The 144,179-nt window shown below is 40.8% G+C and overlaps 2 protein-coding genes and 1 non-coding gene across 3 annotated transcripts; 1 reads left to right on the forward strand and 2 right to left on the reverse strand.

Moving 5' to 3' along the window:
- Window positions 1-16,054: 16,054 nt before the first annotated feature.
- On the reverse strand, window positions 16,055-35,668 carry man1b1a (mannosidase, alpha, class 1B, member 1a). The gene is made up of 14 exons (XM_071918772.1): window positions 35,427-35,668; window positions 34,842-34,984; window positions 30,148-30,256; window positions 29,608-29,825; window positions 28,798-28,943; window positions 25,563-25,684; window positions 23,550-23,741; window positions 23,163-23,311; window positions 21,969-22,157; window positions 21,211-21,401; window positions 20,544-20,664; window positions 19,561-19,755; window positions 18,170-18,301; window positions 16,055-16,965 (listed from the first exon to the last, which is right to left on the reverse strand). Exons 2-14 carry the CDS (start codon window positions 34,965-34,967, stop codon window positions 16,756-16,758), a joined length of 2,100 nt encoding a protein of 699 aa, XP_071774873.1. The 5' UTR covers window positions 34,968-34,984; window positions 35,427-35,668; the 3' UTR covers window positions 16,055-16,755.
- Window positions 35,669-38,351: 2,683 nt separating this feature from the next.
- On the reverse strand, window positions 38,352-120,991 carry LOC139926923 (uncharacterized). The gene is made up of 67 exons (XM_071918786.2): window positions 120,949-120,991; window positions 118,750-118,897; window positions 117,255-117,413; window positions 114,787-114,979; window positions 109,846-109,980; window positions 92,251-92,712; window positions 92,014-92,208; window positions 89,546-89,590; window positions 89,030-89,149; window positions 87,805-87,843; window positions 87,277-87,330; window positions 87,089-87,142; window positions 85,303-85,410; window positions 85,055-85,108; window positions 84,143-84,196; window positions 83,679-83,723; window positions 82,988-83,041; window positions 82,164-82,208; window positions 81,961-82,014; window positions 80,670-80,714; window positions 80,508-80,561; window positions 80,110-80,154; window positions 78,993-79,046; window positions 77,640-77,684; window positions 77,477-77,530; window positions 76,925-77,032; window positions 76,266-76,319; window positions 75,082-75,135; window positions 74,406-74,450; window positions 70,843-70,887; window positions 69,571-69,624; window positions 69,168-69,221; window positions 68,774-68,827; window positions 68,056-68,109; window positions 67,016-67,069; window positions 62,388-62,432; window positions 61,516-61,560; window positions 60,866-60,973; window positions 59,995-60,048; window positions 59,638-59,691; window positions 58,291-58,344; window positions 56,829-56,936; window positions 55,754-55,807; window positions 55,168-55,275; window positions 54,590-54,643; window positions 54,278-54,331; window positions 53,380-53,433; window positions 53,231-53,284; window positions 52,110-52,217; window positions 51,906-51,959; window positions 51,730-51,783; window positions 51,432-51,485; window positions 50,733-50,786; window positions 49,996-50,049; window positions 49,825-49,878; window positions 49,546-49,599; window positions 49,138-49,191; window positions 48,273-48,326; window positions 48,070-48,123; window positions 47,335-47,352; window positions 46,969-47,022; window positions 46,117-46,179; window positions 45,466-45,631; window positions 43,596-43,705; window positions 42,154-42,234; window positions 41,336-41,518; window positions 38,352-38,591 (listed from the first exon to the last, which is right to left on the reverse strand). The coding sequence occupies exons 1-67, from the start codon at window positions 120,989-120,991 to the stop codon at window positions 38,442-38,444; spliced, it is 5,253 nt and encodes a 1,750-aa protein (XP_071774887.2). The 3' UTR covers window positions 38,352-38,441.
- Window positions 112,495-112,577, forward strand: trnal-uaa (transfer RNA leucine (anticodon UAA)). Its single transcript has one exon. It is a non-coding gene; the product is annotated as a tRNA-Leu (tRNA).
- Window positions 120,992-144,179: the final 23,188 nt, after the last annotated feature.

Below are 144,179 nucleotides of genomic sequence, written 5' to 3' on the forward strand. Positions count from 1 at the left end.
AGAGTTTTTCACTTTCACACTTTCAGCTGTTGAAATCACAAGATTATCCAGAATATCCACTTCAACTTCCCATGACTAAACATTGGGACTATACTTTGATGGTTAGGGTTAAAAAGGAATCAAAAATATTTATCGTAAAAACAAAAATGAATTGATAAAAAACTTTGGATTGGAAGATTTTAACACACATTGAGCAGAAATAAAATCATTGAGGATATCAAAATAAAAGGTAGACTTATTTCTTACTTCTATTGAGGTCATCATGATGTAAAGATGCAAGACAGGTTAGGCAAAACACTTTCAATGTTATCAATTACGTTTAAAATTCTATTGAAAATGCCCAGGTTCATAATCTTAATACTATTTGAACAGGATCTACCTTGATTTTCTGCGAGAGGAAATGAGCAGAGACGTACATCTATTGTCCACTTGGCCAGTTTTCGAACCCTTAATCTGTCTCACTTCACAGCATCGCATTGATCCACGTCTAAAAATAGGTGCATTGTGTTTGTTTCTGATTGATTATTTGATCTGACAAAAGAATCAAGGGGTCACACTTAGCTGAGCTGCTGCAGTAATGGGAGCTCAGGATGACACAATTCCAGGCATTTTTACACATACTATACAGACACAAGCATGCATGCACACACACACACACACACACACACACACACACACACAATAAGTGTGTGCTATTTAGCTTGATGCAGCTGACTCACTGGATAATCTACAGGGATCGGCTGGACATCAGTCATAAATCGCTCTGCTGTGAGTGTGTTCTGAAATCTGTGTCTCTCTTTCCCTCCTCCCCAGACACACACACACACCGCTGCCAATCTCCCTGGATGTCGTCAGGAAGATAGAGGGAAATCTGCCTGCTTTGACTGTATAAACACAAACAAGGCAGTCAGGCATCTGCAATGTCCACCAATACCTAAACGCTTCAAGGCCCAAGTCATGGGTTCATTTTTGCCCACAGATACACTGAGCCTACTGGTTCTCTGTTTCTCATTATTGTTCTTTCTTGATCAAAACACACATAACATACAACAAACATAGTGCATTTCCGGGTGATGTGGTAGTTTATATCCTTTATCGCCCTCCTGGGCCCTATTCATCTTTTTTAGAAGAATTTTCCAATTTCCTCTCTGACCTTGTAATTCGTATGGATAACATCCTAATTATCGGTGATTTCAATATTCATCTAAATTGTAAAACTAATCCACTTAGCAAAGCTTTTTCGTCCCTAATTGACACTTTTGGCTTTACTCAGTTGGTTCACGAACAGACCCACTCTAGCGGCAACACTCTTGATCTGGTCCTTGCTCGTGGTATTAATGTGTCAGACTTAGTTGTTTTGCCGTATCCACCGGCATTATCAGATCATTATCTCATTAAATTTCAAATTGCTCTGCCCTGTCGGCATTCCAATCCAGTTGATACCTACAGCATCCGCCGTATTGATACTTCGACAACTACAAAATTGGCTGATCTCCTACCTAAAACTCTTGCCTCTCTCCCTGAACGAACTGGTTCCCTCGACGAGTTCACGGATAACTTTAACTCTATTCTAACTGACTTGCTTGACTCTGTTGCGCCCCTACTCATAAAAACCCGCCGTCTAAAGAAACCGTCGCCCTGGTTCACTGATGAAACTCGTGCACAAAAACAGGCGTGTAGAAAGCTAGAACGCAAATGGCGGTTATCCAAACTCGAGGTCTTTCGACTAGCTTGGAGCGATAGCCTATTGACCTACAAGCGTACGCTCTCCGCCGCTAGGGCCTCCTACTACTCAGATCTTATTAACACTAATAAAAATAACCCGAAGTTTCTATTTGACACGGTAGCAAAACTTACTCGCAAACCCTCCCCTGTAGCGAGCTCCCAATTTACCGCGAATGACTTTCTTAATTTCTTCAATCACAAAATTGATTCTATTAGAGATGAAATTAGCAATTCTTTACCCACCGAGGGCGTTGATCCCTCTCCTATTTGTGCATTAGCCACAATAGAGACCACCGCCGTACTGTCTTGAGACTGTCTCCTTAGACACCTTCTCTAAATTAGTACTTCCCTCTAAATCCATAACCAGCTTATCTGACCCTCTTCCTGCTAAGTTGGTTAAGGAACTTCTCCCAATATTAGGCCCCTCCCTACTCAATATTATTAACACCTCTCTCTCCTCTGGCATTGTGCCCTCGTCCTTCAAATCAGCCATAATTAAACCTCTGCTCAAAAAATCCAACCTTGATCCTGATGATCTTAATAACTTTAGACCAATCTCCAATCTCCCCTTCCTCTCTAAAGTCTTGGAAAGAATAGTTTCTACCCAACTGACTGACTACCTCTCGTGTAATAGTCTCTTCGAACCCTTTCAGTCTGGTTTTAGGTCTCTACATAGCACTGAGACTGCTCTCACAAAAGTGGTAAACGACCTACTCCTCGCCTCAGATTCCGATTCTTCTTCTGTTCTTATCTTACTTGATTTGAGTGCGGCATTTGATACAGTCGATCATAATATTCTCTTAAACCGCCTAGCGAGCTACGTTGGCATCCGCGACTCTGCGCTTTCCTGGCTAAATTCCTACCTATCTGATAGAACGCATTGTGTCTCACATAAAAATACTATATCTGATTACTCTAAAGTTAACTTTGGCGTACCGCAGGGCTCCGTGCTCGGACCTTTGCTTTTCTCCATTTACATGCTACCTCTTGGTGAAATCTTCCGCAGTTATGGTATTAAATTTCACTGTTACGCGGACGATACTCAAATTTACCTACCAATTAGACCTGACGACCGTTTACAACTTTCAAACCTAGAATTATGCCTAATCGCTGTCACAAATTGGATGTCACTAAACTTCTTGCAACTAAACGCCAACAAAACTGAGATGCTAGTTGTTGGCCCAAAAACCCAACTACCTCTTGTTTCAGACCTTACTCTAAATTTTGGGGATTGCTTAATTACCCAGAGTCCCACAGTTAAAAACCTTGGCGTTACGTTCGACTCAGCTCTCTCATTCGATGCTCACATTAAGGAAATCACTAAGATAGCATTTTTCCATCTTCGTAATATCTCGAAAATTTGCTCCCTGCTAAACACGGCGGATGCTGAAACCTTAATACACGCTTTTGTTTCATCAAGACTCGATTATTGTAATGTTTTACTCTCTGGCCTACCTAACTGTAGTATTAAAAAACTGTGCAACTTGTGCAAAATGCTGCTGCCAGAATACTAACCAGAACTAGAAAATTTGACCACATTACTCCTATCCTAACCTCCCTTCACTGGCTCCCAATTCAAGCCAGATCTGACTTTAAGGTGCTTCTGTTAGCTTATAAATCGTTACATGGGCTTGCACCATCATATCTATCCGACCTCATCATCCCTTATATTCCATCTCGTGCCCTCCGTTCGCAGGACGCTGGCTACTTTATTGTCCCTAGAATCAAGAAAAAATCAGCAGGCAGTAGAGCTTTCTCCTATCGAGCTCCCTATCTCTGGAACCAGCTACCTCTTACAGTCAGGGAAGCTAATTCTGTCGAAATCTTCAAATCTAGACTCAAAACCTATCTTTTCTCGCAATCATACGACCTACCTTAGCACCGCTGGCCTGGGCTCGTCACAGTCTTCTCTCTTACCCTAGCCTAGACAGTATTTATATAGAAATTTGCCATTGGGAACATAAGCATAGGGATGCCCTCTGACTACACTGTGTCTAATCACTTCCTATCTGCTGTCTGTATGAGCGTGTCTGTGCCCAAATACGTCTGGGTCTTGTGCTGCTTTTGCACAGCTCTGTGTGTGTGTGTGTGTGTGTGCGCGGCTGGTTTTCTCCTCCCTTTCTCAGATTCCTCTGACCCTGATGGTCTTCGGTGCTGGCCTTAGGCCCATCCCTGACGCTGCTCCCACCTGGATCTCTCTCTCTCTCCGTGTGTTCGTTGTCTTTGTGTGTACCTGTCTCTCCCCCCTTTCTCAGACCCCGGTGCAGTGCAGTGGTTGCCAGTGCATGCCTTAGTCCCATCCCTGCTGCCGCTCCCACCCGATGTGCTCTGACTCCGTGTGTTCTGTGTGCAGCTGTCTTCTCTCCCCTTCCTCAGACTCCGGTCCAGTGCTCCACCTGCCAGTGGACAGGTGTTGCTCCGGCCGGTCGTCGGCGCCGGCCTTGGTCCTGCTCCCACCCAACGTGTCTGTCTTGTGTTCTGTTGCTGCTGCTTCTCCCCTTCCTCTCTCCCCCTTTCAGACTCCGGTGCAGGCCAGTGGTCGTCAGCGCCGGCCTCGGTCCCTTCCCACATCCCTCATGCTGCTCCCCTTTTGTGTCTCTGACCCTGTGTGTTCTGTTTGCAGCTGTTTCCCCCCTTCTTCTGTACGTGTGTGTGTGTCTGGGTGTGTTGTGTGTGTGTACGCAGCTTCCTCTCTCTCCTCCTCTCTGACTCCAGGTCAGTGTTCTACCTGGCAGTGACGGGTGCTGCCCTGGCTCTTCGTCGTCAATGCTGCCTTGCTCTTCCTTTCCGCTGTTCCCTCCTGGACGCTGATTTACGACTGCTGCCCTCGCTCCTTGACTGCTGGCCTCAGCCCCCCCTCACCGCCGCATGCTCCTCCCCTTCTTTTGTCTCTCTCTGTTTTCTCTTGTCATCATTGTTGTCCATGACTCTGTCAATGTTTTGCCCGGCACCTATTGCACGCTAAGCCATCCCGGGGGGGGATCCCTATCTGCCTCAGCCCGCCCAAGGTTTCTTCCAAGTTTTTCCCTGGGAGTTTTTCCTTGTGTGCATTTAGGGTCTAAGGCTGGGGTGCCGGGTAGGTTAGGCTATATAGAATAGGTAGATTGTTTGTCTCGCTAAATCTGCTCCTACCTACCTTGTGTTTTTCATTATGCTGTCCTATAAAATTTTGTTTACCACTGATTGTGTTTAGTTAGACCTAGCTAGACACATTCTCTGTAAAGCCCTCTGAGACATGCTTGTGATAAAGGGCTATATAAATAAATAAACTTGAACTTGAACTTGAACTTATAGAGTAACTATCTCCTAAAATAGAAGGAGACAGGTTCCTGTCCACACAACAGCCAAAGTCTTCATCTCTGTCGCAGAATCCCTCACTTCTGGTTAAATGCATGTTGTCCTGTGAAAACCATGTAACTCCAGCTTTGGGTGATTTTCATGTTTTCGCTTCAGTTGAAGGATCACATGCTCCTCAGAAGGTTGAGAAAGTTCTTTGGCCTCTTGGGCTTATGAAGCCAAAAGAAAACCCACAGGATAAAGTCAAAAATGCACTGTGATCAAGCTAAAACAAGGCTGTTTTTCATAGTTCCTGAAAAGTTTACATTTTGGAGATACAGGGTTTTCATTCCAAATTACATTGTGTATATTGGCTTTTGAAGTAGACTATAAGGCCTGGGTCTGGTTTCCCTGAAGCTGAGTAGCTCCTGAGATAATCTTTGTCAATTAGCTTTCACTGGAACAAAGATGATTTTGGCACCAGCACGGCTTAGGAAAACCTGGGTTACTCTCTCATCTCTCCTTTCTCCCTTCCTTCACTCCTTCCCCCCCTTCCTTTCTTTTAATTTCTCATCTGAGAGACCACAGGGTTGTGGCTGACATTTTCCTGATAGATAACGGTGCCTGGGCTCACAGCGCAGCCTGGTGCCAAGGTCTCTGGCTGCTGAAATGAATTTAACTCTCGCTGATCAGAGGAGTCACTGTTCTGCCAGTCTGCACCAACCATGGATCATCTTACACTAAGGTGGAGGAGAGGGCAGAGAGCGGGGCAGAAGAAAATGATGCGGAAAAGGAGAGGAAAGATGCAAAGTTTTACATTTTCAGAAAGCCCAAAGAACATGCCAATAAACTCCAAACACTGCATCTTACTTGCATTTAAAACGTTGAGGAAAAAAACACATATGCCTCCGTTTTTTAATGAATGATGGAATGCTATGGAACCTAATAGAGTTTTATAGTTGTCAATAACTCAACAACTGATTAAACAAGTGATCTGATTTGATTTTCTGGGAGCAGGAGCAAGTTTTTTTTTTTTTTTACATATAACATAGTCTTCAAATGTTCAGATTGGCACAATTAGTAAGTAAGAGATGGTACACAGGAGTCGTTTTTTTCCTTTTTTTCACATTTTGTATGTAACCAGGGGCGGCACACTGGCTCACTTTCACATTAGCTTCACAGCAAGAAGGTCCTGGGTTTGATTCTTGGCCTCGGCTCTTTCTGTGTGCAGTTTGCATGTTCTCGTCGGTTTCCTCCGGTTTCCTCCCACAGTCCAAAGACATGCAGGTCAGGTGAACCGGAGACTAAATTGCCCCCTAGGTGTGAATGTGAGCGTGAGTGTGTTTGCCTTTCTATCTGTTTGTCTGTCTATGTGTGTTTTCCCTGTGATGGACTGATGACCTGTCATGGGTGTTTCCCTGCCTTCTGCCCAATGTATGTTGGGATAGGCTTCAGCCCCCCTGTGACCATGAATAAAGACAATGAATGAATGAATGAATGAATGAATGAGTGATCTCCACTGCACCTGTCACCAAAAACATTCAGGTGTGCAAGGGAGTTACTGTGTTAAACTTTCAGACAACATAATGAATGTTGAAGTCAATACTTGAAGCGGCTGTGATCTAACAAGACTGTGATCTAACGAGGGCAGTAGAGTTTCTTCTTTTTTTTGTTTAAATTTGCACTGGATTACAAACCCAACCGTTGTCCAGATCCATCCCCTGCAGGCAAAGAGATATATACACAGGCAAAGTGAGCCATGCTAACGTTTTGAGGCAACATTTACCATAACGGGTTGAATATACTGAAGGGAAATTGGGGCATTCTTATGACTTGTTCAACCCAATTTGTTGGCAAGGAGCTTACTGACAGCTGGTAAGTCCTGGGTGAAATTCCCCCAAATTTCCCCCCAGGCAACAATTAGAAGTTTCCAGAAGCTTATTCCTGCATCTACACTAGAGAGGGAGAGAGGGGGGGAGAGAGAGACAGAGAGAGAGATACAGCTGTAAGCCTCGGGCTCGCTCCCATAGCCAAACCACAATCTACTGCTTTCACAAACTATCCCTCAAGTCAACAGCAACATAAACTTGAGAGGAACTCCAAAATCTAATTATCCATAGAAGACTAACACTTCTACAACATAAACTCTGAAACATCTGTCTGTAGCAGTGGTATCAAATCCCACACCGACAACTGGTAAAATGTCTACCGGGATGATTCTCTCTCTCTCTCTGTGTGTGTGTGTGTGTGTGTGTGTGTGTGTGTGTGTCTGTATGGGAGTTTGCTGAGATAGAACTAGGCTCAATCTGACCTCATTACTTCAGACCAAACAACAGAGAGATTGGGGGGTAAAACTGACAATAGTGCTTCTGCTGGTTGCGATACCCAGAGATTCCCCATTCATTTTACCACTGACATTATTTCTCATGACAAGAACATTTTACAGCATCACCAGATGAGTTATTTAAACTTTTACGTTTTTATTAACAGATCAGAAGTTATAAACAATAACCTACAAGAAGGTTCACAGCAATGAAACAAGGTAAATCAGCCTGCAAGCAGCCTAATTTCCATCAATAAAAGAGCATGTCATGTTTGTCAGATTTTATATAAAGTCAAATATTTCTCATTGAGCTTTGACACAACCACCAGAGGCCGACATGATGATTTTCCCTCCCCACAGTAGAAAAGAAAAAAAGATTGAGATTCTGCTAAGCTTCCAGGTATCCTGATCCAGATTTATTACATATTTAATAGTCTGTGATAAAACATGTGACAACCTGACAGTCTCAGATATTAACCCACACAGATAATAGCTTATTCATATTCTCTGAGGCTGAATCGATAAAATGAAAACAATTTCAGATCTAGCTCAGAGGGTGTGTCAGTATGTTCTGTGAAACACAATATGTCTCTGTCACCAAGATAATTTCCTGTATATTTAATGTACTTGATGATTCTGATTTGCTTTTGTTTTTTTATTTTTAAAGCTGCATACATGCCGAACAAAGAGTTACTGCAACATGTGGCAGCTATCAGAAGAGACGGTGCAGTAAATGCGTATTAGCCTGTACAAAGGGAGGCTGAGTATGAAACTGTCACACACTTCACCAGTCTCTACTATTATTATGGCTCTACCATTATTACAGTTTTTCACAATTGTATACACACTAAAACTGGAACTTGGGACACGATCACTAAAACCTGAAACTCATGTATCAAATTCCTAAACCAAGTCTGCAAACCTACAAGCACATTTTCAGCTTTTCACTCGGTTTGCAATTCTCTATCACACTTTTTGCAAAACACTACACACAGTAATGAGTAGTTTTCTCTCGTTCTCTACATTAGACACAACATTCAAAAACTAAAATCACGTGTTCATTTGGAAGCACTGCCATCCCAAATGCTTAAAGGGTAACTTCGGCATTTTTCAACCTGGACCCTATTTTCCCATCTTTTTGTGTCTAAGTGACTAAAGGGGACAACAATTTTTGAAACTGGTCCAGTATTGAGCGAGATCGCTTCAGCCGGCAGCCGCGAAACGAGCTGCAATGTAATCCGACGGGGCAAATCACACCGTCAATGTACGTAAGTGCTTGTTTTTGCCACTGACAGGCTCAGATTGTTATTATAAGTGTCTGACAACATTATGGAAAGGACCCTACAGAGAAATGAAACGTTTTCTTTACCTTTCGCTTGATCCGGTCTGTGTGTAACTTCCTGCAACAACTCAATTCCCGTGAGACTTGAGCGAGACTTGGTTACACAACAATCTGAGCCTGTCAGTGACAAAAACAAGCACTTTTAGTGGACGTACATTGACGGGGTGATTTGCCCCGTCGGATTACATTGCAGCCCGTTTCGCGGCTGCCGGCTGAAGCGATCTCGCTCAATACTGGACCAATTTCAAAAATTGTCCCCTTTAGTCACTTAGACACAAAAAGATGGGAAAATAGGGTCCAGGTTGAAAAATACTGAAGTTACCCTTTAACTTCATTTACCAATTGGCCACATCCACTCATCACACATATAAACACTAATATCTGAATTGTTCACTCAGAAATCAGAGCTTTAGCACTATAAAAAAGGCCACAGGTGAGCTCTCTTGCTTTTGAGAACAATGGAAACCAATGTTGCAGTGAGAGCTAGAGGAAGAGGAGTGACAGTAAGAGGAGGAAGAGGAGGATGAGGACAAAGAAGAGCAAGGAGAACAGTTATCTCAGATGAGATCCGGGTCACTTTGGTTCACCATGTGGTCCACATGGGTTGAGCATGAGGGAGGCTGGGCAGAGAGTCCAGTCCAACCTGAGCGTCACTGCTGCTTCCATCATCTAGATATTCAGAAATAGGACTACAGTATACTACTGTATAAAGAACAGTAGCATGTTGCAGAGAGAAGGCTACATGCCTGTTACGCCTCTCTACTACTGCTACTGTTCTTTATAGTATACTATAGTCCTACATATCATTAGGCCTGTGCTACTCAGTGATGGTTGGCCAATGTTACAGTAATGTGTAATTTCATATTGAAAAATAGAATTATTCTTGTACCATAACCAATCACATCATGTTTTTAGATCTTGTGCAGAACTGAGAGACGACCAGTCTGTGTGAACATGGCTTGTGATGTAGATGAGGTGCTGTCCGACCCAAAGAGGAGGCAGGATGCAGCCTCATTTTTTTTTTTTTATCCTTTTACATTACTGTATTATTATTATTTTTTTTTTACAGAAAGCCTTTTTTTTCTGTTTTTATCCTACTGCATTGTGTTTTCTATGTAGAACACTTCACATATCCAACACATATTCAAGTGTTGAAATAAAGTATTTGTGATTGAAATAAAGTATTTTGGGCATAACAATTGTGTATATATACATTACTGTAACAGTCTTTTACAACAGGCTGCTGTGCATACGTCTAACTCTGAAAATGCAAAAGGCATAAGCCTACTGATGAGATATTCATAATAGTGTTTTCCGTTAAGCACATCAGCATGTAGTCGGTTGTTAGAAAGATACATTCATATGATGGTTGTGTGTGTCATTCTATTGCAAAATAGCATTTTGAAAAGAGATAAAATGGTTTTGAATGCAGTGTTTCATTTTGCCAGTGATTTGTGGGGTTTTGCATTTTGTGTTAGTGGTTTTGTGTTTTGTGTTTAGAGTTTTGAGAAAATGAGCCATAATTTCAGAAAATGTGTGTAAGCAATTATGAAAAACTGTATGTGCATTTCAGTGTCAATTTTCATTTTGATTTGAGTGAAGTTAAAGCCACTTCACCACAACCGTGGGAGAGTGAAATATACATTACTGTGATCATGTTATGCAACACTGCAAAAAAAAATAAAAACATGTACATCTTTCATATTCAGCCTGATATTCAGTCTGTGTGATGGAGGAATTCTGCCAGTTCCACTTGTTTCCAGTGCAGTTTTACTTGTTTCAGGAATTTTCTAGAAACAAGTGTCAATGTCTTGAAACAAGGCAGAATAAGTCAGATCACTTCCCAAATATCAAGGGAACCCCCCCCCCCCCCATCTTTATTCAAGAGAATTATTGAACATAGCTGATATGAACTTGAAACAAGTGAAATTATCCCTCCACACTGGCAGATTTCTTCACTTCTTTTAGGAAACACAAGATTTTATGAGCGATGGGCTGAGCTTGTCCACTGATCAAATGTCTTAGGACATGAGAAAGGATGTTGCCGCACAAACGAGCCACCTGCCAATCCTCTGGACACTTGAGTGAAGGTGGGTGCCAGAAGAAGTAATGACAAATGTTGACGGCGTCTTGAGAAGATAGCATTATCATGTTACACACATCAGTCATGTTGCCCCGGCAATTTGGATGTCGGTTCACTCCTAATGTAGGCAAATACACTCGCTTGCTCACTCACTCACACAAAGGTTAAAATACTCTGATGAAAGTGCTGCAACATCCACTGCAGTTCTAATAAACAAAGGAACAATCCTGAAAATGTTTACTTTAAGAAATAAAACCATATTAATGAGACACAATGACTGTAATTCACTTTAACCAGGATACATCAGGATCTGTGCCAGCTGCTGAAGACAGTTTCTGGTTTCTGCTGCCCCCTGGTGTTCAATGATCTATCACTGTCCAGCTCCAGTGCATCAGATAGTAGGCACTCTTGCTTTTTCAGGCCTCTCTAATGAAAATAGTTCCAGGCAGAATGAAATAAGATCCAATACCTTCATTGAAAATCTTTATTTTCAAATTTAATTGGCAGGAAAAAAAATGTGTAATTCTGTGAACTTTTATAATAAGCCGCAGCTTGAAGTACAAAAGGTTGAATCAATAACATTAAACTGTACAGTGTGCACAATGAGAAACCAAAGCCAAGCAAGCTTATACATCTATTTTGCAAACAATGCACAATTAAAGTGCCAACAAAACACCCTCAACATCAACTCTGAAACCTTTACTCATTGGTCTGTTAAAGCGTGGGGAATGAGATTAACAAATTGACTATGAGAGTAATGAATGCTACGCATGTCGGCATGTTGTCAAAACATGCAGATGACTTATTGACTCGAAGGCTGCATCATCATGGAGAAATCTTACAGCATGACAGTGCAGGAGAAAACTGACCTTTCCGTCAAGATGTTTTTTTTCTTGCATGATTCAATTAATTGATTGCACCAACAAAAACAGTATTGATCCATGTGTTTGGTCTTTGACACAGGGTCACGCCTTCAATCCCACTGATCAGGTTGCTTCACTGAAGCAGGAACCTGCCAGGCTGGAAAACAACTGGTAGGAAGGACAACATTGTTTTGCAGCCCAGATCCATGTAAATAGTTATTTGTGTGTTTGGTGGGAGAGCTATTGTTTGAATAACTCAAATCAACTCAATAATAGTGATAATATCCATCATCATCTTCACAGCAGGTCATTTTTATCTTGAATTGAATCTTAAAATATTGTTTTTCTATGAGCAAGTGGAAAAACCTGCCAATCAGCCAATAATAGAGTAACAAATAACATTTTCATGAAGAGGTGGAATGGTTTTGACATACTGCCACTTGTTTGTTAAACTCTTGAAATAAGCCAAACTGTCCTGAAACAGTTGAAATGATTGAACCCCCTTTCCATTTGTTTCAAGATTTTATACAAGATTAAATAACTTGTTAAGATATAATCTCTGCTGAGCTGCTCTCTATTTTACTATTTTCGCAATAAAAAAAAAGCCCAGTGGAGTAGACTGCCCACTTTCCTTTTAAAAAAAAAAAGTAATTATAGTGTATGGCAGGATCAACCATGGAAAGTAATTATAATACGAAATGACAAAGCAGAGTCTATTTGAATAGCTTATGTGGGGGCTCACCATGGAGCTAAATGAGTCATTTCTGGTCTTTTATCTTTTCTGTTGCCATCAGTCTCTTAACGCACACCAACTAAGCGCAAAATAGTGATCATGAATATTTGACAGATTTTAAAGGCTGACTTCTGCCAAAGTTGAGAGAGGCAATTATACAGAGAGATCAGAGCACTTATGAGTGTGAGGGACCCGTCATTCACTACGTTTTCCCCTCCATGGCCATATTGTAGAGCGTAATAAAGTATTTGCTTCTTTACAGATCTCGATTGCACGTTTTACCCAAAGGGGCAGAAGAAGGGGGTTCGGTGTCCTGCTCAAGGACACTTCAACAGGGACGGACACAATGGCTCCTGCAGGTTATGAGACTCTGTAACCACCGGATCACACTGCCATCACACTGCCATCCCCTTGTCACTATGGCTTAGAAAGGCATTAGCCCCGATGTAGGGGAGAGACTGTCGCGTCAGTGCCGTATCGAGGCTAGGAAGGCACCGGAGGCACATTAAAAACCCCTTCGTAACGGTGTAAACATGTGAAAGATGCCTGCCAGGACTGATCCAGAGCAAATTAATCACCATTCACCAATACACAGGATTAGATGCAACTGGCCCTTGTGTCATTTTTGTAGAAACCTAGCTTGGGTTTTGGAGGAAAAAGGAAGGAAGCAGAAATGTCACTGAGATTATCAAGTGGACTCATCTACGCTAACTTGAATCTACTCATACAGCACACCTCGCTCATAATATTACGCCCATCAAACCAAATTAAAATTGGCTATGGCCATAAAAAGACGAGTCGGCAAGTGATCCAATGTGGCGTCCTCACTTTCTCGCTTCAGCACGCAAGAGACCTGGCAATGGAATGGCCTTGGGTTTTGCTGGCTTTGCTAAAAAGCATCTTTTAAAAATGAACATCATCACGATCATCATGAAGGATTTTACGAAAAAGGGCGAGTGTGAAGCACAAGAGACGTGACACCGAACTGGAAAATCCCATTAAATCAGAATATTTTGACATTATGGCACAGTATGTAAGGGTCAGAGGGGGCTCAACAATCTGTGGACATAAAGGTTTGATTCAGTAGACAAGTTAAAAAGAATTTACACATTATATTTACACCACTTGCCCATACCATCTTATCAACCCACAGTAAAAACTCGAGCCATGACTCAACACACTGCTTACAAAAACCTCACCATTGATGCAGTAGCACTAAAAACGAACCAGACCACCGTAAAGCAACATACATTTCAATAGGCACAGTAGAACATTGGCAAATACAACACTAGTCAGGAGGAGACGGTTCAAAACTGCACACCACTGGCTGCCGTTTAACCATTTATTGTGAAAAAACACAATAATTTCTATCCAAAAAGATCCATTTTGGATTGAAACATCTGTTTGCTTTTGTCAGAACAGAAGGTGATAGTAGGCTAACAGTGTGTGTGTTCAACCATCTTCTCCTGATTCACACTCAAACCAGCACCCAGACTGGAGGTCCTCTCACATGTCTCTGCCCTCTAAAGTGATTCACTGTCAACATTACCCTTGAAAAATAAATATTAATACACTCTTCTATTTCAAAAAATTGACTGATAGTCAGGGATTGCTGGACAGTAACTAACCAACCTCATTCAAGTGTGAAGAAAACAATTCCCCAAACTTCACTTTTTGGGCAGGTTCAAGTCGACTGTGAAACGTGGATGGATGAATGTCCCTGACAAATGAAATGCTCACGTATTCTACGTTCATTAAACAAATTATGTTCATTTATATGGACTGATTTTATCTGGTAAAGACAAGTTGATTTATTTTTATCCAACTATACAGTAACTGCATAATTAAGACTGCATGGCAGCCTCGATTCAATTCCCCTTCATACAATAATGTAAAACAATAGTGTTTGACTCTCTGATAAGTCTCTTCTCTGACAATAATATAAAAGAACAAATTCAAAGAACAAATGTCCACATTCATCATAAAAACAAATCAAAAGAAATAGCTGTCATTATAGTGTGTGGTCCCAAGTGTAAATCATTCAGGACTTCTTCATTCATTGGATCTCAGTATCTTTCTTTTTAACTGTTAAAGTGTTAGGCTATGGCATAAACATTGTTTCCTCTGAATTCATTTAGCAGTGATGAACCACCACTGCCAGGCAAAATGTGAAATCGGCACAATGTAACCAAATTTCCCTTTAAAAACACAAGGAGGTATAATCCTACAGTATAGGATTTAACTTTTTATTATCTTGAAGTATCCAAAGAACAGCAGTTACTACTCTAACCAGAACCACTGCTACACAGAATCACAGAGGAAACACACAGAATCATCTACATGGCGATTTCCATTTACAAATCCATTTTAAGGTAAAAGTGCAATGCATTCTGGGGCTTCACAGTGTAATCCTTCAACTGGTCCATCTTGGTAACAGTAACAGAGTCAGTCCATGCCTAAACGCTACACATTCACTCAGCAAACTGCAAAAATATGCCATTTTAACCAGTAATTTAATCTGGTATTGAGCCTTATTTTTCCAAAAGTAAGTGAAAAAATGGCCAAGAGAGGTGGAGGTGAAGGGGATTTCATGTTTCCAATCATAAATCAATTTGTTTCAAACATTTCCTACAATCAAGTGACAGTAACTTGATACTAGCAATTTACTTCTTTAAATATATTATTACTTGCTTTGAGAAAATTCTTGAAAACAAGCAAAACTGCAATGAAACAAGTGAGTGAATGAGTTTTCCCCTTGTTTCAAGGAAAATAAGACATCACCAATGATGGCTATTTTTTTGCAGTGTACTTGGGCAGAATCATTTGCTGTGCAATTAAGAGTCCAAGTTAGTCAGCCTCAGGTGGTGTCAGTTGAGTGTTTGAGTGCCAGGCAGCTAATTCGACACATCAACAGAACCGCAGTAGGCAGTGAAATCTGGGCAGAGTCAGCCAGTTATCAGAGTGTTTTTGACCAGACCAGAGTTTCCACACTTATGGGGCCAGCAAAACCAAATCTGTTTTAGGGGAATAAATTAAAGTAAAAATCCACCCTCGGATGCTCTTACACTGTTAGAATATCAGCTGTTTGTGATGTTCAGTGCATTCCAGGAGTTATTTTGTGGCTAAGTACTGTAATTTTACTTTTTTGGTGTACCTTTCACTCAACCTGAATTCTGGTCTATTGAGGCTATCAGTGGAGAAATTAGTATCTCTTCCTCTTCTATGATGGATTTCTCCCTGTATGACTGTTGAACGTCGGTGCAAAATGGTGAGTCTAGCAAGAAGCCCTTTCTTTTTGATTCTGAGGGACTGACACCAAAACTTGACGTTTACCATTGATGTTTTAGATTGCTGAAAATATGTCTGCTATCAAACTCCATTGTTGCTGCGCTGGAAATATCTGGACGTGATGACATGATGTCTGTGTTTGGCCAGTTATCCGCGGGAATAAGAAAGATACGTCACCACACAACAAAATGTGCCCAGAAATGCAAAGAACATCATGCAAGGTTAAACTGTTATAGGGCTGATTTTTCCTTTAAGTCAAGTTATGTCAACTTTCCCTTTAAATTCAACTTTAATTTTCACAAGTTGAAATAATTTAAATAACTTAATGTGGATTCAAAGCCTACAGGATGCTTAGTTGGGAAATGGCTAGCTAGTTAGCCATTAACTTATTTTTCTCAAATTTTTATACCTGAACCTGGATGTGGCCCTCTAACATACCAAGGCTTACAAAGAAAAAAACAATTCCTTGTCCTGAGCAGTCTGTTTAGGTATCAATCCAGCTAAACTCCCTCCATACACTTCCATCAGTGGTTAGTGCTTCTTAAAAGACCAGTGATTTAACAGAAATGAATGGAAAAGACCAATCTACCGATCGTATTCAGTCAGATCAGCGATCACCCACGGTGATAGATCCCTACACAGCCATGACACCTAGCTAGGATTAATGAGGATATTCACCTCACTCACATGGCAAAGCAAAAGCCAGGGGGAGGACATGATTGTTGTTACCACATACACACACACAACTATCCAGCAGAAAAATGACAATCCCTGTCAGACCAGTACAACAGCTCTTGCCCTTGCCTTGTTTTTTGTCAGCATTAGCTAGCCAAAGTTGTGCATTGAATTAAAAAACAAAAAGCATTTTACATTAGAGACCAGCTCTATCTCAAACCTTCTCCTTAGAAAAAACACCTTCAAAAATACACTCCTCCACATGGAAACATATCAAAGTACAGGTGCATGGCATAGTTGTACTGTTTTACTGCTCAACACACCAATCCAGCCTGGACAATCCAAACCACGGAGAGGTGCTTCATTTGTTGAGTGGCAACAAAAGCCTGGACGAATACAGGACTCTGCGGGATGGCTGTTTATAGACACCTCCTCTATGGGTACAAGTCACTTGGGCGGAGAGGGCCAGATGGGGAGAGGATGGGCCTCTGTGTTGAAGACATACTTGTCTAGACTGAGCAGCTCCATGTCGTCGGAGAAGAGCAGATAGAAGTACTTCAGCGTCTCACCCAGGAAGAAACTCTCCATCTTGTCCCTGGGTCCTGGGCTAACGGGGTCGCGGACGTTGTTAATGGAGGTATAGCCTCCACTGGAGACCTGAAGGAGGAGAGGGGATGGGTAGGGCGGTGAATAAAGACGAGACACTAGAAAAAACTTTGTTATCTGCAATTACATCTCGGTAAGCTAGTCAGATGATTATCACACACTTCTAGTCAAGGCACAGTTCGGTATCTGCTCTGTGTCAGGAAGTCAACACAGAACAGATACTGAACTGTGAGTATAAATGTATTTTCTTTACAGCAAAGCCGACAGTTTACTCTCCTCAAACACTTTATTGACTTTTCATGATAGTGGGCAACCAGATGCTGTAAGTGAAGAGTTTTGTTCCAAAGAGAGATATCCACCATTTGAAAAAGGTCACACCTACTCCAACAACAATCGAAAGAACAAATTACACTACTTTTTGAAGGATAGTTGAGTTAAATCCTAAGGTAACAAAATGATAACACCTTTACAAACTGGATTCTCTATAGTTTAGAGATATTGAATGATGACCTTAAGGTGATAATTTCTTCTCCAAAATGGATATAATGTTTTGGAAATAACATATGTAGGAGACAATTTGGCTGCGATACCAAACTTTATTTGCAAATATCTTTTATGGTTTGTTTTAGTCTACTTACTGTAGGTGCCATGCGATGTGGTTTGCCACATAGGACAATACAATGAATACCAGAAAGTTTAGACACTCAGGAAAGTATTCAGTTTAGTAATACTTTAGTAAAACCTTTGTTATGACAGTACCTGAATTGTATTCATACAGTAAACCCAACTCAAATGGTAGTCAAATCAGGTTAAAACAAATGCTAATTATTTACCACTGACCCCAGGCTGAGTGAAATTCATAGAGTTTCAATAAAGTTTATTCATGACTTTGTAAGAATTTACGATGCAGTGTGTGTTTTCCCTGGAAGCTTTTGAAAAAGGTCCCAAAAATGTATGTAGAGCCTCTAGCAATCACTTCTGTAATATGAAATAAGTGTATTTTTCTTTTTCTTTATGATCAGATACAGTAGGAAGGCTGAGAATGGAGAGAAAAAAAAACCCATTCCTACCGGCGCAACAGATAACAGAGAATCTCTGATTTTGGGGTTATATCATGGCCAGGAAGTTACACAACCCAAGTTACTACCAAAGTTCAACATCACTTTAACTATTACACAGGCCAAATCATTTCAAGGCCTGAGTTATTAAATGGTATGGTAAAACTACAGCTGGTGTGTGGGTCAGTTGACTGTACCTTAGTGTACTTGTTGAAGCTCTGTAGTATGTCCCATCCCCAGTCTCTGTACTTTGTGTCCTTAGTGAACCTGTACATGTAGAACAGACTTTCCACCGTTTCCGGTCGCAGCAGGTTGTGTCTGTCTGCAGGCTGGGGGACAGAGAAGAGAATCATTTTAAAAACTTTAACTTAATTAAAAGCAGAGACAGATCAGTATTTCTGTTCGACCTTTATTCAACCAAGCAGTCCCACTGAGATTAAACATGTATATTCCAAGAGACACCTGGTGAAGAAAGCAGCATCACTGACAAGCACAGAAGTTACAGACAAACAACATACAATCCGCATGAGCAAAACTACAATTTAGATAAGTGCAGAGTCACAATTCACTATATGAATGCATAAAAAAGACACTAGGACAGAGGATATTTCTATGCTGCATTTGTAGCAGTTTGCGTGAAAAAGAAAATAATGAAGAAACAAAATGAGCTCAAGTAGTGTTGAGCGAGCATTTTAGTAAGGTTAGTTAAGGCAGCAAGCGGAAAGAATCGAGAAAAAAAACAAAAACAGATGTTTTGAAAAACCCCAGGGCTAGATCTGACTCCTCTAACTTTGAAACCCAAAACTATGTATCCACTTCAGCTAAATGACTACCTGAAGGTCACCATTCAAAATGTCTAAAGAGGACAAAATAAAGAGGATTCAGTCTGTCAGTACAAGTACTATAAATGAGTCAACTAAGGACTTGGAGTGCCCCTTATTTCATTCTCATTTTGAATGAAACTCTTCAAACATAAATTCAGAAAAACCTCTTTGATCTGATATTTGTATGCTACATTTTAGTCCTCAAATAAGGAGGAAAATAAATGAGCTCATGAAATGTTATATACTTTTAGGTACGGTTAATTAAGGCAGCAATGGAGAGAAGTACAAAAAATGTATTGGATGCTTTGAAAAACCCAGAACTATTAATGAAAAATGAAACGAGCACCGAGGAGGATTAGGAAGGTTACTGTCACAATTTCCATTACAAATTTAAACAAGCTGCTTAAAATTATAATCAGGATTGTACTTACTGGTCTTGTTACTTTTTGATTACTTTGTCTCCAAATTCCAAAGAACATTAATTTAAAACAGACAATATATCCAAAATACAGACTGTGCGTCAGCACAAGACACTCAAATGGGACAAAACCAGCAAACCCTGAGGAAGGCTGTGAAACTTTAGGCTACATTTTAAATTACAAAAGATCAAGGTAAATTAAAGCGGAAGAAAACAAACAAAAAAAGAAATCAACGAGGGAATTTCCACCATTGCCGATCCCCGATGTATCTGTCCAATCGCCCAACCCTAGCAGATACAGACGGCAAATCAAAGACAAATTCCAACTGTCTATTTTCAACCTCACCTTGACATCAACGTCACGCCCGTCATGGGGCTGCAGGTTGAAGTGTGCGATCTCAGGACTCAGTCCGGTCTCCATCTGAACATACAGCTGGTGACAGGTCTCCATCAGCTGCACAGCTAGATCCATGTGATCCCCTGGGAGGCCGTTGTGGGCCCCGAGTGCCAAGGTTCCAGGCAGGAAGCACACCAGGTGGTCCTGAAGGGGAAGGGATGGAGGGAGAGGCGGTGTTAGAAGGCAAGTATGGATGTGCGGGTCAGGTTTTTTTCAACTCGCGACTGCCCGATCCGACACATAAACATATCCGAACCCACCCAACCCATTTTCATACATATAAAACAACGACCCAAAACCAATTCACCAACCCGAAAAAACAAAAGATTCAGGCAGCTAGGTCATTTCCCAAAGACACAGGGATGCTATTAGCTTAGTTGCCCAGCAGTGTGCACAGGATATAATGTATGGATGGCGGGATAAACCAGCTGGAGATTGGAGAAGTTTATTCTGTTAATTAAATTGAAATTTAATTGAAATTTAGTCTATAATGACATTGTGTGCGTACTGCGTGTAGCTTATTTGTCCCGCACCCGCCCAACCCGTTGTCAATATTATCTTCAGTTGATTCTAACCCGCAGGGGTGCCGCTAGGAATCTTAGGCCCCCTGACTAAAGTACATTTTTAACAAATGTACAACATAATAATATGAATTAAAACTAACACAATAAAGCTGCGGGACCCACGGGTTTCGGATTGACCCGCGCATCACTGAAGGTACTGAAGGGACTGAGAAAACATGAGAGGAAATGAGGAGCGTGAGGCGTTGGAATTGATTTGACTGGCTGATTGACTGAGGGAAATACTGACTGCAGTTGAATTTGTACAGCTATTGATTGAAGAAGAGCACACAGACTGATTCAACAAAGCGGCTGTCGAGTTTGAGTTTTGGTGAGCGTGTGTGTGTGTGTGTGAGTATCTATCTATCTCACCATCTTGGGGTTGAAGCGGTTGTGGGACAACTCTCCGACAAAGGTCAATCTGCTCGGCCCCGTCTGTCTCAGAAGGTGCTTCTTCACTCCCTCCACAGCCTGAAGGTAGTCCTCCAACAGGCTGGACAAAAAACACAAAAAATAGTGAAGTATTAGTTAATATCAATCTGTAGTGACCTGGTGCAGCTGCAACCATGCTGTACGTCAGTGATTCTCAACCTTTTTCATATCAAGGACCCCTAATGTAGTACAAATTAGGCCCACAGACCCCCATTTCACCCAAATCTGAGAATATTTTTATCGTTAGATACGATTTTTCCAGAATTCCATGACTATCTGTATTGTAGATAGAGATAACTATGACCAAAAGAGTCTACGTTTCTTCTACATTCTCTATTTGTATTAACTTCTTGTAAATTAAATAATGGTGAAGTTTAAGAATTCATCACTTTGCTGGGGACCCCCTGGAACCCCCTCCAGGACCCCTGGTGGTCCCCGGACCCCACGTAGAGAACCACTGCTGTACGCCATATAGCTCTACTGCATACAGTTGTATTTAGAATGATGTGTATACTCTACTGTCCTCTACTGTGACAATCCAGTATTCTCCTCTCACAGCTGCCACAGAGCAGAGAACAGCGGCTAATGCAGTTAAAGTCTTAATTACTCGTCTTCTGTCTTGCCTCCCTGGATCCACTGTTTGAGCAGGTATTCATAGTAGCTGTCTGCCCTGGCGCCCAGCGTGAAGACTCCTTTGTGGGTGAACTGGCCGCTGTTGGTGTTGATGAACATGGGCACCAGGCCGTCATGCTTCCCTGGCAGCTTGTGGACCAGCTTCATTACCTCATTCACAACCTCCTGGAGGAGATGGAGAAAAAGGACTGATTTATGGCTTTATACCCGAGATGACACAACTGAACCCAACTGGCTCGCTTACTGTTTGTGTTTGGGTCAATATTTTCCAAAAATACAGTTACAAGCAATTTATCATAAGAAAAAATATATTAGCAATTTCAGCCTTTGATGGAATCAGGCTCATCAAAAGCTATATCCCACAGGCATGGCTCAAGTTATGACAGAAATTATTCAAGTTCATGTGAGGCTGGGCTCCAAATTTTCAGGCTCAAGTAAAGCTCTAGTTACAGGAATCACTCATAACTGACAACATGATGGATTTACAGAAAATGCTAGCTCATGCTTTTCGCTTCCAACTCTCACACAAGTCATTGTGAGCTGCAGTTACTGTCTGACTTCAACTGAACTGAAACCTTCCATCTAAACCCAGAGAATAATACTTAATACATAAAGTGCCTCCAACTTTATTTTTTTCGCTCCTTCTCACAGGACTTGAAGTAATGCCAAAGCAAAAATATTTGACACATAATGATAATGTAGTATTTATAATTCATGGTAGTGTGTCCCGACCTGATACTGTGTATCCTGGGTGAGGCGGCTCAGCTCCCTGAATTCCAGCTGGATGCTCGTGACCTCGGCCAGCGTGCTGTCTGATGTCCATCGAGGGGGGTGAGCCGTTCCCTTCCCAATGTTGACATCTGAGAACGGGATCTTGGAGGGTGTTTTGAAGGCAGGCATCAACCTGGACCCAATGTCTTTCTGTAAGCAGAGAGGAAACAAAAGCAGGATTATAGGGGGGGGGGGGGGAACAACTGTTTTTGTAATTAAAGCAAAGTATGTTTGAGTTTATTTAAATTAAGGCTGCTTTGATAAGACATTTTTTTCCATTTAGTTAAAAAAGTTATCTTAGAAACTCATTTGACACTCTTGGGTGGAACATATCTTTTATTACTTTGATGTATGGATTCAATCTGAGGCGGCGTTCACACCAAACATGTTTACAGCGGTTCAGTCAAACCATCAAGCATTTACTCCTTTAGTTCGGTTTGTTTGGGCAGGTGAGAACAATGCCATTCAAACTCAGGTGGCACCAAACTCCTGCACTGAGACACCTGAAAACGCAGGCATCGGTCGTCTTCCAAGAAAAGTGCGGTGCAGTTCGTTAGGAGTGACTACAGGAAACTACCCCAAACATACAGTTTCATGAGGATGTTGTTCATTGTTTGACCATTGTTCCATACGGTTTTATGGGTATAAGGAGACAAATGTTGACGTCTAACAGCCAGCAGTTGCTTGTGCTTGGAAAGCCTAGCATAACAATGTGAAGGCAGTCTGGACTGATGCTCATATTCAGCTATTTTTCATGAGTTCTTACCTGTCAAGAAACCAGGGATGGTAAATTATAGCAAAGAGTGCAGACAAATCCACTGTGGTTAGTTAACATTACAGAGTCTGGAATTGGATTTATTTTGACCCCTGCCACTGGAAAAATCTCTGACTTTGCGGGATGACAGGTTATCGAAACCCTGTCCAATGGGCTACTTGTTACGTCCGTGTGACTTTTGTTTACAAGCCCTGGGTTGCTTGTGATTGGGCAGTGTGAACTAAACAAGCCAAATACAAAAATGCAACAAAGTAAACTTTTCTACTCTGGTTCAGACCAGAGAAAACAAACTGTAGATGTGATTGCACTCTTCAGATTCCAAAGAACTAAAGAACAGAATAAACCATGAGAATAAAAATGTGTATTATGGGTTGACTCACAGCCTTCTCTAGGAAAAGTTCATCTCCTGTTAGGTGGTAGGTGCTCAGCAGGCCCCCTAAGATACGGATGGTGCTCTCAAAAAGGTTCACATCCACATTCTTGGAGAAGGAGAGCTCTTTTTCCACCCAATTCCTTGCTTCCCCAAACTCTGCATGGAGGGAGGCAGAGTACAACACAGAGTGAGGTGTAGAAACAGACAGAGAACAAGAGATAAAGAGCCAGACAGAGAGAGACACCGAGAGAAAGAATCCCATTCGATAACATCAATTTACCAAAATGGAACAAAAGGGACGGTTTTATCTCCATGGTGCATTTGTGCCTCAGGTGACGTGACCGAGCGGGATAGTAACAGACTCAAGAGAGAGGGAAGATGTGACGCACAGTACCTTCTTTCAGTCCCAGAATCCACATGGTGTCCAGAGCATCGATGAGCGTCAAACCCAGGCCGAACCACTCCCCGAAAGTCTTGGAGATGGGCTTGAGCTCGTCGTGTCCCCAGGCGAACTCCTTATAGCCCTTCCACGCGTGTCTGAAGGCCTCGCGTACCGCCTCCAGCCTGTCCACGGGTCCAACTGAAACTAAAGACAGGCGGACACAGGAGGACAAATAATAAATAAGAAATTAAAGTGCAACGCTAGAAGATTGTGTTTCCACGGGGAACCTCTCTTTACAGTGCTGGTTTCATTTCCAACAGAAGGAATATTCTGTTGCATGTTGTGATATCGCTTTGAGCTCAGCATAATTTCAGCCTAGAAGTTAAAAATGTTTCAACTTTAAGCAAAAGACTGCCAGGCTGTAAACAGCATACAGCAGTAGTCATGGCCAACATTACCTTAAAAAAAACAATCTGTTGAGGAAAAAAACAAAACAAAAGAAGAGTTGCTTGGTGCCAAAACCCATATCACTACTGTAGGTCAGAGCTTTTTTCCACCCACTGAGCAACAGAAAAAATGGGTGAGGAGTAGAGCTGGAACGATTAGTCGAATATATGATCGACAGAAAATTAATCGATTATAATTCTGCTAATCGATTAATCGTTTTAGTCATTTATCAAGTAAAAATACCAAAGATTTACAGGTTAGAGCTTCACAAATTCTAAGATTTGCTGCTTTTCTCTGTTTCGTATCATTATAAAATGAATACTTGTTTTTTCTTTTGCTGATGTTCAGACAAATAAGCAATTTTAAGAATCAGTTTGGGCTTTGGCAACTTGTGATGGGCATTTGTCATTATTTTTGAGATATTATAGACTACATGATTAAAAAAAAATAATTGCTTGATTAATCAATAATGAATATAATCGTTAGTTGCAGCCCTAGTGAGGAGTATCTGCGTGACACCAGGCCATTACACACTCCTGGATTAAATGTAGACTCACACAGTCTTAAGGTAATATTGTCACAGAGGAATATTCCCCAGTCAACATCTACATTTATAGTGGAGATAATAACATTTTACACTTACGTATTCTGACAAAAATACTAGCAAATGCATGCACTTAGTATTGCACGCCGGGGACAGATATCAATCAGTGGGAGAAAGAGTGAGGCAGATTTACTGCCTAAAAAAAAACCCTGACACTATTACATTTGCTCAGAAATGTTGATATCATGAAATTGATGTATTTCACCACATGCAAGTCATATGGTGACAGGACTGTGGGAGAGCCTCGCGCTACTGTGACTAGTGCTTTCCACTCACATTAACCAGGAACATTTATTTATTAAAATATGCTGGATTTACCTTGGGAAATGTGTACATTTACCAGCCCACTGATAAATGTACATATTTACCAGTAAATGTATACATTTACCATTTCCCCACATTTAGTGTAACATATACATGTATTTAGAACTCAAAACATCTTTTAGTTTATAGTTTCAGCTTAAAACACATCCCACCCGGCAAGAAGAAATTTTTACACTGAGAAATGTTTGTACTAAAGTGTCAGCAGAGGTCCAACACTTCAACAGAGAAAGGCACAACATGTAGAGAGTGTTTATAAATAATTTAGAGTGAGGCAGGGTGAAGATGCTGTACTGTAACGAAAAGGTCACCACACTGATTGGTCATGTTCACTTACTATTAAGTTGCTCTCATAAGACTGTCAGCTAAAATCCCACAATATAATACAAATGTTAAGTGTACTCCTCATATATATTAAGGATGTAATATCTTAGAGTGTAGAGTTTTTTGTAATGTGGAGTAGGGGTTACAGGTGCTGTCCTGACTGGATGCCTTGATTAACTGCCACTTTTTTATTTTATGTTATGTTTTGTGCTAATGTTCCCATAGCTATCTTTGTCTTTTTTTTTGTTGTTTCTAAAAATGTGAAAAATGTATAAAAACTTGAATGACAAAAAAAAAAAAAAAAAAAGGAAGTGTATTGATGTACAGACCTGGTGCCAGTGGAACAGCGTCATCAGGGCTGGCTGGCACTGGAGGCGCTGCAGCTTCTTTCTCATTGGCAGAGGGTAACGGTTCTGTGGCCTGGTCTGCTTCTATCATCGCTCCTCGCCAGCTGCACGCAAAAACAAAATGTCTGTCACTCACCTGGGTCATTATTACTCACTTGTGCATCAAATTCAAACTCAAACTCTTGTTTGGTGAAATTCAAGGACTCCAAATTGGCATGTTTTGGGGTAAGACATAACATTGATCAACATCAGACATCATCATCATCTCCATCACTGGGTTTTTCTCAGGATGTGAAATGTTGATGGAATGAAGAATTTAGCTGCTATATTTTAATAACAGAATTCAGTAGTTTCAAGTAGTTTCAAGGAACATCCACTCATTTTCCAAAACTTTTAAAAGGCCTTATTTTATTTTTCTCAAATCCACAAACTTTCAATGATTTTCAAGGCCTGCGGGAATGCTGAAAAAGTGTTTTGATGTTTTGATGCGGATACCGCTTCTGGTACTTTAAATTCGATATTGATTCTACACTAAATACTTTCTTTCTTAAAAGCACATTTCAACACATTTCATTTTCATTTGCAACTTTTACATTTCATAATTTAATAAACCTTTAATTTAATGATTAAATAGCGCTCAATAATGATTGATTTATAGATGATGATTTACCACATGGTGATGAAGTGCCTCACCACGTGCCTCAGTCTGACTGACTGACCTGAAATTGGCTTTTGATGACCATGGTGCCATAATGACCACGCCATGATTAGGGATGGGAATCGAGAACCGGTTCCAGTTGAGAACCGGTTCCAAATTGTTTGATCCATCGGAATCGTATGCCTCCGAGGTTATCAATAGAGAGCCTAAGTCCCTCCCCTTCCGGTGGACCACCATGGGACCTTATTTCGGAAAAAATATGTACGGTAGTCAACGGCGAGAGACAAATAATTGTTTGATCCCGTTTTGTGCCATGAATTACACATATGATGTTTTGTCAATTTAAAAGATAATTTTGCAAGTCAAGAAAGTCGCAGTTTGTTTCGTTCCATGTTGGTGTTGGTGACGTATATTGTGCGAGACGAGAGATGTAGTTCACTGAGCGGTTTCACACAAAACTAAACGTTACTGTACTGTTTTACAACAAACTGCGACTTTCTTGACTTAGGCTCTCTATAGAGAGCCTAAGTCCCTCCCCTTCCGCTGTCCCCCATGGGACCTTATTTCGGAAAAAATATGTACGGTAGTCAACGGCGAGAGACAAATAATTGTTTGATCCCGTTTGAATTGTGCCATGACTTACACATATGATGTTTTGTCAATTTAAAAGATAATTTTGCAAGTCAAGAAAGTCGCAGTTTGTCGTAAAACTGTTGAACTATAAGACTGTAAAAATACATAATTAGAAAGACTACACACCCAAAAGTCGCGCAAGTGACGTAACTTCCTCTCTCCACAAGCTACCCAGAGCCGCTGAAGCTCAGTCCCTCTCAGATAGCAGGAGTATTATACACAACCTGGAAGGTAGACAGTAAGAATGGATTTAAACTGGTTTAGGATAGTTTTAGTACAGTGGGGGCTAATGTTAACGCGATGCCTGTGTGTTTCCTATGTTTCGTTCCATGTTGGTGTTGGTGACGTATATTGTGCGAGACGAGAGATGTAGTTCACTGAGCGGTTTCACACAAAACTAAACGTTACTGTACTGTTTTACAACAAACTGCGACTTTCTTGACTTGCAAAATTATCTTTTAAATTGACAAAACATCATATGTGTAAGTCATGGCACAATTCAAACGGGATCAAACAATTATTTGTCTCTCGCCGTTGACTACCGTACATATTTTTTCCGAAATAAGGTCCCATGGGGGACAGCGGAAGGGGAGGGACTTAGGCTCTCTATTCCTTTTATCGATGCCGGCATGTTTTTCTGACAGTTGCGCATGCGCATTGCAAAAACTCATGCGTCATGACGTCAAACTCTGCATCTACGCTGCTGGAAACTTGCAACAAGGAGTCATGGCCGAGAGGAAGAAACGGTCCAAAGCGTGGCTTCATTTCACGAAGAAAGATGACAACAGTGCTACTTGTAACGTCTGTAGAATTATCATTTCTGTGTTCACACATAGCGTTTTTTGATGTGGAAAAAGCGCTGCCTGGAGCGCTTTTTGTGAGGAGAAATAAGAAGCAGATCACGGCAACGTCACCTGACGTTAGCTGAGCAGCTGCTAGCTCACTAACCAGCTGGTTAGCACTTCTAACAGACAGAACAGTGTTGTGCAACAAGCAAAGGCTTACCAGATATTTCCAATACATGTCCAGTATAATCCATACTGCCTTTATGATCGCTGTTGCGGTAACGGAAATTCACTTATTACAACGTCCAATTTCTCCACCGGCACTTTCACTTTCTCCATATTTGTTGTTGCTATGGGAAACGGCCAGCGTCTCTGTCATCGCGATTGGTCGGCTGGGAAAAAGCGGTTCACGTCACCCGGCGCTTTTCTGAAAAGTTGAACATTTCTCAACTTTTGAAAGCGCTCCGCTCTGACGAAAGAAACGCCGCTGCAGCGCTTTTTGGGAGCGGCCGCCTTTTGTGCGCCTTGCGGCCGCTTCCCATTGCTTTTAATGAGAAAAGGGCGCTGGTGGTTGGGGAAAAAACGCTATGTGTGAACGCAGCCTTAAGGGTGGAAACACCAGCAATATGTTGAAACATCTTAGGGTAACCATCTAAAGATCTTATTTGTTTTCCAAGTTATATAATTTTAAGAAAAGGAGCATTGTAATTTATTTTAACATGTTCAAATGTTATTAGGCAGACATTCTACACTGTTCAGACTCAAGAGATAATAAAACAGCTGCGTTGACGCTGAAAACCTGTGTAGGCCTACTTTTTTTTCCACACAGAAAATTGATGGAATCGATAAGGGAATCGATAAAGAACCGGACCGATAAGCAGAATCGATAATGGCATTGGTATCAATAAAATCTTATCAATTCCCATCCCTAGCCATGATAAAAATAATAATCAATGCATCCTAAAACTTCCACATTTTTATCAGCAAATATCTCATGATAGCCATTCCCTTCAATTATTTTTGATGAGTTTAACTTTCATGCCAGCAATAATTTCATGTTTCATTTGTTATTGTGAGGGATATCTCATTTTACCCCAAAAGCTGCTATTTGGAGTTGTTTAGAAATCAATAAGCATATCACCTGACAATCTTCCCCTCTTCGTTCTCCTCCTCTCCTTCTTCAGCTTTAACTACCTCTTGCTCTGGCTTTTCCCTCCCCACTGAGTCCGACACATTTCCCCCTTTCTGCAGGCTTGGCGGACCTCTTTTGTTTAGGAATGGTCTTTTCTGTGGATACACAAACACAAACAAATCTGACATAGAAGGAAATTGGCCCCATTCTGAGTGCATGAATGCAGCACTAGAATTACATAGTGGTGAAACCAAACCAAATTGCTTTTTTTGTTAAATACACCCATCTTAACAGCCTAAATCACAAAGTGGGGCTACAACAGAGAGGAGCGTTCCATACGTTCCGTACATTCACTTAGGAGCAATTTTATTAACACAAATAAGTGTAGCCCCCATCATAGAATGAGGCTGAGGAGCGCTGCTTTTCTTACTAGGTATAAAAGAAGGTGCTCTTGAGTCGAGGTTTACACATCAACAGGGAAAAGAGGGAGTGAAGCTCATTGTTTGTGGTTAAGAAGGCTGATCTCCCCAAAAGAACAGTGCACTTCTTTGTTGAAAAGGTTAAAAAGCCTTTCATATGTGCTACGCTTATGCGTTTCAACTATACAGTACTCATCAGGGCATATCAGTGTAGCCCTAATGTTTAGAAGAAATGTTTCTATTAGGATTAAGTACACAACAAAAATGATTTTAGTGCTGTAACTCTATTGAAGCCATAACTGGGACCAACACAGGGACAGCTGTGGAACTACAATCATCCCCAAGCACCAGTGCTGCATTGAATTACAGAGAACACATCAAGTATTGTGACAAGCCTAACCTTAATGGGAGGTTTGGGCAGAATGGGGACTTTTGGTCTCTGGGGCTCTGCAGCGGCATCTGGAATGAGCCCTGGACCCACAGCTGGCCCCAGATCTGGCCCTTCTACGTGGACTGGAGCCTTGCCGACAGCTGGCCCCACCACAGGCTTCACCCCTGGAGGCATGCCCTTCAACTCCCTGTCATCCAGCTCCAGCCAGTCCTCCCTGTCCGACAAGCCTACGCACACAGAATAAACATGAATGTGTGCTCAAGTACACGTGTGGGAAAGCATACAAGAGTTAAAGTAAACAATGCACAAGTGAGCAGGTGTGTGCCCACTTGTATACTTTATGAGCACAAAAGGAATCGATACAAAGAGCAAACTTGCAGCATTGTGTGGTGTTCATGTAATTCACTGCAATTCATCATCACCACCAAAACAAAAACAAATAGGCCAACATCCAACTCATCAGCTTCAATTAGTTAGACAGACTTTGCCAGTGTGTGTGTGTGTGTGTGTGTGTGTGTTTGAGCTTAGTTTTGTGTGGGCATCGCTTACCTCTCCACTGCTCTGCGAGGCTGGGATAGGAAAGCAGTCCAAATATGAGCAGCAGAGCCAGCAGGAACAGGATGAGACTCCGCTGTAGCCGAGACAGCTGCTTCCATTTCTGCAGGCAGATAAACAAATAGCTAGTACTAGCTATACTAAAGCATTTCAAACAGGTCCAAATTCAAATCAAAAGCACCAGTCTGGTTGGTCCAACCATCCGGGCAGATTCACCCAAAGTCTGGAAAGCAGCAACATGCATCTTGCATCTTCTCCCTCTCAAACTAAAAAAAATGCAAAAATACTTCGATATTCAAAGAAAATAGCCCAAATTGTCAGTCACAGAGCCACAATTCTCTTCCCTCCTTTTAAAACAGTGTGGAAGAGGAAGATCTTGGAAACAGGCTAACTTGATATTTATCTAGTACTTAGCTTACACTTCTTTGTCCAATACAATTTGAAAACCAAACAAAGTGTGGTGCTTGGCTTACCCTGTACAACCTCAACATCTCCACTTGACGCTGTTAGCCCACTGACAGCTCACAAATAAACAATCTAACCAGCACAACCCAGCAACAAAGAGGGAGGGACAGAGGCGAGGTCTCTCAAGAGAGAAAACTAATAGGCAGGCTTGAGTGGCACAACTGGGCCCAAGGTACTCTGGGTTACCTGGCCTAATTAACACCTGTGCAGCACCACAAAACAACTGTATGAGCAATCATCGGCGAGCCATGATGGAAAACAAAAGTCTATCTCAGGAGACATTTTCCTTTTACTTCATCAGTGTTTCATTCAATACTGATATCATTTAGCTAAAACAAATACAGATTCTGCACAGACCCACAATGCATTAGTGGCAATGACGTATAGTTCTTTCTGAATACGTGAATAGGATTGTAGGTGATTAGAGTTAAATTCTGTGGCAGCATCAAAACGCACCAACCAGTGGAAAATTGGCCTAAATGTCAACCACTGCTACGGGCACTTTAGAGTCTCCAATCCACCCGACTTGTATGTCTTTGTAATATCGGAGGAAACCAGAGGAGACCCATGTGAATAAGAGGAGCACAAGCAAACGCCACACAGAAAGAGCTGGAGCTTGAACCCGGCTCCTTCTTGCTGTGCGGTGATGGTGCTAACAACTGCCACTCAAACACTCAAGACATGATTAGAGTTAAGTGCCTGACGTCTGACCTGAAGTGGCCTCTTGATGCTTACAAAACCTTGGTGACAACGCCATGGGAAAAAGAAATCAAAGGAATAGTTGTGTTGAAATGACTGAAATGATGATTCATACTCTCTCTCTAATATAAGGGTATCTGCAGGTTTCAGAAAGACAAATTTAAGACTTTGTAAGATCTTTTTTTAATGCTACCTGGTATTAAATGTAATACCACTTGAATAAAACTAAAGTAAAGAAACAAAGCTGGCAAAACGAACCCATTTATAATTGAACCAAGCTACTTCAATTTCTGAAACTATAAATGGGAAGTATAAGAAAAAGGGCACAGGGAATTAATTAAGGGACAAGATGTCAAATTGTGTTTAGTGAAGATCCTCTAATACACTGTACTTTAACACTTTTTAAGGCCTTAAATTTAGGCTAATTTATTTCAAGACCTTTTCAAAACTATTTTAACGACCCACAGATAACACTGCTGCTACTTGTACTAATGATACTAATCTTTATTTATATAGTATTTTTCAAAACAAAGTTACAAAGTGCTTCACAACCAAGAAAAATAAAAGTGAAGAATGATAAAGATCAATAAAACAGAAAGAACAAAGGGATATTAAACAGACATGGCAACAAGGTTAAAATGAGTTATAGCCAAAGATCACATGAAGGCCTTTTGATAAAAGTAGGTTTTGAGAAGTGATTTAAAAGTTGATACTGACTGTGCCAGCCTGAGCTCCTCAGGCAAGTCGTTCCAAAACTTAGGAGTCCTGACGGCAAAAACCAGGTCACCTTTAGTCTCGAGCCGGGACACAGAAACCGTCAACAAGGCCCTGCCTGAGGCTCTCAGGCCATTCACAGGCTCATAAGAAATCCTATCTCTTAGTTTTGGTTAAAAGCCGTGCTGCAGCATTCTGAACACACTGGAGCCATTCTATCTCTTTTTGGCTACGGCAGGTGAACAAGGCAATGCAGTAGTCAAGGTGAGATAAAATGAAAGCGTGTAAAGTCCTCTCTGCATCGCTGGAATTCACGACAGATCTAATTTTTGCAATGCCCTGATTAAGCTCTGATACAGAGAAGCAATCACTGATCAGCCAAAGCAGCACTCTCAACATGAACAACACTGCAAAACCAGTTGTACAAGTATAAAAAGGTCATGCCGTGAAGGAGGAAACACCTCCTGAGCAAGAACTACCAAACAAAAGTGTGAGACATTAAGTGATGGGTATAACATAAAACACTAGCATCAAAAGCAACGGGGAGTGGGAGGGAGGTGTGGAGATAATGAGAAGCGATAGAGGAGAGAGAGAGGCGTAAGACAGAAAGTTTGAAACCCATAATATCCATTTGCCACAACAGTAAGAGAAAAGACTGATAGAAAATGTGAGGGGAGACAGAAAAGTGAGACAGAGACAAACAGAATTTGTCTTATCTCAGCAGACTGATCAAACACATTATTATGTGTTTGATCAGTCTGCTGAGATAAGACAAATTCTGTGTCTGGTGTTCAGTGGATGCTTTTATCCAAAGCATCTTACAGTCAAGGCTGCTACACAACAAAGTCAAACCCAGGCAACAAAGAGGTGTAAGGGAGAAAGACTGAAACCCATGACATCCATTTGTCACAATAGCAAAACAAAAAAGACAGAAAAAGGTGGTGACACACAGAGAGAGAGATAAAGACACAGAATCTGTCTCAGTGGAGTCACAGAAACATAATACATGCCATTTTGTCGATGCTAACAGCCGCAGCATTTTATAGCCATCAGAGATATAAGATTAGCTATTTTGTGAATGCCAAAGTGTCTATGTAACTGTGCGCACGCTGCTAGCAACATGATCTACAAGTCGCCAGAAATCCATTCATTTCCTACAGAGCTAAATGACCAGGGAAATGAAAGTTGGCCAGAGCTGATATTTTCACAGTCATCATCGGCCATCAACAGCCAATCAGATTTCCGTGCTTCCTTGTTTCCCTGGCCCTGCTGATGTGATTTTGTTTCATGAACAATAGTTCCACCTCGCAAGTGTAAAATGGACAAGAAACCATTCAAAGCTTCCCAGTCCTGTAAAGTGTTTATTTGAAAGGCTAAAGGAATATAATATATGTCTCAAAAACAATGCTTGGAGAATGGTTGCATCCATCATTAGGGTAAGTTCTGGTAAACTAATTTGAGCTAATTTAGTTTTTTTCCGGTTTATTTTCAATTAATGCTGACTAATTAACACTTGCTAGCTGGCTATGTTAACTCATCACAAAACAATGTAATTTTATTATTATCAAAGGCATAAAAAAATCCATGATGCCCGTTCAAAACTTTGTAGCTCCATAAGGCCACTACGTAGATGCAATCAGAGCCTCTCGCGCCGCAGACAGTGACCCATCAACCAAGTTGCCACATAAATGACTTGAACGCAGCAGAAGACCAGCAGCAAGCAAAGTAAACATGGAAGTGTGTGAGTGAAAAAGTATCAAATGGACTATTATAACTGGAATGTTTTGATAATTGTTAGCTCATAGCTATTTAAAGACGTGTAACTGCAGTGTGAGTGTCATTGTGGTTAAAGGTGTGTTTAACTGCTTCTTGGGTTCAGCTGTTGGAGATTACATTGGCCCTGTGTGTGTGTATATTGGAGAGCAGCGCTCCCGGCAAACTGGAGGAACAAAAAGCTCTACAGGGAAGTAACTGACGGAATTTTGAACACAATCAATCCGTTATGATGCCGAAAACCAGGAAAATATGCAGCATTGTCCTTTAAAGGTCACAGGTTTGATCATTGCAACTGCTGATGTGTCCATTAACAGCCATGTGTGAGCTGCTGAGCAAAACACTGAATCTACAGTATATCCTACAGTACATCTACAGTATATAGTATATAGGTATAAAATATCTAAGCATTACAAGTTAAGTCTTTTTACTCTATAGCTGAAGATTACACAAAGAACACAAATTTCAACACTGTGAGAGAAATTACACTGGGTTTAAGATTTCACGCAGTTGTGTGCATCGGGACCAAATAATATTTTCCTCATATTTAAGCAGACTTCTTTGTGTACTTACCAAAAATTTCAAGACAAGGGAATCAGCAAATTCATTTTCCAAGGTTTCTCACACCCATATAGGAACCCAGGGCAAGGAACCCAGTGGGGGATCCGAATGGGTCCACTCAAGGTTTCTTCCATTTTTTCCCCTAATAATAAGGGTATTCTTGGGAGTTTTTCCTTGTCTTCACTGAAGGTCTAAGGTTGGTGGTGCCTGGTAGGCTAGACTAGCCAGGTTAGGTCGGCCTGTTACGTCTTCCAATATGCTATCTTGCGCCTTAAGCTTTGTTTTGTTCCCTTGTGTTTTATTTTGTTTGTACACTGTCTTTTGAGACATATTTTTGTGATGAAGAGCTATGTAAGTACACCTGACTTGACTTCATCATGAGTGGATGCATTTTCAGCCCCAGTGGAAGTTGAACCCCTAACCCTGGCAGTGTGAGTGCCATGATCTGCATACTGCACTAACACAGGACCACTCACCCTCCAACAGGACTGTCTGCGGTGCTTGCCGTTGTTGTAAGTGCGGCTGTGCTGGTCACTGAGTGTCAGAGAGATGAAGTCCTTTCTGGAAGGGGGGTACATCTCTGGGACAGGGTGGACAGTCATGCGTCATAGAAGCTGCCCTGTGAAAAGCGAAAATCCAGTTAGCCTTGCCATGATTATTTCCTTCAATTAGGGTGATGCAGGATTTCCTACTACAACTGGGTCCATCCCGCATGTCACCTGGGGGAGCCCGAGAGGAAATGCACGCACGCGCGCACACACACACACACACACACACACACACACACAACCAAAGTAGGCGACGAAGACAGGTGGGTAAGCTTAGTGGGTAGATCACCACAGTGTAATAATCCTGGTTAACGTTACTTGATCCAGTCCAGGAGTCCATGCATAAACAAACAAAATCAAAGTGCAATGGCACCACTATGCTATGATGTAAACATTAAACTTAGCATTGATTATCGACTCCTATCAAGGCCAAGACAATTGGATAGACTCGCTGTGATGATGGCAAGCTGCAAAGATGCGTGGATCGTTTGCATTAGTTACTTTCCCCCTCACCTTTTGTGCCTGGTTGGCTAGCTCACGGTAACGTAATTAGCCAGAGAGCTAACCAGCTGTTAGCTAAGTTAGCTATAAGAGGCTAGCTCTCTCTTCGACTTCTTTCCAAGTGTACGGTGGCGGTTGGCGTAGCAAGGACCAACATGTAACGTACAGGTTGGTCCGACTGTCACGCGAGACGATCCTCTGCTGCATGTAAAATCAACGGAAATACACCGCAGAGCTCAATGCTAAAGCTAGCTAGTGGCCAGCCAGAAGAAGAGAGTCTCGAGCCAGCTGCGGAAAGTGACAGCTCACGAGTGAAGGTTCTGTGCGTCACATGACGTGACCACGTGTTGTGACCGATTGATTAAGCGTTAACCCATACTCTGCCATAAAACAGTACTCCAATTTACTATAGAAGCAAATTGGTTAAGCACTTTATATTCTGAGACCACAAAATAAATGGAGTCAACATTTGGATATGTTCATTTATTTTTTATTCAGCTGACACATTTCTTTGAATGAGCTGATGGGTGGATCACACACAAGACAGATGTCCAGCATATCATTTCATATTTTCAAAATGATAACTTGTACAAAACAAGTAAAGGATCAATAAAAAAACAAAAAAAGTACGATGATCAGTCTCAGCCAGCTAAGGCAATCATATTGAATGATGATATGAGAAATCTTAATACAAAAAGAAAACACCCCAAATTAATCACTAGGCCAGAATTTCAGCACCAGGGTTGAGTTCAGACGCCTCAACTTTGATCTAAATGCTATCCTTTGGCATGACATTAAAGTAGCTACATTTCTGCCCTGTTTCATGGCAGTGATACAATGCTAGACATGCCCCAGCCTCATGAATAACCGACAGGCCCTCAGGTTCTCCAGAGCTGGGAGTTTGGTATGGGCGAGGAGGCTGAAGTTTTTGGTATTTTCAGGCTGTATAAGAGCTGATGTGCAGGCTGTATTAACAGACGACGCTCTCATCACAAATGCTGCGGGTCCTGAACTCCCTGAGACCTTTCCCAATTCTGTATGTTTAGACTGTGTGCTACATTGTTGGTGATCACTCACACTACTGACCTGCCTTGCAAAACAAACACCAAATCTTGATTCAAGCTTCAAGGCTTGTTTCCTTTCTTGGGCCTAAGCACTTCTTAGATTGAATGAAGTAGAAACCGGGGTAGACAGCGATTACTCAGTGCTAAGTGTTTGAGCAGGGACGGCAATAGGCACTTTTTCAATGGAGGCTCTCCAGGGCCAATAAAGTTTATAACACTGTTTGTCAGAACTCTTGCATTATAGCCAAACTCGCACATTATCTCTATTGGTAACAAGATGCAAAAAATATGACAGTATTGTTGTTTTGGGAGGAAATAAGTAGAATAGTAAGCCCTGGGTGTCTATCTTTAGTCTTTAGTGTACATGAGATAATACCACAGAACAAGAAAGTATGCAGCTCTCCTGAACACACTTGAATCTGTAACATTTCTAAAGTTTTGTTTTAAAATGATGTTGAACTTTGGTAGTATGGGTTGTGTAGCTTCCTGGTCATGATATAACCCCAACATCGGTGATTCCCTGTTATCTGTTGCTCCAATAGAGGAGATTGGAGAATTGTGTTTTTCTCTCTCTCTATTCACTGCCATTGTATGGAGGAACAGTCTGAAAATCACACTTCTAGCACATAAACGCGAACAAAGCAGATTCTGACAATATATCAAAAAAGCATGCTGTTGAATTGTGTCTAAGTGAATTGCTTTCTTTATCTTTATTAAACCTTTCCGTTTGAACAAGTGTAACACCGCAATCCGGTGGGAGGAAACCAATGCCGATAGAACAAAGAAAATGATATGTTTACCAATAATTGTAAATAGGCAAAAAAAGGTGTGACACAGGACTTTGACAAAGCAGATTCTGCCAATATCTAAAAAAAAGAATCTCTCACTTGTTTTCGCCTATTTACAATTATTGGCAATTCTATATGCAATTCTCTAATCCCCTCTCACAGAACAACTGATAACAGAGAATCGCAGATTTTGAGGTTATATCATGACCAGGAAGCTACACAACCCAAGGTACTACCAAAGTTCAACATCACCTTAATGCTCCACTACAAAACCAACCATGCAAACCAATCAACAGCAGCTTCAGTGCCTGTGTGTATATCATATGAAGATATCATACCTGAGACATGAAAAATAATTAAAAAAAATATTTGAAATTGTAAAACAACAAACAATGTTTTGTATTTTAACAAAATGAGATTTAGTCTTGCTGTAGCCTACTACAGACAGCATCAAGTATTGAGATGAAGAGATGAAATGACTGTCCCCCTTTTATTGCTTTATGATGAGACACATTTTGGGCTTTCAAATGAAACCTGATCAGCACCTTGAAAAAAGTAACACAACTACTCAGTTCACTTACAGTACTAAAGCAGTGGCATTACAGTGAGCACCTTAGAGGACGTTTACTGGCTTGGTGGCATGTGGCCAGTGGGACAACAGTAGCTGTGTCCCTGAACAGAACACATTGTTGAGAGGCGAAACCCCACTGCATTTGATACAGAACAGTCAGTTAGGACAGTCTGACTTTTATATATACACAATGGGCTGGCTATAACAGAAGCCCAAAGAACATAATACAAAATCAAATGGAAAAGAAACCAGTATATATAAAAGATTAAAAAAAACAACATACATTTTTAAATTATTCAATACAAGATAAACGTCTCTGTAAACAAAATTGACTTCTCCATAAAAAACATGAGCACAGGGAGACTGATGCCCTCTCAGATTAATTTATGTGGAGTCACTCAACTTGAGAGATGTGATCCCCCCAAAAACAAGTGGGGGGGGGGGGGGGGGGATTAATAGTGATGCCAGAAAGTGTAGGAAAGATTCCAGTTGTCCTCTTGGTCTCCAGGGTTTTTTTTGGGGGGGGAGCGGAGGGGGCTTCTGGATAGAGGTTCATATCCTGGATCTGTGAGTCCTATAAGGGATGGCACAGTTGTCTCGCCCTCTAGCTGAAACAGACTGGTCCGACGGTGAAGCCAAACTGGTGTGTAAAGTTTTCACCCCCCATCACCGCCACGTCTCTCAGAGGAAGCAGCTGGAGATCCTCGAACTCGAACGCAGACTCCCGGGCTCCAGACACGGTCTCCTCTCCAGGCTGACACACAGGGAACACAATACAGATTTTTATATTCAATCGACTGGAATCATTATCACATTTCTTAATATGCTGTTTGTGTGTGTGACAATATCCTTAAATATCTATTATCTTTGCCTGGTGTTCAGCCCCCATGAATCACAGTCTTTCTGGGTCTGGACACAAGCCTATCCATCGGCAGTTAATTGGGACAGATGCTGTCCGACATACCTGATTGGATGATTGATGTAGGCGGGACAAACCTACTTATGACCTCATTACAGAGCACGACAACAACTACCAAAATGGCAGTGCCGGCTAAGGAAATGGATGACAGCAAACTAGATTTCGAAAAAGAAATACAGGAGGGACGTTGACCAATGGAGACACAACAATAAAAAAAATGTCATTAAGTTTAAGGACTTACAAAATTGTTAAATCTAGCTTGCTAGTAGGTTTGTCCCGCCCACATCGACCATCCAATCAAGTATCTCGGATAGTATCTGTCCGAAATAACTGCCGGTGGATAGGCTTGCGTCTAGACCGCTATGAATCACCATGCAAATTCAAAAAGTGCTAAAGACTGCGATTCATTGGGGCTGGACACCAGGCAACTATTATCTGTGATATGTCTTAAAAGTGATATTTCACATTTTCACTTTTCAGCGCACACACATCTCCATGAAAGTTCAGGAGCAGTCAATTTCCAACAAAAGCTGCCCTGGGGCTCCGCTGTCACCACCAAGTGTTGCATTATATTGGTAACTGCACACAGGGAAACCTACTTCTCTGTCCTGGTGGCTCACTGCACTAAGGCGGATAAATGTACTGGTGGCATCTTGACTTCGAATCCCACACATGACCTCTGTTGCATGTAAGGACCTGCACGTCATTCCATTACATGCCCTCCACAGACCCCTCTCCAAGAGAAGTCAGCAGCATTTTCCACCTCCCTCACAGAGATCAAAGCCAATTTCCAAATCCCCCTCCCCTCCCCTCCCAGAAAGGTCAGGATTCCCCTCCTCCTTTTCTTCAGAAATGCCAGATTTCTTGTCCTCCTCTCATTCAGAGTTTCCACACTCCTCCACCCATTTTCCCAGATATATCAGGTCCCTCCTCCTCTATTTCCAGAGATGCCAGGTCCCTCCCCTGAATTCACCGTGAAATTTCCAAAAATATCATGCCCTCTCCCCCCAGTTCCAGGGTTTCCAGGTCCCTCCAAACCAGGTCCAGAGTTGCCAGGTTCCTCCACCCAACTTTATAAGCCATCATGGTTCTCCTCCCCTTCCTATTAAGAGCTTCCAAAGATACCAGTTCTCTTGTAATATTCCTATTCAGTGACAGGAGAGCTACCTAACTCCATGTTACCCCATTTCCATTTCCACCCTCTACCACTGCATGTCGCCTTGCCTGATAATTCAACAATTCAATCAATAATATTTAATCATCCCAAAGTGTCGTCCTGGTGCGTGACTAGACCATGAAGTCGGTACTCTATAATTTTGGATCAATCAATGCAATGTCGAAAAATTATATTAATTCCAATGTCACCTCTGAATTGCTGCAGAACTTATCTTAAGATTTAACTGTGAATTTTGACCAAATTTTGACCAAAGACCAAAAGTGAATTTTGGTCTTTCTTTTGTATTGATTTCTGTATTGATTTCTTCTAATAGTGTTCCTTGTGTTGGAAGAGATGTGGTCGAATTTAGATGAATAATACTCACCCTAACCCTAAATTAATATGTATTACTTTCAGAAACTTCAAACCCATTGCCTGTGGTTGTGCCACTGCCATTCATGAGACTAACAAAGGTTAATCTGATTTCTCTTTCATTGAATAATGGAACAGAAATTATTTCTTATATAAATTCCAATCTGTTTTCCTTTCAAATCATACTGCAGACTGCTTTACTTGGAGATACATATGCATTTAGCAGCACATGCTTGTGACTGTTCTGCTCTACTTGTACTTGACCTCAGTGGTAATTACAAATTGATTTTAAGGTTCACTTCAAAACTTCCAACTACTTCCCTATGGAGTGTTTGTATGTATATACTGTATACTGAACTATATGGGCAACGACCAAACAAAGTTTCGGACACTACATTAAACATCATTGCTTCAAAAAAATGCGCCGGATATTCGTTTGACGCAGCCGGACATGGGACGATCGCATTGCATTTTGGTATACAGGAGAAATTGTAGGGTATATCGTCTGTATGTTTGTGGATGATCTGGAACACAAGATAAAATAATATTAGCTAAAACTAATTTTCCTTTTTTGTAAAAGTGTGGAAAGTCAAACTATTAGACTAGATTTTAAAAATAAATGTAAAAAAAAAGTGATGCTGACTACAGTTTCCCAGAGCAGCCAGGTTTTGTGGTTGACAATTCATAAACTCCTTAAGAGATTTACCGTATGCACGTAAAAATTTTAAAAATGTTCAAATAAAGTAAAGTATGAGTCCCAAACCAAACAAAAAGAAGGTTGAGTGTCCTTTTTTCAGTGCTAGGCTTCTTTGTCTCATTACTGTCACTAGAAAAGATGCACCGTTTTGCCCAATATTGCTGACAATTTAGCATGTTTTTAACACTCAGCACTGAGCGCTAGAAGAGAAAAATAATCCAACCTAAACACAAGGGATCTGTGCTTCAAACACACAATTTTAAATAGTCCCATAAAAACAACAGCCTCTATTTAGCACTGCTAGCTTAAAAAAGAGGTGCCTGGTGGAAACAAGTTTAAGCATCTTTTACATACCACACAGTCTTTAATCGCTCCTAGGTAACTTTGCTTCCTTGTGTCAGCCAGGAATTTGACGTCTCTGTCTGTCTGTCCGAGTTTGTGCCCTGGATGGCAGGAGTAGGTCACCTTCTGGATGGCAGTATTACTGTGCAACTTCAGGAATCGCATCTGGACCACATTGGCACCTGGATAGTAAAACTGACGGCAGAAGATTAAGAATTTGGTTTATTACTCCTCTCGGCTGGTAGATAATTAAAGAACAAGAATAACAATATCGCAAATACAACAAACACATAAAACAGGCTTAAAGCAGATGGGAAACAGATGATCTTAATGCTTGCTAAACACTTTTGGGAACCGCAGTGGAAACAAATACGCAATCAGTGTGAAACCTTTGCCTGCAATCTGAAAACATTTAGGAGACATCCCATCATCACTGGAAACATTTGTCGAATCACTAAAATCTAAATGACCATGTTTTCCCGCAGACGTAAGGCAGAAAACATAAATTCTGTTATGTTTGTGTTTGAGCACAAACTAGTGTAACAAGTATCTCCAGTTTTTGTATGTGTCACATTTGCACTTTGCAAAGTGAAGAATAATAATTGAATATACATTAAATACATATAGGAATTGGCTGTGTGACACCATTAATTTGATATGGCTTGTTGCCGGCGTTTGTAATTTTATTGAGGTCTAGGTTCATGATGAATTCAGTGATCTGCCCACATCGATGTTAGAATTGCTAGAGGTAGGGTTATGTAAGATAATAGATTCAAATTAGGGTAAATTTGTTATCGTTATGTGACTTCCATGCTTTAGCATCCACCCACCTGAAAGCCCTGCTCCAGCCTGCTAAGCCACAGGAAAGATCCCTCTGTGGAAGACTCTTCCATCCAGGCTTTCATGGGCACCTGCAGGCAGAGAAGAGAAGAAGACCAAATATGCAAATTGGAGAGCCAGTCGTGCTATCATGTAAGAGACTCGTGAAGGGCAATGATATTCAGACAGCAGCTGATGAACTCCAGATTAGCATGCAGCTCAAGCATGAACCAAAAGTAAATTGGATTCCTTTCTTAAAAATGCATTCACTCGGAGGTAGCCGAGACCAATTCATATTATTCTTTGGTTGAGTGACTCAGTGTTTTATTTAATACTGAATGTTCACCCATTGTTTGTATGAGAGTAGCGAGGTTGAGAGGTGAGATGGTGTCTACGTTTTTTTTTTAAGAATTGAAAGTATAGCTGCACACTATTAACTCTGAGACAGAAAAAGATTTTATTATCGCTAACATCTTTATCGGCAGGCTGCCTTCATCAGGGTGTCAGATGTCACATGCCCTTATGATGAATGTGGTACTTTGTTAAGGCCTGCATTTACCGCCTCCACAGGGAGGTCAGAGGTCAGGCTCAGCTACAGAGCAGCAGCCCTGCAGCTGGTAGGGATTCATTGTCTTGCTCAAGGACACTTCAGCAGGGCAGATGCTTTCTGACATGGAGGCCTGAACCCAGGTCGTCTGCCTGCTCACTACACCATCCTGCCCGTTGAAATGTTGGTAATAATAAAGCCTTATCCTGCATCACAGTTATGAGTGTGTGGTGTTTTATGTGCTACATGACAGTGTTGTAGTCGACTCACCAAACCTCAAGGCCAAGTCAAGTCCCAAGTCCCAAGTCAGAGTCACTAAGGTCTTGTCCGAGTCCACTCTCAAGTCTTCAGTAGTCGAGTCTGCGTCCGAGTAACCAGTTTGAGTTCAAGTAATCCATGCTAGAACAGTCTTTTCCTTGATGGTTCTTTTACATATTTTACATTTGGCACTTCTTTTCACGCCAGTTAATGTAAAATCAATGTAAGCGAAGCTCGCAACATGTGGTGGAACCATCTTCATCACTTGATTAGCAACGCTCTCGCGCCGAGGCAGCTCGCTCACTGATATGTTACATCATCCATCAGTGGTTGTGTTGTAAGATAAACTTTCATAGCGTCTGTCTACATGTAGGACAACCAGATCAAGTACAAATTTAGGGTAATGCTGAAAAGATGTGTAACCTGTGTCTAAGGTGATGAAGTGTCAACCTCAAGTTTAAGTCCTCAGTGCGCAAGTCTGAGTCCAAGTCCAAGTCATCAATATTCAAGTTCAAGTCAAGTACAAATCATCAAAATTGGAACTTGAGTCAGTCTTGAGTGCTGCAACACTGCGACATGAAGTTAGCAGGCACCTCCTCCATCTAGAAGTGCAATTCCTCTCACCGTTCTCTAATAATGCCTTTGTACCTGGGTGTCTCGAGGATGGAGGCAGGTCTGTTTTGATGTAGCGGAGAAGCTGCAGTAGGCCAGCAGAGCATCTGCTGGGCTGCCCTGGTTGGGGTCAATGTAATACATTCCTGCAGAGAGAGGTTAACAGCAAGTTCAATGAAACCTTCAAGGATGAAAGCCTTCTACTGCACACTGAAAGGCTTCAGACCTGATGGGGAAGAGCAAAACCTGATGAAGCCTGGAAACGCATCAGTCACTGTACTGAAGAAACATTAAAGACATGAAAGCAATGGAACGGGTCTGATGCAGCCAGCGTATGGTAGAATACTTTCAGAGAATATTTCCAGTACTTTCCTGTATTATTATTATTCCTGCTCTAACCAGCAGCTGAGAAGTGCACCGCATTTAAATCCTTCACCCATGATATTCAATGAGACCTCATTAATCAGAGGCATTAATCGTTAGATTATTCATTAGATATGGGTAAACAGTTCCCAGAAGGAATGGCTAACTATTGGAGTCCTTTTAAAAGAAAAATAACATGTTTTCACCTCCTTACATTCTTCAGCTTTCATCCTTCTTCGCAGGTAATTGTATATTTTTTGTTGTGAGTTGTACTGAGGCAAATTCCTTGATTTTGTGTGTTTTCATATCACATAAGTAGTTTTTACTGTGTTGCATAAGATACTGTACAGAATCAAAACATCCAATTTTAGTCACCTGTGCTGTGGTTCAAATACAGTATAGATTTGACAGATGACACCAGCTCACAGGGGCTGTTAGAAAAGCCAAAGTAAAACCTCCATAGTACCCTAGAAAAAAAGGCTTTCTCTTTGCTTTTTATTGACAGAATGAGGCAAAGAAGGGTAACTATAAACTTGGAAATTCCAGGAAAGCTCTTATTCTCATTGCTATAGAGGTGGGAGATATAAATACATCAGTTAGGGGTGTTGCTAGGAAATAGAACATCTGTCATGTCACATATATAATCTATTTAAATTGTTATTGAAATAGATTATATCTTTTAAATATTCTGATGACAACAGCAATAAGATGTTGATGCAGCTGCAGTTTGGTCTTCCATTGGAAAAAAAACTCTAGCCTAAAAAAAGTGTAGTATTTGGTTGAACTATGAACTACTGGTATGTCCTAGAAAAAAAGTATACTTAAGGTATGTAATTGTACTAAAGACATGTGTTTTGAGTAGGCATAGAAATTATTTTTCTAACTTAAACAATATTTCAACAAATAAGCCCACACCAAAATACCGGTATGCTAGGTTGTGGCCTACTGTATTCAGAAATACATTTGTCAAGAAAATGAGGTTTCATACACATTTTTTAATTTATATGTACATTTATCTACATTTTTAAGGTGTCACTATGAACATGTTTTAGTTTTATGTTTTTTTTTCAACATTCCAGTGAGTGAAAATGCAATGAAATTGGCTGAAAGTGTCTGATTATCAGTGAAAATTCAACCATAGGAACATTGTCAATTAGGCAGGCATGAATTTAGATTTTCTGTCGATGTCAATCTTTCCTCATTTCTTACCAATTTGAAAAGATTCCTAAACGGAGCAGTATCATTTGATAGCCAAACAAATGAACCACATCAGATGGATTTATTCTATCAGACAATTTGAGAAAAGTTTGGAATTGGTGTGTCATGGAGTGTGAAATGAGCCCACATGATATAATAGAGAGGATAATCTTTTGAAAACCGCTCTGTGTACAAGTACACAACTCAGGCTACACGGTTTCTAAATCACCTCCATAGCCGGATCCTAAGTGGCTCCAGCGGAAGTGAGGATTTTACAGTTTTATTGCAAAGATGGTTCTCCAAACGTTGTCAATATGCCCGAGGCCTGAGTGTCTTAGTGACTGACCGCTGGTGTAGTTGGGGTGACAGAGCCAGAGCTCCAGGCAGGTGGTGGCAGGATGCTCCTTGCTGCCGTCAGGAGGGTCGACCAGCAGCCAAAGCTCCTGCTGCAGAGACTCCAGCAGCGTCTGGAGCAGAGGATAGTTGGGCTTGTCTGACACGTACATCAGGTCCTAGACATGGAAAGAGATTAAGAGCAGACCTGCTGAGTTGCTTCTTATTATTGTGATATTTGAAATATGAGAGAAAAAGTATCAGGCTTTATTGTTGTAGCATAGAATAGTGAATGAAAATGCACAAAACCAGTTTTCTTAATATGCAGTTATAGAGATTGAGGCGATGATGGATATTGGGAACAAGAAAAAAGTTGTGATGATTTTGACAAGATGTTTTTGGCTGATGCGGACACCGTGTAGGCTACTTGTGATCTTGTGAGTGCGAGTTTGGCTTTTAACTTTTTATTTTTCAAGCATGTTATATGTTGTTTCTCTCTATCACATTAAGTAGAAGTTCCTTAAAAGTAGTAACAAAAATAAAATAAAAAGGTTCGATTTATATAGACATACCCCAGGTGCTCTCATGGTAAATGGGTTGTACTGATGTGTTCGACCAATTTATAGAATACCTTTATTTGATAATGAAGATATGAATCACTTGCCTTGAGTTGAGTTAAGGTCATGTTCAGTGACGGTCCTGGAGGTCCAGGCACGCCAGGTGGACCCTAAAACCAAAGGCAGACGCAACACTGATTAACCCTCTGGGAGTACACTGCAAAAATGTCTATCTTAAGCAGTCATTTAATACTTGTATTCTGTCTTAAAAATGTTATATTTATAAAACAAGTGAAAAATCTGGCAACTGGGTGAGAAAGGTTCTTTCCAAGCAGCTTCACGTTTCAAGAATTTTCTTGAATTAATTGACTTTATCTTGAGTAAGTCAGATTTCTCCATCTGTCTCAATAGTGTCACTACTAGTTGAGTTATACTGGAAACATTAAATCTCACAACATTCACAGATATCTTGCCTTGGTTTAAGAACATTGTCTGAAGATTTTAAGACAAATAGCAAGTGACAATGGACATTCTTTGTAGTATAAAGACTGTAGTAAAGTTGATTTGAAGTTTGAAGTTCAAGAAGCAGACTTTCTCAGCCAAATAACTAAAAATTTAGGCCTCCTTCCCCCCCATATCCAAAACTAGTGGTGGCCAAAAGGCAGTGAAGTAAATAAATATGTCAGCAGAAAGACAGATATAAAAGAAGACTTGTGCATCTCATACTTGCTGACTTCATTTGCATCAGACATCTTTGTATGAAATTATACATTTGTCGATTGGAAGATGCTTTTATCTAAAGTGCATTATAGTAACATGGCTGCACAATCTTTTTTTTTTTTTTTTTACCATTGGTGACCCCAGTGGGAATCAAACTCCTAATTCTGGCAGTGTTTGTGTCACACTCTGCCCATTCATCTATATAGGGCCACATGCCTAAACTCTGATGTCTGACTTACCGGGAAGCCCCTCCTCCCAGCTTGGCCAGGTAAACCTTGAAAGCCTTTTAAACCCTGTTGGGGAAGAGAATATGTAATGAGCACCAATGTACAATTCTGCACCGTTCCGCATGGTATTCTGTGATACCATAGTATAAACTATGAAATGCACTGATAAGGAAATACAGACTGTTGCAAAATCCCATTACACTCTAACGGTATCTCCAACGTGTGACAGGTTTATGATTATGTGAGCCATCAACATAAACCAGAGGCGATACCAATGCAAGAATTCTCCATGGCATTTGCTTTTCAGATAAAGATGAGTATGAGCTACAGTGGGTTTGATTTGTAGGGACAAGACTGCTTGAAGTGACGGTATCATACCTTTAATCCAAACAAACCCTGCAACAGAAGAGAGAGTAAAAGGGCGTGAGTATGACTGCCTGCTTTGAAGTGTGCAGACCGAGTGTAAAGAGCGACTGCAAACCTCCTGCTGCTTCTATCTGCTGCATTAAGAAACCATCCGGCGTGGCTTTGCAGTTTTTACAAGACAATTCAATGGCTTTTTTCCAAAGACACAATAGAACAAATAGATTCATAATGTACTTGCTGGATTGTGAATGATTCAACAGTCTGGCAATTGAAGAAATGATTAGTTACCTGACAGTTAGATGACAGTCTGCACTTTAAATGAATTACTGGAATTATTCTAACACAATAATAGCTTTGTGACACATTCACATGGTTTTCTCCAATTCTCTACTTTCTCCACAGTGATAAAAGGGATTTATTGATGAACTGCCCAAACTTTACAAAATCTAAGTGTAGCCGTGGCTACACTTTGTATAGCCAGAAGGAATTCAAAACAAAATGCTTTCTATACAGCCAGTAAGAGCCAGTGAGATAAACAAATGAAAGCTCCAGATATGAATTAAAAACAGGCTAAATGAGAATAAAACAGGCAATGACAACACATAAAATAGGTAAAATACAATTATATAAATGCATGTACTGTATAAGTCTGTAAAAATGTGTTTTGCAAAGTGAATCAATAAATGGCACTTTCAATTTTGAGGCGATTAAAGGGAAATGGGAAATAATGAGAGAAAGCAAACTTACAGGCAGTCCTGGCATTCCTGGTGTGCCCCTTGGTCCAGACGGACCAATATTCCCCTAATTAAGAGAGAAAAAAGTTTAATGACAAGAGACAAAGCTGGCTATCAAAAAAGGAGCCTATATTCAAATACGGTAAACATTCAAGTTTGAAAACACAAAAGTGGAACAAACAACTAAAACTAAGGTCTTAATGTTGCATAGGATACCTGTTCCCCCTTCAGGCCGGCCGGCCCCGGCATCCCAACAGCACCCCGAATACCCTGAAAAATTCACAGAGCATTTATGACAAAATGTTTCCATAAGAAGTCGGATGGAAGACAATGCAAGAAATATCCAAAGGAGAAATATGCTTTGTAACAAGGCATTTAATTAGTAATCAGCTTAAAATCTTATTTTTCTGAATACACATTAAAAATGCTAATGGAGTGAGATAATTTCCCTCTCGGGAAAAGTGGAGGGATCTGCCTTGTATTTCAAGATACTATCACTTGTTTTTGAGAGAAAATGAATTGTATTGGGGAAGAACATAAATCATCTCATCCTATCGGCATTTTTTGTACTTATTACACTTATTTTACTTATTACATATGTGCAATATCATCTAGTGATGTGTTTAATATCTTTGTGTAGTGGTTATTAGTGTTTTGATAGGAGACAGATAATATTATACACATATATGGCCTTTTGTGTTTTGTCAAAGAAGCTTTGACTAATTACAAAGATACTGATAATTCATGCTTTATTAAAATGTAATTATTTCCTGTGCTAAATCCTGTGGTACCCAAGGAGCTGGTTAGCGATCTTTCTAGCTTCTTCTGTTATTTTATTCTTCCGCATGTGCACTAGCTTGAGGAACACTCTTCATGCATTGACAAACATTGTGGAAAAGCCACAATATCTTTGAGGATATTCTTTACTATAATTATGGGCACTTTGATGATGCAGACATTGCTAGCTGCATTACCATCATACCTATAATCACAGTTAACATCCTCACATTATTATCACTCCTTTAGTAGACATTATGCATATCTCTTAAGTGATGACATGATAAACCTTGACAGCTCATACCTTCATGCCATCACCTCCAGCTGATCCAGGGAGTCCCATGTCCCCTTTCTCACCCTGTAGATACAAACAGTGCAGTCAAGTCTCCACCTTCTCTCTTACAGTGAAATCAGTGCTAAAGCTTGAGTCTGTCCTGAAAATTCAAGCACAACTCAACCTCAAATTTCTGCCCGAACCCAAACTAAGCCCAGCATGTAATAATAGCGTTTTGCGAGCCCAAACGGCAACAAAATTTCACCGGTAATGGTATTTTTCAATTGTGTTTTTTGAATCCAAACCCAAACTCAACTGGTGCAACTTCAGGAAAAAAGTCAAGCCAGCCATATATATAAACATGTTGATTCCAGTCTGGTCCGGCTGAATGTCAACCTGCCATTGCACCTATATATTGTTCATTAATTACGTGTTTACCTCTTTCCCATTTTCACCTTGATCCCCAAACTCCCCACGCAATCCGGGGATTCCCTTGATGATAAAAAAGACATTCATCAAATGGATATCAATTCGCTGACTGATCACATGCATTATAATAGTGCAATACATATAGATCCCTTTCCCTCCAATCGTTTAATAAGAAGGGAGGGAAAGGAATAGGTTATTTAAGAGGCAGTTTGCTGATATAGTTTTTAAACTATGGCATAAGTGATGATAGAGCGGATGAAGAAGAGAAGAAGAAAGAAATCGACTTACAATGAGCCCTGCCCACCCAGCGGGGCCTATCAGTCCTGTGGTTCCCTTGTCTCCCTGTGAGGCAGGACAAAAGATAGTGTTGGTTCATGCAACGTAATTAAATGAGGTGTACAGAACAGTGTGTGTGTGTGTGTGTGTGTGTGTGTGAAGCCGTATCTCAAGATATCCCACCTTTGGTCCTCTCTCCCCCCTGGTCCCTCTGACTCCTGCCTTGCCCCTTTTCCCCTGCGGATGTGTTCACCATGTTTTTCAATGAGGCAGCACAAAGCGAGTCGAAACACACGCCAAATAACCTAATCTTTTATGTATGAATTCATTACTGCGGTCGCTGTCAAAACTTTTTCAGCCATTTCCCCTTTCACCGCACGCATGCACACACACACACGTACACACACACACATGCACACATACACAGGCATGACGCATGTAGCACAATATCTATACCATAATTCCTGTATTTCAACACTAAACAATGGCTGTTTTATAAATCTAAATAGAAACAATGACTAAATTAGCTGCTAAATTCGCTTTTCTGCCAGTATGTTTTAAAACAAAATCCACTGGGCTTAAAATTAAGAGTTGAAGAAGAAATTAATCTACACAGACTTTTTGCCAGTAATATGCAAGGCCATAAATCTTCACATTTCTTAGAATCACCTCTTTCAGCACATCATTAAAGCATTAATAGTTAAGATGCAAGACTTAAAAAAGAAATAACAGCCAGTATAACATTGATAAGAAGTGGTGGCTTTCTCCCTTTCTCCCCCAATCTCTCCGTACACCCCGGTTGCCTCTTCCCAGGGGGCCGTGCCCCACACTTTGAGAAACACTGTAGAATTGTTATTGTGGAAAGCGCCGTCTATTATTCAACTGCAAAATTAAAAGAGATTGAATCGGAGCGCTCTTACCCTCCTTCCAATGTGACCCGTCTTCCCCGGTGATCCATCTATGCCATCGTCTCCCTGTAGGGGTGAAATCACACACATCAGCGAGCAAGTGAATGCAGCGCAGCCTCTCTGCATGCACAAGTTGCCCCTGGAAAAGAGGCAGCTGCAGAGCTATGACTGTGTTACAAATCACACACTGCAAACTGAAGAGGGGTTTACTACAGAAACATATGTGCTTGGCTCCCCCATGCCGTTACATGATTTTTAAAATGTTTAGGGCTTCTAATATTTTTTTAGGGAGGTCAGATCTCATTCCTATATCCTATAGTTCTAAATCACAAAGAGAACATACTAATCTGTAATGAATAGAAGAAAAAAAAAAAAAAAATGCAAAAAAATGTTATAATTTCCTCAAACTAGTGAAAAAAAGTGTCATTCAGGTGAGATTATTTCACTTGTTTCTGATGCAACTAAATTTGTTTCAAGGATTTCTTGAATCCAGTGACATCTTTAATCTGACAATGGAACCAGATGACTTTTACTTTTCTCCAGTGAAATTCAACTTGTTTCACTCTTGAAAAGGCCTGCATGTAATGTGAATGCCTTGGAAGTAAAACAATTACCGATCCTATTGGGAATAAAAGTAGGATTTGAACACCAGATTAAATGGCTCATTAAGATGTACTGTATATATTAGTGAACAATATTTGAAGATCTTACCTTCTCCCCTCTCATGCCCTGTTTCCCCTCTGGTCCTGGGCTTCCCCGCACTCCCTGCATGGCAATCATATTTTTTTTTACTGTTTTAAAAGGTCTAAATATACTTAATTATTTCCTAGAAATGGTATTGCTGGCTATATTCAACTTGCTATCAGACAGACATACAGATAGATATTATAGATGTTCTCTATGCTCTTTATGGATGTTTCCTATTTTCCTCACTAATATGGCACAACCAAACTGCAAAATGTGGTTTCATCATCCGCAGCAATCCTGTGCTGCACACATGGAAACTTACTCGAACCCCTGGGGGACCCGGGGGCCCCTGGGCTCCCACCTCACCAGGAGCACCCTAAGGAAGGGAAAGAAAACATAAGGCACATGTAATGAAGTTAGAGAGGCTATGAAGTGCACAATCTTCAGCACTGGTAATTAACAGCAGACAGATGCAGCTCAGGAAGGGAGAGTTTTTACCTCTAACCCAGGAAGAGCCGAGGGACCCATGACTCCTGGAAGACCATCCTCACCCTAGATAGATAGGAAGTATTGTGGATATTTACATACACTAAGTTATTTGTACTGTATTTATTTGTGAAGTATGTATAGTATCATACAGTAATGTGAACACCTTGCAGTGGGTTCCTGTGTTATACCTAACAGCATGAAAAGCACACACACCTGTTCCCCTGGTGGGCCTGGAGCCCCTGCGTCTCCTTTCAGTCCCTCTGGCCCTGGTTCCCCTTTAACACCCGTGTCTCCCTGAGGCCCGACCTTTCCTACGGGGCCCTGTCATGCAGACATCACATATAGAGTAAATGCAATGCAAGTCATTCATCTTAAGAAGTCATTTATAAAGTCATTTACATTTTGTATTTGGTCTTAAAATGTACTTCTCCTTAAAGTAAATGAAATCAAAATATTGCTAATGGGGAGAGATAATCTGACTTGGTTCTGATGGGACTCAATTTATTTCTGTTTTTTTTGCTAGTAGTACGATCTTACTTCAAACTGATGTTACCTGGCCCAAGGAAAAAATTGCATTGGCAACAAGTATAATTACTTTACTCTGTTAGCAGATGTTTTAAATTGTTTCAAGGGAAATAAGATTGAATACAGGACTGAATGACATATTTCCACACATGGGAGATACATGGGAGATTCGTGCGTTGCTTGAATCCCAGTTATCTAGCCCTGAAAGGCCCTGAACCAAATATCTAAGTGTCTATTTTTTTTTCTCCTGTTGCTTTATCAACTGACCATCAGGTGGACAAAAAAAATGCCACAATCCTTAGTTCTGCCAAAATATTTTTTTCACCTGTTGCTATCTCTATATTGACTCAGTGAGCGAGCTAGCAGGCTAACAGGCAGCATGTTAAACTGTAGCAATACTGTAAGGGCCTACTGGCAGAAGTAAAGTAGAAGTTTCCACTCACTGTGCGATCATTTGGCTTCAGAAGAGTTTGTTTTTACTGCACAAGCTGTATGGAGTAATTTAATGGTCATTTTTTACTCTTTTTGGAACTCTAAAGAACCGATCGCCATTGACTTTAGTATTTTTGGAGAAGGCTGCTACAGAGTTGTGCTGGCAGCCTCCCTGTGTGTTATGTGGACTAACTGTGTTTCAACTGGCATGAGGGTGAGTAGATAATGACAGATTTTTCATTTTTGGGTGAACTTTAAGGATTCCTTTAAGGATAGCTTTAGTGGAATAGATGAAATATTGCTAAATGTGTGTTGTGCACGACAAATAAACCAAATAGAGCAAAGTGAGTAGTTTCATAATAGCAGGAGACACTTACAGGTGGTCCTAGCCTCCCTGCATCACCTCTGACACCAGGTGCCCCGGAAATTCCCTGTGAACATGATGAAGGGAGAACAGTTGGAGCCAAATAAAGAGCTTTGCCCCATACACACTGTGTGAAAAATGATTAATGAGAAGGAAGTTTACCTGAGGTCCTCCTAACCCAGAAGGTCCAGGCATTCCTGCGGACCCCGACTCCCCCTGGAGACATGGATGAAGATGGGTTTTTTTTTTCATTCAGAGAAATATTCAAAGAGAGACAGAGCATGGGAGTTAATGTATGAAAGTAGACAGAATCAGAGAGGGAGTACATTATAAAAAAGAAGTGCGTGACGGGGCGTCTGGAGGGGTAGGGATTATATTCAGGATACTCAAATATTCTGTTTATGAGTTGGTGTGTGTAAATGCTATATCCCGTTTACCATAAGCTGGATAAACCCATAACCCTAATATGAAAAACCCAAATATGCTAGCTGGGATATGCCCACATTAACCAGTATATTCTGGCATGTAAAAATTCAAGTGCTTTTTCCATGGAGTAACTTGGCAGGTTGGTTAGACTATCTCCATGTATACAGGTATATGAAATAACTGGTTACTGATTGTTCCATGTAAACGCCATATCCCGACTAAGACCTTAACAACATAATGTGCATATAAACGCACATTACTGATTACTGTGAGCTACTACTGATAAGTTCCTCCTCTCTGGTTGAAGGTGTGTTAATCAGTGAAATCAGCTGCTTGAAAAGCATTGATACAGAGTAGGTTGACATGATGACTTGATATCTTGGAAGTTTTCTTTAGATGAAACATTTACATTGATTTGCATACAATTTTTGTCTAAGGTGAGTGATTAGAGAAGGACCTTATTGTTTATTTATTGCATTTTAATAAAAGAATGAACATACTCATAGGAACAAGGCAATCAGTTTGCAGCAATTTGGTTTTGCAAAGCGAGCCTGACAATCTTTTGTTTTTGTACTTCAATAACAGACTTATTGGCAACAAGGTTATGAGTGTATGGCGACTGCTTGCTCGTTACCTTCTGTCCCTGGGGCCCATCTGGCCCTGGTGGTCCCCTGGGGCCTGTAATTCCCTAAAACAAGCACATCACACCACATTCAGCCTGTGCAGAAACACTTCAGACACTAACAATGGTTTGGAAGTGTATAAAGATGCCTGGTGTGACACTGACAACAGGAAAACAAAAAACAACATGTGTCAGCCGGATCAATGACTGTCAATCATAGCTGACAAGTGTTCAATATGGGTTAATTTAAAGGCCTTGCTGAACGGCATGCTGTCCACAGAGTCAATACATCTCAGTGAAGAACTGTCATCTGAAGTGACTCACCCGTAACCCTGTCAAACCTGCAGGTCCCACCTCACCCATCAGCCCAGGCTCACCCTGTTCAAGCAGATGAACGTGACATGAGGAGCAGCACAGGCACAACTATGGCTTACTGTTACAAAAGCTGGTTTCAGCAGCTGATAATTCCCATAAACCTCAGGCAGCTGTGCTTTATTACAAATGGATCTGGTTGGTGCGCTAAATCTGACCTGAGTTAGAGATCTGTCATCCTTTCTCCTTTTTTCTTAGTCATATTTATGTTCACTACTTCCATATAGTACACATGCATTGGTAACTGTTATATGAAAGCCATAATACTCTAACAGGACAATATTTATTATGTTTACGGGTTCAATGGAGATTCAGCTAAGAACGTGGGGTAGCCAAGTGTCACATAATGCCCTCCCGGATATTATGGCTGTAATGATCAATGCCTGAAATAATATGGAGGACTCACTTGTGCAGGTACATTTCAAACAAAAATTCAACAAATCGATCAAAATGTACTGAAACAAATGAAATGATGGCATTTGAGGGTCTTGTTAGGATTGTGGTTTGATAATGAGTAAAGTTGTGCTCACCAATAGTCCAATGTGGCCCTTCTCCCCTTTAGGGCCCCTTTCTCCGTTCTCGCCCAGCGCACCCCAAGGACCCTCTCTACCAGACAGCCCATAAGGTCCCACGTCACCCTGCAGACAACAGTCGGGTCAAACACTGCAACCAACACTCAGAGCCTGTCAAACTTTACTAACCACAGACTATATGACCACTCTAGGCGAACAGAATATTAGCTTATCCATTCTGACATTGATTTGATTTATTAGACAATTAAAGCTTATTTCCATTGTGGCCTTTGATGGAAAGGGGTAAGTGGAGTAAATGTTATTATAGGATGCATCATACAATACCTGGCAAAAAGACAAAAATGGCAGCCCAATACATTTAAGAAACTGTACAATACATACAGCCCAACACATTCACATTACGAACAAATAGATAAATAAATAAGCATATGAAAACTATAATAACTATATTGCATAGAACTTTTCTTCAAAATACAAAATGCTGCAAAATAAAAGGAGCAAAACAAACATATTAACAAGCAATCAGCTATAATAAAGGAAAGGCATGCACTGCTGGCTCCGTTAATATAGCAATCAAGTTTACCTTGTCCCCCTCGGGTCCAGGGTCACCAGCATCACCAGGATGCCCAACATCACCCTAGGGTGCAGTGAACACAAACCTGGAGTTAGGTGACTGCCTTAGTGTGTATCAGAATTAGGACAAAAAAAAGAAACCCTCAATTGATCGATTTCAAAGTATTTCTTTTCTATTTTATTTTTCTCATCTTTTCCTTACTGTTCTTTTTGCTTCACTGCACTATTAGTCAAAACAAAATCCTATTCAAATCCTATTCACCCATACAACTGTCCACAGAAAACTCATTCCTTACAAACACTGTTCACCACTTTTGTGACCTATGGTATATTGTTTTTCAAGATGGCTTTTTACATTCAAACAGAAACTGCAAAAACAATAATAGAAAAAGTGGCAATAAATAATTTATAAAGGAATTACACACTCTATTGGCTTGCATAATTGTTTTGTCGGCAACACAAAAGACGATTAATTATTTGTATAACATTTTGATGAGCTTGCAGCGCAGCGCAGCTTTATGTTTTGAGGTGCTTCCAAATGCTTTGAAAGTGGAAGTTCTGCTTCTGTTTCAATGGTGAAAAAAGTTTGTGTTGCCAATTGTGTACATCACACATTTCATCAGCTGCAGGTTGAATGAGGGAGAGATCCTTCCCCTTGATGGTGTCACTGAAGTGCAGACAAGCAATGCTCAAGCATCGCTATCGCTATCATAACATCATCAGGACATTTTAATTTCATGGTTTATGTAACAGTGATGCTGGTTCGATGGTTTTCAAATAATTTTTAATACATATTTGAAGGAACACACAAAATTTTGGCTAGAAATGTTAGACTGATAAAAATGTACTAAAACAATTTATTAGATATTAGTTTAGGGTTACAGGTGTGAATGTGTATGAATGTGAATCAGGACATTGCTTAAAAACAGAATGCACTCCTCAACGTGCATGCTATTCAACTCCAAACCTTCTCTGTGAAAATAAAGATTAAAAAATAGATTTTCAGTATAGATCAAGCATCTGGCCCAGGGGTCACAAAAGCGTCTTTGCCCAACCTTGGACAAATGTCAGATAAGTGCACCTACCTCTTTACCCAGCGGTCCAGCAGGTCCCTGCAGGCCTTTGAGACCCTGAAGTCCTCTGTCTCCTGGAATCCCTGGAGGACCAAGTTTCCCACAAGCCCCTGGGTCGCCCTGTCACACATGCCAGGAGAAGGCAGGAGCTGAGATACAACTGTTGACTGCAGGTTTTACAGACATGGGCTGAAGTGTAATTCCCTACTGAAGATTCCTTTCAGTGTTAAATTGATCAATCTTGACTGTTAAACACACATAACTAACTTTGCGTTCATACCACAAGCACCCACACCGCCATACTACAGTTTAAACTGCAGTGCCTACAGTGCTGCAGCATTACAGTGTGTTTTCACAGGTTCCCTCATTTCCACGATTCCCATTCATTTTCTATGTAAGCCGCCGCGCAATGCATTCTGGTAGCGTGTTTCGAGAGACGGTGCGTCATGTTGGCTGCTCCACATCTGCATAAAGTTGAGGTCTAGTCTACTTTATGCAAATCAGGGGCATCCAGCGTGACTCCCTGCTTCCCGAAACTTGTGTACAAACATTAAAACTAGGCGTTGTCGAAAATGGATATAGATTAAGCAACTGCACGGCTTATTTCTTGCCTCAGATGTTTTCAGAAACACATTTCGGTGAACTATTTTCGTAATGTAAGAGAAAGTTTTCCAAACAAGCTGCCATGTTTTTCCAGTTTGAAAAAGTCCTGGCAGATACCAAAGACAGCTCAACAAGTGAAAGCGTTCGTCCAATCAGGTGCAGCCAGGAAGTGTTTATTTGTTTCTCTGTAGTCATGGAGGAGAAACATATGGCACACCAATCAAGCGTCCAATATTGGGAAGCAGCGCGATCCTTCGCGTGAAGTTACGACTCTGTGAAAACGCACCTTTAGGGTGGCATAGAGCAGTGGTTCTCAATGTGGGGTCCGGGGACCACCAGGGAACCTTGAGGGGGTTCCAGGGGGTCCCCAGCAAATTGATGAATTGTTAAACTTCAGCATTATTTCATTTACAAGAAGTTAACACAATTAGAGAATGTAGAAGAATGAATATTTTGATCATAATTTCACTGTTATCTCTCTACTTACAATACAGTTATTCTTGGAATTCTGGACAAAATCATATCTAACAATAAAAATATTCTCAGATTTGGGTCAGAAAGGAAAAATTTCATCAAATGGGGGTCCGTGGCCCTAATGTGGACTAAATTAGGGTCCTTGATATGAAAAAGGTTGAGAATCACTGGCATAGAGCAATGCTAGTACATGACTGGTTGCTGAAGGGTTTTATCCGCCAAAATTGAGCTGCAACCATCTATTCTGTACCAACAAACAAGATAACAAAGTCACCTTGGCCACCATAAACTGCTGCTTCTGTGGTTGTACAAACAAAGTGACTATTTTCCAAGTTGCTAGCGGAGTGAATGAACAGTGAGGCAAAGACTCAGGAGTCGTGCGGCTGCTATCACTGACCTGGTCCCCTTTCCTTCCAGGCAGGCCCTCGACTCCCGTTTGGCCAGGCAGACCCTGGATAAGAAAAAGTCAGAACAATCATAAACTGACTGATAAAATGTCTACTGTGCTCCTGTGAATGTAGATAGATAATATAGTTTTTATTTATTTATTAACAAAACAATCTTCAAAGACAAACAAATACATACAGTCCATAAAAAAAACACATCCCAGCATAATAAAACTCTTCTCATCACAACAGTCCATAATCTAATTATCCAGTAGCAGCTACGCAAGTTGGAGAGAATACCAGTGTCTCCTTGATAAATGCTAAATGTTTTATTTTGATTGATTTCATTTTTTTTTTAAACGTTTGGTTTGCCTTCTCATTGTATGGCATGCCCCCAGTGACAATGACAATAAATGCGCTTTGTTTTATTTGGCCCTCCCAAATCCATTAAGCAGCTGCAGTCTCACCTTGGTCGTCTCTCACCTTATGTTCAGCCTGCTGCTAGAAACCTGGGAGCGATATTTAATCCAGACCTCTGTTTTCATGATCAAATAAAGAAAGTTGTTTCCTCCAGTTGAAATCCATCTCCAAAGTAAGTTTTTTTTTTTTTTTATCCTTCTCTGACCTTGAAAAGGTGATCCACGCCTCTATATCATTTTGTTTGGACAACTGCAATCATCTTTACTCCTGTCTCAGTCTGGATTCTCTCTTGTCTAAATTTCGGACAGAATGCAGCAGCAAGGCTTCTAACTAAATGTAAGAGATGTGATGTGATGTAAGACCTAATTTAGCTTCTCTACACTGGTCGCCAGTAAATTTTAGAATTGATTTCAGGATTTTACTGATCACCTACAAGGCTGGTGCTGCACTAGCTACATCTCTGACATTTTAATCTTCTCCAAGCCAAACCTCAGCCTGAGATCCTTGAGCCGGACGTTGTTGGTCGATCCAAAATCCAGGCTGAAAATCTGGAAAATCTCAGTAAGGACCCTGTATGGTGGAACAAGCTACTGCAGTGTCTTCTTTTAAATCACTTCTAAAGCAGACTTTTATAAACTTGCTTTTATTTAGCTTTTTGGTTTAGATTGGGTTTAGAAGCGCTATCATTTTCTTGTTTATTGTTATTTTATTATCTATTTATTTTATTCCTGCTGTTTTTTAAGATGGGCTGTTTTTATAGTTTTCCATCTCTGCTGTTTAGTGAAGCAATCTGTAACTTTGATTTGAAAAGAGCTCTATAAATAAAGTGTAGCCGAACACTGATGGAAAATGTAGGGTAGCCATAGAAATACATCTTTTTTTAAACTCTGGTACATAAAAGAATGCTTGAGCTTTCTCTTCTATAAAACTGTACCAACCTGTTGTCCGTCTTGTGCTGTAGGACCTTCATCACCAGCTGGTCCAGGCAAACCCTGCAGGTTACCATGACAGGTCAGTAAGTGAGCCCAACAAAACCTTACACAGGTAAGGCAAGGCAAGTTTATTGATATAGCACATTTCGTACATAAAGGAAATTCAAAGCGCTTTACACAAGGTATATAAGACATTAGATAAGAAATACAGCATAAGATAAATAAAAAGAGACAATAAAGTGTAAAGAAGAGAGAATAAATAAAGAGTTACAATGCATAAAAAGAGAATACTTTACATTTTATTGCTCCAGGAGAGCGTTATAAAGAAGACATTCACATTACAGGATCAACATATGAGCTTACCTTGTCTCCTCTTTCCCCTGCTGCTCCTAATAATCCATCAGCTCCTTGTTCACCCTGGGGAGAAAACAACACCATGCTGTAAAACAGCCGAGTAAGGAGATTCACAAGATCCGTGTCAAGCTGACTGATTACACCCACTTTATCATGACTCTACTATGCTTTTATATATTAGTATTCTGGGCCCTGGAGTAGTTTATCTTGATATAATGCATAAGCATGTGAGGTCATATGATATTTTGATGTGATATCCATGATAAATGGGACCACAGTGGAGCAATACATGGCTCTAATGTTGTCATGTTACCACTGGCACAACATATCACTCTGTAGGTACAGTGAAGCAGTGTTCATTTTCATCTTTTCTTGAATCCCCTTACGCAAACCAGACTTCAAGTTAATTAGAATTTAAAAGTTTCAGTCTGATATATTTCTTTTTGATTTCACTCTTCAAGCAAAATATTTAATTTCCTGGAAAGACACAGGATACTGCCAATTAGAAGTATCTTCCAGTTACTGGTGTTTACTGGTTAACTAGCTAAAACGAACAAATATTAAACTAATAATTGTCCTGATGGGTAGTGTTCTGTCAATTCTGATGCACTGTTGTATAAAAAATTGGCAACTGATAATTTTGTTGGTTCTTATTTGTGATACACAAATCATGTATAATATCAGACACCTGTTTCTATAGGGTATGATAGACGGATTTGCATCTTCTTAATTTTATTAGTTTTTTATTATTTTATTAGTCTTTTATTATCTACTATCTTATTATCTTTTATTACCTATTATCTTATCTTTTTTGAGGTATGTAATACTCAAGTTTGTCAACATTTGGTAGAACAGCAGTCGATGGTAAGTACCCACTCACTGTGATTCCCGGCGGCCCGTCTGGCCCCTGTGGCCCTGGGGGCCCTTTGCTTCCCCTGGGTCCTGGTTTTCCTATCGCCCCATCAGCACCTGGGAGACCGGCAAGACCCTGGAAATAAACAGAGAAAAACACACAGGCAAAGACATTAAGGCTGTCAGAATGGATTTCAGTGTTCGAATTTCAGTCGCATGTCAAAAAATCATCATGAATTCGAGTTACTAATTCAAGAAGTGATGTTTGGAAGACATTTGGATTCCCCTCAGTAAAATGAAAGGCTCACCCATCTACTGTTATCTTCTCTTGCAAATTTAAAGCAAAACACCAGCCCACATCTTTCAAGAAACTGAATAACGGCAAATCTACATGTTGAGAATCGACTCTGAATAGATCTCTCTCTGTTTAGAATACATTTTAGATTCACTGTGCCCGATGTTATGTAAATTGTTTCATTAATAATTGAATTTCAGTCAAATTTGACTCATTTCAGTCAATTCATGGTCAAATTTAATTTCAAGGGGCAATTTACAGCCCTAATAAAAATGCATGCATGCAAACAGACACACAGATACACAGGCAGAAACACACACACACACACACACACATTGGTAAGTGGGTGTAAATGAATTTTCACCCTGAGCACTGTAACTTACTGGTAGGCCCTGTATCCCATTGGGTCCGACATCTCCAAGTCGACCCTGTGAGAAAGAAGAAGAGTTGCATTCCCAAAAGAGAGTGACACTTACTCTCACAAATTGTTGGGGACACAAAATTGAAACAAATACTGTATGATGTGGTGCATTCTGAAGAATAGTTGGTAAGTTTAGTTAAGTCCTTGGTTTTCAAATTGCTAATATTCCTTCAGACTGGATCTACTACATTTTACAGATATTGAATGAAGAACATGAAGTAATGTTTTTTTTTCTAAAAGTGGACACACTGTAACATTTGGGACTAAACCCTTCACACATTACATCTGACACACTGTATCAGTCAGTAGAGGAGGACATGAAATAGATGCTTTAATGCAGGCACAGAAATGGACCGGCTAGGCTGTTAACTGTTATCATGGTAAATTTGTATTAATGCTGTTCACTATTGTTCATAATGTGTATTACGTAAGGCTGCATTCTCTCCTTTTCAGCAATAAACAGCTCTGAATATGTAAACCTTTGGAAGTTGTTTAACTTGTTGCTGTTGGCTTTTCTCATTACTAGACTGACCAGAATTATAATTCACCTGTGAATGTTGTTAACTTGTGAAAGTGTGGCGTGCTGCTCACCATTGTGTGCGATATTGTATATGATGCACATTATGTTTAATGTGTTGGCCTTGCAAGCTGAATTTCCTTCGGGACAATGAAGCTATTGTATAATATTATATTGTAATGAATGGACTGCAAACCGCTGGCATACCACTCTATGTCCAACTAATTTAGAATAGGTCACATATGTGGGAAATAAAGTACTCAGTTCACTTCTCACTGTTCACAGGTACAAACTGCCCCAGTAAAGGTTATTCTCACCTGCGGTCCCTTGGGTCCCTTCTCTCCAGGAGAGCCTGGCAGACCCTGACAAAAACAAAGTCAAGACAAGTCAAAATATGCTAATTGTACCCACTACTCACTCTCTTATGCAAGCTGTGACTAAAGCTGTTCATAGAAACAGGCCAGAAAAAGGCCAAATCTTTCAGCTTTTTGTAAAAGCACTGAAATTGATATAATTGGTCCACTTTATCTCATGTCATTTTCAGAATTGGAGCCTTTGCAAAAATGGCACTGATTGGCTGTGGTGGACTTTTACCAGCAAATGTTTTTTCCTTCAAATCTGTTGAACTGAACATGATAAACTGAAGAAAATATGTGTTGATGGTCTAAGAATACAATGGTGCTATGGGAAACATCACAAAATGGTCAGATTATCATGTAATGGTGTATTCAATGATATAATAAAAACAAAAATACAAAGAAATGACAGTTTTAAGAGAACCACAAACATCAGCATTATATATTAATATTAATATATGACAATCAAACAAAAAACCAAAAAATACAGTTCCCTTTGACAGCGCAGGGACATTTATTATTAAACTGGCAACAAATTATTCAAAATGAATCTCTAGCTTTCTTAGAAAAATGTTGAAAACTTGAGATGTGTCTAATTTGTTGTTGTTCATTCCTCTCAGTCTTCACAGCCTTGGCAGAAAGCTGCACTTCAGTGACACATTTAACATCCTTACAGCCTCATTTCAAGAGCTGAAGTGATGACTGACTTGCTAACATTATTAACAGAGTGCATCAGTCTGTAAATGTCTGCATTTTCCACTAGTTCAGAACAGTTTTAGATTTCAAGAGAAGCGTCTACAAGCTGAACAGAACTTCCTTTATGTTGATGTAAACCACCAAGCCCCATGCTCCTTTTTTGTTACCTAGCAACAAATGCAGCGGCTGGTTTTGTATATGAAAGGGTGCATCACTTACATTATCAAAATGTCTACAATGTCCTTGTTCAAAAATCTATTTGGGGAAAACATCCCGCCATCTTATATTGGGGAAGACAAATCAGCGATTTGCAGCCAAGATGTCACCTCACCAGTTGCTACACATTTCCTTGAATTCGGTCACAAAGTTGATCAATTACAATACACTGTTATTATGGCGCGCTCATGTAAAGGTGGAGATCTAGCTAATAAACTACTGCAATGAGAAGAAGTAGAAGAGACGAAATGGAATGTCTCCTGTAAATCTAAATGGAGAATTTGATTTAACTAATTTTCCTTTACAATACTACTTCACAATACAATACATTTCCCTACAATGTCAATAGCTTGACTGTATATACTTGTTTTATGATGACTTGCGCCTGATGTTGCAACTATATTCTGTCACCTAAAAACCAGTTGTATTGATATTCTGTTCCAAGTGAAAACTTGACCATTGCTGTTCTGGATAAGTTCATTGCTTCGGGATGCATATTATGTCTTTAACTGTTTTCTTTCTTTTTTTGTTAGAGATGTTGTTAAAATGAATTTAACAACCAGATGCCATCAGATAGGCCTAGATCTTTGAATGATATTGCTTATACTATATTTATACTGATAACACAGTGCATATGGATGTAGATGTCTGAATAATTTGCACATTTTGTATAACTCTTAATTGTGTCTGTTTCTTAGTACGGTCTGCATAGAACATCAGTGTATTCAGTGTAAGGAATAATGGCATATTCAGGAAATCAGCTATTAGCTATATCTTTTAACAATGTTAATGTAACAGTGCATAATGATGTAGATATCTGAATAATTGTACATTGTATATCTTTTTACCTGCTCTCTATGTGGTCAATATAGAACGCCAATGTATAGAATAGTGTATCAGGAAACCAGAACGAAGTGTATTAATTCACATGACTGTAAGAGAATATACATTGTATATTTACCTCCGCCAAGGAGGTTATGTTTTCGGTGCCATTTGTTTGTTTGTTTGTTTGTCTGTTTGTTTGTCTGTTAGCAGGATTACGGAAAAACTACTGGCCCGATTTTCATGAAACTTTGAGGAAGGGTGTAGCATGGGCCAAGGAAGAACCCATTACATTTTGAAGCGGATCCGGATCCGACTCACGAACAAGCAATAATAGCACGAACCTTGGCGGAGGTCTGCGCTCTCCGAGTGCCCTTCTAGTTTAATATTGTCTTCATCTACTGTGATATAACTTATGTTTCTGTGCATGTAACCTAATGTTGCCTCACCATCAGGTTGCCTAATTGCTTCAATTACCACCTGCTTTAAACAGGCTGAGCCACACAAGACAACTTCATGACACACGGATGAAGGCCTCGGGCTGAAATGTCTTTACTCTTTCCTCCCCTGCGCCGCCTTCAATACAAGATGTTAGAAGTAATTTAGTCTACTCAACTGTTATCAGGTAACAAGAGCAGTCCCTGGTTGTGTGTATGATAGGGTACATGCTTGCAATTTGGTGGTTTGCCAACGGCAGTGTGAAAAGGTCTGGGACCAGCAGTGCTGAATGCCCTATTTCTAAACAATTCTTTTTTGGCAGCTTTTCCATGTTAAAGGGCTTATTTTGACAGTGTCCAGCAGAGGGCATCATTTATTTCAGTTTAACCTTTTCAGTGCCACCTAATCTCTTAATGAACTGAACGCCCCAACACTGAAAATGTGTGTGAAAGACGCTGTTTTCTAAATTGTACTGCAATAAATAAAGAGATCAGATAATATATTATGATCTCTTAGATTATTGTGTTTGAGAAGAAGATATATCATGCTTCAGCCACTCCACAAAGGTTGATCGGTGCTCTCAGTGTAGGACAATTCATTAAAATGAGGTCTCTGGGCCACTGGGGCACACCGAGACCTGTCTTAATAAATTATTGTGTATAGATTTGACACAAATCAAAATTGCGTGTTTCCATGACTCACAACTGCAGAAAAAAACAGACCAGAAGCAGAAAAAGAATGGACCGGCACAAACCTGGATCAAAAATGTGTCCGGTGGATATTGGCCTTAAATCATTGTCAGACAAGCTAATAACAGATGCTATTAAAAGCTACAGTAGCAAGACCATTTCCTATTCCTGTCTTGTACACATAAAATTTAATATTTAATTTACTAACATTCACTTTACGAACATTCGCTATTTCGCCCATAGTATATATTTCAGAAATATTGGACACACATACTGGACAAAAAAAGTAAATACAATACAATCAGTAGCCTACAAATAATGGCATCTACAAATAATGGCATATAACCATACAGTATCTAAAATTCAATAACACCAAACACAACAGAGTAGAGGTTATCCTGGCCTCTTCATGAGGCGAATACTTTTCAAGTAGATGTCAGAAAATGTGTTACAGACTTGCAAGATGGGCGACTAATAGCAAAACTGAGTGCAGGTGACATGGCTGCAATTAAGGCCAAGTACCACTCACACTGCTTAACAGGTTATTATCACAAAGCAACCAAATTTCAAAAGAAAGACAACCAGGATAACAATATCAAAGTATGTGAAAACAGCCTTGGCAGAACTTGACAAAGTTGAACTCCTCTTGCTTGGATCGACTTGGAGTGGAACAGACATGTAGAGTCAACAACAGACATCCCAAAAAACAGAATAATGAGTTTCCTGACAGGGCAGCACAAAAGGGTGGAAGAGATGTGAATCTTGATGATGAGGCCATAACTCTAGCCAAGTTTGTGGACAAAATATGAATCAAATGGAGACAAAGCTCACAGGCTCGTTTCAACCAAACTCTCATGATGTCTGTACTCAAGTCACTGCATTGATGTCCCTGATATAAAATCAAAATCTGAGGATGTGTCTAAAGCTCAGCAAGCTCTCAACTTCTTTCATTCAACAGCTGTATTCAGAGACTTAACACAAAAACGTAAAGCACAAACCCAGAGCAACATACTCCTTTATCGCTGTATGTGGGGTTTAGTGTGCCTGCCAGCAAATGAAGAAGAAGAGACCTTCTCCGTACCGTATGACTGTACCATATGACAGATTGATGGATATCACCACAGCAATGGGCAACCATGTGAGTGAGCTGTATCATAGAGAGCAAGTAGTGTGTCCAACGACATTACACGGAGGACTGTCTACAACCACAGCAGTGGACGTTACACACCACAACTGCCTCTTTGCATGGAACAGGGACTTTCCTATTCCAGCATCTAACCAGCCAAAATAGGAGGACTGATTTAGTTTGACATGTTTCAAGATGAAAGTTTAACTTTCCATTTTCATTCATAACCATACTAGCAATCAAGCTGAAACTTGAAAAACAGAGGAAAAGCCATTGGTCCAGACAAAGGAAAGGATCTGCTGCCATCATGGTAATCGAGGGGAAGAGAGGTGCATATCTTCATACTACAACATAATCTTCTCAGATAGATAGATAGATAGATAGATAGATAGATAGATAGACAGACAGACAGACAGACAGACAGACAGACAGACAGACAGACAGACAGATAGATAGATAGATAGATAGATAGATAATTAGATAGATAGATAGATAGATAGATAGATAGATAGATAGATAGATAGATAGATAGATAGACAGACAGATAGATAGATAGATAGATAGATAGATAGATAGATAGATAGATAGATATGGACACTTACTGGAGGTCCAGACTTCCCAACAGGCCCAGGTAAACCTCTTAACCCTGGTTCACCCTAGTGAAGAAGATCAAAAACAAAACCATTGTTATGTTATTGTCTTTTTTTCATTTTTTTCTGTTGTTGTTAGTATTATAAGAGTAAGGTTGAAAATGTCTCGATTCACTGGCATTGGCAACAGCCACTGTGTTCATGCCTGAATATTAATTTCTCTATACCGATTCATAGTAAATCCTGACATTTTCTTCATGAATAGGCTTTTCATTCTTTGGATCACTGCAAATGAATTCTATAAACTTCCTCCATAATGTATTTTAAGGTTCCCATGTAAAAACTGCATGCTTGAAGTTGATGGTACTTAGGCCATTAGCTCATTCACACCCAGTATTAAAATGCGACCTGCATCTGGATGTGTTATCTGGATAATGAACAAACCCAATCATGCCCTTGCATTTACAACTGGTATTTATATTCAATCTGCATTCTGTCTGTATTCTGATCAGGTCTCATTTTTGTTACACACACTATGCAAAGCAGGCAAGTGGGTGGGGAGGGGGCAAGTCTCTCTATTGTCAACAAAAACTAAAAGTCAGGGCAGGTGTAGAGTCATCAGAGGTAAAGTTACTGTATAGCCTGTACTTACTTTTCTTTTGCCTTGGAAGGGGTCATCTTCCCTGCTCTGAGATACAGTATCTTCATATATTGGTCTATTTCTACACCCCATCCCACACCGCTATCAAACTTTACATTTTTGGCTCCAGGGACAAGAACATTTCAACCCGCGGTGATGATGTTTCCACCCCATGGGCAGATACTTCCTCACTAATGCAAACACATTGTATTAAGGATTGCATTTCCACCTGGCTGCCTCTGGCTGAGATCCGATCATAATGCGAGCAAGGTCAATTAATTCCAATCGCAATGCATGCTGAATTAACAGCTTGCATTAAGATGCATTTGTCCATATCCAGATAAGATATTCAGATACAGATCGCACTTTAATACCAGGTGTAAATGGGGTCTGAGAGACGACAAGGCCTTACCCACTCTCCTGTGTGACCTGTAGCCCCTCGCATGCCCAAATTTCCCGGGAAACCCTGAGGGCAGAAGGAACAACAAATGAAACAGGAAATGATGTCACAGGTAGCTGCTGTTTCTAATAATATAACTCTGCAGTGAAGAAGTCTGGTCCATTTTATTTCTAATCAAACAAAAATGTAGCTGGTGAGAACTTGTACCGAAAAGCCTTGATTACTGCAGACATCGTTTTTTGGTGGAAGCTTGTGAATTACTTATGCTACTAATAAAATCATTTTCAATCAATATTTGTATGTATATTTTACGTATGTATCAAATTATTAACATCTTTAGTAAGTAGCCATTAAATAAGTGGGATAATGTTCAGTGACCCTGTAATGCGTCGGGGTCTTGAGCTCTCTGGACATTATCCCTTATATGAAGCAAAAATGGAATTGTCAATATTTATAAATTTTCCAAATACCGAGAGCCACATTTAACACATCACAAATTAAAGCAACACGACTTGATTTTCTGTCTTTTTCATAATAGAAGTCTACACCTCAATCATTTTGTCCAATGACCCACAACTAGTGGCTTACAAGTAGAATGGATCACATTGGTATCCATTATCGGACGATACTTATAGTTTTAACTTGCAGTCGGCGTCTGCTGTGAAAAAGTGGTGTAGGTGCATTTGTCGTGTCTGCTCTGCTCTGTACGCCCTGCTGAAGCATCACTTACATACATGCCTACTGGGCCCTGGGGTCCCTCCATGCCTGCCTTCCCCGTGAAACCCTGGAGAACACACACACATACACACACACACACACACACACACACACAAAATAAATACACACTGTACACATACACTGAGAGAGCGCACACATATAACACAAATCATGTATGTGTGTGCATGTGAAGGGGGTCATTTGTGTTGTATTTTATTCATTTGTTCATTTGTCTATTTATTTTAATGTAAACTTGTTTTATCTTGACATTTTATCTGATGAACTTGGTGTGACTATGGCTTTATGTTTTGATTTCTTTGTGTGAAGCACTTCGTAACATTTGTTTTGAAAAATGCTATATAAATAAAGTATTATAATCATTATTTTTTTAACGCCTTTTGACTCACCCTCTCTCCTGGGGGCCCTGGTGTTCCCAGAGGTCCTGCCTTCCCAGGAGACCCCTATCAAATAAATATTAGTCAATAAAACTCCAGAGCATCAATCAACACCACAGTTTATAGGTCATCTGTTCATGTCAGCCGAATCCCCATGAACTTTATGGTACCAAATAACAACAAAATGAGAACATGTGTGCCGCTAACAGACCAAGCGCATGACGAATTTAAGAATCAAGCATGCCATGTGCGTCATCGGAAATAAATTTGTGTTGTGTTGTCCTCTTCCCACTTATTCATCTCCAAGGAACTTCCCGCCTCGCAGCCTAGACACTGACAAAATTTCCAGGCTTACGATTTCCAGGTTCTCTGTATTCCAAGCGATGTACAGCCACTGAATAGCAATGAAGCTTACCGGAGGACCTGGTGAGCCATCTGGACCTCTCTCTCCAAAAATCCCTTGAAAACCCTAGAAAAGTAGCAGAAGACATAATAAAAGATGAGTAGTGTGAACTAGAAATAAGAAAGTGTCACAGAGAGTTAAGAGATCGGGGTAAGAAGAGAGAAGAGCAGGGTGAAAGAGAAAAAAGCTACTGGATTATGCATGTGCAAAACCAACAAAAAATATAAAAATGCAAATCTGAAACTGTAATTTATTTCTCGCAATTAAGCAAAAACGTGTGCACTAAACTGTTAACTAAGTATTCGTTTAAATGAGTTGATTCCATTTTTGACTAACAGTTGCTTAATCTAGCATTTAATTGTTTCCTTACCATTTAATTGGATGGAATTTTATGAGGCTACGCAGTAAATGCTTTTCTGTATAATGTCGGAATAATTTAGAGTTTAACTAAAGCCTCTTTAACAGGCCGCATTTGTCTTTGTTAGCTTTGCCCTTTAATGATGCAGTGACTCAATAAAGAAGACAATACTGCAAGGGCTAATAAGCAGGCCCAGGTCAGGGTGATTTGGCCTTTAGATTCAGTCTTTGGAAAATACTGCCACATTATCTTAACAGTATTTTTTTATGTGGTAAATCCATTTGCCCTTCATGTTTCTTCTGCAGGCTTTGTGGATAGGAGTTGTAACACAAGTCACTGGACTGGTAACAAAGCAGTGAAGGTGACTGGGACAGGAGTACATCGAATATGTTATATATAGTATCATTATTATCATTATTATTGTTATTATTACTAATATAAAATTAACAAACTTGTATATTTCATTTTACATGCAAATTTGTTTGTATATTTGTTTATTTGTATAACGGTACATGATCGAAATAAATAAATCAAATCAAATATATAGTGTCTGTTCGTGTGTGTGTCTGTATACATACACGCATGTACGCTCATGCATGCAGCATGCAGAAAATGATACTCACCCTGACTAACCGCACACACTCCTAAATATTTTGATAGTGCTGTTTATGAGTTCGTCAACACACCTGATATCTTTAACTGGCTGGTAGCAGGTTCTGTTCTGTCCTGTTCATTTTTTTTTTTGGCTCAGGCAGAATTTGTTGTGTTTGCCTGGTCATGAACCTATAAAAACCCATCATATAATCTTGGGCTGTCTTGTAAAAATGTAATAAGGTGTTTTTATTCAGTTTAAAGAGCCAAGTTGGGGGGATGATATCATCTATTACATGCTGAGCTCATTCTGAAACTGAGTCTCATACTCGTACCGTTGGTCCTTTACTGCCAGCATTGCCAACTGCACCAGTGGGACCCTGAAAGAGAGGGAAGACTATCAGCGCAGTTTATCCCAACAGCAGGGGGGTCACAGCAGATGTCATTCAGAGAGCAAATTGTAAATATAATCACTTGAAAGGATGTCACTGCTGTCAGGTGAAAATCCTGGTACTCTATTTTAGATGATTTCTCTCTGTTTTGGATTGCATGATTTTCTTCATATTGGAAAGGTCACCGGTCACCTACCTAAAAATAATATTGTTTTTCTTAATTACTGAAAAGTTGACTTTTGGGGATATAAGGTTTTCACCTAACAGCAGAAATATGCAACAAACAAACAAACATATAAATGAAACAAAAACATTCCATCATGTCTCTCACATCTAGAGGCTTCTATTGAACAGTTTTATTGTTAAACTCCTGACTTCCCATTAGATGTCACAGACATCTGCAGGGTATCTGCAGGTTTCAGAAAGCCAATATTTAAAAACCTTTTAGGACCTATTTTAAGATACCTGGAATTGAATTTACAGTAAGACAAAAAATTAAGACGCAAAGATGGCAAAACCAGCCTAGTTCCAATTGAACATAATGAAAGTTCTGAAACTGTAAATAGGTGCTAGGAAATTAATTGTTAAGGATCATGAAGTCCAAATGTGTTTAGTAAAGCAGCTTGTTTTGCATACTGCACTGTACTACTAATCATCTATATTTCTCTAAGAGTGAACATGCAGTGCAAAGAAACCATTGTTATTGCATGCTGAAAAAATAATAACTATTAATAATAAAATGACTTTTTAATGACCAGCGGATATCCTGAAGGAGTTCCCAGGGTTCTGTGCATGGCCCTCTACTATTTACCATTTATACTATATTACCATTTATATTAATAAACCATGTCAAAATGTGTCAATGCTAATGTGTCAAAATGCTAATCTCAATCTATACGCTGATGACACAATCATTTACAAAACAGTGTTACTTAGCTTTCCAAGATAATAAAAATGAAAGCAAAAACAAAAAAACAAACAAAAAAAAAACAAAAAAACAAATGAGCAGAGAAAAAAGACTAACAAAACATTTACCAATGTGGTGAATGTTGGGTGGGGTAGGGACACAGACCCTGGTGTGGGGTTTGAGCTGACGCCGGTTATGGACCCTGATGCATTTATGTTTATTACCAACTGTAAAGTTCTCACTCATCGCCTCTCCTCTTGTAGACTTATTCATTTGTACATTTTCATCTATGGTTCTGGTTCCTGCTGTAGCTATTTAATATCTGTAAAAAAATGGTGAACACTGCTGTTTTATTTAGTCAAAATCTAAATAGGTTTGACCCCACTTGTCTGATATTGAACTGGATTTGATTATTGTGTCTTTTGCAGCACTTCTTTTACAACATTTCACTTCATTCTCTATTTCATTATTTTTATTGTATTTTGATTTCATACATTGTACTGCCTGCCAATATTGACTGTATTCTGACTCTGGAAGTCTAGGCTCATTACAGCGCTCAGTCTAGCAGGTTGCTGCAGGTGTGTAGAGCAGCACAGTTCAGTAGATCAGGGGAATTTCACTGTAAGTCGATCAGGACCTCAGAAGAACACTGAAGATGTCTGCTGGTGCTGTCTAGCACTGGTTTTTAATCTCACTTGCACTTTGCACATTTTTTGTTCTGCAGTATGGATTAAAGAGAATTCTTTGCTAGACCTCTGAAGTCCTGATCGACGTATTGCAGTGTGCAGTGCACTTCCCCTGTATTCTGAATTTGAACATTGTTGTACGGTGTTAGTCTGCAATTTTTATGTCTGTCTTGATGCCGATTTCTTGCCAAGTCTCCCTTGAAAAGAGGTTCTTAATCGTAATGGGACTAACCTGGTTAAAAAAAGGTTAAAACAGAGCTAGTAGTTAGCCCCCATGAAATGCTAGCACTTTGTTTTCCTTATTCACGTCCATCCAACAAACTTTGATAAATAACCAACTTTGAACACATTCAAACGCAGCTGAAAACGGCATTTATTCTACACACTATTGCGTTTACTGTCCAATAGAATAACCTCTATACATAAAACACAGTGCAAGGATGTCCATCTTATCAAGTAACTTAATCTTGGACTCAGTCTTTAAATCTTATTCATTCTCACTTGTTATAACACTTCTCTAAAAGTCAAGTGACATCTTGAAACAAGTGAAACTGCAATTTTGGAAGCAATTTTAAATTAATTCACCACATTGTGAGATTTCTTCACTTATTTCAACAAAAATAAGATTTCAAGACTGAATACAAGAATGCATGATTCGGTAAGATGGACATTTTTAGCAATGTATCATTCTTCCTTAGACAGTGTGGTCAAACATCACTGTCCAGTAATAAAGTGCTCTCTTTCAATATTGGATGAAATAAGCTGATGAATGAAGGTGAAACAGAAAGATACAGCATGCATTCTGCACCACATACTGTACCACTGAATATGCACTACAGCTTAACATAAGACCTGCATGAACACTGCCATCTGCTGTCTAAACCAACAATAATGACACAGTCTCTACACTGAATGCTTCTGCAAAAACTACAATTCAATTTTGACATTTTTAGGGCATTTCCACAGCAGCAGTCTTCCAATATGTCATGTTATGCACACCAGGGTGCGCTCTAGAAATCGAGCATCTAAGAGCCATTTAATCTTGTATTCAGAGTTACATTTTTCATTATAAAAGTTAAAAAAATGTGATGCTGTACAGTGCAATGTCTCTCCTATACTCATTACCAGTATTAGCTCTACAACCTGCACTAGAAACAAAACTGGGACCAAAACTGAGATGGGTGTGGAACCGTAAGCGAAATTACTATCAGACAACATTGCTTCGGAATAATACTGTATATAGGGGAAGCACTGGTACAGTATGTGGCAGGAAAGAGAAGACACACTGACATACAGGCATTTACAGGCATTTACAGGCATGTGGTCATGGTATTGAAATATGATATAGAATGGGAACCTGTGTACCAGGCTTTCCTTCTGCTCCCTCTGTTCCTGGTGAACCTGGCAAACCCTGTTAGGAAACAGCACATAAACACACACACACACACACACACACACAGTTCATCCCATACTTTCTTTACATTTGTCATTTTCAAAATTGTCCCATAGTCGATGATTTTCTACACTAACTGCTTTGCAGAAAAGAAGAAGGTGCATTTTCACCGCTTAATGTTCAGCTTCCTATTCACCATCTCCTTTGTCAGAGCCGGAGCAGTTTGAATGGGATTGATTACAGAGGGTCATTCACACTGCTTTTTTTTCCAGCTCCATTAGATCAATTAATGCAACCTAGTATAATACAAATGACCACCCAGCACAATAGCCTGATTCTGCTGAAGCACCATGGCAGTATTATGGCTCGTCAAACAGTTGCAAGGCTTACTACTGTCTCTAATGCAGTCCAACGAGGCAAAATGAGTCAATAGATGACACTATGCATACAGTAAAAAATGGACAGGACTATGGACAGCTTAGTTTCTTTTGACTGAATTTTTCAAGACATTTAGGTTTACCGATGGGCCAGGCTGGCCAGCATGCCCCCTCTGTCCAGTGCGGCCCTGCAGAAAAGAGATAGGAAGCAGGAGAAGGAGGAAAAAAAAAAAAAATCAATACCAAATAACTAACAATGAAATACAAAGAAACTTGCACAACAGGGGGTTTAGCCAAGCAAACTGACAGACAAAGGAAATGCTCCATCTGTGCTGATAATTGACGGCTGGAGTTACTAACTAATTTGCAGAATAAGGTTTTACATGCAAAACATACAGTAAGCTCATAAAATATGTTGCATTGTTAGAATTTAAACTCCCCAACAGTATATGGAGCAGTTAGACCGACAACATTAAAATACTTCTGACAGGTTAATGCATCAATAATTTAACACTCTGTTCTTCAGAATGAGTACTTTTTCTTTTGATAGTTAAGTACATTTTACTGCTAATACTTCTATACTTTTACTTAAGTAAAATTTTGACTGCAGAACTTTAACTTTTAATAAAATATTTTTCCATTATGGCATTGCTACTTTTACTTTTTCCACCACTGATCACGGGTACTTCCGTGATTCCAGTCAGATGTGTATTCAACAATAAATTACAGATTTATTGCTTTGTAAAATATATGTGATTCTGATTACGAGTCTCTGTATTCATATAAAAAAGTAAACCACACAGTGCATGAGTATTATACCTTGTTCCCTCTGGGTCCCGGTTTGCCATTACGTCCATCTGGTCCCCTGTTCCCCTTCAAGGAAGTTCACATGTTAGTGAGCCGATATCAAATGAATGTCAATACGTCTCCCGCATGTTTGTAAACAGCTTTTTGGACACACCTGTCATCCCTGGAGTCATTAGTGAAACTGGATACAGTGAAGAGATGTGAGGGCTTGTCTAACTGTTTAATCATCAAAATAACTCATTTACATATTAGCTTATTTTTGAGAGATGGAGGCAACAGAGAAAACATCATTTCTGCTGTTGTGATGGATATGTGATGAGTATATAATTGTTTTAGCAAGTGGTTACAAATTTGTGCAAGAATGAGGATGACTCCAGCTGTGACGAGTGACTCCAACTAATACTTGAATTTCACAGATTGCAGAAGGACTTTATTTACTTTTGATTTTTTTGAATTATGTTACTGAATATTGCTATGGAAAGATCCAGTGTATAACTGAATCAGAACACATTGCATTGCTTGCTGTTTATGAGCATGCTAAACATTTATGAGCATGCTGAATTAACTGGCTCACAATCTCAAAGGACAGGTTTTTGCTCATTTCCTGCATTCCCTTACTGCTTTATGTCACCGTAGATCATTTTCCAGAGCTTATGTCATGCTATGAGATATTTGCTATTTTTCCCTCATCTTAGTTGTTTTTCTAAATAAATATGATTAAATAAACGCTGTCTAAATATTACGAGGCACTCCCAGTAAAGAAGAGGGCGCCAATTTTAAGACATAATTGTGTCTTAAAATAGCTATAGTCAGTAAAAATAGACTGAAAATAAACTTGATTTTACACAACTATGGCTTAGAATTGGCGCCCTCTTCTTTACTGGGAGTAACTTGTAATATTTAGACATTATGTTTCAAAATATTTACTTTGAAAAACAACTAAGATGAAGGAAAAATAGCAAATATCTCATAAAGTCATAAAGCATTGGAAAATGATCTACAATGATGTGAAACAGCAAAGGAATGCAGGGAATGAGCAAAAACTTGACCAAATTGTATTGTTTAAATTTACATACATGAGGGTATTGAGACCTGTAATGTTACATCAATATTACCTTGGTTAGAATTGACATTTGAATCAACAAATGAAGTCATCTGACATTTCTCGGTGTTCAGTCACACAAATCATCACTGACCTTTAACCCCTGGCTGCCCTGTTTTCCCTGAGGGCCAGTTTCTCCATTTTCCCCCTGAATGAGGAAATATAAAGTCACCCAAGCTCACATCTCTTTTCTCCTCCTAAGTCATGTTCCTTCTTCTGGTTACAAGAACATGTAATACAATGCTACACTGCAATAAATGTCCATCTAGTTTTTATCTTGTAATGGGTTGAAAATCTGCCAATGGGGTTTATTTTACTTGTTGGCAATGTAAATCTATACTTGAATTGAATCAAGTGACATATTATCTTGAAGCAAGTGGGATGATCCACCTTGAAGATATCGTCACTTGTTTCAAAACAATTCTTAACAAAGAGACACATATTCTTAATCCACTGGCAGATAGTTTTTTTTAAAATTATTTTCAGAAAAATACAATTTTAAGATTCAATACAAGATCATGTCAGTTGTCAAGATGGACTTTTTTGCAGTTTACTGTTCAAACAAACAAAGCATTGCTGTCAGATAAAAGCTATGAATGAAAATAAATAAATAACACAAAACAAAATAGGTTTAAAGGGCTGTTTTGTGATGAAAATTGCTGAGCCTATAAATCAAACAAGTAAACCTCTAATTCAAGTAAAACCACGAAAAGCAGAATGATATGAGGCTGATCGCAGTGCAGCTTACTGTACCTTGATGCCTTTGGTGCCAGGCTGGCCCTTGGCCCCCTGGAAACCTGGGAAGCCGAAGGGGCCCCTCTCTCCCTGAGGACCCCGAATACCTGTTGCCCCCTGAACACCCTGAGAGAGAGAAAGAGAGAGAGCGAGAGAGAGAGAGAGAGAGAGAGAGAGAGAGGAGGAAAAAAATAAGCATAAAACACGAGACAGAGATTTTCTTTATCTGACCAACAAAAGGGCAAGCAGACATTTCTGAGTCACTTTTCCTGGGTGCACACATAAGATATACAGTAGTTGCATTGCACTGTATTATTCTCTTTGTTCAGCAGTATTAAAGTGCTTCTGCTTTTGTTCGCATTCATTTATGTGCTAGAAGTGTGATTTTCAGACCTGTTCCTCCATACAATAGCAGTGAAAGAAAAAAAAAATCAATTTTCCACTCGTCTCTACCGGAGCAACAGATAACAGAGAATCGCCGATTTTGGGTATATATCATGTCCAGGAAGCTACACAACCTATACTACCAAAGTTCAGCATCACTTTAAACAGAAAGTTGCAGGTTCCTACTCTGTCTCCTTTAGGTCCGTGGTCGCCCTTGTCCCCATCTGGTCCTCTGTTACCCTGTGGGAAGGACGAAGCTCAGTGGTCAGAGAGGAGTCAAAGCTGCAGGGAGGTTTAGCAACAAATGCTGGCTGTGCAGAAGTTTCTACCATCTATCAGTATTACCCACCGTTATGCCCGGAAAACCCACTGGACCTTGTTTCCCTGGCGCACCCTGAAACAGAGGCCAGAAAGGACACTGTGTCTTTTAAAAATGGCAATGATATGGTTTAAGTAATCGTTCAAGCCACTTAAGGACGGTTTCATCTAAACCCAAGTGACAGCTATACAACTATTGACAAAAACATCATTCGACTTCAAGGTGATCTCGGACAGTATACTTTCCTCCTTAACTCTTTGCTGTATTTCAAATGTATCACTTGTGTCACTTAATTTTGTATTAAATCTGAAAAAGCTTATTTTTCTTTAAACAAGTGGAATAGTCTGCCAATGGTGAGAGATACTGTAATTTCATTTTTTCTAATGAGTCTCAATTTGATTCAAGAATTTTCTCGAAATGAGGCAGATCTCTCTACCCTTTTCAAGATAATGTTAATTCAGGAAAGTTTTTCATTGGAAACAAGGGAAATGATCTCACCCCTTATAGCACTGCTTTCACATCGAGAAATTATTTAAAGGTTAAATAGAAGATTAAATGGCTAGTTAAGATGGAAGGTTGAAGCTCAGACTAAAAGCTACAGCAAAGAACAATATATCATATGATAGAGGTGTCTTTGATCGATCTGTTAGGGTTCAGTTACACTACAACTAAACCCAGCAGCGACAGAGGAGTAAATAAGACTCTAGGAATGGAACAGTAACCGATATTACTATATATCACGATAAAAAAACAATAACGGTTATGACACCTCCCCTAATTTCTATTACTGTGACGACTGCAATAACTGCCGACTTGTTGGGAGGCTGAATAACAAATGCAAAAAGTCAATATTTAACATATTGTATGTTCTACAGTCTAACATTAAAACGTGTTAAATAAAAATAGAGAAATGTCTTGTGATTGATATGATAAATTCGTTTTTAAGTGAATTGAAGCATATTACAGTACTGTTTTTAAGGTTTTTGTCTTATTCATAATTATTGGGATAATATTGTATTACCAAGATAGATAAAATAGAGACACACAGCAGCTGGAGTGGTTCACAGAATCAAAGTCATACTCCACTGAGACGCCACAACCAATAGATGGCACTGTGAGGCTGCAACATGCTTGTCTACAAACTGAGGGTTGTGAGATGGATTTTAAAGTCTGTCAGTGTGAATTGAGATACAGCTGTTGTAACACAAGTCACTGGACCGGTCACAAAGCCCTGAAGTTGACCGGGACAGAATCCAAAATTCACAACTCTTCCTAACTCTCATACAGACATCCAATATGTTCTTATATTATGTGTGCCTGAGTGTGTATGAGTGTGTTTGTAATGTAATAATGTAATAGAGATGATGTTGCAGTAGAACTCACCATCGGCCCCTCAAAGCCGGGCTCCCCCCGGACACCCATGGGCCCCAGAGGCCCCTGATACGAGACAAAGGGAGAGCAAAAACAAGTGTTAAAAATAATAGACAAGATAACTTCTATTCTTAGATTATCAAACTCACACTATAAGCTGCCTTTAGATGTTGACATACGGTTACAGCCACTGTAGACTCTTATCGTGCACATTAACCTTGTCCTTAGAGCTAATGACAGGTACAATTTGACAGGTGCAATAATTTCCACTATTTTCAAGTCATCTGCTTTATACAAACTCACTTCTCTTTCTACCCTGTACTGTCTAACAAAGAGACGTGAGGACATTTTGTAGCATCTGTACCAGCTCAGAATGGCCTGATCTCATATTGCCAATTGACATGCTTTGATACGACCTCCTTAATTAACATCAGAAAGAAATGGGAAACTCTGACCTTTTTTAGGGATGGATGTTGGGTTGAATGCTATAAGACTAAATTAGCAGCTCGTCATTATGTTCCAGACTAGGACTAATTCAGTTTAAAAAATGTACACAGTCTTCATCAAAGTAAACTTAAACCGAGATCTACGCACAGATCGAAGACAAATGTGATTGCTGTGCTCCGTCTCCAGCAAACCTCACATTTATGTTTTGTTTGTGTCCTAAACTGCCAAACCTTTTAAAACTCTATCTGAGGTCTTCTTCACTCATCCTGAAACCTTCCTTCACTTGGCTCTTTGGAGTTCTAGGAGACTTCACACTCCTAAATTCCAAACAATCAGATAATGTCGCTCTGCTGGACGTCTCCACCATCGGTAAATATCTGGAAGCCCTTCATTACACTTGTCATCTGTCTGTTTCAATTAAAAAATTTATTAAAAAGAACTAATAAAAGGGTCAGAGTAAAATGTTTCGTAAAACGGCTCATGAAGCCCCAATTTCTGCCATGTCATTATGCATGGAATTTAGTATTTTTAAATCATCCCAATATGTGTCACAGTAGGAAGGGTATGCTTGCATGAACAATACTGTATGTGGTTCCTTTAAAACTCAACCGTTTAATCCCCCATACTCTTTTACAGGTCTGGTTTTATGAAAACAAAATGAACTTGATAAAAACAGACTTACAGGAACTCCTTTCGGCCCGGGAGCACCACTCATTCCTGGACGTCCCTGTTAAGATATCACCACAGCACAGATGGCCTTTAACCCCCTGCCATTTACAGGTTACAAAGCAAATGGGGTTACAGTAGAAGCAGCACCCCAAAGACTCAAAAGCTAACTCACCATTATCACCATCAACCACCATCCATTACTACGAACAGTGCAAAATAAGGACACTTAACTCTGTATGTGTAACAGCTTGGTCCAAGCAAGGTATTGTTCATATCAGCCAGATAAACATAATGGATGCATATTGACATTATTGTTCATATCCATATATCCATATCCACACACATCCATATCCATTACCCATTATCAGTTATCCATACCCATATCCATATCCACATGCCCAGAGGACTTACTTGGGGTCCACTGATTCCTGGAGCCCCCATCTGTCCCTCTAAACCTGGAGGCCCCTAGGTGAACGAAAAGGAAGGTAATCACTTTGTAGCCAAATATAATCTATAAATATTTCCAATCTGATGAAAAACTGCAGCATGCACATAGCTAAAGCAGCTTAATACCTGCGGGCCTTTGGGGCCAATAACACCAGCAGGGCCCATATCCCCCTGGAAGAGAAAAGTAAAACATGTATATGCAACAAAAGTTAGTGAGCTGATTGTTGTCATCTGATGCATACACAGCGCATAGCCCTTACCTTCCTCTAGCAAATATATTCATAAACATATTAGTGTATGATGTCATCCGGCAACTTCTAGTGACTTTTTGAGCAGCCAAAATCTACTTTTCTTGGAACACAGTTGTAAACGCTGATTACACCCACGGAAATTGCAGCCAATCTGCCAACATAACTGGTTGCTTCATGACTCACCCTTAGCTTACTTGCAGTCCAATTTGATCTATTTATTACATATTAGGCATTTATTTAAGGGGGTTGGGCTAGGTGCAAGAGGGACTGGAACAGCACTAAAGAAATTCATGGGTGTGTCGCCTCCTAAAGCACTGCACCCATAATGGTTAGCAGAACACACAGACCTTAGTTTTCCTTCACCAATGAAAAACAAAGGACTTGCATCAGCCCTTCCGACACTGCTTATTTCTCTGTGTGATTATACAGGATACAGAACTTCATCTACGTCTGTAATACATATTTGTTGTTTATTTAATTTAATTGCCGCTGCTGAATCTCTGTTGCTACTGCTATGAGAACATAGCAGGCAAGTACCTCATTAGTTCACAGAAGTTTGTAATATATTACTATAAACCCACATTCATCTGCAGACCCTATTAAATCAATTCCTCTACCCTAGAATCAGCAGAATATGGTTCTTCTTCAGCTCAAGTAAAGTTATAAAGTAGCTCGCCAGAAAGAGCCTGCTGATGATCTACAAATGAGAGAGGGAACTGTGCTCTCTCATTGTCTGCCTAGGTTCACTAAGGGACTCATATACAGTATATTTATAATCTTTTTCATTTGTTTTATAGTAAGTGATCTGTTTGTTTGTTTGTTTGTTTGTTGATTTATTTATTTATTCAGGGTGTCAGTACAAGAATAAACACATTTTTGTAGTCATCTCTTTAAGTTTAGGATCTTAGTCATGGTACACAGGTGCGTGTGTGTGTGTGTGTGTGTGCGTGTGTGTGTGTGTGTGTGTGTGCACGTGCATGCACAGAATCTGGTCACAGGTAAACCTGAGAGCCACTTCAAAACACATGCATACCGTTGCTAGAAAAGATCACAGGGGAAACACTGCCAATTGAACTTCATGTGCACATCAGCGTTGCAGAGAAACCCATCTGTTATTTTTGAGATTAACTGAATTAAGATGAATATTTTTTGCAATGTAATCTCACCTGTGAGCCGTTAACTCCTTGAGCGCCAACTGGTCCTGTGACACCTGGTGCACCCTGTGTCACACACACACACACACACACAAACACAGACACACACACATACACAAATGCAAATATACTCACAGATACTGTATACAGTATATTCACAATATGTGGTCATAGATTAAAAATATTTTGCCATTCCCATGTGTCCTTCTACTTACCATTGGCCCTGTCAGACCTGGAGGGCCATCCAGCCCACTGTCCCCCTGGTAAAAACCAAGTGCAGGTGAATGATACGCTATCCTGTACTTAAACATTAACACCTTATACAGAACTTCCCTTTATCATACATGTTCGATTTTAGACATTTGGCTGATACTCTCATTCAGATTCTCTTACAATGAGTGAAACAGTATAATTATCTTAAAGGAATAATTTGCCCTAAAATATAAATTAAATCATTAATTTCTCACCCCCATATCACTCGAAACTCCACTGAAGTTTGTACAAAAACGAAATATAGCCTCTGTAGTTCCATCTCAGACTTCTTCCAAACTATTGAAGTTACAGTAACAGACCCATCTTTTTACAGACCCAAAAAATCCTGTTTCTCCAAACCGCTCATGTAGCATTCTGTAGCCAAACGATTGCACTGTGTCCAAAACTCTAATATTTACCTCATTATCTCCTATATTTTCCTAATGACAATTCTTTGTTCTAGGATGTGGTCACATGCCGTGTCGTGTATGCACCCCATCACCCCTCACCTAATGTGGTGAGTGCTTAACGACCAAATTTTCATTTTGGGCTGAACTATTCCTTTAAATTTCTAGATCGCCAACATTGCAATCACAACAGTACAGAGTAGTAGTAAAGTAGTGGTAAAGAGTGCCGAAGCCACAGTAACCATAGGGAAGATTTAACAAATATTTCTGTGTCCTTAGAAAGTGCAGAGTAAAGAAAAAGGAAAATAAAAGCTGTTTTTCTTTTGAGCAAGACAAGAACAACTTCAGGTGCAGCTATAGTCAGAAGGTGGGTCACTCACATCAGGCCCAGGGGCCCCCGCTGGCCCGTAGACCCCACGAACACCCTGAGGCCCCTGCACAGAAGATCCAAAATGTCATGGAAGTCAATCTTCTAAAACGTATATACACATTGGTGGGGCTTATTACACTGGATATGTTGCCCAGTGGTTAGAGTGCCTGCCCTAATACTTAAGAGGAATGGTGTCTGATTCCAGGCCAAGTCAAATCAAAGTAAAGCCAAGTAAAGACAAAAGACAAACAAAATGGGACCCAGTGCCTCAGTGTTCAAAGAGGGATTGGATTAGGGATTAAAATGGATTGAGCAGTGCATGTCTTTCTTTCATTAAAGCTGATTGTAAATATATTTGTTTTGTTAGTTTTATGTTACAGCTCTTGCATGGGTAAAAAAATGTGTTAGACAAATAAAGATGTTTCTTATCCTCAATTATTTTTATTTGGGTTAAGATACTGTGATGGATTGGTATTATGTCCAGCTGGTTGTATTTGTTCATGTAATTTGCTTCATGTAGAAATTGCTTCATGCAGCAGATATAAGAGAGATGCTTCTGGCCTGTGAGCCACCTCCTCTTTTTTACAAGGGTTACTAACTTAAAGTTCAATTAAATTCCCACATAAATTCTTGTTTGTGGCCAATAGGCATAGATGAAGGCAATAAATAGCTGATAGAATGGTTCAACAAAAGGCACTCACTGGCAGACCAACAGGACCAGGTGGGCCTGGCAAACCAACTGAGCCCTGAAAGTAGAGAGAACACAATCCAAGGTAATTACAACACATTGTATGAAAAAGGCATTCACAAAGAGATTTGTCATAAGAACCAGTATAGTCTGTCAGTGGTAAAGCAATCCAAATATTACAGTAGTACTGCATGAAGTCTAGCCACTAAGGGGCAGTATCAACCCTAATAATCTTGCAGAGATAAAGTATTCAAAGTGCTGTTCTCATCTCTTATATCAAAGGCTTTTCCTACTTAATTGAATTCAGTGTGCATGCTGTGAATCGTGTCATGACTGCTATATAATGTCTCTATCATTTAGGTGAGGGCTTTTAATAAACACGATCAGGTTTCTATCCAACCTGCACACTCATAGATAAAACCTAATGCTAATTCAGATATTCAGGATTAATCATGATGAAATTGTTCCAGATAGTACCATTTCGCCAGGTTCTCCAATGTCTCCTCTTGGACCCTTGGCTCCAATGAGACCCTGGATAAATAGAGGACAAATCATCATCTACAGTGTAAAGATAGCTTCCTTCTTGTATCCTGCATACTACACCTCCGTGAATGACATTCAGTCAAGTTCATGTCAGCGAGACGCCTTTCAAAATGAATTGATGCGCAGAAGTTTTCCAATCTTGAAAACAGTGCTTATGCTACAACGCCCTTAGCAACCTCCTGGATTCAAACTGTCCGTCTTGCTATACAGTCCAACCTCTCTTCCAGCTCAGCAGCCTTGTCCTGTATAGTTCAATGGGTTCAGGACCAAGAGCATGGCACTAACACTTGATTCCCACAGAGGGCATCCCTGCTAAAAATATCTCTACACGCATGATGATGGATGTCAGATGCTTTGGATAAATGTGTCAACAAAAGGACATAGACAGTGTTTCCTCGGTATTCATTTAGCAGTGGTGCACCACCACAGCAAGGAAATTACCACCACTAAAATTAGCATTGTAATTTAGTACTTACTATCATCTAAAACTAAAATAAATTTAGTCCAAATGTTTTAGAAGTAATGATTTTATTATGATTAAAAAATATTTTTAGCACTACAACCACACCTTGAACCATAACTTAGACCCAAACGGCAACAAAGCTAGAATTATCCCCCCAAGCACCCTTGCTTCATAAAATTACAGAGGAAACACTGAAATATGTGGGTGCTAAATGTCCTCATTAGCTAGAATATAAATGGATTACCAGGCTACTACTCATAATCCATATACCCACGCTTCCTTTACTCAATTTCTATCTCTTCATGGTATAATATCACAAAAACTAATGCAGTTCTTTAAGTGGGGTGGACCCGCTCAAGCAGCTGTGTTGTTTTATTTCTCACCTCATCACCTTTTTCCCCTTTGGACCCTGGTTCTCCCCTGTATCCCAGAGGGCCCTGATGTAAATTACAGACAAAATGGAAAAAAATTGCTTAATAGAATTTCTACAATCAGAGAACAAAAACAGATCAGTCACCTAATATAACACACTAATACTTTACATGCAGTGTATGGCATTTAAAAATGTACATATACAGAACACTGTCGGCCTGAATCCATTGTCAGTGACTGGTGCCCTTTGACCCCTCACCTTTGGTCCGGGAGCACCAGGTGATCCAGGCTGACCATCCTGTCCGTTCTCCCCATCTCTCCCTGGGACCCCGGGTCGGCCCGGCATGCCCTTGGGACCCCGCTCACCCTGCAGCACAACACATCAAACGTAGTGCGTTGGTCATATGGATTGCTCATTTGTTTATCAGACTGTTAGCCAAGAGTTACGATCAAGCAGCCAAAACCACAGGTGAATTTTGAAGCCAGTAAGGAAGTAGAAACAGAAATACTGCAGGTCAAATTACAATATTCTGCAATTGCCGTGAGCTTGATACTGCCAAAGTTAAAAGATCAGTGATAAAGTTGTACTGTAAAGACAGTGGCCCCATCCATCACTCAGTGGAGCAATTCATCAAGCAGACGAGGCATCAGTTGGATAGGAAACACACTGTCCAGAAGGTTGTTGTCTACCATCGCTCTGCCAGAGGACAGGTGGAGAACTTGTACAGATTCAGAGTGAATGGCTAAACCAGCTGTGTTGGCAGCGTTATATTTTCAGCTGTGCAGTATGATGGATACAGTATTATACATGCAGAAGTTGGCGTGATGAATGAGTTCAATGCAATTGAGCACAGTGTAGACCACACAGGCATGCAGGGAATCACACACTCATCGCATTATCACATGCACACACACACACACACACACACACACACACACACACACACACGCAAATACAACATGAAGTCACCCACAGCATCACCTCTTCTATGGTCATTCTGCAAAGGCTGGCCACACTATATGAACACATCCATTCAGTCCATGCGAGCACAAGCAAAAGTGCTTTTTCCTTGATATACACAAAGGCACACCCACACACACACACACGCACACACACACACACACACACGCACACACACACACACACACACACACACACACACACACACACACACACACACACACACACACAAACACACACACAATGGATCCATTCTCTGTGAAACGTGGGTGTTAAACAAAGCAGACACCATAGGCTATTGTATGGGCGATGGAGAGGAAGTGTTTACAACTATTCCAAACCGCGGTAGTCTTTGATGTGGATCCGTCTCAGCTAGGTCCTCAGCACCACAACAACTCATTACACAGTTCAGCTGAGACCCACAGGCTTACACAATACAGGGCACAGGAGTGCAGTTTCCATAATGCCACAGCGGGCAAGTGAGGGTACAGGACTTATGTTTAGATATTTTTGTGGCTTGAGATGAATTATACAGTCTAAAATGCCAATACCTATATAGCTTTACAAGCTGTTAACTCAAACAAATTAACTCAAAGGTTTCTTTAATTAGATGCAATTGCATACTAAAAGACAAAAAGGAATGTCTCACTGAGAGAATGTGAAACTTATTAAATAATACAATAAAATGGCAAAATTGAATCAACTATGCCCCAGTATAATCAAATTCTCTAAAAATATGGAACCTATTAATTCGGCAATAAAAATAGTTTCATTGCTTTTCTCAATATGAGAATAGTTACGTCATGGGGAGTTGCATGCAGAGAGGATTTGTAAATAACCCACTCCCTTTAACCGCACTCGCTCTACTCCAGCAGCTATATTAGTTACAGAGTCTGTTCAGTAAGTGGAGGGTCAAAGGTTCAATCCCCGCAACAGGCATTATGTCCAAACCTGCTGAAGTGTCTTTGATCGGGACGCTCTCCATGCATGTATGTGGGAGAGGGATATGCTAGGAGACAAATTTACGTTAAATTGATCTAAATGAGTTACTTATGGGTCTGGAAATGATGCTCTGTGTGATTACCATCTCTGCTGTCATGCCTGGTCGTCCTCGCTCCCCGGGTTCACCGGGTGGCCCCTAAGTACGAAGAGCAGGAGAAAAATTTCACAAGTTCAGAATCAACTGATATAAAGAGATTCTCCTAAAAAAGTTGCAACTAGGTTATTTGTGTTTGCTGTTTGGTGCCCAAATGAATGAAGTGCATGTCTCACCTGTAGGCCTAGCTTGCCCATCTCTCCAGGTGGTCCAGCAGGGCCTTCTTCACTCTGCAAGCTCACAGAGAAGATACCAGCCTCAGATCAACAGGAATTACACTGCAAAAAATCTCCATCTTAACAAGTAATTTAGTCTATTACTGTATTGAGTCCTAAAATCGTACTTTTCTAAAAATAAGTGAAAAAATGCTAATTTTCACTTGGTTCCAATGCAAATCAACTTGTTTCAAGAACTTTGTAGAATCAAGTGTAATTTTCTTGGTAGTACTGCAGTGATCCGCCTTATTCTGACTCATTTCTAGAAAATTCCTGAAACAAGTGAAACTGCATTGGAAACACGTCTAATTATCTCACCTCAATGGCAGAATTTTTCTCTTGGTTTAAGAAAAATAATATCTGAAGGCTGGATATGAGACCAAGTGACTTAATTTAAGATGGACATTTTTTGCAGTGTAATAAACGTCCCAATCTCCAATAAACACAGACTCGTCTTCATTGTGTGAAAGATAGTCACAGCATACTTACAGGCCAACCAGCACGGAGTAACTGGTAGAAATTGGTTTGCTATGGGAAGAATAGAAACACACACAGGATGACCATCAAATCAAGCCATAATAGTAAATGAACAGATTGGTATAAGATGGATAAGATGGATGTGACACTCATCCACATTTATGAACTCATCATCTGTAACGAGATCCTTCATCTTCTCTCAACTTTCATAGTGTCTCGAGTTAAAAATACATCTTTGCTTTATCACTGACCCTCATCCAAAATGGATGGAAGCATCTGAATGCTCTCCAGCCACATGGAGTTCAAAGCACACGCCGAGTAACAAATCGTCCATCACGAACCAATAAGACCAACCGACTTTTATTTCTGTAGCATCTTTATTCAATAATGGAGATGCAGTTTTCCATCATGCCGATATAGTGGTGGGTGTGTTATACAACATACAGCTGTGGCAGAGAGATTAAACAGATGAGGACAGAGCAAAGGGATCGCACGCACCGTAACTGCAGGGTCAAATGCTCTACAGATAGTCTAGGGGAGCCTGTGGTTCTGGGGAAGATGGGGTACCCTAATGTAATGTATGTGGGTAACATCTGTCTGTTGGGTGAGGGGCGATGAGTTACACAAGGGCTGAGGGACAGATGAGGAAGGAAAAGTCATCTTGTCTAGGGTAGGACGTCCACTGTCAGGGATGTTGTTTAAAAGTGGGATCAGGTCTTAGTAGAGGTTGGGCGAAGGACAGTGTACATGTTTTTTGTGAAATAATAAAATATTGTATAGGTACTGATGAAAGAACAGCCATGGGGTTTCGGGTAGGACCTGCACTAGCTGGTATTAGGTTCATAACATAAGCCATTTGGTCCACATTTTACAGTGCTATGATAGCATACATGCTGAGTATAAGTGGCCCCAGTGGAAGTCAAACCCCTTAGATGGTCTATCTATTGAGTTATGCAGGACAGCTAAATTCAGAAGTGGATCATAGCTTGGAGGGGGTTGGGCCAGATTAACTATCTGAAAGACCAGCCTTGAATCTAAAAGCATCTGCCTAGCTATGAAACACAAAACAACTAGGCGCTCAACTTGAACGTTTAAACCCAAAGACAATATGTTCTTACCAAGGACACTTTGATGACTGAAAAAATGGAGATGTCTGCAGAGGATCAGTTTAGGGAGAAGGCAAACAAGGCTAATACTGAGGTGAAAAAAGAGAGTGTACTGGGGGTTCCCATCTTACCTGGAAGGCAGCCCATTCCTCAGCAGTGTTTTTCCACAGGTAGAGCGTTGGTAAACCTGGCGGTCCAGGCAGTCCTAGCTCCCCCTTTTGTCCTGGACTCCCTTCATGGCCAATCTTACCCTGAGAGAGGTGAAAAGGAAGTGTTACATTTATGCAAAACAATTCTGTTTAAAGATGGGATGCTTAGTATCATATTATGGCTTTGTTTTTAATTTTATAACACAGAAGTGATTTAATGCAGCATGGGGATACAGCATAAATAACAGACACATGGACTTAATGGAGAAAGGGATGGACAGAGATTACATTAGTAAATATATGAAGTTCTAAGTGAAACTGAGCTCCAAAACGAGGTATATCCTCTGATGCTACTTCAGCACCGTAATTCACAAGGACACAGTAAAGATGCATTCAAATCCGAAAGGGTCAAGCGGACTAACCTGACATATAATCATAGGCTATTATGTCGTAAACAAGAGTTATCTAAAGCTAACCAAAACAGTTAGCTTCTCTCACCTTATCACCTTTAAACCCGGGCAGGCCAGGTTCACCAGTACAGCCCTGCAGAAACAGTAAAATACAGGTATTCCCGTCAAAAAACAGTGGGACGAAACTAACCCTAACCCTAACCCTCCAAAATAGCACAGGATATAATCAAAATAAAGGGATTGGAAGCAACGTCAAAAATGTATTAAAGCTTCAAAAGCACATAAATGAACAACAGCGCACGGCTATAAATATGCAGAATATGCAATGCGTTTCAAGCTCAGTGCTCTTCCTCCTGCTTGAGGAAGAGCGCTAGAAATGCATTGATCATTTATGCAATTTTGAAACTTTAATAAATTGTTGACGTTGCACAAGTAAGGTGCTTCCAATCCCTTTGTTTTGAAACTGTAAAATCACCACAGCAAGTGGCTCAAGAGATAAAAAGAGACAAAGACACTCAAAAAACAGCAGCCTCCAAGCAACAAAATGCTCAGTATCAACTACCTGGTGATAAACAAAACAAAAAAAAAGCAATTTCACAAAACTGCAAAACTACTGTTCCTTTATTAAATAAAAAGATAGAAGAATCCAGACTTTCACTACAATAAGCTCAAGATCACTTAGGCCCAATAATAGATTATATATTAATCCATTGCTTAAAGAGACCTGATCTCTACAATTTCCTAGAAGTGAAAGCCAGCAGCCTGAGACAGATAAGCAGGGCAGCTGACCCTTTAAACCCCGTTTTGTGAGCTGCAGCCTGCTATCTATGAAAAGCGAAAGCCATTCATTTTAAGGTCTTCCTCCCAACACTTTGGATGCCTGTAAAACAATACAAGCTTTCTAGGCCTAAAGACTACTAGGGTATAGCTGTGTATTTAACCTGCTGTGTGGAACCTGGAATGCACTGCTTCCTTTTGGTACAGTGAAACCTTCTCCTGTAGGACTTTGTAGACTGCGTAAATCTCCCCACATATTCTCTATAAATGGCATCTGATGAAGTCTGCTCATAAACTATATTATTGTCCAAACCGCGTAAGTACAATTTTGGTGGTTCACTTTTTCTTGCCTTAATTGAAAGTTGAAAAAAAGGACAGATAACACTGTTTTTGTGTTCCCAGTTAATATTCTATTCTTACATGAAGAACGTATTCTCTTCTTTTTGTACTTCTTTACTACCCAGCACCTGTGAAATAACATGGATGTGCGTATGCTTCTTTGAGACTGTTAACCGAATTGAACGTTTACATGGTCATTCTTGTGTTGCGGGAGTTTCGTGACCCTGTTGAGAGCCAATTACATATTTCTTTCTACCTCCCTGAAAACCTTTTTGCTGATATCCAGTATTTGCCCCAAGATATAAAGACCACTTATTGTCATCAACCAATAGCAAATAAAAGTATTGATTGCAGCATGATTTTGTGCACTATCAGTGGTCACATCTGTCTGAGTGTCACTCACTCTCTGTAAATCCTTGAGTGAAGGTCTTTTCTGAGGCTAATGCTGCAGCCTAACGTACTAAAATAAGTGAATCCTAAACCCAGCCTCTTCCACTGGACTGCCAGCAGCAGAGAACCTCAACTGTAGCCTTGAGCTGCTGTACATGAGGAGGGAGGGCAGGAGGGATAACGATTGCAGGTCTCCATGCCGCATGCCTTTATTCCTAGCCAGCAGGACATCTTCCTTCATGTTCGCTACAGCCGGGTTCAATCACACTAATCGTGCTGAGTGATCCCGTGGAGTTTATGGCAATGAGACTCCAGGGAATGGTCCAGACAGGGCCAGATGTGCAATCTGGGTCTGGTTCTGTCTGCCCTGCAGTCCCTGGGATGACCCACCTCCTGAACCAGGTGAGCCTTCGGATTGGATAGCGGTAACTGACTTTACTCCTCTGCACCACTCAGATGGGTTTGAGGCAAGAAGTCATGTTTGTCAGAATGAGTAATGCTATGACAAACTGTGTTGAGACTTGTGGTTCAGTCTTAAGCTGTGGTTCTCTGAGTGTTCAGAGAGCGGCATCAAAGACATGTGGATCAACATATGCTGGAGCAGCATAACCTCCCTTGATCAGATTCAGATTGTAATTGATGGAGAACAGCTTTTGTAAACTGTAAGGCATAAACAAGCGTCACACTTTCTTCATTCACAAGGCTTCTCCTGCCTTTTTTTCTCATCCAACAACATTAGATAACTTTGATGTGATACATTGGATTTACTATGTTTAATCACTGGGAAACAAACCTTATCGTGACGAGCAATATCCAAAAAGGTGCTATAAGCAATATTAACATTTCATGTAGAACAGATTATAATTTATCACTGAGCAGTTTACATCAGGCAGAATGACCTAAAGAGGACTTCTTGCTGAAAGAAGTGTCTGAATGTGCGATGTAAAATGCAAATACGGCATTGATTATAGTTGCTGCCTTTGCCTCCCTGTTTTGGATACATAGGACAGAGGGATATTAGAGCAACAGAAAGGGGATAAGACCACTCACTTCCTTCCCTGGGGGACCCATTCGGCCTGGAGGGCCTCTCTGGAGCCGGTACCTCCTGCCATCTGAGCCCAGGACCAGGTCTCCATCTCTGGAAACAATAGTCACAATGCCTGGGCGCTCCTTGCCTGGTTGGCTACCATTGTGCTTGGTTCCCTGATGAGGCTGGGTGGTGCTTTGTGTGGTGATGGGTCTCTGCTCCTCTACCACTGCCTTCACAGGGGGACCAGAGGAGGGGACATGGGGGGTAGGTGAGCCGGACCTGGGCCTTTCATTGTCTTCCTCCTCCCTCAGTTTATTTGAGTCTGGGGAGAAAGGGTCTGTAGGGATCTTAGCAGCAGGAAATTCCACCGAGGGCTTCTTGGGGGCGTTCCCAGTGTCCAGGTCAATGATGATGTCATCGGACGGTTTCCCCGGGAAGAGCTGCGAACCCCTGCCTCCTGAGTCAGTCTTGTCTGTGGTAATGTTGTCCTCCAGATGTTTAGAGGAGAGCTCAGGCTTGCCCTCCTGGCCTCCCTTGGCTCCCTGTCTGGTAGGTTTCCACTGAGGGTTGAGCTGTCCCCCGCTTTGGAAGGTTGGATCCAACAAGTCAGTGTCCTCATCCACCACAAACACGTCCCCGCGGCCGGCTGAACCTTTCCGATTGGGCCTTGAAGGCACCGTCCCGTCCCCTCGAGAGCTCTCCTGCCGCAGAAACACATTCTGTTGAAAAACACAACAAGAGTTAGAAGAAGTGAGGTCAGTCTCTCAGACATAACTACAGCGGTATTTCAGTTTGCTTTGGTGTTTTTATGATGCTATTTTGGATGGGATGTGGATGTCTTATTGGGTGGCTATGCGTTGTTGTGGTAGACTTGTGAAGAGAGAGTCTTTCTGAGGGACAATAAACAAACATCATAAATGTTAAATTATTGTTGTTTGCACAGTTTAACAACCACCAGTGAGCCAAACCAATAGTAAAACAACAGTTCTGGGTTGAGAGCATAGGCCATGTACCTGCTGAACAGTGCAGCACAACTAATCAAAAAAAGATGTCAGAATCACAATAGGGCCTATTGCAATTTCTAAATCATGAGTAACAGCAATTACTTCTTAGAGAGAAATCTGTTTCACTGTATTGTATGTATGTGCAGAATCTGTGACCTAAAAATCAAGTTAACTGCATTTTATTCAAACCAAGTAAACACTAAGCATTATCATCCCATCCTCCACCGAAAATAATTTTTACCTTTTTTTAAGTGCTGGAAAAGAAATCATGTAAAGAGGAAAGCTGTGACCTCATTTATCACGAGTTGAAATTGTAATCACAATATGATTTTTGTTAATATCATGAAGCCCTACAGGAGAAAAGAATCATAACATCATCTCTCTCTCCTCTCGTCCCAGTTAAAGACCTAAAACTTGTCTCCTCCACTCAGCCTATCTCCTGCTCTCTCGAAGCTTTCCCCTTGGCCGGACCGCTGCTGCTGATCTGCTTCCATCCCTGACAACCATCACCAACTGACATCTGGCTTCGTACCGTCTGCCTTCAACCCAGCCAGAGTTACTTATCCTATCAGGAAAACTAACCCCGACCCATCTGCCATCAAAAACTACAGGCCGGTATTGATTTTCTCCTTTCTTTCCAAAACACTTGAAAGCGTTGCCTCTAATTAACATCTCAATATCTCTTACAGAGTAGCCTGTTGGAGCCAAACCAGTCTGGCTTCAAGACGGCCCATTCTGCTGAGACTGTGCTCATTGTGTGTGCGCACTGAGACACTCCACACTGCTAGAGCTGCTTTTTTATCCTCCGTCCTGATCCTCCTGGCTCAGTTGTCACATCCGACAACCTCTACTATTGCAGTGCAACTATCAACTGTTTTTCCTTTCTCTGATACTCAGGTTGAAGCGCGCATCTCTGCTTGCCAAGCTGACATATCTAGTTGGATGTTCTCCCACCAGATCGAGATCAACCTTGACAAGACTGAGCTGCATTTTTTCCCTGGCAAATTCTGTCCTCTGGAAGATCCCTTCATCGCCATTAAAAGCATTACGGTGTCTCCTGCTGATACGGCCAAGAGAGTCTTCGTGTGGCTGTAGACAACCAACTGTCCAATAGCACCTCCACCCATCGTCCAACCCTACAAACTGCTACTATTGGCAGCCTAGCTGTCCCTCTCCTCCAGCCACCTGGTCAAGGCTTCACCTGGCTTTGACTCTCTTCCCTCCTGTCTCCCCAGTTTTGGAATTACCTTCCCTCTATAGACAGGACAGAGAGCTACTCCCTAGTTTCCAATGTGGGAATTAAAACTCACTTCTTCAATTAACGCTTTACCTTCCCTTGTCCCCCTGAACCACATCCCCTCTCCCTTATCTATATCCTCTACTTGCTCAATTGTCTGAAGTTAAAAAAATCTTTTGTACCTCTCTCTTTTTCCATCTTATTAAATCAGCAACATCCATTGTCAAAGCACAATGACCCTTTAACTGTAAATCACTCTGGTTAAAATCTTAAAATGCAAATGTTAAATGTAATGCTCTATTGACTCACATATCTGTGTACACTCTGCATTCTCAGCCACATCAAAAAAACATGTCTTTATATATTTATAAAATAAACCCACGATTTCAAAACAAACACACAATTTAAAGCTCTGTGGTCTCCAGAGGTGACAGTAAAAACACTCTGGAATTAAAAACACACACATACCACTACAACCTGGGCATTCCCCCTCGCTAGACATTATTGCATTATTGCATCACATGCACACGCACACACACACACACACACACACATACACACACAAAACCCCAAAAATACACACTCCTATTGCTCACAAAGTGTTGGGCCTGGGGAACAGTGGCCCATCGAGAGAGGCCTGGTAGGGGAAGGGACCAAGGGGCTGTAAATTTTGTTTGATGACCCTAATGGGCCGAAATGGAGAGCAGTAAAGTGGAGCTGGGAGTCATGTGGAGAGGAGCCTGCTGCTGGTGAGAGGACAGGGGGAGGAGGAGAGGAGGGGAGAGGGAGGCAGGAGTGTGGAGAGAAGGAGGACAGGGAAAACAGAAGAGGAGAGGGAAAGAAAAGGATAGTGTGTGCTAAAGGTACAGAGACAAGGGAGTGTTTTGGAGTTTGGAGACTCGTGTGCGAGGTGAAAAACATGCATGTCATCTAGTATGTATAAAAGTACTAATCAACCCACAGTAAGGATGTCAACAGGAAAAAGAATGTCCTGAAAATAGGGATGGGACGATATGCTTATCTCACGATATGATTCGATAGGGGATATGGGATTCACCCTTCGATACGACCACGATACGATGTGATAAATAAAAGTTCAATAGCAATAAAGTATGACTGCAGAATAATTTATTTCTGAGCCACAAATCTTTCCAGCAATGACATTGACTTGCTAGAATGTAAACACCAATTTAACCCACGATATGTATTGTCACATGTTTGTAATGTGATATATTGATTTTGGATATATATCATCCCATCCCTACCTGAAAACCGGTATTTTTAGCGCTTCCCTTGTTCCCTACAATGAAAGAGGGTGGATGAGCTACCTGACCGAGTAGAGCTGCCAGTCTACTGCAACAAATTTAATTACCATTGATTTCAAATGAAGGTGATATAGTTTTAATGCTATTTCAGCGGCCCTTCCTCCCTGTGAGAAAAACAAAAAAGAAATGGGTGAAATATTGCTTAGTTTTTTAAAAAGTTATACTACTATTATTCAAGCTTATTCATATTACTGATAGAGTGCTATCTCTGAGCAATGAGAGGCGGAAGTACGGTGAGTATCAAACTTATGGACTGAAACCATCTCAGGTTTCCTAGTTATGGGCATTTTTTTTACTGTAATCAATTGAGCATGGTCTGAGCATTATCAAAAACAAATGGTATACCCAACTGTTACACAGAAACAATCTGGATTTCATTCATCAAATTTGAAATATTAGAACCACTGTGAGTCTTCAGAAATCTGCAGTAATACCCAGCCGGTTGAGGACTGGCTGGCTAGCGAGGGCCGTTGAAGGAGTGAGATGGACAAGGGACCAGCGAGGTGCTCCAGCTCTGAAAACAAAGCCCCTTTCTCTCTGCCTGAGCCCAGGCCACAGCCGGCCAGTCGGCCCCTTGTTGATAAGCCGACACTGGATCTCCTGTGGCCGACACCGTCCCTTCAGCTTATCTCCCATGGAGTCTGTGAGATATCCCTAAGAGCGCCAGCCCAGCAGGCCGTGCTTGCTTGGAGTACCATTACTCTCTTACACATTGGCCAGTCAGTCAGGAGCCGATAGCTGTAAAACACTGCTGTTTCACCACAGAGAGACACACTCCATGAAACATGGCAACCTAGGTCATTTCTATTCATCATGTGACATTATTTTTAGGCATATCTGCTTCATTAGACAGTATGCAGTTGAAATGACAGGAAAGATGGGAGAAACAGGGATGTAGCAACTGATAACGTAAAAAACTGCCAGATAATCTACTAATTGGTCAAAACGCCATACAATGTCCCTCTAAATGGGTTGAAAAAGTCATAAAAACTGTTGATGTAAACACTCTACTATATTGCTACACTCTAGTAGGTTAGCTGTCATTCAGTATGACATAATAGCTGTTTTCCTGCCAAAATGTTTAGCATTGGTCAAACGTAATAAATTCCACTGCAGTTACAAACACACACATTGCCAGACTGTAACAGCAAGCGAGCATCACTCAATCTCAATAGGAGGGGAGAGAGAGTGCCATTTCATTAGCATTAGGCAACATTAAGAAAATCCACAGCTGTTACGCAGAAAAACGGCTTTGCTTGCTCAATCTAGTTGTAACTAAAATATTCTCCAGAAAAGTTTAGCGAGACTGTAACACTGGGCGAGCGAGCATCACTCAATATGAGGAGAGAGAGCGCTGACTGACTGACTGATTCACTGACTGACTTGAATTTGGCTCCTGGTGAACACGTCTTACACCATGGGAAAAATAACTCGCCTCCTTACACAAGTTTATTCCAGTTCCATTATTCAGTTTGCATATGACAGTTTCATATCTCTTCTTCTGTATACATATTTGTCTTCTCTCTGCAGAGGAGGGAGAACAAGTAGTGAGTCTCTTTGTGACAGTGATGTATAACTCTACCACTAAGGGACTGAAGGGGTTGCCAAAGTCATCAGGTTTCAAATTCCACTGATAGCAGCTTAAAAGAGAATCTATACAGCAGACTAAACATACCATGCATCTGAATAGATAGCCTGTCAGACAAAACCCTAATGATCGCAGTAAGTAATTCTTTAAGCTTTTATATCGTGTGCCAAGACACTGTTTATACTCCCTGTCTTTCTAGGGGCTCTATAGTAGCAGGCTCAAGCAAGCAAGCACACTGTGTGTACTCAGTGTGTGTGTGTGTGTGTGGGTGTGTGTGTGCCTTTGTATCCGAACAACAGTTGCACTGTCTGGGGCAATGTGCAGGGGAGGCACAATGTGAAAGTGTCAAGTCAGCACAATATGATTGTGGGCCCACCCCAGTCTATAGGTGAATGGCAGTCCGGGTGTCATATGGTACACTCACACACACACACTGTCAGTATGGATGGCTGGAGGCTGATGAACAGACAGCACAATTTCACAGGCTTCCATAATGCTTCCTTAATGCTGCTGTCACATGAAAATCTAATAACTCTAACAACTAATAACTGCAATGTATGTGTTTATGAATTTCACATCCCTTGGGCCCCTGAAACCGGTTAAAACCCAATGTATAACTTAATTATAAAGTGTCAATTAGAAAATAACAATTCTTCTATTTTTTTGTGAAAAGTTGTTTTTATATGTTGTTTATATATTTTATATGTTTTTTGTCCAACAACAACTATACGGACACTATAGGAGGTTGTTACAGTGAGTACACTTACATGCACACAACACTTCAGTTACTGTGAACCATAAATTTAGGTGATAGTTCAAGTCAAGTTTGTACATAATTTGAAGTAACGTGATTTCCTAACAGTAACCCGGGTTTATGTGGATTAATGACTGCCAGGTTAGTTTAGTCAGAGACGGATGTCACCTGATGGCATTCAGCCTGCGGCCATCTTTATATCAGATGAAAAATGTCTGGACTTGTCAGATGTTTTTTCTATTCTTTGTTGTTCGTGTTGATGCACTTACAGATTGCCTTGATGCAAGAGGCATTATTTTCTGTGCCATGTTGTCAGGTGTTCAACAAATGCACCGCTGCCTCTTCCAGGTCAACTGCATATGTGACCTAAATTACATGTGAACGAAACACTTGAATGAAATCAGGCTAAGTTGTTAAAGTGACTGTTGCCATAATTGTAGTATTGCCTCAATCAAGTCAGGATGAGACTATTAGTATGCATGTAAACGTACCCACTACTACTACAAATGACACTTCTTGTTCACTATAAGCTCTTTCCATAGTGACTGATGGGTTGGAAGTAGAGTAACTAATTATTTGATAAATACGACTGTACTCAGCTACTTTGTTTGGTGACACTTCACCAGAGAATTTACTTTAGCATTCTACTCCACTACTCCGCTATTTTACAGCAAATGTCCTACTTTATACTTCACTTCTTTTACTAATGAGCCTGAACAAGGTTAACTGTGCAAAAATGTTCAGAATTCATAAACTTGATAAACTCTCCTATTTCAAACTCGGACAAAAAACAAAAACAATTATAAATGAACCGCTAACCAATGCAGCTTAACTTAGAGAGGATGGCATTTCAAAAATGTGATATTTCACAGCAGTACATAAATAAGACGCTATTTATCATGTGCAATTGATAATAAAGTAAATAAAGTAAACTCCTCTATCAGGGTATTTCAACTTTTATTTATGTAAGCAAAGTATCCGTGACCATCTTCCACCAAATGCTGATGGAAAACAGAGATCATTGCTCAGACGTTTTTTGTCTGCAACTCTCAACAAATATTTGTGGGAAAATACAGTAAAATAAAATTAGGGCAAATGTCAGCTGAGCACACCTGGACCAGATTAATGGTTATTACAAATCACTGTGTTCCTCCATCAGCACAAATCTGTCCTCCAAGTCTCTCTGCATGTATAGTTGACAGCTCCTCTGTTACAGGCTGTACACATTGAGAAACCCAGAGAGGCCTAACAGCCTGACTCAACTGCTGCAGGCTAGAGTGCTATCCACACACATGTGCACACACACAAACACGCACACAATGCACACTTGCACCCACAAAGGGCTAATCAAATGGCAAGGTCCGTAAATCTAGGCAAGACACAGGTATGCAGCCTCTCTCAGACTGGCTGGGTCTTGCAAGCAGCAGTAGGTAAACTGGCCTGGAAAAATACATGATCACAGTTGTCTGATCTTTCAGGAATAGGGACAAATACACTGTATTGCAGAGGTTGGAGCAAGTATAATAATCATTAGAAGATTATGAAGAACAGCAATTAATGTTCTATGATTAATAAAATGTAACAAATGAAAAGAACTAGGGATGGGACGATATGCTGATCTCATGATACGATTCGATACACGATATGGGGTTCATGATTCGATACAACCACGATACGATGTGATAAATAAAAAACTGTGCAGAATTATGTTTATTTCTGAGACACAAAGTGAAAATAATAAAATTTGGATGGAGAACTTGTGAAATTGCGTCTCACAGAAGTAATAACAACATAAGTAGTAGTGTTTACATTCTCTGAAACTCGTTTTTCTGGGATATTTCTCACCACAAATTCAGCGTCATCTGGTAGTCTTTATAATTTGGGGATGAGATGTCCTACAAATGAACACATCTGTTAACCTCTCTTCGATCTGCTCGATGTTGTCTTCACTATCAGCGGACATTACCCAGATGCAGATAGCAGGAAATACGAAGCAGGCCAATCACAGTTCTTGCGGTCTTGCGTTACACGGTTACATTTTTTGAGAGGTGCGCGTAAGATACGGCAGCAGCCTCTGTGGGCTACACCAGCGCCTTAAGTATAGGTGGTTTCGACACGCCCTGACAGATTAAGCTGACAAAGATTCACACTTAGAACCCGTTGAGACCGGGTCAGGTCTGTCCTCTACCAAGTCCACAAACAAACACTACTTCCATATCATGCATACTAGCCATAAGGGTTTCATTACAAAAAGCTACACATGTCGACATTGCAGAAGCAACACTTTATACGACATACATGCTGAATGAACGCTGCACTTTTGCTCTATTCCTGTATGAAAACTCAAGTTTAGCTCTCTATTCAGCCAGTGGAAGTTGCGACAAATGGCATGATGACTAGTTGGTTGAGAAACATCTTTGTTTTACAATATACCAATTTGATTCTACTGTATGGCATTCAAAATAGAATCTTCTGCAGTACTAATGCAGGATAGACATACAATATATACGGTGGGCTTCCACAATAGCTACCACTGTATATATCCATTTTAGAAAAGAAATGTGACCTGATGTTAATTCTTCAAAAACAAAGAAGAATATTTCCTCAAAAATGTCATGGTAGTTAAATGTCAAGACTCTGACAACAGAGCCCAAGGAGTTGACTCAACAATGTTGCTTTAATCACATGGGAATATGTTGTTGCCAGGAAGCACTTGAGTAACTTTTGACCCAGTCGAAAAATGTCACATCATTGTGTATTTCTGGGAGCATTATGCAGTTGCCCTAAATTTGCCAAGTGTATCACCACCCTAACCCAACAAGAGGCCTTGTTAAGGTTGTTTAAAAACTGAAAAACATAGTAAACCTTTCTGATCTGAACGTCAAAACCACAGCCGGTATTCAACATAAATAAATAAAAACATTAAACATGAAAAAGCTGAAAAAAAAAAACATTCTCAGCCCAGTGCATCATAAATAAAATGACACTGAATTCAATGAAAGCATCATCACACTGTGTCATGGTACTGCTATTATTCACAGTTTGATGAGAGAGAGTGAGAGTTTAAATATCAACATATGACTATCAATATGACTCAGACTTTCCAATATGTGAACTGCAACCAGTAAACAAGTAACCTTGTTCATGTAAACTGTATATGTATACGGCATAGAGATCCAACACCAACCAAAGTAGCATTGGCATAAGCCTACTTCACTTTAAAGCATGTACAACAAAATAGAATGGAAATTTTATATCAATCAATGCAATGGTCTGCAGAGCATTAAGCAGCCTACTTTACCTTAACGTATGAAAATCATAACAGAATGGAAATTCTACACCCATAAAAGCAGTCTGTGGACTGGGTCGCACCAGGCAGTACCTTTCCTTTCAGTAGCCTTTGGCTCTGCACATGCAATCCGTCTAAATCCAGCAGCAGGCATCCCAGCACTAAGTACCATCCAACATGGCAGTGCATGACTGCAGGAGACACAGGTCTGTCTGTGTTTCCAGTATGTTCACATTGTACCAACAGGCAGGCAGACGCTCGGAGGGGAGGCTGATCCAACTCTCAGCAGACACACCCACACACCTACCGGGTACACACCCTTTCACTATAGCACCCACCTTACATCTTGTATAAACAATACATACATTCTGGCATATGTCGGAGATCCGCATACATGTAGCGCACACCTTAGCCCAACCCATTAGCCCCGGGGCGGCCCCTGTAAACAGTTGTCTCCGAGTGGATTAGAGTGTATGTGAGAGTGAGAAAGAGCAAGAAAATGACAGAGAGAAAGGTAGTGCAGTCAAAGAATTATAATTTATATTTCACAAACGCAAAACAAATCTTGAAAAAAAAAAGTTCAACAGAATACATAGTCTATCACTGTCACCCACAAAAAGTCATAGCATGCAACGCACACTCCAAACACACAACTCATCAGTGAATGAACATCCAAATCGTTCTAGATTGAGGGTGAGAGTGAACATCTGATCACAGCTAGCTATTGGCACAACACAGTAACCACAACATCATGGGAAACTAAAACTCTGCTAGAGTGAATATTGCTCCATAATCCTTCCAACTGCTGAGTGAAGAGCCTGGAAGCAGAATGAAGAAAAAGGGGAACGAGAATGTGAGGGAATCCCCGCCGTTTCCAGACACGAATGGCCTTTTGGTTAGACAGAGCCTGCACACAACCCAAGACCTCAAAAAATGTGCGGATGGGAATTAGAGGAGGGGAAAGCCGCATTGGCCACACGGATTACATGCTATGGAGGCAGGAATAAGTCTCCCAATGCAATAAAATAACCGCAGTTGAGAGAACACTGGGGGGAAATATTCACAGATTCTCTGAGGTCGGCTTGATTTACACGACGAGGGCGAGATGCAGAGGAGACCTCCTCCGGCGTTCACTCCAAGTCAAAGAACAGAACAGTGGGGCAGCTCCCCGACACAGGAAGGATTACTTCATGTCTATTAGGAACAAAGGAGAGGTGGTCTAGCATAAACAGCAATATAACTGAATGAGAGCAAAGGGAGGTTGATTTGAGGTGAACAGACCCTCTGTGGGTGCTTGAAGACTGCAGGGCAGATGTGTGGGGGATATCAATGATTTCTTTCTATTTCTAAACAACTTCCCGGCACATCTTAGTCCTCCCCACCGCATAATGGCTTCCAGAGATCCCCCGCTGCCTGCACTGAGAAAGTAAACCTAATTGAATTTTAAGAGCGGGACCTGCAGTGTGCGGATTTCTGTCCTCTTGGAGTGATTAACGCAGGGTGAGAGGTGAAGAGGGAGAGCGAGGGTAAGCTGCTGATGTAGCGTTCTTATGACAACTCTCCATCACCTCGCATTTACCACGCCTGATTTATTTTCGCAGCATAGATACCCTGTACTAAATTACAGCGTGAGAGAGGAAAATTATAAGCTCGAGCGTGTTGGGGCCGCAGGCTCCGACGACAGGGTGCTGGGCTGCTTGGTGACGACAAAGAAAGAAACAACTAGGGCAAGACCTCATCCCTTTCTTCCTTTCCACCCTCTCCTCTCCACATCCTCCATCCTCCTCCGCTCCTTCAACCTCCCACTTCCCCTCATCCTCCATGATTTCAAGGCCTCCCAGCTCTTCTGTAATTACCTCATTTTATATTGGAACCAGTTATGAATCATCAACCACTAATGTTTGTCAAGCTGCTAAATAATTACTGCTCAGCCAATAGCTGGGGGTATGAAACAAAAGGTTGACAATGTGCAGAACCTTGCTGTTTTTTAATAAACATGCCATTCAGATGGGAAGGACAGCATATGCCTCTTTTACAGCCAAAATAAAGCAGAATTCCCCTCTCTTTGTGTTTTTATTTACCAGAGTCATTTGCTCGCACTGGAATGTGCCCTTTACTTAGTCTTTGATGCTCAAAGGAAAGCCCAGAAATATGTGGTTTTCTATCAGCTCCAGGATCCATCCCACCATGATCGGATTGTTTTATATTAGCCTTTTCTGTTACACAGTCTTGGGAAATGAGAGCCACCCCCTTCCATCTGTTACAGCTCTGATGCTCGGTGGTTTGCTCTGACATGTTTGTGTTGTTGTGTCTCATCTTCCTGCAATGCCAACGGTTCTGCTGAGGGGCGCCCAGCGTGCCGGGAGTACAGACCTGAAAGTGTTCCTTGAGATGCCGAAGCATCACAGTGTTGATCTTTTAAAAATAGCTTGCTCAACCCCATACGGGACTTATTATACGGAACATAAATATTGAACGCATATTGTGAAGGCTACAACATTCAAGTGGCATTCATTCAACTGTAGCACACACCAATGCACATCATTTAAAAGAGGACTGAATAAGTATAAAGTTACGACCTGTGAGAAGAGTTTGTGTGACTGCATTTCGCTCAACTACCCTGTAGTATCTGGCTATATTTCAGTGCTATTGTAAAGGGTGGAGCTGTACAGATAATGAGTATTATATCACAGTGTCCTTGACGCCGCCTCAAATTATTTACCGCTCCCTGCCTCTGATGTGATCGTAAAGCACTCACACCCACTTAATCACCTCATCACAGAGGAAGCACGAAGAGCCAACAGATACAGTAGGAATGGCCTGACATCTGCACTGCAACTATGTTTTTCAGCAGATCCAGACCTATCATCTTGGAGCCAAGCCCTACAGGATTTATGTTTTGCATATTGGCAGAAAACCATATAACATCAGGAATAAAAACCGAGGCCCTGACATGGGTCACTCATCTACTGGAGGGCGTTGCTACAGCTTGCTGGCTGGCTGCGGCAGATTATTAGAGATGCCTCATGTCTGAGAGTTGAGGAGGTCTGTCAGCAGGTCTACCTGCTCCGCTCCGTCTTTGTTGCTAGGAAACCTGGCAAACCTGGCTGTTTGGCAACCTCACGCTCGCTCTGTGTGTGGCACCGAGGCAGCAATATTTGGCGGGGAACAACAGAGAATTGAACAGAAAAAAAGGGGAACAGAATAAAGGGTCAAGGAGGGAATGTGAGGTTTGTTGGCATGACAAGATGTTGCTCTTGGCTGAATGGGAACATGAGAGGAATGCATCATATGGATGCATAACTAACATCCAGTGACAACCTATTGATTCTAGCCCCAACAGTAAAGGGTGATATCAGCTTTTTATCCACACACCAGTGAGCAATTCATACTGATTCTGCTATCCTGACAAGCAGATGGTACAATATACAGAGTTCAGTGATGACAGCCATAATGATAGCTTCATAGGAGCAGCTCATCTCCCCTCGGTTGTTTGGACAAGAGGAAAATGCAGGCTGACCTCTCTGTCTGTCTCTCTGTCTGTCTAGCCCAGCTAGATGACTTTGACCTGGCCCTGACCTCTGACCTCTGCCCCAGTAAGCTGCTGCCGCTGGCCGAGTAAGCGGCTTGGCCAGGTGAGCAGGTAAAAGAAAGACAGTGAAAGAGAGACAGAGAGAGAGAAAGAGAGAGAGAGAATCAAACACAGGGAGAAAATAGACTCAAAGAGCAGAGAGAGAGTCAAAAAGCAGAGAGAGGGAGAGAGACAGAGAGAGAGAGAGAGAGAGAGAATCAAACAGGGAGAAAAGAGAGAGTCAAAGAGCAGAGAGAAAGACAGAGACAGAGAGCGAGAGAGGGTGACGGTGACAGAGGCAGACAGAGAGATTGAGCTCTGGTAAATTTCCAGCCGTTTAAAGAACACAGTTTTAAGCATCTCTCCACATATGCAGTTGGCACATAAGAAAACAAAAACAAAGCAGACCTGGGATTGACCTAGAACCATATCAGATCTGGGCAAAATGATAGCTTCATATATTTTGACAAGGCATTCTCAAAAAAAAGGGATGCTATGTTTTTATTTTTACAAGAAGGGAAAGCATCTATATGTGCTGATGTCACCGAGAGACAGAAGGATGGAACTACAGATGTGTGAAATGCCTGTGCAAGTAACTTTTATAGTGAAGCTACACAGCCCTGTAGGGAGAAAAAAAAATGCATTTTATGGTAATTGATGCATCAAAATCATACACTACATCTTCATCATTAGTGTTAGAAAGAAGAAAAAATACAACCTCCAAGCAAAAGAAGAAGAAAATATCACAAAATTCTAAATAAAATTGTCTATGTAATGCTAAACTGTCACAAACTACTCAAACTTGTTACAACCTCAACAAATCTTCTCACCTAAAATGCAGTTATTAAAATGCTTTATTTATAATAAAGATCGATCTATGCAACTAAAAGCACACTTCAACACATTTTATCAAAGATCTAAATGTGTCTTATTTAAAATAATCATTACGTTTCAATTACATTATAACAAATGACCTTATCATTACATGTTGTTGTTCTCAATGCCGAACCTACTGCATCAATCTGCTCATTCGGTAGTCATGATATTTTCCAAGATGGTAAACAGATGACTTGTAACATCTTTCTACTCCAAACCCTTTGTCTTCTCAATAAGTGTTGCTAAAAGATTAGAGGTGTTGTCTGGATCCAGGACTGTCATAGAAAAACACTTACAGCTGTTTCCCAAGATGCTCACAGCTGTCAAGCTTGTACTATAGCTTGTTATTTACAGTATCAATGTCATCTTGCAAGTTCACTCCTGATGGTGTTTCACTGTCTGGAATGATAGATTTCTACACAGATGTACTGTTGATTGATGCTGCTGAATTGAATATGATCTGTCTAGTGCTCCTATCTACAGCCAGAAAGAAAACAAACACAACTACTGACCTTAAATAAACAACACCGTTTCTACCTTAACAACACCGTTTCTACCTTAAGCCTTAGTCTTGTTGTCAATGTTTTTTTCTTCTTGTTTAATCCCAAGGGTTTGTCAAATGGCCAATAGCTTCTCAATTGCACAATAAATCTGGATTATCTGTGAGAAAAGGAAAACACAACAGTCTGTCATAACTCTACATGATACTTATTTGACTTACATGTAAGCAAAATAAAACATTTTACCAGGCCATTTAGTGACAAAAAACATCCTATAATGTCAACACCAGGCAGAATATCTTCTGTTTGGTTACAAAAACTCTTTCAGTTGTCAATCCAAAATCCTACTCTCAGATGTGTGACACTGGACTTCATCTTTAACAGGCACTTCATAAATTACCAGCTTCAAAAGAAGTTACACAATACCCAGCATTAGCTAACATGAGGCTCCGCTAGGACATGAAAATGCCAGCAAGGGCAAAGTCATTTAATAAGAAAGCGTTGCCAGGTTTATCTTTAAGGAAAATACGATATGAACCACGGTGGATTAACAGAGTTCATGGAAAAGTGTCAAAGTGATGGATAATTTTTTTCCGTCAGTTTTTTTTTTTTTCAAGTCTCAGCTTGCCAGTTGAAAGCCATTGTTTGACAAGTTTTATAAAAGAGGCCTCTCTAGAGATTGGAGTGGAAACACACTTGGTTGTGAAAGGATATGGAACAGGGAACATTACAACCACAGGCGTGTGTCTGCGTCTCTCTCTCTGACAGACGCAGCTTCAGGGAGCGAGTGTTAGTGGTGTGCAAACTATTTATAAAACTAAACACCCTGCAGCCAACTGGACTCAAATTGGTCTGCCTCGGAGAGGTGAAGCTCAACTTTAAAACAACGTTCAAACGCATGCATGCTCATGTCATGCTCGCTCTGTCTCTTTCTCTCTCTCCCGCACACACACACACGCACACACAAACACACTCAAGCACACAGAGAATTACACATTATCACGCACTTACTTTTCCACAAACCAATTTATAGACTCAAAATTCTTGCTTTGCAAAAGTGAGCAATTTGAGTCATTCAAATCACCGTCAAGGACAAAAGTATTACAATTTGTTGCACAGAAAAATTCTGAGTAAATATTCAAAGTGAACAACAATTCAAACAAAGTTCTAACACAAAAGGAAGTTTCAATCTACTTGTGACTAATATAAAGACGTGTAGGTTATGAGGGTTCAAAACCATCAACTTATTTTAAAGTTCACTGCTCTGGCTTTGTAATTATGCATTTAGCTAAGGTCTCTGACCTCCAGGAGTGTTTAATATCTTAGTGCACATTGGGGAGAGCTGAAGATTAACTGCTGCAGTGCCACATCCCTACAGAGAGCACCTGTCAAGGGGCCAGTGGCCCCAGACAGGACATGCATCAAAGTCAGGAAACCACAACAACGTGGCCCCACAATCAGAAATGTTATGCTTCAAAGAACAGGGCAGCAGACCTTAGCAAAAGAGAAACAGCGGTTAATGCGGTAGTGTTATTTTTAAAACGTGCAGAGTCCGAGGAGACCCAGAGACGGGACTGCTGTACCTCTACAGGTCTGGTCTGCAGGGATCTAATGAGAAACAGGCTGCAGGGAAAGGGAAAGCACAGAGAGAGGGAGAGAAAGAGAAAGAGAGAGCGAGAGAGAGAGAGAGGCAGAGAGAGACTGACCAGACAAGTAGACAGAACAAGAAACAGAGATAAATATACAGAGAGAGAGGTACAGGCAGAGAGAAAAAGACAGAGATACAGCGAGTCGGAGATAGTAAGACAATAAAAACGAGCAACAGAAAAACAGAGACAAAAAATGAGAAAGAGACGGCCAGCTAAAGTAGATTTCTCTAACTCGAAAGCACATTATGTTCCTGCATACAGTCTCTGCAACACAAAACTGCGGGAGAGGTATAAGTGTTCCACATCATGTCGGCATCCAAGTGCCATCCAGCTGAATGAACTTGGTGCCAGGTGGGGCTGGCAGGAGATGGAGCGTGGCGTGGCATGGCATGGCATGATGTGTTTTAATCTGAAGATTGCAATCGCTCTTTTGGCTATACACTATTCTGTAAAGAGAACCAGATCCAGATGATTTCAGGCATTTTGAAAATGTAAAGGTAAATAAAACCAGCTTTGCTTTGCCAGTGTTTCCATTTCAAACACGTGTGGATGCCAAAACTATGGTTTATGGTATACATGCCAGTGTAAACAACCCTCTGCATTTCAAGAAGAATATTACGTTTCGTCTGAGAAACTAAACTATGTGTATCCACAACAAATGCTTGAGCAATTATAGTGAACTGTGAAAAATTGCAAATCACATCACTGCCTGTGTCTGATGACATTTCTGAAAATCCAAGCTGGCATAATTGAGGCGCATTGTGGATTCAAGATGAATTGATCAGATAATGGCTCTCAAATATTCATCAACATCAACAATGAGGTGTAATTAATCAAAGCATGCCTCCAACGCCATTTTACCACAACAGGGGCCGATGAACAGACACAGACTGATGGAGCAGGAGGCAGACAGGTCAGGCACACAGACATCTGACGTCACACACACACACACACACACACACACACACACACAAACAAACACACACACACTCACATGCACAAATGCACACGCAATGTAGATCAGTCAGCCAAGGACAAGGAGTCGGATGGCTGGTTGGGGCCTCTGACGCCTGAGGCTCCTTCCCACAGCGCTAATTAATGACAGACGGGCCTGCATCAAAAACAAAACACTGGACTGGCGGTTTTGTAGACAGAGACGGATGAGAAACGAAGCCAGTGAAACCAGGCCAGTGGTCGGTGTACAAGACTCTAGCTGCCTGCCTGCCCACAGCTGGATCCAACCACCATGACGACTGGTCAGCTGCCCACACTCCAACTCCCCACACTCCAGCTATGCGGGCCGTCACCGGGCCGCAGCTGGGGAACCAGGCAACTGCATGTTTGCTTTGTTTGTTTTGATCACCTCAATTAAAATGGAATTTCTGGCCATGTGTTTAAAGAGTACTTGAGTGTTTCTCCGCAGGTTGGGCACCATGCTGTCCTACTCACAGTCCGGCTGAAGTCCAAGAAAGAGTCGTCCTTGGATTTCCCCAGCAAGTCCTCCAGGTCATTTGAGGACAGAAGTAGCTCCTGGGTGGAAACAAAGGGGGGAAATTTCTAAATAATAAAAAAAAAAAGTATAAAGTATAAAACACAATTCAAGCCTAAACCAATGAACAACCAAACACTCCGAGTCATTAAATTCACCAGACTGGATCAAAACCACAGGAGTCAGTGCCATTTTGTTGATCCTCCGCCTCCGATGTCTTTTATCACGCTGCGTACAATATAACAGGCTCTGCTGTCAAAGTATTAACTCCAGGAGTCTGGGTGTCTGCGCTGTGGGTTTCAAAAGGCATCTGGGAGATTCACCTCAAACACCTCAGCTGCGTGCCAGTGCTTTTCAATGTGCCGCTGTGTACACAAGTGATAGCTCAATTGCATTTCAATAGAAAGAGCACTATAAAGAGTCAAATGACCTGAATTTTTCCTAAACTCTGCTGTGACTCCTTTTTTTCCCCCATCATTTGTCTATTTGTTTTTTTTATTAATTCCTTCCTTCTTTCCTTGCTTTCTTCCCACCCTCTTTCCTTCCTTCCTTGTCTCCCTCCTTCCTCACCTCCAGGGCGTTGTTGGTGCGTGGGGAGCGCGGCGGCTTGGAGGCGGCCTCGCCACACCGCGGCGGGTGGTGGCTGCAGTGTTGCCGGGCGGCGCCTGGGTCTCCCATCAGGAAGGTCATCTGTCGGAGTTGACCCTGCAGAGACGGAGCGGTCGCTTTAATGTCAAAACACAGTAAATGGCCGTGAAATTATCTTAGTGTACAGTTATTTAACTTGGAGATTGTGTTCCCCCCATCTGTGAGTCTGGGCAGTTAATGATGCACATTTGCATTTATACACCCTGCACATTTGGCTTTGCACTATATAGTATAACAGTGGGAATCGGTTAACTGCAAATATACGTGTATCTGTAAAATTCTTGGTAGCAATCTTCCGCTTATTTATTTATTTATTATGCTGATATCTATATCCTACTCTAGTCTTTGATTTGTTTGTTTTTTAGCCCCGATTCTGCTGCTCCACTGATACAATTTCCCCACAAGGTTCTCATCTCATCACAATAAATTGATTCTGATTCTGTGTGTTGATTGTTAAAATGTAAACACACAGAATCAAAATGACCTTTTATGCATGTATGGATATAGTATTACATATGTGCATATGTAATATATGCAGAACCCCAACCACCCCCCACCCTCCTCCACACACACACACACACACACACACACACATACACACACAGGGAGGTTACCGCAGGTCATAGATTTCACTGAGGTTCCCATGGGATCCTTTACTTGTGGCCCTCTGACACTGGGCCAAATATGACAGGCAAGACATCAACAGACTAGATCTAAAAAAGAGCTTTGTCCCTAGGCTATGTTTATAGGAATGTCTGTCAGTGTGTGTAAGAGCGTCAGACTGTGTGTGGTTCAGCATGAATGGCTTTGTTTAAAGGAAAGATTAGTATCACTTCAAGCAATACACAAATTAAGTGAGACCACATGTGGACTTAAAATTTACCGTACGTGTAGTGTTAAAATGCAAATTCCTCACATTGTTTTGCTGAATTCAGGCATGCCAGTGCACATCATATGGATAATGGTGGTTAAAAAATGAATAATAATAAACACTTCAACTAAAACGTAAGACCATTCTTTTGAGGGCTATAACCTAACAAAGCTGGAAGACAGAGAGAATGCCTATATGCTATATACACTACAAAAAACAAACAAAAAAACATATAAACATTTTAATAAGTTGAAAAAGAAAAACAATCTGCCAATTGGGAGATAAACTGTGCCATCATCTTGAAAAGACCATTGCAGGAAAGTGACATGTGAAACCACATTGGAAACGTGTGACTTTATCACCCAGTTTTTTTAAAAATATGTTAAGATAAGATTGCACTTTATTGATCCCCAAGGGGAAATTCGGGAATATGTAATAATAGGATATTAAAGAGGATAGGATACCTCCCATATCCCACACTGATATGTTTGTATCCTAAGGAACTCCATCTGAGAAGTGTTGTTAGTTTTGACTTGGCACTGTATACAACTGCATTACTGTTATACTGTTTATACTGTAGGTAGGGAGATAACAACAGTGGGGAGAGTGAAACCTATGAATAAAATACTCATCCTGATGCATTCTCTCATTGTGCTGATTGTCTAATGAATAGAACAAAATGAACAGTGAAATTAAATTATTCCTCATTTTCCTGGGGACCCCCTCGAACCCCCTCAGTGTTCCCTGGACCCCACTTTGGGAACTGCTGTTATCCAACTGTCTCCCTCTGAGAACAGATTTCCCTCTATGGATCTCTGTCAGGGATTGAGGATTGCACATGTAAACTGGGGTACTGGGGCTCCTGGTGTGGCCAATCAGATAATTTGATACTAAAATAAAGCTAGTTTGAATTGGTTTGGATATTGTTTGAACATAAAGATCTGTTGATATCAATCCCTGCGGTGAGATCGGCCCTTTACGTGTCTATCTAGACTGTGAGTAATGACTAGCAGCAACATCGGCTTGCTACTGTAAAAAGGCCGGTTTGAGCTAGCTGACTGCTAGGTGTAGCGCCAATGCACCAAAACACCAAAACACCAAAACACTAGACTGGCTGCAGGTAGGTGATGCAGCCAACTGCTGCTGACAGAAGACAAAACAAGACAACAGTCAAAATCATCTGATATTTCTGAGGTCATGTAAAATAAATGGTCTTCTGTTGACCGATTTCAGAAGGTGCTTGCAGTGTGAACACATGGCCAGCGTGTTTCACTGATGCTCCCTGCTCTCTGCAGCAGAACAGCCCAGTGAAATAATCCCATAATACCTCAGGAATAGAGAGGGGTCAAACTACAGATGTCGACATGTGTCTGTCAAATCACAGACATCCACTGTGTACAGTATCTTCATGTGGGACAGGAATTTGGAGTCATTTCTTTAATGATTGATCTTGAGTTACGTAACTCACTAGTGTAAAAATCACCCGACTCCAAATACAGGAGCAAATGACAGCTCTTTTACAATTTATGCCTAAAACAGACATGTGCACAACTCAGGCAATGAATGTTTTTCCCCCTCAAGTATAAATAATATAAAATATGTGAATTCTACATATTATTTACTTTAAAATGCTGCATTATTCTGGCAACTTCGTGTTTAAAGAACATGTAATCAACATGTAATCACTCCACAGACTATACACCAGGATGGCCGAGTGGTTAAGGCGTTGGACTTAAGATCCAATGGACATATGTCTGCGTGGGTTCAAACCCCACTCCTGGTAAATGAATTTTCCAGAATCTCCCTTAAGGGATCAATACAGTGCAATCTTAATCTTAATCAGAAGTACAAACTGATATAAGAAGGTTTCCCGAATTTCCCCGCGGGATCAATAAAGTGCAATCTGAACTATCCATCTATACTTTTCCATATTGTAAACCAACTAGCTGTTTATTCATTCACATTCCTAATTGTCATAGAAAGAAAAGGCATTATCTGTATTATAATTCATATTTTTAAAGGGATTTCTTCCTTATCGTGCATTCATAATGCCTTTATGTACCTGTACATTATGTACAGAGTTCTACAAAAGAATCATGTGGCTCGTACTGACGTGTAGAGATGAACTGATAAACTGTAATTGTTGACCAAGTTATTGAACAAAATCACAATTCTGTACTATGCTATTCTCCCAGTGATGAGCCAGCAATAAAATTCACAACATTTGTAAAATCAGTTCTGCAGATTAGGCTCCTGCAGATTATACACTGGTACACCACAGCTGAATCTGATTCATTGATGAAACATTTTACAAAAACATCACAGAGATCTGAAAAAAAAAATGGGGTTAAACAACACTCTTTAGTTAAGGCACACATTATCAATACATCAGTACTATAGAATTCATTCAACACTTGCATTTAATCTGCAATGCAATGACTTGCTGGCAACATATTCTTTCGTGTCAAATGAATGAATTTCCACTGGAGGACAATGCATTGAACATCTTGTGATCGCGGCTTTAAACTGGAGCTGGATTCAAACCCACAGCACTGAAAGCACATGGCATTTTTCTCGGCCCTTCTGTGTGAAATGTGCAGTGCATTTCAAGTTTGTTGCATTTTAACCTTACATAAACTCTCTATGTCTTGCTTAATTATAGTTTTGGCTTTGACCCGCAAGCATTACAAATGGCCTGCTTGGAAATAAACACTCTGAAACAGAAAGCAAAATGTGTCCCCTCCAGCCGTGTTGCAATGGAGTGGATGACAGTGAGAGTTATAGATAGAGGTGTAGTGCGGTTATATATGGTTTAGCGTTGCCCGGCACAACACATCTGACCAGAGTGAAGACTGTCACCACCTCTGAGTAAGGAAGTGCTCTGTCCTTGGAGCGCCGTTAAACGTCGCCACCGAGGGAAACAAAAGCGATGGAGAATCCATTTTAACTGGCGCTAAGCACAAAGCCAGATGCTGTTTCTATAATGCTTCTCCTGACCCCCCACGGTGATTCAGTCATACTGCCCGATCTGATTCTCATTCTTCATAAATGCTGGCTGCAGCTGGGGACTATGGCCTGGGGACAGCATGGAGATGTCTTTATGTAGACTGGAGAAGATGGGGTGGCTGAGGATAGTGAGCAGGCTTCCACTGTCCAACCACACACCAGTGTTTCCTCTGTAATGTTATGTAGAAGTGGTGCTTGGGAGGTAATTTAAGTTACGGTTCTAGAGCAGATTGATTTTGTAGGGATACTTTATAAAAACAAACACATGAATTCTAAGCATTTTAGGGCCATAGGGCTAGAGGCTCCGCTTGTTTGTTCTTTTCTCTGTGTGTGTGTGTGTATGTGTGTGTGTGTGTGTGTGTGTGTGTGTGTGTGTGTGTGTGTGTGTGTGTGTGTGCATGTTGCGTGCATGAGCAGGCATGTATGCATTTTGTGATTAAATGCAAAAGAACTGCACTGTTTGTGAATGGTTTATTGCCTTGTAACTGTAGCTTTTAAAAAAAAATCTTTGGCTATTGCATAATGTGTATTATTTCACTGATTTTTGGCAATAAGCCACTTGTCCATTCACAAACCATCACAAAATGCATGCATGCCTGCTCCTGCGCGCAACATTCACACACACACACACACACACACACACACACACATACGTGCACACACACGCACATGCACACCCACACACACACACATTATAGAACAACAACCTGGGCCAGTATTCTAAAAGTACGTTGCTATAGAGGATCTCATCTAAAACCAGTCCAAGATCATTCACTCATCCTGAAGTTTATTGTTAAGTCAACTGAGGATCTGACCGGTGCTAGTAGAATAAAACTTCTATTCTACAGTTTTTATGAATTCAGCTTGTGGTTAATATGTTTCTAGTTATGCTCTGTGTAAACAAGTGTTAAATATATATTTTAAAAAAAAGAGAGCAAGTGAAGATCTAGAAAAAAAACAGATAAAGCTGGATGGAAACCACTTACTTCAAATGGAGTCTCAAAGCCCTCGATGATGCCTCCAACCATGAGCAGCCCGTCGGTGGTGATGCCCATGCCGTGGTACACCCAGTCCACGCTCTCCACCAGGGAACAGTCCACATACAGCGCAAACCGCTTGGTGGAAACACTGACAGCCACATGGTGCCACTCACCATCAGACAGACCGCCGACTGGGAACCTGAGAGACGTCATAACAAAGAGCCACATGGGTAATTATGTAATCATATCTCTTTAATTTTGTTGTTTTTTCTGTTCTTGAGTTGAACGTTTGCATGGGCATCTAGGTGATGAGTGAATTTCACAGCCCTTGGACCCTTGAAAACTGTTTGAACTAGAACTGAACAATTAATTGGACAAGCAACATCTTGACTGCTAGGCAGCCTCTCTAACCAATCTGCTAATCTGCTGCCTGCATGGGCTTGATCAAATTGGAGGGCTTGATCAAAGGTGGAGATTGTGTGAAGAATGACTTACAAAAATGCTTAAAAAGTATCTGCTATAAGCCAAATGTACTGCAAAAGTGCCAGTAAGGTACAGTAGCCAAGTGTGTCTGTCTTCTGGCCAACTTCTGTCTGCTGTCTGAGAGTGATGTATTGCTTCAAGTGCTGTGGTTCATGCAGAGAGGAGGACCTTGCCAGTTTTCAGATAAAACAGCTCTTAAATCACTCCACCAAAGAGACAGCCAAACACAAATGCAAACAGACAGAAAGACGCACACACACACACACACACACACACAGTAGCTAAGGGGTAGGGATGAGCATCAGTGGTCGAATCCTCAACTGTAGTAGCCAATGCTCATCAATCATATTGATGGTTCCTCAGAGTTCAATATCGAGTCATTTCTTACTCATATTGTACATAAGTAATTTGGGGTCATTAGTTTTTCACACCACTGTTCATTATTATGCTGATGACACGGTCATCTATTCACCATCGCCCTCTATTGACCAAGCTTCTGCAAATTTGTAAACTACTAATTTATGAAACTACTAAATTGACTCAACCAAGCAAATTTTACACACAGCATGTTTGAACTGCCTACATTATTATTTATATTACATTATTCCTATTTCACAGAATTTTGATACTTGTAACTGTTTGACTGTGATGCACAAAGAAAGTTGATGACTATGATGTGCAAACAGGAAGGGATGCATGATTCCTTCAAGTTAGAGCAATCAAACTGGTGGATAGGTTTCAAGTCTCCCCCACTACACAAATCAGCATGATGGCAGCTCTATAACAAGCAACTTTACATATTGGCCAATAACTTTGGCCTTGATATTTTCCAACATTTTTGAATTTCATGCAAAAATCTCCAGACTTCTGAAAATCATCATGGCAATTCCAAAGAATTTTTATACATTTAACCATTTGGCCAAAAGACACCAATGAAGTTGACAGCAAAGATGGGCAAACCTTAACATTTAGAAACTTAACAGTTTCTTTTAAATCTGATCATGCCTATTGGTGTAGTCCTTGATGAGATTTTCTTTAGCGATTCATCAGTCATTGCCTAATACAGAATGACCTGTTATGGGTAGCATGTAACTTGCTCATGCTGCCAGTGCTGCCTTCAAGTGTTGAGTGCTGTGCTCAAGTTGCTCAAGTGGCATTGGATTTGCAAAGATGCAATGTTTAGGCGGAGGAAAGCATGGAAGTCTTGTCAACAATTGCTATTAGTGTTAAAGCGATGTATTATTATGTTTTGTTTGGCATTCTATACAAATAATTACCTCCGCCAAGGAGGTTATGTTTTCGGTGCCGTTTGTTTGTTTGTCTGTTAGCAGGATTACGGAAAAACTACTGGCCTGATTTTCATGAAACTTCGTGGAAGGGTGTAGCATGGGCCAAGGAAGAACCCATTAAATTTTGGAGCGGATCTGGATCCGACTCACGAACAAGCAATAATAGCACGAACCTTGGCGGAGGTCTGCGCTCTCCGAGTGCCCTTCTAGTTAGAATTGTCACACATTTTGTGCATAATTATAGGTTGTCTTCTTAGTTGTGAATAAACAACAGCTGCAAATAGTACCCAGCCTAGAGTTTAATAACCATGCTACAAAAGCTAAAACAGATTGTTTATATACAACTGTTGGCTGATAAATTCATTACGACATTGATTACATGCCTCATGCACACTTACTCCTCGTCACTCTATTGCTGCAGCACAAAGTAGCTTGGTGCCGTTTGATTCATAAAATAAAGAAACAACATCTAAACAAATAACTTTTTAAGCACTTGAATGGACACCAAGTCATATTTATGAGTTCTGAAGGTGGAAGTACAAGGTTAAGAGAAGCACTTGAAGGCAGCATTAGTTCCGAGACATCGGTGTGACTATAAAAAGAATAAAGCTCGACTATTCGGTTGGACTCTAAATATTAATATCCCTATTTGACTTGCAAAACAATTGAAAATGCCCAACCCTACTGAGGAGGTGGACTCACTCATAATGTCGTTGCTGCGTGCCTATGAAGATGACAGCGTGGGCGCTGATGCGCAGCTGCAGCATGACGTGGCTGTCGGGGCTGAGCATGGTGACGACACTGTACTCCTCTCTCTGGGGGCTCTGGAGCTGCACCAACAGACTGAACTCATCTGCAAACCTGCACACAAACACACATGGACACACACGCACGCATAGGTTAGGTAGGGCTGTTATGACTTCCAATACGCTGCTTTGTTTTGTTTCTTTGTGTTGCACAAACACACACTGTATTGCGTCATTTTGTTTTGCGACTGATTGTTGATGAGTTAGATCTAGGTAGGCTTGTTCTCTGTAAAGTAAATAAACCTGACTTGACTTGACACACACACACAGACAAATTACTCATATTGCTGTTATGGAAAGGCATACAGGATTACCAGTAATTTAAGAATTCAAATATGCTATTCCCGTGGCCAAGAACAGTACAATCAACACTGGTGGACATGAACATTTTGCTACTGAAGCTATAAACTGAGGAAAGCCTCTAATTTATGGATGTTATAAAGATCTACAGATTGGCACATCTCCAATGAAAATTTATTTGCAGACTGACTATAGAGACTCATGGAATGTTTCTTTTTTTTTTTTAGAGCATTTCAATCACCACACTACTCTTAGGGCTGAGAATGTGTTTCTTCACACATTGTCCTTCACACCATCTGAGAAACACATACATGTGTGCATTTCAACACAGTGTTACCTGCGCCTCAACAGCAGGTAATGGTTCAATGTCTTACTCAAGTACACTTTGAGAGGAAATTCTGGTACCAGGAGAATATCTCTAATCCTGTCACCACTTGAGCTTTTACATGGCCTTTGTTTTATATGAATACTGTGCAAACATAAAGAAACAATGTATCCTTATTCCAAAATATCATCTAGGATGCTATCAAGAGTCACCTTTTCCAACTTTCCCAATTGATTCTTTGTGGAGCTGTAAATTGGTGCGGCGTCATAGATTACGTATCTGAAATCTAATTTCTGGCTATAGGCGATAGTTGTGAATGTTTACTAATATATTGTAAACCTAATGTTCCTTGACCATGGGAAGAAAACATTTCAGAGCTGAAATCATGCAGCATTCGCTTTAAACTTGCGGTGTAGATTCTATTCCCTTTATCATATTTATAGGATTATCAGTGGGATTATTATTATCATTCACCTATGAGGACTTTCATGCCAAAATGAGAATAACACAGTTACAACTACCTTTACAAAATTATGGATGACATGAAAGTAAAACTCAATATTGAATAATGTTGAAGTTATGAGTATCGGCACATGTTAACAGACGTGATCATCTGTGGGGTTTTTTTTTATATTGACCATTGACCATCAAGTCACATTTTTTCCAAAATGGATACAGTAATTTGAACCAAGACCCTTCATACTTGCATAGGTAAGCACTATAAAGACAGAGTTGACACAGGCAGATGTTGGAGATGAAACTGTACCCGTCAGTGAAGAGCTGTCGCAGAGGGAGAGCCAGGGTGGAGTACTGGCCCACCTGCAGCACCGGACACCTGTTGCCCTCCAGAGTCATGGAGGCGTTGCTGCTGTTTGACACCTGGAGGGACAGCTCCTCTATAACGTTCACTTCATCTGTAGTGACAGAATACAGGGGGCAGTTAATGCAGTGCAGAAGCCATTGTGCAGTACATACTGAAGACGACCAAGCAATCATTTCACAGATAGTGAGCAGGAGTTTGCCAAGTTCGACATCAAACCAAACAAGCATGAACATTTTCACAATTTGATGTTATTTATTAAGTAAAATAGGTTATTAATATATGTTATTAAGTAAAATCATATTTTATATAGCTTTGGAAAATGTATTGAACTGATATCAGAAAGATATTTAGGTCCTGATTTCACAAAGCAATGCAGTTATGAGTGACATCAGACATTGTCTAAACTTTCATTTCGGCACTCTATTTACAAAGGTTTTCAGCAATGGTGCAGACCGTTGTATCAACATTTACTCAACGTCAAAATGTTTTCTGGGTAAGGCTGCATGCCGACCGGATTCTTTGACTCATTACTGTCAATGGACAGGATAAACTACTGCATGTTCTTGACAGCAGTTTTTAGTGCGCAAAGCAAAGAGGACAAGAAATTGTAGCAAGAGAGCAATGTGATTCAAAGGGATTTTCATTAGCTACACAGCAATGGAGAGAGTTACAAAGTAACACTTCCTACAAGTTGCTGTAGAGAAATGAATGAGTGACACAGATTACGCTGGTTTAAAAAATAAAGATATATCAATAGAACTTTGAGAGAAACATGAAGCTGTGGTTTCAGGTGCAAACTAGCAATACAGACAATTCAGAGGCCATTACATTAAGACCTGTGTATCCCCATTTGATTTGCCTATAGTGCAAAAAAACTGCTTCTTAACAACTCACATAAATTCAGTAGTAAAATGTCATTCTTCTTAAAACAAGTGAAAATATCTGCTGATCGATGAGCTATTTCTCTCATTTCCAATGCAACTCATTTTGTTCTGATGTATCTTAGCTTGCTTGAAGAATTTTCTTTCCTCAAACGACAGTATGAAGAGTTGAGAGTGGGGAGATCTGCTATGTTTCAAGATAAAGGGGGGGAGGTTCTGGGGTTTGCAGGGGGGAGGTTCTGGGGTTTGCTGCGGGGGGGAAAATGACAACCATCTGCAGCGAGCAAGCAAACAGTGGTCCCGAATCATTCCTATGGTGGCACTTAGGAAAAACCCTGAACATGCTGTGAAAAGACCACTCGTTGATGGCATTACAAAGTAGCGGAAAACCACTTAAGGGGGCCATTGCCTCTCAAAACTCTAGAGGGCGGGTACAAATTCCATTCTATTTGAAAAATGTGGCGGTGCTCCATACTGCCTGCCATTGTTTTCCCTCTCTCTCTCATGAGCTTATTTCCTGTCACTGGATGTCGGTACAGCAGAGTCTTTTAATTTACGCTACGCGAGGCGGTAAAGTGCCATTCGTCATGCCCTGCCCGGAGGTGGGTGTTGTTGATAAATACTGCGCTTGAAGAACTCCTTCCAGGGGTTATGAATACAGCACTTGATCAGTTTTGGAGAAAGTGAGTCAGCGCTGAAAGACTGGTATTGTTGCCTATTGATTATACTCTTAACTTTGGGAACTGACTGAGCTCACTCCAAACATAAATGGGAACTTCACTGTATAAGAGGTGGGGCTGAGGCCAATTAGGCTAACACAGATGGCGCACTTGAGTAGCAGGCAGGCAAATCAGCTTCGGCTCTTTAGCTTTAGCCTTAGCAGAGACAGAGACTATTCATACTGCAATGATCTACAGGGGCCCAAAGCAGCGGGGTACCTAAAGATCGCAAAGACAGCACTTCAACACGAACCTGCAGGGATTTAAGCACAATGAGCATGTTTCAGACTGCCTCGGGACTTGTTACACAGATATAGGATTGCTCAAGCAGATTAAACCCCACTCCTCCCAAGCACCTTTATAAATGCGTCCGTGTCTATCAGCCCTTTAGAGGCTCAACCGTTTGCCCTTAACACTCTCCTTAACAGCAGTGTCAGACGCGTCATCAGCAGACGGAGCGCTATGGTCACACTGTGTTGCCCTGAGGAATGGCGCTGAGGGAACATACCATATCTGGTGTCGCACTAAAAATTCCAACATACCAGCATTCCCGCGATCCAGGGATCCACAAAGACATATGGACATGCTCACAAGAAGCACTGGGAGAAAAAAAAGCATTTGATTTGAATGATCCTCACATCCTGCCTATAGTTGGAACGACATGAGGGGGCAGCAGGTCAAACAGGTTGGAAATTAGGTAAACACGATGTCTGTTTGATGGGGCTTTGTAACACAATAGCTTGATCTCCCTCATAGATGAAGTCCACATGCGGCGATACAGTCATCTTCGATTTCAGTCGGGCCACAAAGATCCCGTCTGATGAAGAAAACGTGCACTCGAGTTCAATTTCAGATGGTAATCTAACAACCTGAGACATAAAGCCTTAGGTTTGGATTTGTGGTTAATCAGACACTTGAGTTCTGCTTAATGGTGTGATTAGATTTCAAAGAGGAATACGCAGCTGCTTATCTCAGCAAGTCATCTCACATTGTAATGGTTGTGAACAATTGGATTGAATGCATTTTACAGACCAGTGCAAACCCACCCGCAAATTACCTTTTCCTTTAATCTGTGGTGAAGTAACCAGTAAAAAGAGGTGCTGAATGGCAAAACTGCCCCGGGACGGTCAAGGTTAATAACTGTTATGCTTCTTTTACACAAACAAACACTCTATCCCAAACTTTTATCTTTTATGGCTCATCTATTGATTATGGTGTGTGTCTCAGATCACACAGAAACATTGTCAAATCCATGGTTACAGATGCTAGTGACAAACTGATGGTATCTTGTCCAATACCCACACTCTCAGGCTTGCCCTTAAAATTCAAGAGGTGCTCAAATTTAGAATAGAGTATCAATTGTTCTCACCGTATCTGTGTGATGTTGAGGTGTGGTAAAAAATATAGCAGAGTGATTTAAGACAGAAATTATGTCTGTTTTGTGCTTTTTTCCCACTTCTCCATGAGTGTGAAAACATGAGAAACCAAATCTTTCTTTATCAAAAATGCAGCTCTAGCTAACGCATAGCTAATTTACAAGTCAGTTACTATCATCATCATATGTCTGATAACTACATTTACAATTCACAGAAGCCCATATGGGATCGTCAAGTGTGTACTTCTCAATTAAAAGTCTTTTAAAAGTTTTTAGAAGCGGCAGAGATAGTTGCTGGAGCAGAGACAGATTTCCCACAGCTGTATAAAGCTGCAATCTCTGAAGTCATCTAACATATGTCAAGACAGCCTGATCAAAAACTGCAATTCAGTGCTTTTTTCCCCTTATTTTATTGCTCATTAACATTGGTTTACTATCTGAGGAACTAATGTTACAAGGAAGAAATAGCTTCTCCAAGATGAAGACATTCCTGCCAGACACGTCATGTCTGCTCTCTGTCCCTGCAGCCCTTGTGCATCACCTCACTGTGGGAAACCAAGCTGGAAATAAATGACACTCCTGGAGAGCTACAAAGGAGTACAATTTTGTTCCAAGGTAACATAATAATAGCGTGAATGAGGTATAGATAGTCATCCCATGAGCTCTTCCAATGAGCAGCACCTTAAAAGCACCTGATTTCCAACTGAAGCATCAGGTAAGGTGATCCCAGCTATGCTTAGGCACACAAAAATCAACAGACTTATATTAACTACAATTAAGAATTGCAGCAAATGATCATTCTACATAGCTATGAAGGAGAAAAAATAAATGTCTTTTGATTTTTTTCCACATCATTCAACAGGCTTTAAACCCACAATTTCACAAGCTTTTAACAGCTTACAAATGGCAATGAACCACAGTAATCACATTAACATCAATAACATCCTATATCTAAGAATGCTATAGAAAACATCCACTGTATTATCCAGTAATGGCAGTGGAATCCGATGCTACAATATCTGAACGAACACTAAACCAGTAATTTATAACCCCAGGGACTGGAAAATGTTCTCACACACTTACTGATCTAAACCTCTGATGGTCTTAATTAAGCCCCACTTGTGCTATAGCATTCATGAAAGAACATTTCATGTGCCAACGCTATGCCTTCGAGCAAAAACTAAGAACATTTTCATGTGCTTTCTCCCCACACCATAATCAAAGGATCAAGCCATTAGGATGGAGGGGGGGAGGGGGGGGCTGCCAGTCATGCCTGTTCTGTTCCCTGCAGAAAGTAAAACAGATGTTGAAGTCCTTGTGGCACAAGGCGGCATCAGCAGAAATGTGTGGATAGAGAGGACGCAAGTGGGGGTGTGTACAAGGCTCGAGAAATAATAATACTGCAGAGAAAGAAGGACAGCCAAAGATGAAAAAGAGACCAAGAGATAAGGATGAACAGAAGATAGGGCAGAGGGGGAAAGAAGTGCTGAAAAAAAGAGACACAGACAACAGCTGTGTAAGATCATCTTTAAGTGCCCCCAGTCATTGTAAAGCATCTCTACATTTTTTGTTAGCACGCCATGTTCTGATCCTCTCCCATAAATCTCTTGGGATGTTCCTCTGATGAGGGAAAGGAATTAGAAGATCATCCACTATCATGACACAAAATAACACATCGCTAACAAGAGCCTCTTGAGATCCAAGACCCATTATACTGCTATTATGCTATTATTGTTTTTCTTCAACATGTTGCTTGTATTAATTAAATACAAACAGACAAATAAAAGGCCCCACTTATCATGTGTTTACATCAACAGCTACTCAAGCAATTATTTGCCAGAAGTACTTTGTTGTATTTTGAGACAGTTTGTCCAGTGCTGACAATGGTTGCCTGTTTGCCAGTGAATAAAAGTCAGTTGCAGCTTAACTTCTGGCCAACATTTTCTGTCTGTTATCACTTGTGTGCTACAGTAGCATTGCTATATGTCCTGCCTAGCACTGCAACACCATTAACTCGACAGCTAGCAATGGGTTAGCGTCTTTCTGCTGGCTGACAAAAGCACAGCAATGTACATGCATTTAGTTTAAACACAATGCACAATTAAATATTCCAGTATTGCGGGAAAAATGTTTTGTCTGGCAGGCAGGGCCATGCGTGCTTCATCCATGACCTGCTTCACAATGGTATTATGTTTATGAGCCACACATATGGTTCTCATGCATCTTGCATTGCACTAAAGAACAATATAAATTCCACCCTTCACCATACTTGACAAGAGTGACAAGTGTTGATGGTTCTGAGTCTTATGCTTAAATCAATGTGGCACAGTGTGTTCAGGCTCATAGCAGGTCTGGCTGTTTGGAAGGTATCGGAAGGTATCGACCTGTTTCCGGGAGGGATTTCACAGGATTACCTTGGAAATAGCAGAACTTAATGTAACGGAGCTGTCCATTGATTTAATTGGCTGTTCTTTCTCAGCTGCATCAAATGGCAGCAGCCCCACTCTCCTCCATCTCCTCCGTTTAAGCCCCAAGACAGCAGGGGCTCTATGGATCGCTTTGTCGGTCGGTCGCTCTGTTCACCACTTTTGGTCAGATGGCTGAAAGTGTGCCGCAGGGAGTTAGACTGCAGACTCTCAATTGTGAGACCCGAGTTCGATTCCCAGCAGGGACGCTTCCACAAAATGCAATGTCATGGGGTTTTTAGACTTAGTCTTGTTGAAGATCCTTCAGTTTTTGGGCAATGACTAAGACGCTCTTATCCACACAGGATTGATGGGCTGTGATCTGTTCAGGTGCGAGGACTGAACAGCTCAATATAGGATCACTGCACATGCGTACATGCATATACACACACACACACACAACTACTCACTACCACACTGCCAGTTTCCCTTTGGTTTCATTTTCTGCAAAAAATTCTCTTCTTTTGTGTTTTATCCTTTGATATATCCAAATAAGCTAAAGGAAAAGAAGAAGCACATAAGGTCAGATCCTTCTTTTTTTAATTAATGGAGGAAGAGGCTATCAGTTATGTATTGTGTGTCAAGGCACATTGGGGGTAATGTGCTTTGCTATTTGTCACTGAGTGCTGTGAAAATGCATCAGACCTATCAGACATCCACTGGCTGAAAAATGCACTCGCTGTGTAACCTGGCAGTGTTACGGCATATTTGTTATTGTTTTGGATGAAGCTCATTGTGAAAGCGCATACTCTATAGCTGTAGGCTACACTCTGCCTCAGTGAAACACATACTGAAGTGTCTATCCAATCATTATTCAATCACCATAATATATAAATCAAATACATAAAATCTACCCACCACCTAATTAGCCTCAAGAAGCGAACACTATTTTACAATGCCGTCATACATTCTGCTATCAAAGCGATAAAAATCACTTTGACAGGATCTAAAACAGCAGTGAAAAACGTTTGTGAAAAACTTTCAACAAATGGAGCAATTTGAAACCGAAAAAGCTTTGTGGAAGAAAGAAAAGCTTGGAGCGTGTTCTGCATCTCCCTGACGGAAAAACCTCAAACATTCAAACAGTGTCATTCCAGAAGCATGATGCTTCACAGTGTGAACATGAACACCAGCCCTGGGAAAAGGGTTTTCTTTGGATGTGTGGTTTTGGAGTGGAGGGCAGTGGAGGGGAGCGAGGCCAAGCGGGGAAGCCATACAAACCACTACAGTCCAGATTCATCTATCCCAAATCATTAGGTCTTGGCCACGCCCCTCTCCACTGTGCTACCTTCAGTTTAGCTCAGACATCAGTGGAGCATGTAAGGAGCTTACAGGCCTAATGCCAGACTGTTACAGTAGGTACCAAAGCTCTATCATGAGCCCACTATAGAGAATGGCATAAGGCCAACAACAAAGGCAATCTACTCTTTTATTTTTTCTAAATTTCTGGAGTTACAGCAATTATCGGACTTGGCTGATGTCCCGGTCCCAGCCAGCCCACTGCAGTAATGCTGAAAGGAGGGAATTCTAGCCAATAGGACCAGGGGGGAGGGTGCCAATTTCTCTTATGGACAAAAGGTCAAAACTAAGGATGCATCAATCAATCAGCCACCAATAATAATCAACGATAGACAGTGTAAATAGGTAATCAGTCATCAGCTGATCACCGTTTCAATTGCCCAATCACATTAAATGTGATTACATTCATTATTTATGCTTGAGCTATTTGACAGTAACTGAATAAGGACTTTTTTTGGTGGCCTTGTGCTTTTTAATTTCAGAATTGCCAGGAGCGCAGTGCAGAGAGAGACTTGGTCATTTATTTTTGAAAGTGACTGATGATTGTATTTGCTTGCTATTTTCAACTCTTATTAAAGATTCACAGCCCATATATATTCATTTCTGACATGGTGTCATAAATTTCATAACTTATATGATTAGAAAGAGCTTAATGTATTGGACAAAAGGCATAAACTATGCTGCCACAATGAAAACTTTTTTCATGTGCTACCTTTAGCAGGTGAGTAAGCACCTCAGTCATCAAGCAAACATTAGCATGTATTGACTATGTTTGGATAAAAACCAAGATTTAGGCCAGCAATGTCATGCAGCCATAAGAACAGTCAAACACAGTGCTATATTGAAATTTTACTGGTTATGCTTGCTGATGATGTGCCATTGCTAGTAGAAAGTCTGTGTTAAATGCTTTATTCTAATCAGCAATCAGATTAGTAATCGGCCGATTACACTGTTAAAAAATCAGCAATCAGAATCAGCCCCCAAAAACCTGATCCATAGATCCCTAGTCAAAACTATAGGAGCAGTGGCATATCAGCAGATTCATCACCCTCAAATTGGGCGATCTGTTAAAAAAGTTCACTTTGACATTCGCAAATTGTAAAACAACAAATTAATCTAGATTACATGATGTAGATCTTTTGAGCTCCCTGTTTGAACGTTGGTACTCTGATACAATGACAGACTTATTTCACCTCCTCTTTGACATGCACAGTATATGAACGTCAATCAAGCCTTGCAGCTTAAGACAAAACATTCTATTAACATTTTCCACATACCAAATCCTCCAGTGGGATCAGTAATACCTAGTTATGGCAGCGAGGCAGCTGTGTCAGTCAACGAGGGGCAGACCTGGCAGGCAGGGGGCATTGTGGGTCACTGGCACAGGACACAAAGGCTGAATGTTCTCCCCTCTCTCGCCTCTGACCTGAGCTTCAAACTCTGTCTGCCGCACACTGGCTTTATGAGCTGATCAGTGGGGCCCGTTCGCTTCTTAAAGACAGGCAGGCACGTTTCTGCTGTTTATACTTCGCTCCATATGCTGAACTGAACCCTGAGGGACACCGAGGCAGCACAGCTCCAAGTAAATTATTCCTATTAATATACACACAGTATACAATATTCAACAGAGCGGCCCGGGAGATGTGGTTCCTGCTAACTGAATGCTGATGACTGTATCATATTCACAGTAATGGGAGAGTGATTTTGAACTATGGAGAGGTCAGAAGAGCACAGGTGGAGAGAGCTGGAGAGAGCTGGAGAGAGCTGGAGAGAGCGGTGCACCCTGGGAAGGTATTCACCGAGCCGTTCATGTGACTGCTACTGTAATTGGACTCCATGTCTCATCCCTGTTATAGGTAATGATAGGCAGTTGTATAGACAGCCTGTGTTACCCTGTAGGCATTATAATGATCCTAGAGCCACTCGAGTTTCCCATCCTGTCAATTCTGAAAATCTAACTTTCATTAAGCCTGCTGCTATTTTCAGACCTTGCCTCCAGTCAAGCCCAAAAGGAAGTAGTTCATATAATACGCAAATTCCCACTCTTCCTATCTCTAATAAACCAATACACTCGACACTCAGACCCTGATACATACTAGACAAATAACCTTGTCTAGTATGTATCAACTCAAACTGCAAAGACGAAAGCCACCAGGTTGTTTTGTGAGAAGCTAATGGTGCTAGAAACTCCACATGATCTTAAACAGAGGAAAGGGCTTGGTCTGCTCCACATGAAGGAGGAACATTGCTGTTAAGCTGGATCATATAAATATCTTGGCATGTTATAATGTTCCTGTTTTATATTTTTTTATATTTGGTTTCATTGACAAAAAACTGTCAGTGCACTGAGAGTGGACTTGGGGCATAATTCCCCTTTTACCTTGGTTAGGGTCTGTCAGTCTCCCTCGACCTCAGCAAATTCATAAAGCTTATCTCCCTTTGTATAGAGTCAGAATTAATAATCATGACTGACCTTAACTTTGACTGGCTAACAACTGCCGCAGATAATGTTAAAGGAATCTGGGGTGAAATTTGAAAAATCCAATAAAATCCACCTTAATTGACCTAATCTTATCAAATAGATCTGAGGAAATTACTGCAAATGGTGTCTTTGATCCTGGAATTAGTGATCACTGCCCTATTGCATGTATAAGAGATATAAGTCGTTCAGGGGATCCCTCTCATTGGCTTACCTTTAGACAGTTTAGGAATAAATGTACGTAATCTTTGAGAAAAACAAAATCCCAATATTATATAAAGTCAATCTCAAAGTCCTGCACAATTCTGGAAGTTATTAAACTCCTCCAAGACCAAAAGTCCCAATTTCTCTGCCCACCTATATCAATTACAGAGATCGTTTAATCACTGGGCAGCAGGAGTTAGGCATAGCATTTAATAAACATTTTGCTGAAGCCGGTCACTTGTTTGACATTAAATACAGGGGAGCTGCTATGTCTACAGATATGGAGTTTTCCCCTCCTGTGAGAGATCATGACTCATCGCCTTCTCAGAACAACTCTCCTCTTTCTAATTTTAGTTTCCATGCTTCCACATCTCAGTAAGTCTCTAATGCACTTTCTGCTATTGATACCAAGAAAGCTACTGGTGAGGACAGCTTAGATCCCGTCTTCCTTAAACTATTTGCTCCTTTGATCCCAGTTGTATAACTCATATTTTTTAATCTAACAATAGTTTCTGGGTCAATTCATAAAGAGTGGAAAGCGGCACATGTTATTCCTCTACATAAATGTGGTTCTAATAACAATCGCCCTATATCAGAACACTGGCTCTGGTTAAAAATCTGGAATCCTTAGTAAATTAACAATTTAAAGCTTTTTTAACAATGACACATTGGTTTTAACTGAAAATGAGCATCAATGTGACTCCAATAAAATAAGAAATAACAGTCTTCAGTGAGCGTATATAGTCAGTTTGACACTGCCCCCCTTGCCCCATATAGCATGGAAATAATTTACTTGGTTATGGATAGGGAATAAAATCAAAGTGTAGATCATATTGTAGATTGCAGAATCAGAAGCATTTTAACTGGCAAGCACAACAAATATACTGGAAGTTGTCTTGTTGACAATAGCACAGATATACTGACAGGTAATGTAGATTTACAATACATACTGACATACTGGGAGAGTGCATTGTATACTATAGGCAGTAGACTATACATATCACTCTATGTATACATTCATCATTCTACATCTCACTTGCACTGGATGATTATCAGTCTTTGTAACTGGACTGATTATGTGGCATCTTAAATAACAGACATGTTCCTGTGAATTTGATTTCCTTTCCAAAATGCTATGTATCCACTGGGGGAAAAAACAAGTTCATCACTCAATATCTCTGAAATATTGAGGATCCAATCTGTACAATTATTATTTTGTCAGCCAAGGACATACATTACCTACTGTCCTTCAAAACCTATACCATAAATTGTTTTAAATCTTTTCTATGAATCATTTTGAAACAGTAGTATTCACTTTTTCAAATGGTGTGTAGCTCATTTTGGAATAAAACTCTTATTTTTTCTTATTCCTCAGTCCCTGGAGAGCTGGTGGTTAAGGGTGGCTGGTTACCGCAGCGGTAACCACAGGGGACACGATAAACCATAATCCCTCCAATCCCAAGGGAACTTCCTCCTCTCCCCCCCTCACCACTACCTCCTGGTCTGGCCCACCTCCAGCAGCCCTAATCAGGGGAAGTGGAGCCGGCTGCCATGCCGTCCTGCACTGGGATCACATTACTGTAATGGGCTGGGATGGACCAACAGATACCACAATTACTGTACTGGTACAATTACTGGGCTCTGCTCGGATAGAGGAGGCAGCCCTAATAGACAGAAGATTAAAGACTTCCACCTGCCCCAGTGGAAAACCAAGGGGGAATCACCGGGACAGATAAATAGGAAGTGAGAGATGGAAAGTGAGAGGGAAGAGGATACAGAGAAGCTCTCTGTTCCTAAACATCTCAATCACCCAGTCATCAAGAAAGCTTTGAGTGATGAGCACACCTACTGCTATACTTAGTTTTCAACTGGACTACAGATTGTGAAATGCTCACAGATGTACAGTGCAACACCCTAATGAAAAAACCTAGCTATCAGAGACCAAGAGATCCAATGGTGAGATGTTATTTCAAGAGGCATCCTCACAGAGGATATGGTGAGCCTATCTAACATCTGTGTTTGCGTGAAGACAGACTTGTTAACTGGGCCTATGGTCCATGCAGGACACAAAGAGGGATTTAAGAGGACTGAATGGATATCGCAGCAGTGCTGTAAGCCTTTTTTGCGCACCCAGCAGGCTCATAAGGAACAAGGCCCAGCGGCCGGCTCGTGGCCTGGCAGAGCAAGATAGATCCGGCCCCTTGTCCTGCAAACCTCCGACATTTCCCTGTCTGGAAAAGCAGGAAATGTGTGGAGTCTGGAGGGGTGAACAAATGGTGCCACTAGGGGCATGTTTAGGAGGAATGATGGTTAGCAGGGCACAGTTAGAGGGAGGGGAGGTCTAGATTGAGACCAGAGTTATAGCAATAGTGAGTAAAAGGCATATTCAATATGAACACGTGAATACATTCTTTATTTTCTGAACCTCTGGAAACAATAAATGTCAACTTGGTCTGCCATACTGCAGTGTCTACTGATGTGTCTACCATTGATAACATGGACATGAATACCTGGACTACCACTGTTTGTTTATTTGTTTGGCTAAATAAATCCTTAAACACAAGCAGCGGGCCTTCCACTTGTTCCCCATTTAATGGACGGTTAAACCCCAGTACTGGTTCTTTTCCCCCCGTGTATTCAGAGAGAGTCTGTGTGTATCCAGAGGGGCCAATCACACAGCCTCGGAGGGTTAAGAGGGACATAAAAACTTCCTGTGCTGTTTTTCTCTCACTTAACCGCCGGTGTAATCCCATCAAAGACGGCCTTAAGAACACTGGAGCCAGTCATTGGCAAAGTAAATTAAACATTATGGTGGCATAGGTTACATGAGAGGGAGTCTGAAATTGAATTCAAATAATTCTGTGCATGTCCCTGTGTGATGCTTACTGCTCACTGCAGCACAGCATGCCCTCCATGTGCAGGTTTCTGTATTACAGGTGAAGGCTACAATAATATGCCATAGAAAAAAAGTATGTTTTAGACGCAGAACGTTGTGATATAGATTTAGCCATTGTAGTCACATTTACATTAACTTACCCTGCTGCATTACAGAATTCAAATTTATTTCATTGTATTACTATCCAGTTTACTGGATACAGTTATTACTATTAAGTTTGAAACCATTTGATCTGCAGAGGGAGTTCAGGTCTGATGGAAGATGCATGTTAGAGTGCATCTACGATGGTTAAATGTGTAACTTTATGGAATGATATGAAGAAGTATTGGACTTTGTCACATCCAGCAGCAATCCTTGAATTTATAACGGCTGATCTGATCCCTTCCTCTATGGACTTCCCATAAAATATGTTTTGTTAGCTAATATGACAGCACTTATACAGTATGTCAATTGCGACATCTGTTAAAGTCATCCACAACTGAGAAACCGTATCTCTGTCAATGGAAAGAGCCAAATTGTGAGTCATATTATTAAACCGATTTACATTTATTAGCTACAGAAGTATAGGAATGTGGAAAAAAAGAGGATTGGTTTTACATTACCAAAGAAAAGAAGGGGAAAGTCTGTAAGCCTCAGATCGAGGTATGTGCTTCCACTCAAGAAAGGAAGCAGAGGGAATTTATCTTGTAGATGAAGGTGATTTCAGGTAGTGAAGATACATGGTACTTCGTTGCAAGGCTTGACTTGTAGCAGGACATCTCATCAACAATCTGGGGCATTTAACAACGGCAAAAACTCTGGGAAGCAGGATACACAAGGGACACTAAGACCATGAGAATCCCAATAGACATGACTGCTGAGGGAATTTAAGTACCAACTCCCTACGTGAGAAGATGATTTTGAGCACTGACCTAGAATTTTGTTAAAAGTTCACTTTATTGATTTCCCCTTTTAGCAAGTGACAGAAATCTGAGTAACTGTTTTTAAAAATAAGAAATAAGATTTTCTACAAGCACTGTGACTGAGCAAGTTCTAAATTATATAATTTGTTCAGTCAATCCTCAATCCTCCTTTAGTATGATGACAAATCTTAGTTTAGATCGAGTTTACTATTTCATCTATAACAATGATAAAATACAGAAACATTTTAAGATTTTGCAGGTGAAATTAAAAACAACTTTACGAAAAGGGCTTATTTAAAGATGACACTTTCAAAAGAAACAATTAACTATCTATCACAAAAAAAAATTAATCATCAAAACTGTATTGGGTACCAGAAGCAAACTGAAAATAAAACACTAAATATTCTACAACTTTCTTGACACAAGCCTAAGCTGAAACCTACTTTACAATTTTTCTCATTTCCCCTCTCAGGCAGAATAATATGACCCAAGGGTGCAGGTAATCCAAACCCCCCGCCTTTTTTTTTTTTTTTACGTTTAAATGCCATTTTTGCTGCACAGTGGATCCATTGGTGAAAAATGACTGTGTTTATGGACTTGCTAAAGCTTTCAACACACACCAGCTTCCCCAAGACAATGCAGGAGTTTCCTTGAGACAGCTTTCCTTTTGTGAGAGGAAGTTTAGAAGAGCGCCAGTCAACACTTGCCCAGGTCTGCTTCTAAACTCGACTGTTTGGATATTCATCAGAGGACACCGAAGGAAGTGGATGGAGTGACGAACATGCCCACAGGTCAAATTCCCTGCTGTTTTCTGCAGTGAATAGCACTAATTATATGGTTATGGGCAACTGTAGCTTGGAGGCAGTGTTGCACCTCAAAACAATGCAGATGTGGGTGTCACTGATGTCAAATATTCATCTCTATTTAGCAGTTTGAGTTTACACCAGAGATGAAGTATATAGACACAACTCCTGCGGATCACATGCTATAATGACTGTGCTATAATAACGGTCATTCAATGCCAAGGGTTATGTCAGATTCACAAACCCATTTCTGACAGCTGCTTGAATGGCTTCCATTCCTTGGTCTCAATGTGAGGCAGGATAATGACAAAAACACATCACAATGTCATGGAAGAATTCCCACAGTCAAATTCAATGAATCACTCTGGGAAAAGCGAGATTCCATAATCCATATTTCGCAGGTTACCAACTCCAAGTGGAATACATAATGAGTGAGAGGCAAGGGTCATTCAAATTGTGAATCTTTTCTTTGGAAGGGATTTACCGCACCGTTCCAGCAAAAACAGAAAAAGGGAACTTATAGGAATCCATATAAGTCAAGTTTAACGAACCTTTTGCTCAATCTAGCCTTTCAAAGTTGTTTTTTCTTTGACTGTAGGAGCATAGACAGGTATTGAACTTGAGACGTTAAAGAGCCAAGTGAGATAGCTTGGAGCAGCGTAACATTAGCTTCTCCTGTTTAGTGGATGACATGAGGGCAGGAGAAGGCAAGATAAGGACGGTAAGTCAGTCTGACTGCGGGAATTCCAAGCAATCCATCAGAGTTTTGTTCCATCTTGCGACATTTTCCCCCCTGGGACGGTGACCCCAAGGTCTCTGAGGTTAAGTTCAATGTTGGTGCGACTAAACGGATGGCTGAAACAAATTTTTGATTTAAAAACCTTAAGCAGCATGATAGGTATACTTGCTGCTAGCACACATTCTACAGGCAGCGCTGAAACGAAGGAGTGATATTTATAGTCTAACATCCGTAGTATTTCTTGCACTGTCCCTTTACAATATACATCACAGAAGGGGAATGGGATGTTGTCAGGTGAAAACCTCATATCTCCAAAATGTCAACTTTTCAAGAACTAAGAATAACAGCCTTGTTTTTAGCTTGAAGGCCATGGGTTTTGAAAGGGTTTCAAAAGACTTTGGGTGGTGGGATTTTCTCAACCCACAGAGGAGCATGGAAAACATGAACATCACCAAGATTGGAGGTACAAGATTTTCACCCAATAGCGATGATATGTGGGGTCTTGTTGTCACTGTACTATGTATTTCAGTATGTACTGTGAAAACACTTCAGCACCAATATCACCAAGATAAACTGCAGTGCATTTATTACGCATGGCATCTAAAATGATTGTGTTTCTGATTGAACTATTAGACCTGCAGTGTGTTCATGATATATGCCAAAGTGCACACTCTGTGTGGATTAGGAGCTCGTTGTGGATTTGGAGATTTCAGCAAAAACAAATAAGTGGGTTGTTTTCACAGATGTGAGCATGACAGTCTGCTGTGCATGAGAGGTGTTTCAATTCTCACTGAGCGGACACACAGGCACAATGCACACTCAGCTCATGGGACGGCATCCATCCCTGGACCCTATGTAGCCTGGAGAACAGATGAGAGGGGTGAGAGGCCATAACAGACATGCTCCAGTACATCTGGAGAAGTGGACTTCACAGACAGCTAGTCCCTAAAGCTGGGGCTCTGACCAGGCACATAAACAGCACCTGTGGTAATCCACTGGCCTTTATCCTACAGGGCAGCAGGAAACAACATGAGAATTACTTTCAACAAGTCAAGCCAGCAGGTCTGATTTCTGGTATTTAGCAGTAAGAATTATTTAGAGCCTTGAGCCTAAGCTTCAAAACCACTGAAACATAGGAATGTGCAGCATAAGCATTTATAATGACATGTTAATTAGCACTATCTAATTGACTGTTTTTCCCTTGCCTTGTTCTGACCACCTTTTTGCCATTCCAAGCCAAGTAACACAGGGCCAGATGAAGAATGTGATGGCTGAACATGCAAACAGATGGTGAAAAACCTTTCTGCTGCATGTGTCTTGCATACCAGTTGGAACAAAACAAAGCTGGAGAGGGTGGGGAGGGCAGAACTGCCTGTAAATTGGTATTTTACTTCAGATGAGGAAAGCAGAGATGGGGCTTTTGGACGGCCGAGGGAGTTGGTGAGTCAGGTAATGAGCCTGCTGGAACACTGAAGGAGAAACAAATCTCAACTGGAGTGGAAAGGCGGGGAGTAAAATGGGGTGTGTGTTGGACTTTGGACAGACCACCAGATCCCAGCATCCGCCCAGAGATGAACACGGGATGGGAACTCACTTCCAAGAAAAAGAGGCCACTCTATTTCCATAGAAAACAATGAAAGGGAAGATTAATATGAGCAGCTAACACTCTTTCAACAAATTGAAATGAATTTTCAGTTATAGCCCCCTAAAGTTTATTGATTTATATTCATGGACATTATTGTTACCTGTGAAATGTATAGCCAGAACTTATGAAAACAGATTAGAGATTCCAAATGCCCGATTACATAACTCATACTACGGCTATGTTTCATGTTACATTTCTAAGTAAGCAATCTGATATAGGGTTTTCATTTCAAGTTGGAACATGAATGTGTTTTTAAACTGACAAATTAAGAGAGATCCAGGCCTGTTAAATGGGAATGGTACCATAACACTGACGCAGTGCCATTGGCTCACAACATTGGAGTGCTGCTCCTGTCATCTCTGTAAAAACACTATAACCTTTCTACTGTTCTGGATCTGTCTTCAAGTGGCAAACACTCCTCAGTTACATTAAACATTGTGTGAAATAGAAATGGTCTTATATGCAATAACACTTTGAATGATGACAAAAGTGCAAGCAGTAGATTGACATTCTGTACAAAGATAGCCAGCATATTGTACTGTTCTATACTGTAATCTTTTAAGTTTAGGTTTATTTATATAGTGCTTTAAAAACAAAGCAATGTTTGCACCAAAGTGCTTTACAAAATATATTGAATGAATAGTAGAATGCAAGGTGCTTTACAGAGATACAGAAATATACACACATACACATACACAATTATAACACAGAGGATCAGATAAAAAGAGCAAACACACACACACACACACACACACACACACACACACACATACACACACACACACACAATCAAATGTTCACACCTCTATACTACTGGTCTGGTATAGGCCTATTGCCTTTTTAACACTCATATCGAATTTTGACTTTTCTCTTAACTCTGTGATTTCAACTGTTTTTTATTGCTTATTCTTAAGATTTCTAATCTCTGGAACAGGACTGGCTGGTTGAATAAAAGCTAAATAAAAATTAAAAATATAGCGTAATGTTTTCCCTTAGACTGGCCAGACGTCTGCCTACTCAGATCCAGTGACCTGAGAAGTCTTCTCTGCCCTCATAACCGCTGCCCTGTCTTGTTAAGGTCATCATTATCATGCAGGCCGCAGTAGACAGGGTAAGAAAACACCATAGTTACATTGACAAAGTAATTTAAGTGCTTGTAAAGGACTCTAGTAAAAAACTTTACAAGACTTGCCCGGCTTTGGCTATTGGCCTAGAGCTGTCACAATCCTGACCTCTAGAACCGGGTTCAGTTGTGTGGGTTACTCTTCAGGACTCCAGTAAAACCAAAACTACTGACAGAAAGGTCACACCAGTACAGCGGAGGTCCATGATAGTGTAACAGTGACAGCATAACTCCACATTACCAACCCCATTCTCCTTCTGTGTTATACCTTCTGTTCCTCTCATGTAAGTTAAGTAGTAACAGGATGTGACTCAGCAGGAAAACTCCAAAAAAAAGTCCATCTTGTCTCATCTCATATTCAGCCTTCAGATCTTATTTTTCTTAAACCAAGAGAAAAATTCTGCCAATGTGGTGAGATAACTCCACTTGTTTCCAATGCAGTTTCACTTGTTTCAGGAATTTTCTAGAAATTAGTGTCAATATCTTGAAACAAGTCAGAAAAAGGCAGATCACTGCACTACTATCAAGAAAATGACACTTGATTCTACAAAATTTGCATCGGAAACAAGTGAAATTATTTAACCCCAATGGCAGATTTTCTCACTTATTTTAAGAAAATTAAAATTTTAGTACTCAATAATCGACTAAATGACTTGTTCGGAAGAAGATTTTTTGCAGTGTATTGTAGCCCATGTGTTGTTGTTGTCCATCTGTGGAGAATCTGGTGAATGCTGTGAAAGAGAGATCTCACCTGCGCTCTCAAACTGACCTGTTTTGCAGAGAGACGGATGGAAACTCAATCTACAGTGAGTCCCAGCCCGGGTCGGCCGATCCCGACAACGGGGTAATGACAACCACGCTGAGATAGCCTGAGCAGCGTGCCTCTGTTAGGGCGCCAGCAGTAGAGATACTAGTGGTTTTCTCTTCATGTCTGTCAGCAGCACAGAGCACAGCCTATTACATCACTCTCACCTAATCAGCAGAGATGAGGAGAGCACAGCTGGACCGAGGCTATCCTTGCTTAACTTTAGAGGGAGGGAGGCAGGGAGGAAGAGAGCAAAAAAGACAGAGAGAAGCAGAGAAAGAGAGAGAGAGAGAGAGAAGGCACTCCCAGTCATTTTCAGCTAAGAAACCAGAACGATGGCGGCTTTAATATGTACTGTATGTAAATTAAAGAGGTGATAAAAAGTGAGTCAGGAGCGGTAGAATGCAGTTGATTGTAACTTTATCTCTCACATGGCAATCTGCAGACCTATAATCTTGTGTCTCTTGAGAACGGTCTGCAGACTGAGAAGAAGCTGACTGATAAAGATACAATCAGCTGCATTGTTTGCCTCCCAGCTGTCTTGTTTCATTGTTCATTGTTTACAGGCCTTTTTTTTTTTGCGAGGTTGTGCAGGCTGCTTGTGAAGCGCTTTGATTTCTACTGTATATATACAATTAAAGACACTGCTGTTACATGAGGTCATGAGAGAGAGAGAGAGAAAAGACACACAGTCCTATTTCTAATTACAGACAGAGGATAATAGCCCAAATGTACTGGCAATGGAGGTGACGATGATGACATAACCGGCCGTCAGATGGTATCTTGTATCTGGCGTGCAACCTACATAGAGATCTTACCATAAGGTGGCTCCATGTTAATGAAAGGGTATGATGAGGCTGTTTGGTACATCAGTTTTGCTCATGACTTTAACAAAGATCCAAAACCAGCCTCGGCTTTCTGACTGATTATCACCTTCATCCTCACAGAGCAGCCTAATGTAGCGAGCAGACAGATAAACACATGTCCATCTGGCATGCAAACAAACATGCACACTGACAGACACACACACAAATCTTTTACACACAATGCACAAAGAAGCTTGTCAATATCCCTGTTTTCTATTAGAATGGCACAGTGCTGTGTGTTGCATGAAAAGAGATCAGCCAAAGACCGAGCCTATGCCTCCCCCCCCAACAGCCTATAACAATCCTTGAGCTTGCTGGCTGGCTGGCTGGCTGGACTAAACTTTGCCCAAGGAAGGCGACACACTGGACTGAGCTGGGACTGGGACTTCAAAACAAATCAATCACATTAAAGTAAACAAAAGCTTAACAGGTTTAACAGGTCCTGACAGAGACTCACTGGTAGGAGTTTGAAAGCGGGGCCATGGTTCACGTGAGGAAACCAAAAAAGTGAAGAAAAAAGAAAACAAAAAAAAATAAATAAAAAAAAATCATGAGTTGTGCTTAAGCATTTCCCTCTGGCTGTCCCATATAGGATCTGCATGAGTTCAGTTTGTCATAACAGAGTTGTCACCTCAGGTCCTTCATCAATCAAGTTCAGCCAAACCAATAAAGATAGGGATCTGCAAGTGTTCGTCATAATGGAGGACATTTACGAACATGTCAAGAACAATTCATTTCAGCGTATCGAGCTATTTATTTCATTTGACAAGGTTGCAAGTTCATTATTTATTTTGGCAACCAGGTTTCAAAAATGAGAAATGGTCTCCAATTATAAATGAAGAAAATGAACAGCTCAAATGCCACTGGGTCGAGACCAAAGAATGGTTATAATGAGGGAGCCATTTACCAGGGGAGTGGGAGAATCCCCAACTTCAGCATTTTGTTTCCCTGTCCCTGCATTAAATTGATCCTCAGTGAGGCACATTCCTAGACATTTTGGCAGTTTATACCCATTCTTCCAGTTTTCCAGCAGCCAGCAACCAAATACAGCGGATTAGCACATCAGTTTGTAACAGAGGGTGTAAAAAATAAAGGAATTCCCAGCTCCACTTTTATGCACAGCCTGCAATGCGTCAAAGACATTTTCCAATTATGCTACTGTGCTGCTAGGTGAGCACATTATTTGCGCACATTTAAGCTAAAACAGGTCATCTATGTATGTCACAAATGAAGATGAAGCAGATAGACAAAGTGTAAAAAAGAGAATGAAATGATTACCTTGACAATACCCAAATTGTTATATTTTAAGATAAGAAACAAAGTAGCCTAGAATAGTCTCTGTCTGCTTCTATCTGTTACATACTTTCTAATATGTCACAGGACTGCTACTTGAAGAAACACACACAATAAATTCCATTTATATTTACCTTTTAAACTAAAAAGCATGGCTCAAAAATAGAAGCTGACCAACTGTCAGCTGATCCCACCTGCAGAGTCGTCAACATGACACTTAGGAGCTGAACTAAAGAGGAACATGAATGGCATGTTTAAGACTAATAGGACAGCTAGAGTGCTCTGTTTATTTTCCCATCTAGTGCACACTGATGATGTCACACAGGGGTCAATGAAAACGCAGTTGGTCAATGGAACACTGTGGCAGTGAGTGGTTGTGTGTGTGTGTGTGTGTGTGTGTGTGTTTGTGTTTGTGTGTGTAGACAGGAGTGTCCAAACACTGGAAAAGCTTGTGCTCTGAATATCTGTAGATTCAAAGAAAGTATTTAAAATGTGTGTGTATGAATGTATTTGTGCATCTGTGCATGGGTGTATGTGCCAGGAAAAAAGTTCCTGCACTATGGGGCAAAACGAGTGTGTGTGATAAGGAAAGAGATTCTAAGTGTGTGCGTGTATGAGTGCATATGTGTGTCTAACTAGTATGAAACAACATTGCATCACCTGGCATCTATTTTGCGGAACACAAGCGTTTTAGGGCAGTTACACATGTCACAGCTGCAGCAGTTAAAATTGGCCGCCTGGCTCCCACCTTGACTCTTTTTAATGATGTATTACAATATTATGATAGTTTTAATGTGTCCCACGGGGCAAATGGGTGCCAAATAAAGTCAGGCCCTGCTATTAGACACCGATCTGCACCATATTTAGTTCTGTAGCCTGCCAGGACTGAAGCCCCTCAACCAAAGTCATGCCAAGTGCTGCTCTTAGACCCGTTTGCTCATAACCATTGCTTGGAAGTGGAAAGATAGTGTGGTTTTGCCTGAGAGAGATTGGCAGCCAACATACAACGGCCAAAAACGTGAGAGAAAAAGGCAAAGAGGAAAACTTTGTCTAAACATGAGTAAATGTTTAAAATCCTATAGGTAGACACTGTGGAAAAACACAATGTCAAATAAGATAGTCTACAAGTGAGAGTGTCGAATGAAAAGGAAACCATACTGCTGGCCACTTCAGAGGGTGTATTACCTGAGACACCTGGTGCACTCCATCATCATTAGCTGTACATTTACATGCTATCCCTTTGTTCGGATCGGCAAAAAGCACTAAGAGCGAGGCAGGTGTTTAACATTTGCGAGCTACAAAGAAACTCACAAATATAATACAGAGAATGGACACAATTATATGTGTCAACGCTTCTATCGTAGCAGAACCACAAGCAGCAGAGTTCAGGACAAAATACCAAATCGTGAAACCACCCTTTCCACATAACTCATGTATTTTTCTCCTACAAGCTGTCATGTGTTTGTAGGCTCGATGCTGCAAGTGAGGGATGTAAAACACATTGAAAAAGGACATTACAAACAGTATGTCGCTGAGGTAACGCCGTAGCATTAAGGTCTTTCTTTTATTTGTGCCTAACACCAACCATCTGAGGGCCTCGCTGTCTGTACACTATCAACCCGCACTATCTGGCATCTGGTTCCAGTTGGGTTGTGATGAGATTATGGACCAGGAAGGAGGTTCTGGTCCAACATGTGGCTTGTACCTAGCACTCTCCACCCGGTTTTGTTCACACAGAGCTTACCACAGGCTGTGACCCACTCCACACCCAGAACCAGACCAACATCCCGGTCTGTGTACATACTGCTGAGAATGTTACACTCTGCACGCCACAGCATGCGGGCCTCTGCTTGGTTGAGTTGGCTAATGGGCTCCAGATCAGCGCTCCGTTGCTCACCAAGCACTAAGGCCGAAGATCACATTTCATTGGATGCAGATGCTTGGTTATGGATCTGGCATTATATTGGCGATGACATCATGAGCTCAACCTGCTGGCAAGGCATGAGTGGCTCGTTGACATGGCTGGCGCTGCGCTTTTGATCTGGCCTGACTCGGGGCTTGATGATGTGACATAAGTGTTGCAAAATGTAGCGGAATGAACGGGAATGTTGACCATTGTTGCGCAGCCAGTTTCTCGATATAGAGGAAGTTACAAAGACATATGAACAGAAAAGAAAAACTACAGTTGTGTGACTGCCAGTATTTTTCTGCTACACTCTTGACATGGTGTTATATCCTGCTCTGATTATCACATTCATGGATATATAGCAACACTTTGTTCAACCGCTGTTCAACGTTCAGAAAGAGGTGCAGTTCATGAGTGCATTAAGTGTGCAAAAAATAGTTTTCAAAGTTGAAAATCATGCGTTCCCAAATTCCCTAGGCTTGCACTAAGTTGAGACACATAAAAAAAGACCAGCTGGATGTCTCTTACTGTCAGAGCTTCATTAACACTCTAAGGTCAAGGGGTTGGTCAATGATTTCTACTTCTAAAGCCAATGTGGAAGGGCTGGGTCAGGGGGTGGGTGGAGGGGTATGGAGATGCAGTGCACAGTTGCAAAGGCACCAACACACACACACACACACACATGCACACACACACACACACACACACACACACAGACACACACACACACACGCCTCTTTTCAAACAGGTAGTCACAGAACTCTTCCTAACAGCTGTTCTGCATACTGTGCTCTAGCAATACCCATCTCATAGGGTCAGAGGTTACAGCGAGGTATTCCAGACATCGTTAAGAGTCAGATATCACAGCTGCAGATGGGTGACTGGATGGATGGATGGATGGATGGATGGATAGATGGAGGGATGGTAGGGATGGGACGATATGCTTATCTCACAATCCGATTCGATTTGCGATATGGGGTTCACGATTCAATGCAACCATAATATGATGTGATAAATAAAAGTTCAATGACAATAAAGTCTGTCTGTGCAGAATTATGTTTATTTCTAAGCCACAAATCTTTCTAGCAATGGCATTGGCTTGCTAGAATGTAAACAATTAAAAATGTCATTGTAAAGTGCAAATAACATAATTTGGAAGGAGAGCGGAAGGAAGGGGAGGAAGGAGAAATTGTGATGGTCAAGCCATCTCATTTGTGATTACTACAGCAGAATAAAATGTAGCTAATATCACAATTAATTTCTCTTTTTTTTGCGATATATTGACTTTCAATATATCGTTCCATCCCTAATCAATGGATGGATGGATTGAGTGTGTGTATGAGTGAGTGAGTATGTGGAGCTTGTTGTTTCTGTAGAAAGGGAACTATAAATGAAAAATGAATTACATTCAGGCTCATAAAAGGATCAGGATGAGTTTGGACTTGACCTACAAAGACTCACATCGGACGGGACCAAAGCTCTACCCAGAGAGTTATGTTACATTATTTCTCTACCAGGCCGGCCTGGCGCACGATGCACTCAGCACACACAGACAGAGGCTCTGCCTGTCTGTGTCAAGTCAAATCAAAGCTGGCTTGACAATGACACACTAGTCAAACAGATAAATCACCTCCAGAGGAATTTTGGTTTAAACGTCATCGAGTAAATGAATGCAATTTATCAAACTTGGGTGAAACAAGCTGCCTTCATGCATATGTGATTCATTGCAGTCATTGAGGGTTCAAATATGAACTTGAGTGACTCTTACACAATAGATCACGATGGAGGATACCTTGCGGGTTCTCTCCCTTTCTCCTTTCCCTCTTTATTTTTCTCTCATTCCCTCTCTATCTCCTGCTTTTTCATTTATTCTGCACTCTGCTCTGTGGTGATGTCTCGGTAACAGAGTTAACACCAAAGTCCGCCTCAACCGATGTGATTATAGTCAAAGCAGGTAGCTAGGCACACCATGGATCACTGCCGCTTTAGTCACATCTGCTGTGTCTAGGGCTATGATAATACAGCTCTACATCTATTCAATCTCTGTTTGACACGTGCCCTTTGGTGGACGATTTTATCCAAAGCACACTATAAAACCATGACTGTATACGTCATTAGCACTGGTAGCACCAGTGACCCCAATTGAGCTACAGGACCACGTTGCTTGAGATTCCCTTACACTGGCTTAAGATAATCTTATACTAGGTAATTTAAAATAGATACTGCATTCATTCATTTATTGGGTGGTCATCATTAACAGTAATTACAAATTCCCAGATGAGCTCAGTTACTACAGGGCATGATAGAAATAAGTTTTAACTGAGAAAACCTAACAACAACTGAGTAACCTCAAGGCTTGATTATATGGCTGCCTAGAAGATTATTATCTCAACATTACATAATCGCCAGCCTATTCAATGAAAATCGAAACTGTTTAAAGAAGGCTTTCGCACTCTGCCATCTACAGCGACTCTCGGGACTCTTCTCAAAACATACAGTGAAAACATTCAACAGAGAACATGGGACTGGGTTCAGTCAACACGCCCCAGGATTTGTCTGTCACTTCAGCAGTCTAATCCAAGCCCTCAGCTGGATCCCCGTTCTCAGACGTCTCTCTTAGGGTCCCCTATGTGGCTACGATGTACAGTACACTGGAGCTGATAATAAAGAGGAACCGTGATAAAACCGAAAAAGGAAAATATGATTGGTCTAGACGTCTGAATATTTACTGAGATGAGAGCAAAGTAAATATTGTCTTGGCTCATAATTTGTTTTGTCATACTGACAGCTGATTTGAGAATGTATTGGACAAGCTGACAATGGCCAGAATTATTTTTGTCAATAAAGGTGCATATTCAGAAGCAATATCAGGCTGACAATTTGTTCAGACAAACATTTACCCAAAGTCAGTCTCCCATTCATCGTCAATGGAGCATTTTATGGGGTAAACAGTTACATTCATGTGAAATCACA

The sequence above is a fragment of the Centroberyx gerrardi genome, chromosome 2, assembly GCF_048128805.1.
Source record: "Centroberyx gerrardi isolate f3 chromosome 2, fCenGer3.hap1.cur.20231027, whole genome shotgun sequence".
Classification (NCBI taxonomy): domain Eukaryota; kingdom Metazoa; phylum Chordata; class Actinopteri; order Beryciformes; family Berycidae; genus Centroberyx; species Centroberyx gerrardi.

Excerpts from the sequence above, each read along its gene's own strand:
- man1b1a (XM_071918772.1), bottom strand. The coding sequence starts at position 34,967 with ATGACTGTCCACCCTGTCCCAGAGATGTACCCCCCTTCCAGAAAGGAC. Across the intron at positions 30,257-34,841 it reads GCAGACAGTCCTGTTGGAGG|AAATGGAAGCAGCTGTCTCG; the intron begins GTGAGTGGTCCT and ends ATCTGCCTGCAG. Across the intron at positions 18,302-19,560 it reads GGCGTGACGTTGATGTCAAG|CCTGCAGACAGACACAACCT; the intron begins GTGAGGTTGAAA and ends TCTGTCCCCCAG.
- LOC139926923 (XM_071918786.2), bottom strand. The coding sequence starts at position 120,991 with ATGTCCATATGTCTTTGTGGATCCCTGGATCGCGGGAATGCTG. Across the intron at positions 92,209-92,250 it reads CCGGCTCACCTACCCCCCAT|CAGAGACCCATCACCACACA; the intron begins GTCCCCTCCTCT and ends GTGGTAGAGGAG. Across the intron at positions 54,332-54,589 it reads CAGGTTTGACAGGGTTACGG|GGAATTACAGGCCCCAGGGG; the intron begins GTGAGTCACTTC and ends TGCTTGTTTTAG.